We start from the raw sequence: 122,968 nt of genomic DNA on the forward strand, positions 1-122,968 counted from the left end.
AAACCCCCCGTCAGGCTCCCGAGCCTCGTTCCCAAGCACCTCTCCATCGCGGACGCTCCACATTCTTCCCTCGCCCCCGCCCCGCCCCCATTCTTTACGGCCCCCCCTTCTCGGGAGCAGGTGGTAGGCTTCGCCCTCACCGCGCAGGCGCGCGCCGCCGTGGGGCGGGGCGCTGGGGGCGGGGCGGGGCGGGCGCTGGGGGCGGGGCGGGCGCGGGCTTGCTTTTGGGCCGCGGCGGGAGCCGGAGTCGCCGCCTCTCCTGTGCGCAGGCGCCTGGCGGTTACCGGTCTCGCCATGGAGCGGAAAGGTGAGCGGCGAAGCGGCCTTCGCCACGAGGGGCAACGGCCGCCGGGGCGAGGCCCGGTCAGCGCCGGGAGCTTCGCCGAACCGCCGCAGTCGGGTCCCCGGCAGTGCGGCGCCCCTCCACTGAGGTGGCGCCGCCCCTCAACCCCCGCCTCAGGGCTGCGGGTCCGCGCCCCTCCGCCCGGGCGTCCTTCCACGCCGGCAGTCATCGCCCCTTGTTCCCCGCCGGGCCGACCCCCGCCTTGGGGCCACTGCAGAACCTCGCTCTCCGCGGGCGAGGCCGATCCTCGCCCGCCGGCCCCCCGCCCCGGCCCGGGCCCCCTCCGGCGCACCCCGCCTCGGCGCCGCTCTGCGCCCCGTGGGCCGCCCGCCTCCTGGCCAGCCGCTTCGCCGATGCCGCGGCGCTCGCCCCGGAGCCGCCCCTCCGGCGGGCCCGGCAGTCGGGCCTCGCGCCGCTGCTAGGTGCCCACCCTCACCTGGGTCACCTCCCTTCTTCCACCTCCGCCCTTCATCCATCCCTCTCTCCTGCAGTGCTTGCGCTCCAGGCCCGAAAGAAAAGGACCAAGGCCAAGAAGGACAAAGCCCAAAGGAAGTGAGTCTTGAACCCCCGCGCCCCACTCTCGGGGCTTCCTCCCGCGCCTCCTCTCGGTGGCACGTCCTGACCGGGCACCGGGTTCGGGCACCCCGCGGCCCGGCCGCATGGCCTCCGGGCGGCCTGGTCGAGGCGCTCTCCGCGAACCTGTGGAGGGAAGGGAGCCCGGCCCGGGTCTCAGCAGCCCCCCTGCCTGCTGGAGAGGGTGCAGGAGGGGGACCAGAGCCGCCGTCCCCAGCTGCCCTACTCCGGAGGAGGCACCACCGGCGCCCCTAGTCGGGGCCTCCCCGCGGGGCTGGTGGGTCGTGTGTCGCTCCTCCCGACCTGCCTCCGAGCGCCTTCCCTTGCCTCCCGCGTCTGCGCCGTAGGCCGCCGGGGAGTCCTGAATGCATGTGCGGCGTGCTGGGCCCTTTGCTCGAGGAGGGCCAGGAGCTCCCCCCGGTCCGCCGGCTTCCTGAGCCTTCGCTTGCGGTGCAGGCAGACCGCCGTGGACGCAGCCGGTTTCTCTTACTGCACCGCTTCCCCCTGGACCCCAGGTCCCCGCTCCAATGCGGGTGCCTTCTGGCGTGGGCGCCACCATGGCGACAGGAAAGGTCCTGAGCCAGCGCTGTTGGCGATTCAGAGCCACATGTCTGTCTGGCTTTATCAGCAGGATGCATCACCTTAGCGCTATTGTGGGAAGCACAAAAGTTGGGCACAGCTTTAGGAGAAACGCCCGGTAGAGGGCTTCTGCAGGCGAGGCTCGGTCTAAAGAAGTTTCCTCCTGAACTAACATTGAATAATTGCAAAGGGTCTTGGAAATGGTTAGGCAGTTTGTGTGCAGGAAAAAATTTTAAAAAGTGCACTCTTTTCTTGGCACTTTTCCATTTACTTGATGTTATGTGGAGTTGTGTACCATCTAATTCTCTCTGAGCTAGTAAAACGCATTTCAAGGCTTTTCCCAGGTTGCCCTGCTGAGTGACAGTACCAGACAGGGGTGTATGTTATTGGTGGCTGCCGAATGTTTAAGAGCAGCACATAATGACTTCTGTCAATAGAGCTAACGTGGTAGGTGACCTCACCTCTTGCTCCATTTCTATCAGCAGTCTTATGAAATTTTTTATTTTGTAAAGTGCTTGGTAACCAACACATTTAAATGTGAGTTATCCATGTATGGATTATTGGAAAACCAGTTTTTAATCCCAGATTGGTTTAATGGAAACAGCAAGGAGCTAACCTGGTTCTAATATGCAGTGGGATTTTAAAGGTTACTCATTTTCTTTTTGTATCTTAGTTTTTTTGTTCTCTGTGGAGCTGATATGAATATGTTATAAAACATTTTTTGCTGATGTAAGGAGGTGGTGATTTTGTTATTTTCCGTAGTAGAAGTCCTCTGTCCTGGTCTTCGAACACGGAAATTAATCTTTTTTTTTTTTTTTAAATATATTTTATTGATTTTTTACAGAGAAGAAGGGAGAGGGATAGAGAGCTAGAAACATTGATGAGAGAGATCGATCAGCTGCCTCCTGCACGCCCCCCACTGGGGATGTGCCCGCAACCAGGGTACATGCCCTTGACCGGAATCGAACCCGGGACCCTTGAGTCCGAAGGCCGACGCTCTATCCACTGAGCCAAACCGGTTCGGCGGAAATTAATCTTTATATTAGCCTGAATCAGTCTATAATTTGGAAGTTATATAGATATAGATGATTGTGTGCTTTATTTTAATACATTATTTATTACTTTGGATTATCTACTTAGCCTTATTCTAAAGCTGAATTATATGTACTTTGATTATCCGTTACTCCTCCATTTACTACTATAACCTACTTCTGTACAGATAATCTCCAGTTATTTTGCTGATATTTAATCCTGTGCAACTTTGACTCCTGAAACTGATACTGTTTACTTGTAGTGTCAAAGGTGCTTTATTTTTTTGTCTTCAATTAATACCCTTTCTTTTTTTAAAAATATATTTTATTGATTTTTCACAGAGAGGAAGGGAGAGAGATAGAGAGTTAGAAACATCGATGAGAGAGAAACATGGATCAGCTGTCTCCTGCACACCCCTACTGGGGATGTGCCCGCAACCCAGGTACATGCCCTTGACCGGAATCGAACCTGGGACCTTTCAGTCCGCAGGCTGACGCTCTATCCACTGAGCCAAACCGGTTCTGGCAAATACCCTTTCTTGATAATTTTACCTTTAATTTTCTAACCTCCTCTTAAGTAGCTGAAATGTCTAATTAATTAACTTGGTTAGAGTACAGGCCCCACCTGACTCAGGTAACTTGACTCTGTTCCATGACTCCTGATTCCAGTCATTTCGCCAAGGCAAGCTGTTAGTTACCAGGAGATAATCAGGGAGAAGGTCTGAGGAAGAAGCATGCCATAGAGTTTGGTCAGAGTCAGATCTGGTTTGAATTTTGATTTTGCCAGTTTTTAGCAATTTGACCTTTGTAACTAAGTTAAGAAATAGTCTTACATGCTTTTATGTCTGGTAGCTCAGTCATAATGAAAATTGATAAGGACCAAGCATTTAAATGAAAAAAAAAAAAATAGAAACTCTTGAAAGTACAACAGTAATAGCATCCTGGTAATTTAGTCATGGTGTGATACAGGTGGAAGTGCTTTTCGGTCCCCTGACTTTGTAGATCTTGAAACTAGAACTTACGTACCAGTACATGAAATAATACGCCCAGGGAGCTGGAGCTGGTTGTAGCAGGGTCAAAACTGGAATCCAGGGCTCCTGCTTGAGCTTCTTAGGGTGTTTCCTTTGGGTTCATATACTGTGTTGAAAGATTTTACTTTGAGGATTTTTAGTTGTCTTATTTGAAGAAATCCTCCTTCATTTCACTTTTTCAGACTCTACTCTTATTAACATTAACTCGTTGGTGATAATCTGTATTTTACTTTGCATATAAGGAAATTGAGATTTGTAAATTACTCCCCTATAAAATTGTAAAGTTAGGATTCCAACCGGAGTTGACATACCCCAAAGTACACTGCTGTCACCAAGAGACAGTTGTTTCAGTGTGCCGGAGGACAAATAAGGTGGAGGCTGAGTGAACAGAGGCTCTGAATAAGGGGCCTCTGGAGGCCTTAGGTACCTTTCCATGGCCCACTGGTGAAGGCTCTGAAAGGGCAGAGTGCTCTACCGCCCTTTGAGCATTCATTCTGTTTTCAGTGTGTACCAATAGCTGGGCATTTATCTGTTTGTCATGAGGTTTTATAATTAACAGTTACACTGCTTGTGAAATTATTTCATGAAACATAATTCCTGAATGGATTTTATATGTAATAGTTTTATTACTTAGGAATTTAATCTGGACAGTAATTTTTACTTTATTTGCCGTGAAGAACTTTGTGAGTTTAGTATAAATTTGGTAGCTAGAGAAGTGCTTTTGCTTATTCTAGTACTTAACTGCTCTATGGAGGCAGAGGGGAGATGGTTTTATTTAATTTTCTAAAAATGTAATTGTTACATTAAAACTTTAGAAGAGAAAAATACTTTAAAATTTCCAACATTTTTATCCAGTATTAAGTAGAGTACATAAACTTAAACCAATTTTTAAAAATGCAATGGTATTGCCCTGGCTGGTGTGGCTTAGTTGGGATAAACATTGTCCTGTGCATCAAAAGGTCGCCGCCGGTTGAATTCCCAGTCAGGGCACATACCCGGTTGCAGGTTCGGTTCCTGGATTGGGGTACATGCTGGAGGCAACCAATCAATGTTTCTCCCTCTCCTTCCTTTCTAAAATCAATTTTAAAAATTTGTTTTTAATTAAACAATATTGGGTACTTTTTACACTGAACAGTGTACCTTGGAAATTGGGAAATTGGTTCTGTATCAGTTCCATATAGTGCAGTCTTACTTTTTTTTTTAAGGTCTGTTTTTGTTGTTATTCTCAATAAGTCTTAGAATTGGCTCTATATTAAGACAGAGTAGCTTTATCTGGTATTCCATTAAATGGGTCATTTATTTAGTTCCTATTAATGAACGTGTACTATTGAAGACAAAAATTGAATCATTGGGTATACTTTTCCAAGTTAACATTATCATGAACATTTTTCATAGCATTTAGTATATTCTACATTTGAAATACTATACTATAGGCTGTTTCCAGTTTTACACAGCCAAGATGAATAATCTTTTAGATAAACATTAGTCACTCACATCAGTGATTATTTTCTTAGGATAAATTCTTAGTCATAATGACAATAGTTCATATTGTCAAGAGTTTTCCTCAGAAGAGTTAAGTAGTTTAACTCGTATTTATTAAACAGTTTTGAACACCTATAATGTGATACATTAATAAAAGAAAAACATCGCATTCTGGGGAGCTGTACTTAAATGAGGGAGACAGAATAAGCAATGGACGTAAGTTAATTACATAGTATGTTAGATGATAAGATGGAAAATGGGGGGATTGAGAAATGGGGATAGGGATGCAGTTTTAAATAGGGTGAGGCCACATTGAAAAGGAAGCACTTGAAGTAGTAATTAAGGACTGTGCTAAGCAGAGTATCAGGGGTGGGACTATTCTTGTATGTCCTGCTTAGCCACCAAAACTGGGCCCTATTCATTGAAAAAGCCTCTCAAATCTGGTAATCTATAAATGAATTTTGTTTATATTTGTTACCAGCAAAGTGACCATTTGGAGATATATTTATTGACCTGCTCCTATCTTTTGCCCATTTTTTATATTAGAGTGTTGGTTATTTTCTTGGTATTAAGATTTGTTTATTTAGAATATATCTTTTGTCATGTGGCAGATTTGTATTTCAGCTTGTTAGCTTTTCAGATTTCATTTATAGTGTGTTTTTGACATAAATTGATTTTTTTAAAGTGTAGCTAATCTGTCTTTTCCTTTACCTTTGAAGTTTTCAACAGCAGCTATCATATCCTTTAAAACTTGTATATTTAATTGTATGATTACATTAGAGTGGTACTTGGCAAAATTGTATTTCTAGATTTGCCCTTGTCAGAAATACTTGTTCCTCAGTAAGTTTATATGTTAGTAAATTTTGTTTACATTACTGTTTCTACTACAGTGAGGCCCGAAGGCTGCCGTATTATCATGTTCCTTTAGATTTCTTGAAATGAGCAAATTGTTTCATGCTTAGGAACTCCTTTATTAAAAATGAAGAAAAGCCCAGCCAGTGTGGCTCAATGGTTGAGCATCAGTCCATGAACCAGGAGATCAGGGTTCGACCCTGTCAGGGCACATGCCCAGGTTGCAGGCTCGATCCCCAGTAGAAGGCAGCTGATCAATGATTCTTTACTATCATTGATGTTTCTTTCTTTCTCCCTCCCTCCCTCTGTCTGAAATCAATAAAAATATATAATTTTTAAGATGAAAAAAAGACAGATTGGTCAAGTAAAATCAGTTTTTATTGTTTTTTTTAGACTGGGTGGAATAACTGCAGCAATTCTGCCCGCCCCCCAAGTACAATGCAAATAATTATTTAACTAAGGAGAAATCAGTATCTAAATACAGGATGGGGCAAAAGTAGATTTACAGTTGTCCATATGAAAAATATAATAATCTTATATATATACTAGAGGCCCAGTGCACAAAAATTTGTGCACTGGCGGGCGGGGGGGGGGGGGGGGGGGGGGGGTCCCTCAGCCCGGCCTGTGCCCTCTTGCAGTCTGGGACCCCTTAGGAGATAACGACCTGCTGGCTTAGGCCTGCTCCTGGGTGGCAGAGGGCAGGCCCAATCCCTAGGTGCAGCCCCTGGTCGGGCTCAGAGCAGGGTCGATGGGGAGGTTGCGGCGCCACCCCCTGTCACGCACAGAGCAGGGCCCATCAGGGGGTTGGGGAGCTCCCCCCTGTCACGCACAGAGTAGGGCCGATAGGAGAGTTAGGGCACCGCCCCCTGTCACACACAGAGCAGGGCAGATGAGGGGGTTGGGGCGCCGCCACTGTCACACTCAGGGCAGGGCCGATGGGGAGGTTATGGCTCTACCCTGTCACACACAGAGCAGGGCCCGTGGGGGGTGGGGGGGGGGGGTTGGGGCACCGCACCCTGTCACACACAGAGCAGGGCCGATCAGGGGGTTGGTGCGCCGCACCCTGTCAACCACAGAGCCGCAGGGCAATTGGGATTGGGGAGCTCCCCCCTATCAGGCACAGAGCAGGGCTGATCAGGGGGTGGGGCGCCTTCCCCTGTCACGAACAGTGCAGGGCGGATAGGGAGGTTGTGGCCCCGCCCCCTGTCACACACAGAGCCCCAGGGTGATCAGGGGGTTTGGGCGCTGCCCCCTGTCACGCTGATCCAGTGCCAGGAGGCCTCGCGGCTCTGCTGATCCCGGTGTTGGGAGGCATATTACCCTTTTACTATATAGGATAGAGGCCTGGGGGCCGGCTGGTTTGCCCTGAAGGGTGTCCTGGATCAGGGTGGGGGTCCCCACTGGGGTGCCTGGCCAGCCTGGATGAGGGGATGATGGCTGTTTGCAGCAGGTCACACACCCTTCAGGGTGGGGGTCCCCACTGGGGTGCCTGGCCAGTCTGGGTGAGGGGCTGAGGGCTACTTTCAGGCTGGCGGTTGTTGACTGAAGCTCCCAACCACTCCTTTTTTTTCTCTTTTTTTATTTTATTCTGGGCCAGCTTTAGCTCTGGCTCTAGCTCTGAGGCTTCGTATCTGGTTTGTTTGCCGTTCTATAATCGAAACAATGTATAACTTCAGCTCTGAGATCCCAGCAGGCTGAAAGCTGGTTTCTGGGGTTTTGTTTAGCTTCTTATTTGCAACATAGTACATAGTTGCTTAGAGTTGCAACTCAGAGGCCGGCAAGTCAGGCGGGGAACGTTGGAGTCTGCAGTCACTGGAGCAAGCAAGCCTCCCTGCTCGCTTCAGTGCATGGCTGCCGGCCGCCATCTTGGCTGACAGTTAATTTGCATAAGGATATGCTGATTAGCCAATGGAAAGAGTAGCGGTTGTATGCTAATTACCATGTTTCTCTTTTATTAGTGTAGATGTAGATATATAAAAGCCTAATATGCAAAGTGTCCCCTTGGGAGTTCTGTCGCTCGCTATGATGTGCGCTGACCACCAGGGGGCGGTGCGGAATGAAGAAAGGCCCTGGCCGGCAGCTGGAAGGCCCCGATCAGCACTGATCACCAGCCAGTCCTAGGGACTCTACCCATGCATGAATTTTGTGCACCGGGCCTCCAGTAAATAATAGAAGAAATTTTCATGTACTCACAACTGTAAACCTACTTTTGCCCCACCCTATATATTTATAGCCTTACAGTTTTTTACTGAATTAAGGTGCAGTTTTAAAATACACCATTTTATGTACCACTAAGAAAAAACACTATCAATTAAACTGATACACCATTTGCTATAAAATGTGTCTCTAGCCCAGCTGGCATGGTTCAGTGCTTGGGCGTCAACCTATGAACCAGGAGGTCACAGTTCGATTCCCAGTCAGGGCACATGCCCAGGTTGTTGTCTTGACCCCTAGTAGCAGGTGTGCAAGAGGCAGCCGATCAATGATTCTTCCTCATCATTGATGTTTCTATCTTCTCTCTCCCTTTCCCTTCCTCTCTGAAATCAATAAAAATATTTTTTAAATGTCTTGATTTCAGATATGCAATTGTGGGAGACATATCCATGTCTGATTTTGTGAAAGACAATAATTCCAAACATATGTAGAATTGATAGAATTATTGTCTTTATTTTATTTTTATTTTTAAATATATTTTTATTGATTTCAGAGAGGAAGGGAGAGGGAGAGAGAGAGAGAAACATCAATGATGAGAGAATCATTGATTGGCTGTCTCCTGCACGCCCTCTGCTGCCAGGGCATGTGCCATTGACCAGAATCAAACCTGGGACCTTTCAGTCTGCAGACGGACACTCTATCCACTGAACCAAACCATGAGCTAGGGCAAATTATTGTCTTTTAAAAATTTAATGTGGAAAATATATACAAAATGAGAGAAAATGGCAAAATAAACTTGTGTATTCATCTCAACTTCAGCAGTTATCAACTATGGCTAATGTAGTTTTACCTACAGTAAATCTCTGCTCCCCTCCATCTTATTTTAAAGCAAGCCTTAGTCATCATATTTTGTAAGATATAGACTCTTAATTTTTTAAAGTATAACTACAGTATTATTATCACACCTAAAATAATTTAAGCCCTGCTGGTCTGGTTCAGTGGTGGAGCAGAGGTCATTGCTTTGATTTCCGGTCAGGGCACGTGCCCCAGTTGCAGGATCAATCCCCAGAAGGAGACATGCAGGAGGCAGCCAATCGATGATGTTTCTATCTCTTTATCCCTCTCCTTCCTCTCTCTCTAAAAATCAGTAAAAACATATTTTTTAAGACAAGTCCTTAATAGCAAATATCCAAACTGTTCAGATTTTCCTGCTAATTTTAAGTTGGTTTGAATGAGGATTCCTAAGGTCTTTATATTGCTACTAGAGGCCCGGAGCACAAAAATTTGTGCACTCGAGGGGGAGAGGGGTCCCTCAGCCCGGCCTGTGCCCTCTTGCAGTCTGGGACCCCTCGGGAGATAACGACATGCTGGCTTAGGCCTGCTCCCGGGTGGCAGAGGGCAGGCCCAATCCCTAGGTGCAGCCCCTGGTCGGGCTCGGAGCAGGGCCGATTGGGGAGTTGGGGCGCCGCCCCCTGTCATGCACAGAGTAGGGCAGATTGGGAGGTTGCGATGCCACCCTCAGTCACGCTCAGGGTAGGGCCGATTTGGGGGTTGGGGCACCGCCCCCTGTCACACTCAAGGCAGGGTCGATGGGGAGGTTGCGGCGCCACCCCGTCACGCACAGAGCAGGGCCAATAAGGGGGTTGGGGCGCTGCCCCCTGTCACGCACAGAGCAGGGCCCATCAGGGGGGTTGGGGCTCCGTACCCTGTCACGCACAGAGCAGGGCCCATCAGGGGTTTGGGCGCTGCCACTCTCACACTCAGGACAGGGCCGATGGGGAGGTTATGGCTCTACCCCGTCACACACAGAGCAGGGCCTGGGGGGGGGGGCGGGCGCGGCGTTGGGGCGCCGCACCCTGTCACACATAGAGCTGCAGGGCGATCAGGGGGTTGGGGAGCTCCCCCCTATCAGGCACAGAGCAGAGCTGATCAGGGGGTTGGGGCGCCTTCCCCTGTCATGAACAGAGCAGGGTGGATAGGGAGGTTGTGGCCCCGCCCCCTGTCACACACAGTGCCACAGGGCTATCAGGGGCTTTGGTCGCTGCCCCCTGTCACGCTGATCCCGGTGCCGGGAGGCATATTACCCTTTTACTATATAGGATAGAGGCCTGGTGCAAGGGTAGGGGCCGGCTGGTTTGCCCTGAAGGGTGTCCTGGATCAGGGTGGGGGTCCCCACTGGGGTGCCTGGCCAGCCTGGATGAGGGGATGATGGCTGTTTGCAGCTGGTCACACGCCCTTCAGGGTGGGGGTCCCCACTGGGGTGCCTGGCCAGTCTGGGTGAGGGGCTGAGGGCTGTTTTCAGGCTGGTGGGTGACTGAAACTCCCAACCGCTCCTTTTTTTCTTTTTTTTTTTATTCTGGGCCAAGGCCTCTGCTGTTGAAAGCAGGTATCTGGTTTGTTTTGGTTCTATAATCGAAACACTGTATCATCTCCAGCTCTGAGATCCCGGCCTGCTGAAAGCTGGTTTCTGGGGTTTTGTTTAGCTTCTATATTTGTTACAATGTTTCAAACTGCCAGCTGAGAGGCCAGCAAGGCAGGCGGGGTACGTTGGAGTCCTCCTTCACTGAAGCAAGCAAGCCTCATGTTCGCTTCCAGCTGCCTGGCTGCCGGCCGCCATCTTGGCTGGCAGTTAATTTGCATATCGCCCTGATTAGCCAATGGGAAGGGTAGCGGTCGTACGCTAATTACCATGTTTCTCTTTTATTAGATAGGATTGTTGGAAAAGTCTCTCTAGTCTTTTAATATATAGACTCTCTATGGTTTTCATTTTTGCTAGACTGCTTCATAGGTGATGGTGTATGCATTTTTTTAAAAATATATTTTATTAATTTTTTTACAGAGAGGAAGGGAGAGGGATAGAGAGTTAGAAACATCAATGAGAGAGAAACATCAATCAGCTGCCTCCTGCATGCTCCCTACTGGGAATGTGCCCACAACCAAGGTACATGCCCTTGACCGGAATTGAACCTGGGACCCTTGAGTTTGCAGGCCGATGCTCTATCCACTGAGCCAAACCGGCTAGGGCTAGTGTATGCTTTTTTGCCAGGCAACACCTACTGTCTGATGGACTCTTTGTGATGTTAGTGGCCATTGATCATTTCCTCGATCCATTATTTTATTTAGGGTTGCAAAATGACCATCTATTATTCTTGACTTTATTAACTAACTAGAGGCCCAGTGCATGAAATTCATGCACGGTGTAGTCCCTAGGCTTGGCCAGAGATCGAAGCGCAAGCGTCTGGCATGGAAGGGCAGGTCCCAGCTGATCTCTGGGCCCTGGGCTCCCAGGCCCCTGCATGCCCCCCTCGGCTGAGTCATTGGGCCCCTGCTGGGCTCCCTCAGCTCCTGGGAGCCCACCGCTCGTCGCCATCTGCCGGGCGATCGGGCCCTGCTTGCACCCACCTTGGCCTGGCACCGCCCACTCACCTGCTTCACCATTCCACCACGGTCCGGCTTTTGTCAGGGCCCATTGGGACCAGCAGTGCCTCCACTGCCACCCGCTGCCAGTGCTGCGTCGCCGACGCCCGCCATGTTCCATGCCGCCCTTGGTGGTCAACGCATTTCATTGCGAGGGGTCAAAGGGACAATTTGCATGTTAGGCTTTTATTATATAGGATATTTCTCTAAAGAGAAACTTCACCTCATCTCTTTGGTTACCTAGAAAGATGCTTCATATGTTTGAGAGACAGGAGAAATACTTGGTACTTTCCAGTTTTCAAAATAAATTGGATTCCTAGTATCCTCCAAAATGACCAATAAAGCTTTATTTGAGTATAAACTCGTATTTGTGGTTCAATCAATTATAGTTGGTACCCCTAGCCAGTTTGGCTCAGTGGATAGAGTGTCGGCCTGGGACCAAAGGGTTCTCAGTTCGATTCCAGTCAAGGGGCATGTACCTCAGTTGTAGGCTCCTCTCACATCGATATTTCTCTCTGTCTTTCCCTCTCTCTTCCACTTTCTAAAAATCAATGGAAAAATATCCTCGGGTGAGGATTAAAAAAAAATTATACTTGGTATTTTGTGTATAGCTTTATGGAGCTATAACTTAACACACATAAAATTCACCTGTTTAAAATGTACAATTCAGTTTTTTTGTGTGTGTTCACAGAGTTGTGCAACCATCACCAAGATTTAATAAGTTCCAACCGTTTTCATCACCCCCAACAGAAACCCTGCATCCTTTAGCTAGTCACTCATCATTACCTCCAGTGCTATCCCACCTCTAACCCTAGCCAACCATTAGTCTATGATTTGTCTCAATGGATTTTCCTAGTCTGGGCATTTCATATAACTGGAATCATATAATGTGTACTCTTTTGTGACTGTCTTCTTTTACTTTGCATAATATTTTCAATATTCATGCATTTTGTAGCATGTGTAGTTATTTTTATTGATTGTTCCATCTTTGACCAATGGAATCCCTACATGATGCTCCCCTGAGTTCATTTGACTTAATTTAAGGCATCTCTGATAGCTTTTTGTATCTGGTATGACAGTTTATCCAGACTTATTTTGTACCAGGAAATAGCCTTTTCTCTTAGAAGCCTTTTAATGGGAAATAGCATTTGGAAATCACAATCTGGGCACTTAAGATGCTTATGCCTATTGAGTTAGTCAGTGTTTCTAGGCCTTTTCCTGTTATTAGAGGTAGAAAATAAGTTGTGTTTTTCCTTTTTTAAAAAAATATATTTTTTATTGATTTTTTTACAGAGAGGAAGGGAGAGAGATAGAGAGTTAGAAACATCAATGAGAGAGAAACATCGATCAGCTGCCTCCTGCACACCTCCTACTGGGGATGTGCCCGCAACCCAGGTACATGCCCTTGACCGGAATCGAACCTGGGACCTTTCAGTCCGCAGGCCGACGCTCTATCCCCTGAGCCAAACCGGTTTCGGCCTTTTTTTTTTTCAAATCATGAATTCATGTTATGCTTGAAAATCAAGTGACCTGGGGACTTTTCTTAACTTTGATTTTACTTCTCTATCCCCTTTTGCCTAGACTAGAAACCCTAGTTCTCAACAGCATCAGCATTATTACTCGTTTTCTTTTTCCCACAGTATAGATACCAAGTAGTCTCAGAATGATAATGCCAACACTACCACCAACAATAGATTACTGAAGAGAGTTAATGATTTTTGTTGTTGTTGTTGTTAGGGTATATTTCACTATGGCTATAGAGTAAAATTACGGAGTTTTAAAATTACGTAAGCTAGTTTCTTGCTGAGTGTTTATGTTACCCTCTAGTTACACAGATCGTTTATTTCATTTTATATTTTTGGCCTTCCAAAAGATTCCTAATCTTGCAGAATTTGGGTTATCTGTGTTTAAAATTAATAATGTATGTAATTTGTGATAGTGTTGGTTTATTTTTAGAATGTGGCTTATGAAGCATACTATGAGTAAGCCAAAAGGGAATGGTGATTATTAGAATGTGTTCAGTGGGACTCCTCTGTTATATCTAAAGAAAAGACTTCTTAGCTCTTACTGGTTGTCCAGTGGGAAGATGAGCCCGGAGTTACCAGGTTATCGTATTTTTTGAGAGATTCTCCAAATTGTTCAGTGTTCACAACTATTTTAACTTTTTTTTTTATATATGTACATTATAAACAAGAGTTTAGGAGCAAGATTTGGCTTACAGTCTGCGTCTGCACTCTGTAATTTCTGCCATAGCGTCTTCATAGGCATTAACGGGCTTAATACTGTCTCAAGCACCCTCTCTTAAAATGATAGTAAGCACAGATGTAGGAGAGCCCTGTGATTCTGTGTGCCTCTTATGAAACAGTTAGCTTTGGGAATTTGAAAAGGACCACAAGATCAGTCATGAAGACCAGAGTATCAAGTTTTTCAACTACTTTAACATGAAGAAATTTCAGAAAGTTATCAGAAACCACAAAATAAGTTAAATATACTTTGTTCGTTTTCAGAGAAGCATAGTAGTAGCACTGGACACCAAAGTCAGTTGGCAGGAGCTTATGATAAATCATGTTGATTGTACCAGTGCATGCCTTTAGTTGTATAGATGAAGACATAAGGCCAGGTGCTATTGGGTTATTTATTCATTTAGGGCAGACAGGCAGGCAGACATCGTTTTGTTGAATGCACTTATGTATGCATTCGTTTGTTGCTTCTTCTATGTGCCCTGACTGGAGAGTAAACCTGCAACCTTGGCATTTTGGGACCAATGCTCTAACCAAATTGAGCAACCTGACCAAAGCTGCTATTGAGTACTAACATTTTGGGTGGCATAGTGCCTTGGACAATATTGATAGGTATTCTAGGATAGCTTATTTAAGTAATTTGAGAACATTTAATATATATTTTAACTACTATAGAAGAACTGTCACCAATAGTGGTAAATAAACATCAATGACATAAAGTTTGGAGTTGTGCAATGAGTCATGTAGGTTATCTGTATATATTATTTACTTTACTCAAATTCTAAATTCTTTGTTTTGAGTGACACTAGGCATTTTTAAAAAGGCTCCCAGTCCTTGTGAACTTTTGTTTCCTGAAATACTAGGGTAGGCTTGTTTTGTAATTGATTTAAAAATATAATTTATGGGCACTCATATCCTCTCATTCACTTTGCTCTTAATCCCCTTGCTGCTCTTCAGCCTGTGCATGTTCTTGAATGTCCTTTCAACAAAGCAGTTTGATCAAAGATGTCAGGTTCTGTCTACACACGAGCTTGCCCCCTTGATATTCTAGTACTCGTTTTAATGTTTTTATTGATTTTTTATTTTTTTTTAAATATGTTTTTTATTGATTTCAAAGAGAAGGAAGGGAGAGTTAGAAACATCAATGATGAGAGAGAATCATTGATTGGCTGCCTCCTGCACACCCCCTACTGGGGATCAAGCCCACAACCCAGGCATGTGCCCTTAACTGGAATCAAACACGGGACCCTTCAAGAGTCTGTAGGCCAACGCTCTATCCACTGAGTTAAACCAGCTAGGGCTTTATTGATTTTTTTAGAGAGAGGAAGGAAGAGGGAGAGAAAAACATTGATGTAGAGAGAAACATCAATCCGCTAACTCCTGCATGCTCCTGTGCGTGTCTTAATCTGTGTCCAAATTTCCCCTTTTCATTGGGACACTAGTCATATGGATTAGGGCTCATCCTAATGAACTCAACTTAATTACTTCTATAAAGATCCTATCTTCAAATCACCTTCTGAGTTATTGGAGATTAGGACTTCAATATATCTGGGGGGGGGGGGGGGGTACAATTTAATGCATTACACAGTCCCTAGAAGATAGTTCTCTGTTGGGGTCCAACCCCAGCGGGTCCAGGGGTCCCCAAAGGTGTGGACGGAGTCGGCGAAGAAGGAATGGCACAGGGTCAGCGTTCAGTTGATCAGCATAGCGAGGTTCTCCCTCCAGGATCTCAAGCCAGGAACTCCAGCCGAGTTCTGGTCTCCAGCGAAGTTCTGGTTAGGATCCAGCCAAGTTCTGGTCAGGATCTCCAGGCAAGTTCTGGCTCTAGGTTCTCTTGCCAAGTTCTGTAGTCAGGTTCTTTTCAGGTTCTCCAGCCAGATTCTGTGTCCATGTTCTCTCACTAGGTTCTCCAGCCAGGTTCTATCCAGGTTCTCCAGCCAGGTTCAGTTACCAGGTTCTTTAGCCAGGTTCTATCCAGGTTCTTTTGCCATGTTCTGTCTAGGTTCTCCAGTGAAGTTCTGTAGCCAGGTTCTGTCCAGGATCCTTTGCCATGTTCTCTCTCTAGGTTCTCTCTCTAGGTTCTCTCTCTAGGTTCTGTGTAGGATCTGACGAGGATCTGATGAGGATCTGATGTTTATTGTCTTGTTACATCCGTATTTATACCAGCCGATTTTAATCCTGTCAGTTTCTATTACAAAGGTTAGGGCGTTTCTTATCTCCATTCCAGGGAGTAAAGATTATGTAGCTTAACTACCCACCTGGCACTTAATTAAGGGGTTGTATCCCCTCCCTAACCTCAGGGAAAGATCCCCACCTGGGGAAACAACCTTTCTCGGAGAGGTGACCTTGGTTAAAACACATGGTGCTAAAGGGAGCAAACATATTAAGAACAGTATGCTATATACGCCAGGTCCCTTGAAACAGCAAGGATGGACCAGCTCCCGGCAGTTCTCTGCATTGGGAGATCCTACAGTTCTTCATTCCTCAAGGCAGAAAGAAATGGAAGACTAAGTTTACATGTAAATAAACTGATTTCTAAAAATAAGTTAAATGAACAAATATTTGCTTGTTCCTTTTCCCTTTTTCCTACACACAATGCTAAAATTTATATATCAGGCACTGTACTAAGCATAGGATAAGCATAACCTGTATAGTCCCTATGAGGTAGATACTTTTCCTGTCCTCATTTTACACACTGGGCAACTGAGGCACAAAGAGCTTCTTGAATTAGCAGTTTACTTAAAATCTGCTAATTTTTGCTAATTGGAACCCTGGTAAGCTGTCAATCAAACCTAAGTCTCCTGACACCAGAGACCTTGGCTAAATTAGTGTCTCCTGGATCTGCTTTCTAGTCCTGCTACATTTTACCACCTCCTTGCTAAAGGAATTTTTCTAAAGCACTGCTTTTGTAGGGTCACTCTGCTGCTTAAATCTCTTGAAGACTTCCTTCCACATAAAATACTAAAATGCTTGACATTTAAAGCTCTTCAGTCTAGTTCCATAGGGTTACTGGTGGTGGGTGGGGACATAGTGGACTTCAATTGAAGAATGACATGTAATAGTGAAAGATGAAAGAGAAGATACATGCCTTGTATGTATCCTTCTTGAGCAAAATAAAGTCTGGGAATGTGGGGAGAAAGACAATAAAATGTCAAGTGCTGAAGACATATAAAGCAAGGTGAAGGGGGTTAAGTATGGCATGCAGCCAACGGCTCTTTTATATAGTAGGATCAGGGAAGTTCTCTGGAAAGTTAACACTAACACAGACCTAAAGAGAGAAGGTCAGAGATAGGTTTGGGTGGCATTGAAAAGTCAGATCATAAGGCCTTGTAGGCCATTGTGAAAACATTTATTTTGAATGTAGTGGTTGCCTAAATTGGGTGCTTTATTAAAGATCATCAGTTTTTGTTTGTTTCTTTTTAAGTATAATTGAGTCTGAAATGCTTCCTGTGGAAACCTAGGCTGCTGAGATTAGGGAATCACAAACTGCCATCTAGTGGCTGTTTATCATAAATGTGGGTTAGCCTTCCAGAAAATAAGCAGGCTCTATAGAAGTTTGTGTTGCCAGCTTAGTCATATAAATGGAAAATGTGGATGCCTAGAAAAAAACTTCATTTATGAACTATTTGAAACTAAGTTATAGACATCGTGCCTCTTTACCTCTAAATACTTTGCATATTCCCTTAGAACAAGCACATTCATTTATATGACTACTAGAGGCCCAGAGATCAGGTCGAAACCAGCAGTCTAACATCCCCTGAGGGGTCTCAGAGTGCGAGAGGGCACTCTGCAAAGTTGCTGTCACTCAGCAGCTCCTGCATTGAGTGTCTGCCCCCTGGTGGTCATTGCATGTCATAGCTACCGGCCGGTCGTCTGGTCCCTTAGGCTTTTATATATAGAGATCAAATATGATCCAAGTAGGAAATGGATTTTCTCTACATCTGCTCTGCTGTATGGCTCCATTCCAAGACCTTTCATTATGAAGAGCTGTTAGTTTGCTGTGGGCCAGATTTCAAGAACTCTCAGTAAGCAAGGAAAATCTTAATACCTTGCTTTTGGGTTAATCCAGGGAGTTTTAATTATTAAAAACAGAAGAAAGGGAATTTAGTAGTCCCTCCTTATTTGCAGTTTTGTTTTCTGCGGTTTCAGTCACCTGCAATAAACCAGGGTCTGAAAATATTAAATGAACTTCCAAAAATAAATGATTCATAAGTTTTAAATTGGGTGCTATTTTGAGAGAAATCTCACACCATCCCTCTCCATCCAACCCAGGACATGAATCATCCCTTTGTCCAGTGTATCCACACCATTTATGCTACCTGTCCACTTAGTAGCCATCTTGATTTTGAGATTGACTATTGTGGTATCACAGTGCTTGTGTTCAAGTTATCCTTGTTTTACTTATAACTTTTATTATAGTATATTGTTATACTTGTTCTATTTCATTATTAGTTATTATTGCTAATCTCACAATGCCTAATTGATAAATTAAACTTTATCATAGGTATTTATGTATAGAGGGAAAACATAGCATATAGGGTTCAGTACTATCCACGGTTTCAGGCATCCACTGGGGTTCTTAGAACATATCCCCATGGATAAAAGGGAGATTGCTATACCTTGTTTTTATTTATTATTACTATTACTTTTAAAATATTTTTTTATTGATTTCAGAGAGGAAGGGAAAGGGAGAGGGAGAGAGATAGAAACATCAGTGATAAGAGAGAATCATTGGTTGGCTGCGTCCTACATGCTCCCTACTGGGGATCGAGCCCACAACCCGGGCATATGCCCTTGACTGGAATTGAACCCAGGACCCTTCAGTCTGCAGGCTGACACTATCCACTGAGCCAAACTGGCTGGGGCTACCTTATTTTTAAATAGACTCTATTGAGTTGTCATTTACAAACAATATAATGAATTCATTTTTAAGAGTGCAGTTTAGTATATTTTGGCAAATGGATGCATCCATGTAACCAGCACTGCAGTCAAGGCTGGAACATTCTCATCACTGCAGGAACTTCCAGGGTCTCACCCTCCCCATCCTGGCCCTAGGCAACCACCAGTCTTTCTGTCTGTGATTAGTGGCTGGTCAATAATTTCATATAAATGGGATTGTACTCTATGTACTCTTCAGTGTCCAGCTTCTTCAGGTCAGCATAATGGTTTTAAGATTTGTTTGTGTTGGTCACATCTATTAGTTTTTTATTCCTTTTTAATGTTGAATATGAATCTATTGCAAAAATATACCTAAGTTTGTTAATGTCTTCTCCATTTGGTGGATGTCTGTGTTTCTTCTCTTTGGGGCCATTATGAGTAAAGTTCTATGAATTCTTATATAAATCTATGAGTGGACACATCTTTTATTTCTCTAGGATTAGAATTGCTAGAATGTGGTTGAGGTCTGTTTAATCCTATATAATAAAAGCCCAGCGGCCATAATGACCAGAATGACAGCTCGACCAATTGCTATGAGGTGCATTGACCACCTTTTGGTCCCTCTTCTCCTCCCGCAGCCCCCCCCACACACACACACACACAGGCTCCGATTGCCAGATGGCAAATGGGGAACCAGGGTGGGTGGCGGCGGGGCATGAGCGGGTGGAACGGCCGACCTCTTGGTCCCTTCCCCTGGCCCACAGGCTCTGATCACCGGATGACAAATGGGGAACCATGGGGAACCGGGGTGGGTGGCGATGGGGTGGGATAGGGATTGGCTAGGGAAACCGGGGTGGGTGGTGGTGGCGGGGTGGAATGGGGACTGCTGAGGGTAACCGGGTGGATGGTGGCGGTGGGACTGGGGACTGGCGAACAGGCGGAAGATGGCCCTGATCGCAGGCTAGGCCTAGGGACCTTACCCATGCACGATTTCGTGCACTGGGCCTCTAGTTTTATATAAAATGCCAAATTTCCCCAAAATGACTGTACCATTTAACATTATCACCAACAGTGTATGAAAATTTCAATTATTTCACATTTTTTAATTGAATTTGTTGGAGTGACACTGGTTAACAAAATTATATAGGTTTCAGGTGCACAATTCTACAACACATCATTTATACACTGATTGTGTTTTTACCATCCCAAGTCATGTCTCCGTCCATCACCATTTATCCCTCCTATACTCTCCTCCACTTTCCTCTATACCCTTACCCCTGGCAGTTACCACACTGTTGTCTGTGTCCATGAGTTTTTGCTCTTTTTTTTTTTTTTTTTTTTGCTCAATCCCTCTATTACCCTCCACCTAGCCCCCTTTCCTCTGACAGCTGTCAGCCTACTATCTATGAGTCTGTCACTATTTTGCTAATTAGTTCATTTTGTTTATTAATTTTCACATATGAGTAAAATCATATGGTACTTGTCTTTCTCTGACTGGCTTATTTCACTTAGCATAATGTTCTCCAGGTCCATCCATGCTATCCCAAAAGATAAGATTTTCTTCTTTTTTATAGCCGAGTAGTATTCCATTGTGTAAATGTACCACAGCTTTTTTATCCACTCAACTACTGATGGGCAGTTGGGCTCCTTCCAAATCTTGGCCATCTATCTATCTATCTATCTATCTATCTATCTATCTAAAGAGCTAAAGAGCTAATATGCAAATGGTTGTCACGCCGTAATGGCTCAGACACTCAACACTGGGGAGAGGGGAATGGGGACCAGCCAGGCACAAATGAGCTCATGAGAGAGGAATGGGGACCAGCCAGGCTGCAGCCTGGGATTGGCATAAGCCACCCGCCCTGCGGTCCTGGGTGTCTGCGGCCCAGGCAAAGCTGCCCCAGGTCCTGGGTGTCTGCGGCTGGCCAGAGGGAGGGAAGCCTGGGTCCCAGGTGCCTGCAACTGGCCGGAGGAGGGAATCCTGGTTCCTAGGTACGAGGCAGAGGAAGTTAGGGGTGATCAGGCCAGCAGGGGAGCAGTCAGAGGTGATCAGGCAGGCAGGCAAGCGAGCGATTAGGAGCCAGCAGTCCTGGATTGGGAGAGGCCCCCTGGGAGGTCCCGGATTGGAGAGGGTGCAGGCCAGACTGAGAGACCCCCCCCCCCCCACCTTCACACCCCCCCTCCCCGCACGAATTTTGTGCACCAGGCCTTTAGTTGTGAATAATGTTGCAATGAACATGGGGGTGCATATATTCTTTTGAATTAGTGTTTCGGGTTTCTTTGGATAAATTCCAAGAAGTAGGATCACTGAGTCATAAGGCAGTTTCATTTTTAATTTTTTTGAGGTAACCATACTGCTTTCCATAGTAGCTGCACCATTTTGCATTCCCACCAGCACTGCACAAAGGTTTCCTTTTCTCCACATCCTCACCAACACTTGTTGTTTGTTGATTTATTGATGATAGCCACTCTGACAGTTGTGGGGTGATATCTCATTGTGGTTTTAATTTGCATTTCTCTGATGGGTTAGTAACGTTGAGCATGTTTACATATGCCCATTGGCCATCTGTATGTCCTCTTTGGAGAAGTATCTGTTTAGGTCCTTTGTCCATTTTTAAATTGCATTGTTTGGGGGTTTTTTTGGTGTTGAGATTTGTAAGTTCTTTATAAATTTTGGATATTAATCCCTTATCAAATGTATTGACAAATATGTTTTCCCATTCAGTGAGTTTCTTTTCTCATTTTATTGATAGTTTCCTTTGCTTTGCAAAAACTTTTTAGCTTGAAATAGTCCCATTTGTTTACTTGTTTTCCTTGCCCGAGGAGATATATTAGAAAATATATTGCTTATGGTTTTGAGTCTAATATTTAAGTTTTTAATTCATTTTGAGTTTATTCTTGTGTGGTGTAAGAAGGTGTAAGAAGGTTCAGTTTTCTACCCACCCCCCTTTTTTTGCATGTACCTGTTCTTTTTTCCCAGTGTTTGGTGTACAATGTATTTGTTATTTTTTTGATTTGGAAAATTTGAACTGGAGCCACAGATCAAAGGGAGGTCTTGGGGAAAACACATAGACAAGAAGGTATAGAAGAACCTGGCAATATGATAAGTTATTTTTTTCCAAATTATAAAAGAAAGTTTATTTAGAAAATTACAAAGGTAGTTGAAGTCAGCCAGCTGGGCTGTGTAGGCTCAAGAAACAAGTTACAGAGGCAGAAGAAAGGCCCTTGGAGCTTAGGAGAGGGAAAGGCAAAGGTAACACACCTTGTGGGGAAGAACAGGGGGATGGGAAAAGTGTGGGCGTGCACCTGAGAGGGAGAGTACCAATAAATTAACTTTTTTTAAAAGATAATAATGGATACTTTAGCAATTAATTGCATAGAAACATTTTCAAATATAGTAAACATTCAAAGTGGAGTGTATTGATAAAGGTATAAGTAGGTGATCCTTTTAGCAATAATTACTATTTTCACCTTAAATGAATAGATTGGTAATCAATTTTTACATAAACAAGTGAAGATGATTTATACAGTCAATAAATTTACTCAGCCCTCTCCTGTTGGATGTTTAGGTTTCCAGTTTGTTCCAGTGGATTATTGTTAGGGTTTGGCTAGTGACAAGGGCTATGAAAGAATTCACAACTAAAAGAAGAGATGCAGAGAGGAAGTTTATTTTACTTTCCAGGAAGGGAAAGGGCCAAGTACTGCTAATCAATACAGGGCAGGGAACAAAAAGCAGTTTCTACTTTTAAAGAGTGATGGCTGCTGTTGTAGGTGGCAAGGACGGGAGGAGGATTGGGGGCTGACGTTGAGTAGATATCAGGGGCTGTCTTGAAAAGTTAAGTTTGTTTGCTTTCCAGGAGACAGTGTGGCAGATGTCCTAGGGAGGTGTCTTATCAGTATTTTTCCCAAGCCTGTAAAACAAGCATGTCAAACTCTGCCAGCCGCATAGGAGGCACATGCTTGCTGTAAAACATGCTTAGAACAAAAGGTATGAAGAGTTCAAAAGAAGCTGGCCTGAAAGGGAGGGAGGAAGAGAACTTTCTAATTAAAGACTCCTTCTTGGTGCGAATTACCGGAGTTCTGAAAACAGCAAGAAGGAGGCGGAATGCAAGAATGTAGCCTTGAGAGTAGCTTATCTTGTCTTGCAGTTTGAACAGGGGCTGTTTGAATCAGAGGAGATAATAATCTGGGAGTTTAATTATCAGCTGCTTCTCATAAAATGTGGAAGGCCACAGCAAAGAAAAAGAAAATGCCTTTTTCCTGTCCTTACAATATGTTATGTCCATGTGGTCCAGTGTGTTAAAGCTTATATTTTCTTGTTGTTTTTCTGTCTGGACAATCTATCCTTTGATCTAAGTAGTATATAAAAATCCCCTACTATTGTATTACTGTCTATTTTTCCCTTTAGTTCTGTTAATACTTACTTTATATATTTAGGTGTTCCTATGTTGAGTGCCTAAATATTTACAAATATTGTATCCTCTTATTGGATTGGCACCTTTATCATTATGTAACATCCATCTTTGTCTCTTATTACAGTCTTTCTTTTAAAGTCTATTTTTCTGATATAACTGTAGCTACTTTAGCTTTCTTTTGGTTTCCCTTTACATGGAATACTTTTTCTATCCCTTCACTCTGACTGTGTGTTCTAAGATGTAAGTCTCTTGTGAATGGCATATAGATAGGTCTTAGTTTTCTATCCATCTTTTGACTGGGGAATTTAGTCCATTTACATTTAAAGTAATTGTCTGTAAGTATGTACTTATTGTTTACTTACCCGTGTTTATAGTTTCTCTTTGTTCCTTTTTTCTTCTCTTGCTCTCTCTTGTTTTGATGACTTTCTATAGTGGTATACTTACATTCCTTTCTCTTAATCTTTTGCTGTTTACTATAGGTTTTTATTTGTGGTTACCATAAGGCTTACACATAAGCATATATCTATGGTCTGCTTTAAATTGATAACAACTTAAATTTGATCCCATTCTAAAGCTCAACATTTTTATTCCCCATCCCCATACACATTTTGGTTTTGATGTCACATTTTTCTTGTGTATCCCTTACCCATTTATTACAGTCATAGATAGTTTTACTATTTTTTGTCTTTTAATCCACACTAGCTTTATAAGTGATTAATCCACTACCTTTACTATATTTTTACCTCTCTAGTGGGATTTTTTTTTTTTTTAAATATATTTTATTGATTTTTTACAGAGAGGAAGGGAGAGAGATAGAGAGTTAGAAACATCGATGAGATAGAAACATCGACCAGCTGCCTCCTGCACATCCCCACTGGATTGGAGATGTGCCCGCAACCCAGGTACATGCCCTTGACCGGAATCGAACCTGGGACCTTTCAGTCCGCAGGCCGACGCTCTATCCACTGAGCCAAACCGGTTTTGGCCTCTCTAGTGGGATTTATTCTTTTATATGTTTTCTTGTAATCAGTCAGCACCCTTTTTTTCTTAAGCTTAAATAAGTCCAATTAGCATTTCTTGTAAGGCTAGTTAAGCAGTGATAAACTCCTTTAGTATTTGCTTATCTGGAAAACCTTATCTCCAATTCTGAATGATAACTTTTCTGGGTAGAGTATTTTTGGTTGGAATTTTTTTCTTCTGGCACTTTTTCAAATTGTGGTATAATATACATAAAATTTACCATCTTAAGCATATTTAAGTGTATATACTGTTGATTGGTATTAAATATATTCACATTGTTGTGTAATCATCACCACCATCCATCCCCATAACTCTTCATTTTGTAGGACTGAAACCGATTAAACATTTTGAGTCCTTGCTTTGAGTCCTTTCAATTCTTTTAGGTGCAAACCCAGAAGTAAAATTGCTGGATTATATGGTAAATCTATTTTTAATTTTTAAAAACACCATACTGTTTTCCATATTGGCCGTGCCATCCTTAGTAGTCTCACCAAAGTAGCATACAAAGGTTTCAGTTTCTCTCCCTCCTCACCAACATAGTTATTTCAATCATGTGAATGTGTTTTCAAATGCATTAGCAGCATTATGCTAATTACATTAAATGTCAGATGTTCACAGCATTATCCCCATATGAATATTTTAAACTTTAAACTGTCAAATTACCTCTAAAAAGGCTTCACCAGCCCGGCTGGCATGGCTCAGTGGTTGAGCATTGACCTATAAACCAGAAGGTCACGGGTCGATTCTGGTCAGGGCACATGCTCGGATTGCAGGCTCAATCCCCAGTGTGGGGCGTGCCGGAGGCAGCCGGCCAATGATTCTCTCTCATCATTGATGTTTCTGTCTCTCCCTCTCCCTTTCTCTCTGAAATCAATAAAAATGTATTTTAAAGATACATAAATAAATAAAAATAAAAAGGCTTCACCAATTTTAATTTCATCCATAGCCTAAAACAGTGGTTCTCAACCTGTGGGTCGCGACCCCTTTGGTGGTCGAATGACCCTTTCACAGGGGTCACCTAAGACAATCCTGCATATCAGATATTTACATTATGATTTACAACAGTAGCAACATTACAGTTATGAAGTAGCAACGAAAATAATTTTATGGTTGGGTCACAACATGAGAAACTGTATTTAAAGGGCCGGAAGGTTGAGAACCACTGGCATAAAAGCATGCCCACTCAACCCCTCCAAATCCTTGTCAACATGCAAAATTAATCCTTTTTTATTTCTGCCAAGTCACTGGACATTTTTTTTAAAAATCCTTGTTTTAATATCTTTTTCCCTGTTTCTATTGATTTAATATCTTTTCATGTGTTTACAGACTACTTAAATCTTTTCTTGAATTAATTGACAGGTTAGTTTGAGTAAGCTAAACTGCTTTATTAGTTTCCTATTGCTACTATAACAAATTGCTACAAATTTAGTAGCTTAAAAGGAGACAAAGTTATCTTCCTTCTAGAGCAGTGGTTCTCAACCTGTGGGTCGAGACCTCTTTGGGGGTCGAACGACCTTTTCACAGGGGTCGCCTAAGACTATCGCAAAACACATATATAATTACATATTGTTTTTGTGATTAATCACTATGCTTTATTATGTTCAGTTTGTAACAATGAAAATTCACCCTGCATATCAGATACGTACATTACGATTCATAACAGTAGCAAAATTACAGTTATGAAGTAGCAACAAAAATAATTTTATGGTTGGGGGTCACCACAACATGAGGAACTGTATTAAAGGCTCGCGGCATTAGGAAGGTTGAGAACCACTGTTCTAGAGGCTCTGGGGGAGAATTGGTTCCTGGTCTTTTCTAGCTTTCTGCATTTCTTGGCTCATGGTCCCTTCCTCACATTGTTTAGCATATCTCACTCTGATCTTCCCTTTTCACAAATAGCTGGTTTTCCCGGTGATTATGGTAAACTGTTCATGTTGTTTTTAGTTTTGTTGTGAAATGCCATGTTTATCCAATACTGAATTACCTTATTAAGTGTATGGCTAGATTTCATTTTAATCCAGTACCAGTACTATAGCATTTTAATTATTATAGCTGTTTATTCCATCTTGCTATCTGGAGCCCAAGTTCCCAATCATTTCTCTATTTTGAAAAGTTCTTGGCTATTTTTGCTAATTTTCTTTTCTAAGGAAAGTTCTACAAAAATACCTTGTTGATTTCAGTTGAGATTGCTTTGAATTTATATGAATTTATAGGTTACTTTCTGGAAAAATGACTTGTTTAGTTTTGATTCTTCCCATCTAGGAATATTCGGTAGCTTTCTTGTTTATTTGTTTGTTTGTTTGTTATACCCTTGAGACATGTGTGTTTCTTATAGTCTTAGATTTTTCCTGTGATTGCTTTTTTAAGTTTACTGCTTTTTATCCATTACATTTTTTATTGGTTATTGCTGGTATGTTAAAACTGTTGCTTTTTAAATTTGTATGGTAATTTGTTACCTCCTTACTACCTAAAACCTTGTATTGGTTGCTACTGATTTTTTTGGTTATTTTTCTCAGATTTTCTAGGTGAATAACCATTTTATAATGGTAGCAGTTCTGGTTCTTTTTCTTCCCTTAAATTACTAAGACTGCCAGTATAACTTTGAAAAGTAGCCATAAAACTGTGTTACATCTTCTGTCTTTTATGGGAATGCTTGTGTAATGTTTCAATGGGTTACTAATATATACCTTTAATTGAGTAGAGTAGTAAGTCTCTCAACTTAATTATTAAGTTTATTCCTATTTATCAAGGGTTTCAATCTCAAATACATCTTCAATTTTGTCAAATATCTTTATGATTTCTGTATGATCTTTGTATGTATATTAAATAATGAATAACTTTACTAGATAATTCTGAGCTTGAATTGTTCTTTTATTTTTTTAATATTTTTATTGATTTCAGAGAGAGAGAGAGAGAGAGAGAGAGAGAGAGAGAGAGAGAGAGAAACAGTGAGAAACGTCATTGATGACAGAGAATCACTGATTGGCTGCCTTCTGGGGACCAAGCCCACAACCCGGGCATGTGCCCTGACCTGGAATCAACTAATAACCTCTTGGTTCATGGGTTTATGCTCAATCACTGAGCCACACTGGCAGGGCAGGCTTGTTTGACTCTTCAGATGCACTGGAACAGTTCATAAAAAGAGAACTACCAAATTAACCCTTCTTTGAAAATGTAGCAGCATTTCACTTTAAAACTATTATTACTTTGTAACTGTCTGGATTTGTTTCCTTTGTCAGGAATAAGTCTTCACTTTTTTTATCTCCATGGCTTATATCCTTGTATCCTTGTGGGGGTTTTTTAAAAAAGAAAATTTGTTTTGGAAGAGGCTGGTCTATTTTATTAATCTTTCTCAAATAATTAACTTTTCATTTGACAAAGGCCTTTTTCAGTTATTTGATGTCCTTAATGTAGCATTAAACATGAGCAGGTTGAGAAAGCCAAAACAAAGCACAGATGAGAAAGAAACTTAAAACTAAATTGTATCCTTAAGATAAAAGAAAATAGTACATCACTGGAACACTGCAGGAATCTCACAAAAAGGAATATTCAAGAACAAAAATAATTGTGGGAAATTAAAAATAGGGTAGAAATTTAAAAGGCAACATGAGTTAGGAAGATCAGTGTAGAAAGTAAACCAAAAATAAAAATCCTAAAGAAATAGAAAATATAAGAGACAACTTAAGAAATCGATGAGGTAGGACAGAGGGTTCAGGTCCAGTAGATGAAATGAAGATTAAATTTTCAGTGAAATACAAGAAATTTTTGTCAGAATTGAATGCAAGTAAATAGACGTACTTAACAAGGTGGATTTTTAATAAAAAGCCATTCAGGAAATTTCAGAAAATAGGGATTACAGAGAAGATCCTTAAAAACACACACACACACACACACACCTGTTTTTTGATGCTGGGAAATCAGAAGGCATTTGATTGGATTTGTCAACAGCACCAGAGAAAGCTAGAAGACAACAGCAATTTATACCCAGACTGGCAGTAAGGGATGGGTAAAATGAGAGTTCTTAATAAATTTACCTCCCCTGCTCTCAGTCTTCAGAAGTTACTGGTAAATATGAGCTGTGCAAATGAAAGACTAAAAATTAATACTTAAATATAAATTAAGTATGTTTTTAATGACATTTTAAAAGTAAGATCCCCCCGCCCCCCCTTAGGTAATCTGTTTAGAATAAAAAAGTTTCTTTTGTACTAATGCATGGCAGGGTAGAGACTTAATAGTATTTCACACTGCAACTTGCAATTTATAATTCAGTTTTGAACCATTTAACTGAGTCTGATATTTAAGTGTTCACTTACATAACTAAAAACCAAGAGAACAGGTCAATAAAATAATCAAATTCTTTTTGCTTCAAAAAATCTTTAAAAACATAATTTTTTAATATTACCACTCTCATCATACTTGTGAAATTCTAATATTCCAATATTTTCATATCTGGTTTTCACTATTTATATTTTACTGCTTTTCACATTTTCACAATTGTAATTCTTCTTACAATCAAATTTTAATTCTGAAAGGCAACGAGTTTGAAATCAGAGGATCTGTTTATAAATCTATCTTAGTCTTAAATTTGGGCATGTTCATTCAGACTCATTATTTTTATTTAGGAAAGTGGTATAGTAGTTCCTTACTAAATAAGTTTCCCAAAGACATGTTTTCACTAAGAGTGAACAACACTTGAGTCAAGCAGAGGTTTTTGTTTGTTTACTTGGTTGTTTTTAAGCCTTACCCCAGGATATGTTTTGTTTTGTTTTTAAATATATTTTTATTAATTTCAAAGAGGAAGGGAGAGGGAGAGAGAGAAAAATATCAATGATGAGAGAGAATCATTGGTTGGCTGCCACCTGCATGCCCCACACTGGGGATCGAGCCCACAACCTGGGCATATGCCCTGATAGGGAATGGAACTGTGGTTCATAGGTCTATGCTCAGTCGCTTAGCCAAGCCGGCTGGGCCCAGTATATTTTTTCTTTTCTTTTTTTTTTTTTTTTTTTTGGTAAGAGACACATGGATTGGTTGCCTCCCATACATGCCCTTGACCAGGAAAATTGAACCCAAGATCCTCCAGTGTGTAGCCCATGTTCTAACCACTGAGCATGCCAGCTAGAGTTAATCATGCAGTTTTATAGCTACTTTTCTAATTCCTGGGAGACAAAAAAAAAGTAACAAAAATTGAGGTAGGTTGGAATGGTCACCAAATATCTAAATCTGAATCATTAGTCATGCTTGTTCTGAGGTATTTCTTAAATTTCAATAAACCATAGAAGTGGTTTTGCTTTGATTATTGCTCTTTGTTTTCTGTTTTATTAAATCTTTTGGAAAAACAGTCTGATCAAACAGGTTGATGAAAAAGTAAATAAAATACTGAGGAACGGGAACCAGAGCTACTAAAAGAAATATCCACTCTGCTTCTGTTGCGTAAAGCTTTTTATAAAGCAGGCAGCTAGTATGTATTAAAGCCTGAATGTAAATCCAGATCTTTCTGTCTCCTGAACTTCCTAGTCACAAAAATTTCAATATAACTAATTGATGGCATGTGGAGAAAGAAATCAATAAAAACTTTTAATGCATTATAATAAATGAGATATTATTTTTGTCTATCAAATAAGCTAAGTTTTCTGAACTTGGTAATACTTAAATACCAAAAACCCATATGTGGCTGTAGCTATAACTCAGTATATTGCAGCTCTTTTAGAAAAGTCATACTACATAATCCTATAAATTATTCAAGGCCACAGATTGAAAGGAAATCGTCCAAAATGTTCATTTGTTCAGAGCAGATTTGTTATAAAACAAAATAATTTCTTTTCAATTTTTCTACATTTAACATGTTATTTTTATAACTAGGGGGAATATTTCTGTCCTTATCTGGTAGTTTGACATTAGGGAAATAATTCTAAATACAGAATAGCCCTGACCGGTTTGGCTCAGTGGATAGAGCGTCGGCCTGTGGACTGAAGGGTTCCAGGTTCGATTCCAGTCAAGGGCATGTACCTTGGTTGCGGGCACATCCCCAGTGGGGGATGTGCAGGAGGCAGCTGATTGATGTTTCTCTCTCATCGATGTTTCTAACTCTCTATCCCTCTCCCTTCCTCTCTGTGAAAAATCAATAAAACATATTAAAAATAAATAAATAAATAAATAAATACAGAATAAAGGTTATCCAAAAATATTCCACAGCTTTATTTTTAGTAGTGAAAAACTCGAAATAAGTTAAATGTGTAGTAGAACAGAATGTGCAAAGTAAGTGGTGATAATTCTAAGGGAAATATGTAAGATTAAAGAGATAGCATAGAAATGAAGAAAAAAGTTTACAATGTAGTAGGAAAAGCAGAATACAAAATTTTTATATAGTATATAATACAAATATATGTATTTTTTAAATATGTTTTTATTGATTTTAGAAAGGAAGGGAAAAGAATAGAGAGATAGAAACATCGATGACAGAGAAACATTGATTGCCTCCTGCAAACAACCCGGGCATGTGTCCTGACCAGAATCAACCTGTAACTTCTTGGTTCACAGTTTGCTGCTCAATGTGCTGGGCACATTTTTTCCCCTAAAAATATAGCAAAATATCCCTGGCCAGGTGGCTCGGTTGATTGGAGTGTCATCTCATGCACAAAAAGGTGTCATGTTTGATTCCTGGTGCCTGTGGGTTAATCTCCAGTTGGGGCGGTGTGTGTGGGAGGCAACCAACCAGTCAGTATTTCTTTCACACACTCTCTCTCTCTCTCTCTCTCTCCCTCTCCCCCTTCCCCTTTCCCTGCCTTCCCTCCCTCCCAACCTCCCTCCCTTTCTTCCAAACATATCCTTGGGGAGGATTAAAAAAACACACAAAACAGTTATTAAAAATATAGCAAAGTAACTGGAAGAAAATCTAATCGTTTTTATCAGCAATTATGTTTGGATATTATGATTCAAGTACTTTTTTTCCTTTATATTTTTATGTATTAAGTGTGGCAAAAGTAGGTTTACAATTTGTATGGAAAATACAATAATCTACACTAATAATAGACAAATATGTAAATAGACCATACCTCCATGATGCCCACAGCCAATCAGGAGGGAATATGCAAATTAGCAGGACAAAGATGGCGGCCATGGAGCCAGCTGGAGCAAGCCAGAGGCTTGGGTCACCCCCGGCTCGGAGGAAGCCAAGCTTCCCACCCGCCTGGGCCAGCCACCGAAGGAGGGGTCTGTGGGCGGCGGTCACGGAGCAGGCATGAGCGCTCAGGAGGCTTGGGTTGCCTGGGCTGGCCACCGAGGGAGGGGCCTGCAAACGGCCCTCAGCCCCTCACCCAGGCTGACTAGGCCACCATTGGGGTGAGGGTCCCTGCTGGTGGGCGTGGCCAGCCTGAAAATGGCCCTCAGCCTGCAAACAGCCATCAGCCCCTCACCCAGGCTGGCCACGACCCCACAGCGGGGACCCTCACCCCATGGGGGTGTGGCTGGCCTGCAAACTGCCCCAGCCCCTCGCCCAGGCCAGCATCATCCCCAGTGGGGACCCCCACCCTAATGGGGCATGGCCAGCCTGCAAACCACCTCAGGCCCCTCGCCCAGGCTGTCCCACCCCCCAAGGGAACCCCCACCCTGATCCAGGACACCTTTCAGGGCAAACCAGCTGGCCCCTTATACTAATAAAAGGGTAATATAATATGCTAATTAGACTGGGAGACCTTCCAGGAGACCTTCCGGACCTTCTTCTGGACAAAGCCATGGTGGCGGGGCCGAGGTAGAGGCAGTTAGGGGCCAAGAGGGGAGGGCAGTTGTGGGTGATCAGGCCAGGATGGGACGGCAGTTATGGGTGATCAGGCCGGTGGGGGGGTGTCATTGGGGGTGATCAGGCCGGCAGGGGGGGAGCAGTTGGGGATAAGCAGGCCGGCAGAGGGGGCCAGATGGGGGCGAGCAGGCCAGCAGTGGGGGTCAGTTGGGGGCAAGTAGGCTGGCAGTGGGGCACTTGGCGGTGATCGGGCTGGGGGGGGGGCAGTTGGGGACAAGCAAGCCGGTGTGGGGAGGCAATTGGGGGCAAGCAGGCTGGCAGGCAGAGTGATTAGGGGCAAGCAGGCAGGCAAGTGAGTGGTTAGGAGCCAGCAGTCCCAGATTGAAGAGGGTGCAGACCGGGCTGAGGGACACCGCCCCCCCGCCCCCCGCACAAATTTCATGCACCAGGCCACTAGTTTATAAATAATAATACAAGAATAAACTCTTGTGTTTCATGTTCTCACCACTGTAAACTTACTCTTGCCCCACTCTATATATTTTCCAGGTTTATTTAATTGTGTACTGACTTTTTAAAAAGTGGTCCTTTCTTAACCTGAGGTAAAGTGACAGCTAATGTTTTCCTAGGCTGCCATTAGATAATATTCTGTTTATATTATCTGTTAAGTGGGAGGAGGACATTTTGATAATATTTTCTTAAAGTCCTATTCTGTCCATTTAGATTGAACATGTTTATATTATTTCTTAGATCTGAAACTCAGCACCGAGGCTCTGCTCCCCACTCTGAGAGTGATCCACCAGAACAGGAAGAGGAGATTCTGGGGTCTGATGATGATGAGCAGGAAGATCCCAATGATTATTGTAAAGGTAAGACTTTCTATAAGTAAGACATGATCCATGTGTATTCAGTTTCTCATTTGAATATTTGCTCAATCATTGTAAAGTTTTGATGCTTTTTTGCTTACCGTATCTTTTAAAATTTCTATTTATTGAAAGTATTACAGGTGTCTGCATTTTTCTTTCTTTAAATATAGGAAATAGTATTTCCTCTTAGTTTGAGTCAATTTATTAGTTTTATATTAAACCTGTTTTTACCTTTTATTCTCCTTAAAAATAATAGTGCATACTTACCTTAGAAAACTTGAGACATATATTAAACAAAAAGAAAATAAAAGCCATCTTTAATGCTATCACCATAATTAATGGTGATGAGAAATAACCAGTGATGAGATTTTATTTTTTATTTTTATTTTTTAAAAATATATTTTATTGATTTTTTTTACAGAGAGGAAGGGAGAGGGATAGAGAGTTAGAAACATCGATGAAAGAGAAACATCGATCAACTGCCTCCTTCACATCCCCTACTAGGGATGTGCCCCCAACCAAGGTACATGCCCTTGACCGGAATTGAACCTGGGACCCTTCAGTCCACAGGCCGACGCTCTATCCACTGAGCCAAACCGGTCAGGGCTAATGATGAGATTTTATATGTAGACTTTTGCAAAACACCTTTTTATTACTTTTTTCTCATGATGATTGCTAAGATAAGTTAAACTGGAATTATATGTACTTAAACTATGTCCTAAGATTGATTGCCTGATAGCTTTTCTATTTCTTTATGAGACTTTCCAGTATTCTTTGGTAGGAACTTATAACAATATATCTTACCATCTAGTAGAACCTGGGTCTTTTTATTTTCATCAGGCAAAGATAGATGTTAAAATAACTTGATTCCTTCCACTGTTGGAAGCCTTTTCAGGCCTTCCTGAGTTTTGTTGTCTTGTGTTTTAGAAAATCAAATCCTGTGTGTTTTTTAGTTAAATAAATGGAATCCATTGATCTCTCTCTTTAACAAAGAAAAGAAAAGAAAAATCCTGAGACTGCAACTATAAATAGATTTATATGTTTAGATAAATCTGTTGTGATACATAAGCTTATTTTTATTTGGGGATGACTTATTTTAAATAACAAATGGTCTACAAAGCATCACTTGCACCTTCTAAATCATTAATTTTATTCTCTAAGATCTTTTTTTGTAACATGAGCTCAATGATACTGTATGCCTGACTTGACTTAAATTTTTTTTACTTAAATAACTTTTCCTACTACAAATGTTGAATTCCTAGCATAGAAGAAACCATTTTTATTTAATAAAAGGTATAGAGACGTTGAAAATGGGATATAAGATACCTTTTCCTACTACTTAAGTGAATGTTTCCCTCCTGTTATTTCTTCCAGGAGGTTACCATCTTGTGAAAATCGGAGATCTATTCAATGGGAGATATCATGTGATCCGAAAGTTGGGCTGGGGACACTTTTCAACAGTGTGGTTATCATGGGATATTCAGTAAGTTTTTGTGGTCCTGCAAAAGAATTAGTTAGGTGATAGCTAAATGTTTCTGATTTTGTAGAGCTGATCCACCTTCAGTTTAACTCTGACTGATTTCTTGATCAGAATTTTGTTCTTGATAATCTTTGTGTTCTTGGGCAAATGATTTTCCTCTGGTGAAGAAAGTTTTAAAGACAAGAGATTAATTAAATTAGTGTCAAAAGGCACTTAGAATTCCCAAATTCAAAGCATTGCAACTATTACTAAAAGTAAGGTATGTAAATTTGTAGTTTTCTCACCAGAGTAAAGTTAAATTGATTTACAAAAAAATATAGTAGTAATTACCTACCCTTTCGCTCCAAAATAACTTTTTAAAAATCAGGTGCCTAGCCCTGGCCAGTTTGGCTCAGTGAATATTCCAATTAAGGCAGCGGTTCTCAACCTGTGGGTTGCGACCCCTTTGGGGGTTGAACGACCCTTTCACAGGGGTCGCCTAAGACCATCAGAAAACACATATATAATTACATGTTGTTTTTGTGATTAATCACTATGCTTTAATTATGTTCAATTTGTAACAATGAAAATACATCCTGTATATCAAATATTTACGTTACGATTCATAACAGTAGCAAAATTACAGTTATGAAGTAGCAATGAAAAGAATTTTATGGTTGGGGGTCACTACAACATGAGGAACTGTATTAAAGGGTCGCAGCATTAGGAAGGTTGAGAACCACTGAGTTAAGGGCACGTACCTTGGTTACAAGCTTGATCCCCAGCCCTGGTTGGGTCACTTGTGGGAGGCAACTGGTTGATGTATCTCTCTCACATGGATGTTTTCTCCCCTCTCCCACTCCTTTCCACTCTCTCTAAAAAATTAATGGAAAAATATCCTCAGATGAGTATTAACAAAATAAAATAAAATGTGTTAATAAAAATTAAAAAAATAAAAATCAGGTGCCTATACTTGTTTATAAGAATTTCTGGTACCAAGAAGTAACCAGTCAGATGCAACCTTATTATGCGACATGACCAATAAGATGCAACTCTGTTATATGACCTATATACTTATGGTTCAAGACCGGTCATTTACATCGGACAGCAATTGTCCATTTTTTAATGTTATAGTCTAAGAGGAAAGAGGTCAGTGCCCCCGACTAAATAGTCAAGTATTGCTTGTCTTAAAAATTCTTGTAGCATACCAGTTGAAAATCGATGCCCTTTTTTTCTGCCAAGGGCCATTGGATATTTATAACATCATTCTCGGGCCATACAAAATTATCAGCTTAAAAGTTAGCCTGCAATTTTTGTCAGACATTTCATTAACTCACCCCTAATGCTTTGGCTGGGCCACACCAAATGATGGCCCACAGGTTGGATGTTCTTTACCCCTGCTCTCGACGAACCTATGTGAGATTTTCTTATATTTTCTTTTGGTAACAGACTTGCTCAGTCTCATACAGTCTAAAACTATTCTCTACATAAAATCAATTACCATGGGGTGTTTACCTAAAAGTGTACCATTTATCTTTGATGAAAACAGTAATTGCTATCTATGTACTTCTTTTTTTTTTTTTTTTTTTTTTTAGTTTGTTTTCACCCTATTTTTTCTTCTGGCTTCTTAAAGGAAAGTATTATAGTTCTTAACCTTTTAGCTTTTGCCAGGTAGACAAGATACTTCAGATTTGGTGGGGTTTCTCTCCTTATCTATCCCTTTTTATGGTTTTCCTTGGTTTCAGGGAGACATTAAGAAGGTAGATTTTAACTTAGAAAAAATGTTTAGTTACTGGCATTACCCAAGAACATATTTTCTTTTTATAAATTAAATCTGGCCAGTTAATTGTTGGGTACAAGTGTTGTATTTGAGTACAAGGAAACATGAAATCAATATTTGTATTTTTGTCACTGCCTCCCACTATATCGAAATCTTAGCTTCCTAAAGTAAGGGAGGACATTTAGTCCTAACTGTCTATGTTTGTTTCTTAGGGGAAAGAAGTTTGTAGCCATGAAAGTAGTTAAAAGTGCTGAACATTATACTGAAACAGCACTAGATGAAATCCGGTTGCTGAAATCAGTGAGTATTATTATATGTGAACTGCAAAGCATTAAATAAAGTTTTATTGAATTAAGACATACAAAGTGTAAATTCTTTAGCATGGCTAATATTTACTATAAAGTTTCAATATCTTTAAAGAAGTAGAGGAGACAACAATATACATTCTGTGCATGTGGTAGGGAACTGATGGAATATGCATGCTCTCATACACATAGAAAAAAACTTACAAATAAAAATGTTTATTGAACATGTTTTATGTGCCAGATAGCACAAAGAATGTTTATCTTTCCTACTATGGTTAAAAGGAAAGTTGTGCTAATAAATAAATACCTATTTTTTGTTTTTAGATGTTATAAAAATAAACATTATATTAATTCCTTTATACTTGAAAACTTAAGTATATTTAGCAAAAACTTACTTTCAGTTTTATTAGAAAATTCCAATGTAGTAGAAGGAACTTAAAGTCAGAGTTAGAAAACCTAGGTTTTAGGATCAGCTCTATCCCAATATGTCCTCCAACTCATCATTTTCTTTCTTCTGAACTTTAAATGTTTCATTTGTAAGATGACGATGTTAGACCAGGAAGTATTTTTCAAAGTATCAGTCTGTGACAGAATAAGGAGTTTGTGTCCAAAAGTAAATTACTGTATTGTTTCCTTCATTGAGAAAGTTTATCTTTGAACAAAAATATCAGCTTGAATAAACCATGTGGTTAGTGCTGTGGTTGATTTGCATCCTGCCAAAGCGTAATTCCTCGTAGCCTGGTTACCAGCAGTTAATTTGGGAATTGTGCTTTGAGTAGAAAAATGGTTGATTTAGTATAACAGTCTTTTTTTGATGCATTTCCTTTTGTGAATTAAGTTCTTTATCTATTTTAGCTAATAAAATTTTAATGTTTTTCTCATAAATTGGCTGTTTCTTGGAGTAATTAATCTTTTATTATATTTGCTGCAGGTAGCCATTTGGCTTATTTCAGTGCTTTCCTTTTTACTGAATACTGTCTTCCCCGTTATAGGTGCGAAATTCAGACCCTAATGATCCAAATAAAGAAATGGTTGTTCAACTGCTAGATGACTTTAAAATATCAGGAGTTAACGGAACACGTATCCTTTTTAAAACCTATTGAAAAATAAATCATGAATTAACTTTATCCCCAAAAAGGAACCAGATTTGTAAAACAGCATTGGTCTCTTTTCTGAAGGCAAACTAAAATCAAATTACTTTATTTTCTTATAAATTTCTGACCACAGATGTGAATCATATCTGTCTTTATATATTGTGATATTTCAGGGTATTATTTTAGGCTTTTCCCCCTTTTCAGCCCAATTAAGCCAAAGTGAAAATAACATTTTTAGAAAATAGCCTTGTATTATTAAGAGGAGGTTCTATGATTTTTATCAGCACAGAAATTTTAATGAAAGTAATTTTTCATGATAAATTCTGGGTAAACATTGAAGAGGTTGTATGTGTAGTTTAATGTTTATAATCTAAACAGGTGTGATTGTTCACATACTATCAATGAAAAACTGACTTGTTTTATGATTTTATCCGGATTCTTAGAATTTTATAGTTGGAGGGAAGCTCAGCTAATTTTCTTTATGAGTTAATTTCAGTGACATGCAGTGAACTAATTGAAAGGTTGTTGTAACAGCTATGTTTAAAAGGCCTATCAGACTTTTCAGAATAAATGATAGCGTCTCACTCGGATTGGAGAGTCTAAAACTGCTTATTCATAACTTATTTAAAAATCTAAAGAAAAGACTTTTCATATATCATTCTATCTCCCTATATGTTTAGCTTCTCTTAACATTCTTAATTGCAAGCGATGATCTTTTTTTAAGGAGACAGACTGCATATGGCTCTGTAGTATCATGTGGACTATGGTAAGAGATATGAACAGAGAAGCAAAAAGAAAAGATGGGAAAGCAAAGAGAACAGGTGATGTGAAAATATTTTATCTGTCATTCTGTAGTTAGTTGTGAGTTACTTCCTTGAAGTGAAACTTACATCCCCGCTCCCTAAGGAAAACTTGTAAGAATCATCCCATTTTAAAACAGTATCTTGGGTCCATTGTGGTCACTTTTTGTTGGCTTACTGTGTATGTGTGTGTTCAAATTAGTAGGAAGGCTAACCAAGAAATAAAAACATATACAGGATCTCATGATGGCCATTAATTCTGTTTCCCTATTTTTTTATCTTGTCTTGTACCAGATTTCTCTACTAATTTGGGAATGTTACAAACAAAACTATTCTAATAAGACATATTCTAATAATATCCTCTCCTCAGTAATGCTGATTGCCTTTATTTGACCCAAAGCTAGAAGACTTTTTGAAAATTATTGAAATATCATAGTAGATTTGAATTTCAAGCTCCAAGATATTTTCGAAACTTACCAGGTGGTTTCTCTGTGGTTTCTATTCATTTAATCCCTATTTTATTAATTTCTTTCTTTGTCCTTAGCCATTTCCCTCTGCCCTTCCTCCTCCTTGGCTCACTTGGCTACTGATATCTGCTGCTAGAGATTGAAAAGGATAAAACTCAGAGCACTGAGTTAAGGGTTAATGAGTTAGTTCCCTGCCCCGCATCTCTTTTCACTGTGCAGACATACATCATGAAACTGTACATCTGACTTTTTTTCCCTATATACTGCTTTTTCCCTGGAGCAGTAGCCTTTCTCATATCTATATATTCTATATATATAAAAGCCTAAGCGACCGAACGACCTGTCGACCAGTTGCATGATGCACTCTGACCACCAAGTGGAAGATGCTTAATGCAGGAGCTGCCCCCCAGTGATTAGTGCGCTCCCATAGCCAACCTCCCACGGCTGGCCAACCTCCCTCAATCCCTCCCCCGAGCTGGCCAACCTTCCGCGATCCCTCCCCCCAGCCTGCAGTTCTCCACCCCCCGCCCCCTTCCATTGACCCCAATTGGGGGGGTGGCAGCCAGCCAACCTCCTGCAGTCCCTACCCCCGGCCAGCCGCCCCTCCCCTCCCCCCCCCCCCATCAGCCCTGATCACCAGCCAGGCCGAGGGACCCCACCCATGCACAAATTTGTGCACCAGGCCTCTAGAAATATAAAGAACCCTGAGCTAGAAAGTTAGTTATGTAGACTTCTATAACAATTTGTTCATTCTACTTCTATGGATAGTGAGAGGAATGACTAAGAAGGAAGAGCTGGTCTGTACATAATATGGACACTAGCCAGTGAGTGTCATTTTTGGCCATCTATGTGATCTATGTCTTTAGGATACTTTTTTTCCTAGTATGTGTTTTGACTCTTTTGCTAGCTCCTCTTGTTCAGAATGCACACTAAATATGGCTCTTACTTCATTTAAAAGACTTTTGTTTATTTTTCTTTACACCATCTCCCCCAAAAAATGTTTTTTCATATATCTTTTTGATATTTTATCCAATTATTTTTGTTTTCTAAGCTACCAAATATTTGGTCAATTTTATATCACTCCTTACAAATTAAAACAACATTGTTGCCATATTGCAATGCTTCTCTCAATAAATAAAATTTAAGATTGAAAACTAAGAATATAAGCAAATAAATTAAAAATTCTGTTCCCTGGGTTTTTCTGTATCTGTGTGTGTATCTTTATTATTGAAAGTATTACCAGTGTTCCCCTCTTTCCCTCATTAACCTCTTACCTTTCTTCTTGAGTACCCTCACCAGGCCTTTACCATACTATTGTCTCTGTCCATGGGTTATGTACATATGCATTTAATTCAGTCTGTTGCATGCTTCCATGTTTCTGGGTCTATTTTGTTGGTTACTTTATGTTGTTTGTTAGATTCTACATGTAAGCGAGATCATGTGATATTTGTCTTTCTCTGACTGGCTTATTTTACTTAGCATAATGCTCTCCAGGTCCCTCCATGTTGTCTCAAAGGGTAAGAGGTTCTTTTTTTACAATTGCATAGTATTCCATTGTGTAAATGTATCCCAACTTCTTTATCCACTCAACTACTAACGAGCTGTTTACAGATCTTAGCTATCCTATATAATAAAAGCCTGATATGCTAAGTGTCCGGTCATCCGGTTGTCCGTTCAATCAAAGCATAATATGCTAATGATATGCTAAGGCTGCTCAGCCGCTTGCTATGACATGCACTGACCACAAGGGGGAAGACACTTCGACTGGTAGGTTACCTTGCTGCTGGGGTCCGGCCAATTGGGGACTAAGCGAGGTGGGCTGGAAACACCCTGGAGCCCTCCTATGTCCCTCCCTGGCCCCTTTTGTGCACCGGTGGGGTCCCTCATCCTGGCCTGCGCCCTCTCACAATCTGGGACACCTTGGGAGAGCCGATTTGTGCCAGATCCCACATGCCAGGCCAAGGGACCCCGCTGGTGCATGAATTCGTCTTGGGTATAGTAACTTGCTTTTCATTATTTTGTATACTTACTGCCACGATTCCCTTCTAGCCTAGTGTTTCTATTGAGAAATCAGCTGACAGTCTAATGGTAATTTCCTTATAGGTAATTTTCTGTCTCTCATCTTGCAGCTTTTAAGATTCTTTGTTTTTAACATTTGCCATTTATGATGTGTCTTGGTGTGGGTCTTTTGGGATTCATCTTTATTGATACTTTCTGTGTTCCTTGGCCCTGTGTGACTTTTTCTTCACCAGGTCAGGGAAGTCTTCTGTCATTACTTCTTCAAACAGATTCTCTATTCCTTACTCAGATTCTTCTCCTTTTCTTCTCCTTGTGGTACTCCTTTGATGTGAATGTTGTTAGATTTCATTGTCCCAAAGCTCCCTTAAACTCTCCTGCTTTTTTTTTTTTTTTTTTTTTTTCAGTTGCTCTGAATGGGTGTTTTTTCCTATCTTGTCTTTTAATTCACTGATTCAGTCCTCCACTTCTTCTAGCCTACTGTTGATTCCTTACAAGCTATTCTTTCTTTTAGCTATGTCATTATTTCTGATAGATTTTTATTTATGGTTTCTACCTTTTTTTTTTTTTTTTTTTTTTTTTAATGCTGGTGTAGTTGTTCTCAATAAGTTCCATATCGTTCTCCTTAAGTTCTTACTAAGCTCTTTGAGCACCCTTATAACCATTACTTTGAATTCTTATCTGACAAATTGCTTGCCTCCATTTCATTTAGTTCATTTTCTGGTGATTCCGTCTTCAGTTTCATTTGTTGGTTGTTTGTTTGTCTCCCCATTTTTCTGTCCCTTTGTATTTGTTACTAGGTATTAGGTCAAACTGCTATGCCTCCAGTCTTCATGGGATGGTCTTATGTAGTAAGTGTTTTGTAGGACCCAGTGTTGCAGTATCTTGGATCTCCTAAAAATACCATCCCATAGTGGAGGGCTCCCTCTTCACTTTTGACCTACTGCCTGTGGGGGCTGGTTCAGTCCCTCTTGCAGCTTTGCCCTTCCTATCAGTTTCCAGGGGTTTTGTGTCCTTCTTGATATGTCTCCTCCTCAGCTGGACCTCAATTGGTAATTCCAGGTGAATGTTCTTCAATGTATTTCCAGTCTGGCACTGGTAGGCGATCTAAGAAAGGTCTGCATATTTCATTGCTATGTTTGCATATGTGTTTGTTTTTAAGCAATCTGCACTTCTAAAAATTTTTTTTATTGATTTCAGAAAGGAAGGGAGAGGGAGAGGGAGAGAGAAACATCAATAATGAGAGAAAATCATCAGTTGGCTGCCGTCTTCATGCTCGCCCCCCCTCCTTACTGGGATCAAGCCCACAACCCAGGCATATTCCCTAACCAGGAATCAAATGTCTTGAGATCGACGCTCAACCACTGAACCCCACATGGCTGGGCAAGCCATCTACACTTTTAAAAATTCTGTTTTGATGTATTTTACATATGCAAAAATAGAATAGTTTAATGAATCCCCACAGATCCATTACCCATTTCAGTCATTATCAACGGAGAGCCAATATTGTTTTATCTCTACCTCCTGATAATGTTGTGACCAATATTAGATAAATTCTTTCATCCATAATTGTTTTTAGAATGTTTGTCCAAAAGACAAGGACTCTTAAAATACAACTTTAACATAATTATTATACCTAAAAATAATTGGGCGTTGACCTATGAACCAGGTCACAGTTCTGTTCCCAGTCAGGGCATGTGCACAGGTTGTGGGCTCAATCCCCAGTAGGGGGCATACAGGAGACAGCCGATCAATCATTTTCTCATTGATGTTTCTATCTCTCCCTCTCCCTTGATCTCTGAAATCGATAAAAAATATTATTTTAAAAATTGGGACCAATTTCTTTGTAATTCGGTATCTAATCAATGTTTCAGGCTCTCTAAATGTCTCATGTTTTTTCTTTTAGTTTTGTTTTGTGGTTTTTTTTTCTTATTTGAGTCAGGATCCACATAATGTCTTGACAGTTTTTTATAATTTGTCACATGAAAATGTTTCAGATTCATCTTATACATTTCTGGTCCAAATCTGGAATCATCCATTTCTCTGAGAAGCCTTAACTCCTTTTATAGTGGGAAATGGCAAATAGAATCTAAGCACTAGGAGTGTACTTTGATACTGGGTTGATCACTGCTGTTACTTTTATAATGTTTTGATCTATTGTAAAGAGTAAAACCTTCGCCAAACCGGTTTGGCTCAGTGGATAGAGCGTCGGCCTGCGGACTGAAAGGTCCCAGGTTCGATTCCGGTCAAGGGCATGTACCTTGGTTGCGGGCACATCCCCAGTGGGAGGTGTGCAGGAGGCAGCTGGTCGATGTTTCTCTCTCATCGATGTTTCTAACTCTCTATCCCTCTCCCTTCCTCTCTGTAAAAAAATCAATAAAATATATATTTAAAAAAAAAAAAAAAGAATAAAACCTTCATTTGTTGTCCTTCCTTTTGGGGGGGGTCACTTTAAGTTGCCCCTACAGCTTACTCTTGTGGGTGTCAGTTGGTTTGTTTGTACTTTTTCTGTTTTTCATTTTGCATAGTTTCTTTTGCTATGCGTTCAAGTTCACTAATCTTATTCTGCAGTGCTTTATCTGCTATTTATCCCATCCAGCATGTTTTCATCTCAGAAGTTCTATTTGCGTCTCTTTTTTTATATCTTCTATGTCTACGCTTTTCAATATATAGAATACAGTTATAATTTTTAAAGTTCTTGTCTGTTAATCCTGATTTCTGTTACAGTTCTGGGTCAGTTTGCTGCCTGGTAATCTTTGAGACATTGTGATTTTTTTTTTTTACCATCTTGGCTGCTGATTTTTTTTTTTTAAGAGCCTCTTTCTTTTTCTTCCTTTTTTTAAAATATATTTTTATTTCAGAGAGTAATAATCGTGCATCCATAGGTGCACGATTTTTGTCCAGTCTCTTCCCGCATCTCCCACACCCCTTTCCCCCCACAAGAATAGTCAGTCCATTCCCTTTCTATGGCCCTGATTCTATTATAATCACCAGTTCATTCTGTACATCAGGTTATTCATTCACTTGATTCTTAGATTCACTTGTTGATAGATGCATATTTGTTGTTCATAATTTGTATCTTTACCTTTTTCCTCTTCTTCCTCTTCTTAAAGGATACCTTTCAGCACTTCAAATAATACTGGTTTGGTGGTGATGAACTCCTTTAGCTTTTTCTTATCTGTGAAGCTCTTTATCTGACCTTCAATTCTGAATGATAGCTTTGCTGGATAAAGTAATCTTGGTTGTAGGTTCTTGCTATTCATCACTTTGAATATTTCTTGCCACTCCCTTCTGGCCTGCAAAGTTTCTGTTGAGAAATCAGCTGACAGTCGTATGGGTACTCCCCTGTAGGTAACTGAGTTTCTTTCTCTTGCTGCTTTTAAGATTCTCTCTTTGTCTTTTGCTCTTGGCATTTTAATTATGATGTGTCTTGGTGTGGTCCTCTTTGGATTCCTTTTGTTTGGGGTTCTCTGCACTTCCTGGACCTGTAAGTCCATTTCTTTCACCAGGTGGGGGAAGTTTTCTGTCATTATTTCTTCCAATAGGTTTTCAATATCTTGCTTTCTCTCATCTTCTGGTACCCCTATAATTCTGATGTTGGTACGTTTGAAGCTGTCCCAGAGGCTCCTTACACTATCTTCGTATTTTGGGGTTCTTTTTTCATTTTGCTTTTCCGGTTGGGTGTTTCTCGCTTCTTCGCATTTCAAATCTTTGACTTGATTCTTGCGCTCCTCTGGTCTGCTGTTGGGAGTCTGTATAATATTCTTTATTTCAGTCAGTGTATGCTTACTTTCTAGATGGTCCTTTATCACACCATCGAGGGTCTCATTAGATTTCCTGTACATCTCATCAAGTTTATCGACAGACTCTAGAAGCCTCTTGAGAGACCTCAAAAGTGTGGTTCTGAACTCAATATCCTCCCTTGATAGTTTTGTCCTGTTTCTTTGTCTCCGCATTTTTTTACGCTTTCTTGGTACACCCCCTAGTGGTCTTTGTGCGCAGTCTTGTTGTAGTTAAGCCTTGATTTTTGTAGTTAATACGAGAGGGATTTGACTGGCTGTGATAATCAGCTGTGTCTGCAGTGGAAGAACTTGTGTCCTCTAGGGAGGTGCTAATCTAGCCTTTGCCTGAGGCTATCCGGCAAATGCCTCTATGCAGGGCTTGGGTGGGGCGGGTCCCACAGGATCAACAGGGCTGAGGAGGGAGCAGTTATGGCTGCTCTCAGTCCGTCCCCAGGGGCTCTGCCTCTCTGTCCCAGCAACAGCTGCAAACCTCGGAGGGACCGTAGCCAGACAGTCCTGCTTCTCTGGTTTGAGTCTGAGTCCCTAGAGACTCACCCGGATCTGGAGCTCTGAGTCTGAGGCTCCCTCCGGATTGAAACAGACAACCGCGCCCTCAGCCACCAGCCCACGCCTCGTGCACTCCACACCTTAGTATTTTACTTCAGCACTGCACCTCCTCTGATTCTCGGTTCCTCCTAGTTGTAGAACTTCCACTCAGCCAGCCTTCCTGTGGTTCTGGATGATGTCCGTTCCATCTTTTAGTTGTATTTTTGAATTGGTTGTTCGAGGCAGCAAACTCCGGCGTTAACCTATGCCGCCATCTTGGTTTCCTGAATATTTTTTATTCCTATAAATCTTGAGCTTTGTTCTGGGAAGCAGTTGTTTTACTTGGAAATAGTTGGATCCTTTTCAGATTTTACTTTTATGACTTGTTAGATAGATCCAGAGCAGTGTTCAGTCTTGGGCTATGACATATAATACTGTATTAGTTTTGGATATACAACATAATGTTAATATGCAGAACAGTATCATCTTATAACTAGAAGTTTGTACCTTTTGGCCACCTTCACTTATTTCCTCTATCCTCACCTGTGGCAACAATCAATCTGTTCTTATCTATAAATTTGGAGAGTTTTTGTTTTTTAGATACCACATATGATTGATATCTAGTATTTGTCTTTCTCTGACACTTTTCACTTAGCATAATGCCCTCAAGGCCTATTCATGTTGTCACAAATGGCAGGATTTCCTTCTGTTTTATGGCTGAATATTCCATTGTGTGTATGTACTACCTCTTCTTTATCCACTCATCCAGTTCACCCCTCAATGAACACTTAGGTTGTTTCTGTGTCTTGACTGTTGTAAATAATGCTGCAATGACATGGGCTTCCAGATATCTCTTTGTCACGGTGTTTTTGTTTCCTTCAGATAAATACTCAGAAATGGAATTTCTAGATCATATGGTAATTGTATTTTTAATTTTTTGAAGAAATTCCATGTTGTTTTCCATAGTGGCTGCATCAACAGTGCACAAGAGTTCTCTTTGCCTCACCAACACTTATCTCTTGTCTATTTCATAGTAGCCATTCTAAGGGGTGTGTGGTAATGTCTCTTTGTGTTTTGGATTTACATTTCCCTTATTGTACCTGTTGGCCATCATTTTGTCATCTTTGAAAAATTTTCTATTCAAACCCTCTGCTCATTTTTTAATTGGATTGGTTTTTTTTTCTATTGAGTTATGTAACTTGTTTATATATTTTGTTGAGAGAGAGAGAGAGAAACATCCATTTGTGTTTCCACTTATTAATTCATTCATTGGTTGATTTTTATATGTGCACAGGGATTGAACCTGCAACCTTGGCATACCGGGACGATGTTTAAACCAACTGAGCTACCCTGCCAGGACAACTTATTTATATATTTTAGATATTGTCCTCTTAATCTGATATTGGTTTGCAAATATTTTCTCCCATGCCATAGATTGCTTTTGCATTTAGTTGATGGTTTTCTTTGCTCTGCAGATTTTTGTTAGTTCTAGTCCCACGTGTTTATTTTTGTTTTTGTTGCCTTTGCTTTTGATGTCAAATCCAAAAAAAATCTTCACTGAGACCAATGTCACAGAGCTATCCCCTATATTTTCTTCTAGGTGTTTTATGGTTTCAGGTTTTATGATTAAGGCTTCAATTCATTTTGAGTTGATTTTGGGTTCAGTGGTCTTTTGCATGTGGCTGTCCAGTTTTCCCAACACCATGTATTGAAGAGATTGTTTTTTCCCCATTGTATAATCTTGACTATTCTGTCATAAATTAATTGACCTAATACATGAGATTTCATTTCTGGACCACACGTATGACTGAATTTTTCTAGTCTTTTTAATGAGAGCACAGACTGTTGGTACCCCAGGGAATGCTGGGCACTGTTTCCTCTAATCCTTGCAGGTGATTTCTTTTCTGTCTGCCTCTGGTAGTTTCCTCATATACCTATTCTGATTAATACATTGCTAAATACTTGAGGGGCTCCCTCTACAATCTCCAGGCTTCTCTTTTTCTGCAGCTCTCTCCTTTCTGGTATCTTGTTCTGTGGACTATAGCTGCCTTAGTCTCTCAAGACTCAGCTCCATATGTTTACCTTAAGGCAGTGATTCTCAACCTTCCTAATGCCGCGAGCCTTTAATACAGTTCCTCATGTTGTGGTGACCCCCAACCATAAAATTCTTTTCATTGCTACTTCATAACTGTAATTTTGCTACTGTTATGAATCGTAATGTAAATGTCTGATATGCAGGATGTATTTTCATTGTTACAAATGGAACATAATTAAAGCATAGTGATTAATCACAAAAACAATATGTAATTATATATGTGTTTTCTGATGGTCTTAGGCGACCCCTGTGAAAGGGTCGTTCGACCCCCAAAGGGGTTGCGACCCACAGGTTGAGAACCGCTGCCTTAAGGGGTCTGCCTGGAAAATCTCAAGGCAGTAAGATGGAAGAACCGTAGGCTTCAGCTCATTTACTTACCTTCTCTCAGAGATCACTGACTTCATTGCCTGATGTCCAGGGTCTTAAAATCTGTTATTTTATGTATTTTGTCTGCTTTTGTTGTTGTCATTTCAAGCAAGAGGATAAATCCAGTTCTGTTACTTCACCTTGCCTGAAACAGAAGTTCCTAGTTGTATGTTTAACTCCAACCAGTTTTCCAAAGTGGTAGTACTATTTTACATTTCTACTAACTTAATATAAGAGTTTTAATTGCTCCACATTCTCACTTACATTTGGTTATGTTAGTCTTTTTATTTTAGTCATTCTAGTGAGTTTGAATGTTATCTTACTGTAATTTTTATTTCTGTTTCTCTGAGGTAGTTAGGTCCCTTTAATCTTTAATTTAGAATACTTCTCACAGCATTAACTTTTTTATTAATTTTTACAAAGAATGTTTTGTCCCTTAATTTGGATTGGTCTAATTGTTTCCTCATACTAGTTAAATTGAGGTTAAATCATTTTTGTCAGGCACACTAGATGGATGATGTTTTGTTCTTCTCAGAGGGCACATGATGTGAATTTGTGCTTCATCATTGGCAGTGATAAGTTTGCTCAGTAGGTTATGGCAGTGTTTTCCAGATTTCTCTGGTTAAAAGTACCTTTTTCCTTTTATAATTAATAAGCAATCTTTGGGGTGATATTGTTTCAGTTTTCCCAACAGTTTTTCATTCAGTAGTTTAGTTTTAGTATTCATTGATTTTTTTACCTAACCAGTTATTATCGTCATTGTAAAATTGTGGCTTTCTATTTCTGTCATACTTTGTATATTTATTACTTGACTTTTTCTCTAAAAATAGATATTTTCCGTCTCCCGATACATACTTGTTGTAGTATCCATTTGGACTCCTTCTATTTTTAATTTATAAGTTAATTCATAACTTCACTTTTTAAAATGTTCTCAACTTTGATTAATGACATCTTCTTCAAACTGATTTGTTTATTCTTGACATTTTTCCTGCTGGCACAGCAAGATGGTCCAGGTTCACCCTGGATTTGGCCATTTCTTCAAGGAACCAGGGTTTTCTTTAGAGGAGAATTTAAAACAAAGTTTGGGCACTAGGTCATTACTACATATGTGTGTTTTTGATTTTCCAATTTATGTAGAAATTTCTAGAGATAGAAGATAACATCTTGCTACTAAAATCCCTGCAGCTCTGCCTACAACCAGGCTGACAGTATTTCTGCTGTGTGTCAATGATGGGGATGCTCACACACAGAGAAAACATGGTGGCACTGGAACTGAGACTAGTTTTGTAAACTACAGAGCATAAAGCACGCCAGTTTCCTATATTATTTAAAATGTTGACATTGGCATTTTGGGGGTTAAGTCTTGGTACTTTATCTTCTAGTTAAAGCAATATTTCTTTCTTTTCTTTTTTCTTTTTTTTTCTTTCTTTCTTTTTTTTTTTGTATAGTCTTATTGATAAATGAACCTACCAGAATTTTCCATTTCTTGGGTGTTTTCAGTAACTAAAGCATTAATTAACCTTTGGAATTTCAGAATATTGACAGTTAGATGTTTTTTTTAGTCAAGCTCTATTACCTTTTATACTGAAAGAATAATACAGTAACTTTTTCATTGGGTTGGAATGCATTTTGCCTCCCTTTTTCCTCCTTAATAAACTTCTAGATATCTGCATGGTGTTTGAAGTTTTGGGGCATCATCTGCTGAAGTGGATCATCAAGTCCAATTATCAAGGGCTTCCACTGCCTTGTGTCAAAAAAATCATTCAGCAAGTATGTATCTTAGTATTTTCTATGTGGTGATTTTTATTTTTTTATATTCTTGAAGTGTCAGGAGTTTCCTGTTTCCAGTAGAAGTTTTATTTTAAAAAGTAGGCTTTTTTAATTGCTAAAATTGTTTTATTCAGTCCATAGGATTCACTGTATTTATTCTGTTGTTAAACATTTTATCAAAACCATTTCCCCCCAGTTCATTTTCTATAGCCCTAGCCAGTTTGGCTCAGTGCATAGAGCATCAGCCCACAGACTGAAGGGTCCTGGGTTCCAGTCCAATCAAGGGCATGTACCTTGGTTTCAGGCTCAATCCCCAGTCCTGGTTGGGGTGCCTGCGGGAGACAACCAATCGATGTTTTTCTCTCCTTATCTCTCCCATCAAATTCTATTCTCTAAAATCAACAGAAAAATATCTTTGGGTGAGGATTAACAACAACAACAAAAAACATTTTGTATAATAATTACTAGAGGGGAAGCTGTGTGCAGTTCCTGATTTTTGAAAATTTGGAGCCCTTATTTAGAAGTTCTGGTTACAAATACTAATTCTATGGTACTAAAGAATTGCTATGTCACCCTAGCCAGTTTGGCTCAGTGGACAGTGTCGGCCCACAGACTGAAGGGTCTCGGGTTTGATTCCAGTCAAGGGCACATACCTCGGTTTGATATCCGGCCCTGGTCCAGACATGTGCAGGAGGCAACCGATTGATGTGTCTCTCCACATCGATGTTTCTCTCTCTCTGTCTCTCCCTCCCTCCCACTCTTTCTAAAAATCAATGGAAAAATATCCTTAGGTGAGTATTAACAGCAAAGGAATTGCTAGGTCAAATCATTACAGTCTCTTTTTATAACATTGTTCATGGGCACTTTCTTTTTCTTTTTTTAAAAATGTTTTTATTGATTTTTTGTGGGTTTGTTTTGGGTGTTTTTTTAGAGAGAGAGAGAAACATCCATGTAAGAAACGTGTATCAGCTGCCTCCTGCACGCCCCCTACTGGGAATTGACCCGGCAACCTGGGCATGTGCTCTGACAGGGAATCAAACTGGCAACCTTTTGGTGCGTGGGATGACACTCACCCAACTGAGCCACACTGACCAGGTGTGTGGGCATTTTCTAGTATTAATACCTTTCATTGTTCAGTAAAGAATTTTACTGTCAGGAAAGTATTAATACATCAAAGGGCAAATAATTTGTTTCAACATTGTGTTTTGGTGGAAAGGGCTCCACACTGGGAAGCAAAAGTTCTTCATCAAAAGGAAATTTGAATTACAAGATACCTAAATCCCTTTCACCACCTACTAGTACATTTCAGTATTTAAAGGGCACGTGTACCATTTTTTTCTCAGTCTTTATAATGTACTTAAAAATATCTCCAGGTAGCCGAAACCGGTTTGGCTCAGTGGGTAGAGCGTCGGCCTGCGGACTGAAAGGTCCCAGGTTCGATTCTGGTCAAGGGCATGTACCTGGGTTGCGGGCACATCCCCAGTAGGAGAAGTGCAGGAGGCAGCTGATTGATGTTTCTCTCTCATCGATGTTTCTAACTCTCTCCCTTCCTCTCTGTAAAAAAATCAATAAAATATATTTTTTAAAAAATATCTCCAAGTAGAATTCACTTTGTAAAACTTGGAAGAACTTTTTATTATAAATAAGTTAAGCTATTGCCTTCATTCATAATTCACAGTTAATCTTTGTGCTTTAAAAAAATCCCTTATTCTCTGTGGAAAGCTACCACATCATTTGTATAGTTTTATTTTTCTTAAGTTATTGTGATTTCTTCCTTTTCCAGAAAGACTTGTCTTTTGTGTTTGCAAGTCTCCTGATCTGTTCCCACACAGGTGTTACAGGGTCTGGATTACTTACACAGCAAGTGCAGGATCATCCACACTGACATTAAACCGGAAAACATCTTGTTGTCGGTGAATGAACAATACATCCGGAGGCTGGCTGCAGAAGCCACAGAATGGCAGCGGTCTGGAGCTCCTCCACCTTCTGGATCTGCAGGTATATTTGTTTTGGGGACTTTGCTCTCATTAGCAGTTAAGTGAAGTTTCTATTTTTATTCTATTACTAAGCAGTTAAGAAAATCACATTCATCTATAACAGTGGTTCTCAATCTAATGCCGCGACCCTATAATACAGTTCCTATGTGGTGACCCCCAATTTCATTGTTACAAATTGAACATAATTAAAGCATAGTGATTAATCACAAATACAATATGTAATTATATATGCGTTTTCTGATGGTCTTAGGCAACCCATAAAAGGGTCGTTCGACCCCCGAAGGGGTCTCGACCCACAGGTTGAGAACCGCTGATCTATAATAATAAAAGTGTAATATGCAAATCATCCAATTGGCTGAACAGCAGAACGTCTGGACGACCACACTATGACAGGCACTGATGCCAGGCCAACCAAGATGGGTGCGATTGGCCTGCAGGGTGGCCGGGGGGGGGGCCCATCGCCCTGCAGAGGGAGGCTCAGGCCACTGACCAGCAGGGTGATCCATGGCAGGGGAGAGTCCATGATCGCCCCAAAGAGGGAGGCCCAGGTCACCTGCCAGGGTCCTGTGGCAGGTGGGTGGGGCCTCCCTCTGCGGGAGTGATGGATCGCGGAGCCCTGGCCATGGGGAGGCCCAGACTACCCCACCGGTGGTGCTGAGGCGGGTGGGCGGGGCCTCCCTTTGTGGGGCAATCTATCTCGGGGCTCCGGGTGCAAGCTGGGCTGAGGAAGACACACATACACACATCCAGTGCACGAATTTCATGTACCAAGCCTCTAGTTTAACAATAAGGTACAATAAGTGCTTATGTGTACAAAATAGTCCCAGTTTTCCAAAGATTTTTTTCACTCTCTGTATTGCTTCCATAATTGGAAGGAAAATACTAGAGATTGTGTCTTTTAGGTATAAATATGTTGTATAGTTGACCCTTGAACAACCAGGGACTTAAGCACATGGACCCCCATACATTAAAAAATTTGCTTTGTTAAATCATAGCCAAATCTTTTCTAAAAGAAAAGGTTTATTGAGCCACATGCTAGCCAGAAATAGGCCTTGGTCCTGGAGCATGCTATCTAAACCATCAGCAGCAGGACTACATGGAGAAGACAACAGTGTCTACCCTTCTGGGATTGGTGGACCTTTTAGGCAAACAGTTTAGGGGGAAGAAAGACGTAAGTTGTTTCGAAAGAATTTAGTTATAGGTAAAGGGCTAGTTATGAGATAGGTGCAAAGGAAGAAATGTTTATTCTTTAAGTTAGGTTGTGTGCAACACTCTGGAAATATCGTGCATAAGCCGGATGCAGTGCCACTTGGTGGTCAGCTATTAGGCTATTCTCTCTGAGATAGTCACCTGGAGGTTAATTGAAAGTTTCAGCATACATTCAGGAATATTTGTTGGTTTTGGCCTGCAGTTGTTAAGAGATTAACCTCTCATCTCTTCCTTTCACCCTCCAGCCTGCTATAATTTAATTTAGGACACCTCAAAAAATTTTTTTCTTGCTCAGCTGGCGTGGTTCAATGGTTGAGCATCGACTTATGAACCAGGAGGTCACTGGTTCGATTCCCGGTCAGGGCTCAAGCCTGGGTTGCAGGCTCGATCCCCAGTAGGAGGCATGCAGGAGGCAGCCAATCCATGATTCTCTCTCATCATAGATGTTTCTACCTCTCTCTCCCTCCTCCTTCCTCTCTGAAATCAATAAAAATATATTTAAAACAATATTTTTTTTTCTTGTCAGCTTAACACTTTTGACTCCCCCAAAACTTAACTACTAATAGCCTACTGTTGACCAGAAGCCTTACCAATAACATATAGTTGATGAACACGTATTTTGTATGTTATATTTTATATACTATATTCTTACGGAAAAGTAAGCTAGAGAAAAGAAAATGTTATTAAGAAAATCATTAGGAAGAGAAAAAAATCCTCAAGTAAGTGGGGTCACACAGTTAAAACCTGTGGCAACTGTATATGTAAAAGCTGGTTCATGTAAAATATTTTCTCTTGTGATTTGATGGCTATTTTTGATGTGTTTACCTCTTACCATGCTCATTTATGGATCAGTGATCTGTGCAGGATCACGATAATACCTATTAAAACCTTAAGTTTAAGCACTGGTACGAACAGACTTTAAATCCTGGCTTCATCATCAGCTGGGTTTCCTTGAGTGAGTCATTTGACTTCGTTATTTTCGCATACAGGAGTTATTGGGATTAAACTTCATGTTAAAGCAGTTGGTATTGTGCCATATAACATCGTACTAAATAAATATTGGCTACTGTGATTACAATAATTATTTCCATTTGAAGTTCAGATTTTAATTTTAATAGTTTAATTATATTTGAGGACCTTTTTTTAAAAAAGATTTCTCATTGAGTTTTTAGAGAAAGAAGAAGGGATAGAGAGAGAGAGAAACATCAATGCAAGAGTGAAACATTGATCAGCTTCCTTCTGCGCGTCCCCTACTGTGGATCAAGCCTTCAACCTGGGCATGTGAACTGAACCAGCAACCTTTCCTTGCACAGGATGATGCCCAGCCAACTGAGTCACACTGGCCAGGGCTGAGGAACTTCCTTGATCTTCAAATTGAAAGTATCAGTTATTAGGCTTCCTTTGATAGGAAGTATCATAGGCTTCCTTTAAAAAGGAAAACTCAAGAAGAGGGAAATGGATAGTTTTTGATGAGCATAGCATTTCTTTTTTTTTTCCCAAAATGAAATGGTTATAGAAATTTTACCCAACAGTATGAATACAGTTAATACTACTGATTAAGAGGGAAATTTTCTGTTTTGCCACAATTTTTAAAAATTTTAAAGGGATGTCCTAACCAGTTTGGCTCAGTGGATAGAGTGTCGGCCTGCGGACTGAAGGGTCCCAGGTTCGATTCCGGTCAAGGGAATGTACCTTGGTTGTGGGCACATCCCCAGTAGGGGGCGTGCAGGAGGCAGCTGATCTATGTTTCTCTCTCATCAATATTTCTAACTCTCTATCCCTCTCCCTTCTTCTCTGTAAAAAATCAATAAAATATATTTTTAAAAAGTTTTAAAGGGAGACCGAAGATTCTTCCTCTCACCTAAGCTAACTAATATCCATGAAATGCTATGTAGCAAATTATTATGGATAAGGGGAAGAATTAGATGCGAATCCTGGGTAGGGATGAGGGGGTTGTTTTCTATCATATTCTATTTTAAGCAGAATGTGTGAATAGGATTTTAGCAGCATTAATTGTGGAAACCAGAAATGGCGTCTTGGCTCTGCATTTATGCTGTCTGAATAATTTAATTTATTTAAACTTATTTTAAGTTAGTCAACTTTTATATGCATTATTTCTTTTAAAAAAATATGTTTCTGTCAAAGTTGCTTAAGTAATTGTCTCTACAGTATTAACTGTACAAGAGAGATTTTTCATCCTGGTATGGTGTCTTATATGAGCATTCGTTTATTTTTGCTGAATGCCAGGATTCTTACTTGGTTTTCTTTTCTTTTCAGTCAGTACTGCACCCCAGCCTAAACCAGTAAGTATAAGGTGTTTCTATATTTAATTCTGATCTATGGGGCAGGGATTCTTCTGTTATGGACAATGACAGTTTGTTTAGAATTTGAAAACAAAGGAAAAAATATTCCTGCGCTTCTATAATTCTCTCCAATAAATTCCATGCATCTTTGGCAAGTTGGTACTGGTGAGGTATCTATAAATTGGAGTGTGTCTGAGAATACTCCAGCCCCATAGGCTGCTCAGAGGACCAAGATTTGTTGTTAATTTTGTTTTTATTTGGTTTGATAAGAATATACACTTTTTTGAAGTTAATGAAAAATGTCAGTTAGGGAAAGAGTGACATTTGATTAGGAAGTAATTAAAGTTAACAGTTATCTCCAACTAGGGGTAATGGATTAGCCACCTGAAGGCTTTATCTGTTTGTAATCTCCGCCCAGGCTGACAAAATGTCAAAGAATAAGAAGAAGAAATTGAAGAAGAAGCAGAAGCGCCAGGCAGAATTACTAGAGAAGCGAATGCAGGAAATTGAGGAAATGGAGAAAGAGTCGGGCCCTGGGCAAAAAAGACCAAACAAGCAAGAAGAATCAGAGAGTCCTGTTGAAAGACCCTTGAAAGAGAACCCACCTAATAAAATGACCCAAGAAAAACTTGGTATAAATAGAGCATCACAAAAATTACTTTATAGCAAAGTTTAACATTATCATTGTTATATGTAATGGTTTCATGCATACAGCACATCTTTGGGGGTGTCCTTATATAGTAAGAATACAGAATTTATCATAAATGTTAGGCAGGTGATGTTCAAATGTAATTTCTAACTTTTCTCAGGAAATGCAACGTAGACTTCATTTAGCAGTTGAGTAAGGATAAGAAGATCTTTGTCCTTCTATACATAGGTTTTAGTTGTTCAATTGTGTTTTTACATAACTGTGTAAGTTCTAGAAAATATTTTGATCTTGAGAAATTTTTCTGTTCTTTCACTCCTACGCATACACATGCATCCTTTTTGTCTCTTTGTTCCTCAGAAGAGTCAAGTACCGTTGACCAGGATCAAACACTTGTGGAACGTGGTGTAGAGGGTGGTACAGCAGAAATTAATTGCAATGGAGTAATTGAAATCGTTAATTATACTGAGGACAGTGAGGACAGTAATAAAGAAACACTGAGGCTTACAGACGACCTACATAATGCTAATGACTCTGATGTTCAAAATTTGAAGCAGGAAACTAGTTTCCTAAGCTCCCCAAATGGAGACAGCAGCACATCTCAAGAAACAGACTCTAGTACACCTGTAACCTCTGAGGTGTCAGATACTGTGGTGCGTCAGTCTTTATCAAATGTAGACCAGTCACTCAGTGAACAGGACATCAGTCAGCTTCAAGAAAGTATTCGGGCAGAGATACCTTGTGAAGATGAACAAGACCAAGAACATAATGGACCACTGGACAGCAAAGGTACCTATGCAGACATATTTCCCCAATACTTGCCCGTATACATGGTCATCAATTTCATGGCTTTAATAAAGCTTTACAGCAGGTGTCCAAGTGACCTTAAATGTGTAAGTCTGTAGGTAACTGAATTTTATTGTCCTGTAATGGGTGCACAGCCAAGAAGGTAAAGGTTTTAAGTCTGGAAACTCAAGGTGTTGCTATCCTCCTTTTGTCTTAGAAAGGTTATTGTAAGTTGCCAATTGGGGGCCTGGTGTATTACCTCAGAATTTTATTAACTTTGGGTAGTTCTGTTCATTGAACAGTCTTATTGATAATGCCTGTTGTCTATAGGAAAATCTACTGCTGGAAATTTTCTTGTTAATCCCCTCGAGCCAAAGAATGCGGAGAAGCTCCAAGTGAAGATTGCTGATCTTGGAAATGCCTGTTGGGTGGTAAGTTACACTAGTCTCAGTGCTTTGTTTTGAAGCAACTAGTGGTGAATGAGATTGAATGTAGATTTGCTAACAGAATAAAACATCTTCAGTTCTATATCCAGATTGCCAGTTAACATTTTAGTGACTATTTTTTCACTTCTTATAGGAAAGTTCAAATATATTTATTAAAGTAGAGAGAATGATATAATGAAACAATCCTGCCCAGTTAGGCATTTATTAACAGATCACCTTGAGTTTATTTTCAGTTACTGGACTTGTCAGATTTAGTATGGAGTCCCTTTTTATCCACATTATAGGGTTTTCAAATAGCTTGATTTTTAAGGGAGGAGTCTCTCTACTCCCTTTGCCAATTTTTCAATCTCCACATATCAGTACTTATCTTCATTTCACTCATAAATAACTTGACTATATTGCTCCCAATTCTTTTTTTCAGTTTTAGGTATTATTTCTTCCTCCTGAAAAGTAGGACTAATTTACCACCACTGCACCCATCCCCAGTCTTCCCAATTTAATATGATTTTTGGCTAAGTATTTATTCTGTGTTTCCTTATTAAGACTCTACTGTTATCTTTAGCTGAACTGAACATGTATTGTGTTAGGATTCTTTTTCCTTTTCTGCCTGATACTGTTTCATGCTTAGATGACTTTGTACACTTATCACTTAATTCAACCCCACATTTTCTCCCAGTGGTGTGAATACTTAGACTTTAACACAAAAAGATACCTTGGTATTCTTTCAACTTCTTTTTCCCTAAAAATCTCTATCCTGGAACCTGGAGTCTTCTGTCTGTGTTCATCCCTTGGATGGCCCTATAGGCCTGCTGCATTTCTGCCATTTGGGATCCTTTACTGTCGTCTTGGGGATTATTGTTTACTCTCTTTTTATATCCCCTGTTTCTGTCTCTGATCTTTCTTGGTTTTGTTTTTGTTCCATTTTTTGGAGTACATATAACTTCAGTAGCTTCCTAAGAAAGGATGTGTGAGATTGAGCAGGCAGAGGGGAGCCTTTCGTGTCTGATAATGTTTTGTGTTTTTTCTTTAATTAAATCTTTATTGTTCAGATTATTACAGTTGTTCCTCCTTTACCGCCCCATAGCTCCCCTCCACCCGGTTCCCACCCACCCTCTACTCTTACCCCCCTCCCCCCAAACTGTCCTCATCCATAGGTGTACGATTTTTGTCCAGTCTCTTCCCGCACTCCCACACCCCTTTCCCCCCGAGAATTGTCAGTCCACTCCCTTTCTATGCCCCTGGTTCTATTATATTCACCAGTTTATTCTGTTCATCAGATTATTTATTCACTTGATTTTTAGATTCACTTGTTGATAGATATGTATTTGTTGTTCATAGTTTTTATCTTTACTTTTTTCTTCTTCTTCCTCTTCTTAAAGAATACCTTTCAGCCCTGACCCGTTTGGCTCAGTGGATAGAGCGTCGGCCTGCGGACTGAAGGGTCCCAGGTTCGATTCCATTCAAGGGCATGTACCTTGGTTGCGGGCACATCCCCAGTTGGGGGTGTGCAGGAGGCAGCTGATCGATGTTTCTCTCTCATCAATATTTCTAACTCTCTATCCCTCTCCCTTCCTCTCTGTAAAATATCAATAAAATATATTTAAAAAAAGAATACTTTTCAGCATTTCATATAATACTGGTTTGGTGGTGATGAACTCCTTTAGCTTTTTCTTATCTGTGAAGCTCTTTATCTGACCTTCACTTCTGAATGATAGCTTTGCTGGATAAAGTAATCTTGGTTGTAGGTTCTTGCTATTCATCACTTTGAATATTTCTTGCCACTCCCTTCTGGCCTGCATAGTTTCTGTTGAGAAATCAGCTCTGGGTACTCCCTTGTAGGTAACTCACTGTTTTTCTCTTGATGCTTTTAAGATTCTCTCTTTGTCTTTTGCTCTTGGCATTTTAATTATGATGTGTCTTTGTGTGGTCCTCTTTGGATTCCTTTTGTTTGGGGTTCTCTGCGCTTCCTGGACTTGTAAGTCTATTTCTTTCACCAGGTAGGGGAAGTTTTCTGTCATTATTCCTCCAAATAGGTTTTCAATATCTTGCTCTCTCTCTTCTTCTGGCACCACCATAATTCAGGTGTTGGTGCTCTTGAAGTTGTCCCAGAGGCTTCTTACACTATCTTCATATTTTTGGATTCTTTTTGCTTTTTGCTTTTCTGGTTGGGTGTTTTTTGCTTCTTCATATTTCAAATCTTTGACTTGATTCTTGCGATCCTCTTGTCTGCTGTTGGATCTCTGTATATTATTCTTTATTTCAGTCAGTGTATGCTTAATTTCTAGTTGGTCCTTTTTCATATCCTTGAGGGTCTCACTAAATTTATCAGCGGTTTCTAGAAAATTCTTGAAAAACCTTATAACCGTGGTTTTGAACTCTATATCCAGTAGTTTGCTTTCCTCCATTTCTTTCATTTGTGACCTGTTTCTTTGTCTCCGCATTTTGGCTGCTTCCCTGTGTTGATAGAGTGGCTGTGTGTGCTAGATGTCCTATAGGGCCCAGTGACTCAGCCTCCCCAATTACCTGAGGTGGACACTCTTGGTGCACCCCATTGTGGGCTTTGTGCACAGTCTTGTTGTAGTTAAGCCTTGATTGTTGTTGGTATCACTGGGAGGAATTGACCTCCAGGCCAATTGGCTGTGAGAATCAGCTGTGTCTACGGTGGGAGAACTTCTGTGCTGGAGACACCCTTCTGGGGCAAGACTTGCTTCAGTGGGGCTTTGGTGCTCACTGAGTCTGCCCCCTGAGTGTGTCCCTTGTGGATCTGAGGAGTTGTAATCTGGAAGGTCTCACTCTGACCACTGGGTACACTGGCTCTTGGATCTCTAAGGAGGTGCTAATTTAGCCTCTGCCTGATGCTACCCAGCAGAGGCTATGGAGAGATCTGCAGATTCCTCTTCCTTGTTTGGGGTTTGGAGGTGCCCAGATGAGGCCCAGCTGTGAAGCAGTGCAAGCTGCTGTGGGGCCTTGGGCTTTCTTTTGGAAGTTCTGGGTCTCTCTGACCCAGCTGCAGTTTGTTAGGTAATTTTAGACTGCAAAGGGCCAGGCCTTTCATATGCAAAAGCCTCTGCGCACAGCTTGGATGGGACGGGGTCTAAGGGAATCAACATGGTGGAGCAAGCAGCTATGGCTGCTCCTCAGTCCTACCCTAAGAGGCCCCAAGTCTCAGTGTCCCGGTAATCGCTGCAAGCACCTCTGAGAGAAAGCCGCCCTCGAGTTCCGCCCAATGCCAGACAGTCCAGTTTCTCCCGTATGAGTCTGGGTCCCCAGAGACTGGCCCAGAACTGGAGTTCAGAGGAGTAGGGAGCTTGTGTCTCCCTCCTGATTGTAAAAGACAGCCGCGTCCTCAGTTGCCAGCCCTTTCCGCGCACGCCTTCATACCTCTGCACTTTACTTCCGCACCTCCTCTGAGTCTCAGTGTGCTTTTCTCTTTCCTTCTTGTTGTAAAATTTCCACTCAGCCAGCCTTCCTGTGGTTCTGGATGATGTCCGTTTTGTCTTTTAGTTGTATTTTTGAAGTGGTTGTATGAGGCAGCAATTTCTGGTATTTGCCTATGCCGCCATCTTGGTTTCTCATCTCTGATAATGTTTTTATTCTGCTTTGACAATCAGTTGGCTGGGCATCAAGTTCTAGGTTGAAAATCATTTCCCCTCATGTGGTTGTAATGGCTCCATTCTTGTCTTTTAGTTTCCTGTCTTGTTGCTGCTAAAGCTCAATGCCATTCTGATTCCTGACCCTTTGTGTGAAGCCTTTCCCCAGGGAAGTCTGAGGGCTATCACTTCGCAGCAGTGTGTGCCTCACTAGCTCTGTTTTCATCCATTAAGCTATGGACTCAATAGTGAAATTCGAATTCCTTGGTTTTTCTTAATTTTTTTTTTTATTCTCTTCTTTTCCTTGGTCTCTGTTCTCTAGCTCTGAAGTCGCATTATTCAAATGTTAGACCTCCTATGCAGGTGCTATCATTTCTGACGTTTCTCTCCTATTTTCTATTGTTTTATTTTCTGGAAGATTTTTTTTCCCAGTGGGAGGGGGATGGCAGTTTATTGTCCAACACTCTCAGAAGGGGGGTGGCCAGGGGGCTCCGTCTGCATCTCCTCCCTGCATTTGGTTAAATCAACAACTTTTCTTCTCAAATCCCTATGCTGTATAAGATAGACAAGGCCCCCCACTCCCACTCCCAGGAGGGGTTTAGGCAGATGGATGGGCTTGGGGGTAAAGTTCAAGTATTCCCAGATTACACTGCGCCCAGGCCATGAGAGTAGATCCCAACCTTGGGGTTTCTGGTGATGTTAACAGCCCTTCTCTCAGAAACCTCAAGATGAGCTCCCTACCCCTTTCCCTGACCATCACAAACCATAGTCCTAAACCCTAGAGTCTATGCAAGGAGGGGTCCTCAGAACTCCACTCTTCTGAGGCCCCTGCCCTCCTGGTATGGAGTGATGGGGGCAGGCAACCTTCTCAAGTAGTGACGCCTCGGAGCAAGTGGCGAGGGGAAGGGAGAGGGCTGAGGACCTCAGGAGGTAGGCTGGGAGGGACCTGGTGGATAAAGTCAGACAGCTTGGTCTGCCTCCTCACCCCACACCCCGGGACCCTAATCCCTGAGAGTCTGCCGGCCAAGGCCATATAGGTGGGGTGGGGGGAGTTAAGTAGGTCCTTATCCCCCAACCCCATCCAGCCCTGTTGGGGACATGAAGCTTTGGAAGGGCTAGGACTGAGCTCCAGGTCAGCTCTCAAGCTCTGACATTCCAGAACCGCTGAATCGGGGATACAGGATAGGCCTACTAACCCCCATATCCCATGTCCTGGCCTGTGGCAGAGTGGTGGGGACAAGGGGTGGGTGGGGGTGTCCTAAGGGTGTTATAAAAAGCTAAAACCATTAAAAACTTCTTGGGGAAATGTGCCTCCTAGCTTCTTGCTTCCCCAAGTTATCAACCTCCCTAAAGCCCATCAGAGAGAGCTGAGCCCAGAGAGGGGGCCCATTAGCACCATGCAATGTTGGGGTGCCCCCGCAGCCTGACCGACCCCAAGCAGGGGCCCTTTAAAGCTGGAGTGCCACTTGCTAAAGCTTCTGTACCCTTGAGGGGGGACCCCTGCAGGGGAAGGGTGAGGGAAGAAGGCTTGGCCAAATTCCAGGCGGGTGTCTCAGCTGGGACCCCAAAGGACCCTTCCTGGGGTCATGACTTAAAAAATCTTCGTACCACGAACTGGCCCAACAGAACCACAGCCAGAACTATCAGTACTTTCTGGATGGGGCCATTGCCCAGGTCCAGGACCACTCCTCTGCGCCATCCACCGGGCACCGTAGTGATGCAGAATGAAGTCGACCACAAAACGGGTCACCTGGCCCAGGAAATGGGTCAGGCCTCGCTGGTAGGTGTAGAGGGCCAGGCAGTAGCCGAAGCCCGGGAGAGTCACCACCCGGCCCCAGTTGATGCTGCTCTCAAACAGGCTGGAGGCAATCTTGGTGAAGTACTCGTAGGCGTTCTCTGGTGTCAGCTGCAGGTGCTGCAGCATGGTGTAGCACTGGTTGATGTTGTCCCTGGTGATGGCAAGCTGCCGACCCACCTGCACCAAGGTGCTGGCAGGCTCTGGGGACAAGGTGACCATCTCTGGGTCAGTGGGGGCAGCTGACCCCTCAGCTTCCTGCTCCTGCTGATGGCGATAAAAAATGTAGTTGCGGAAAACCTCCTCTGTGTCCGGGGCTACCTGCTCCTCCAAAGTGGAGGACAGGGCAGGCCCTTCACACCCCTGCCTGGGAGGGCCAGGTCCTTGCCCAGATGCCATTTTCAGGTCCCAGGGGAGAGCATTGTTAGCCCAAACCCCGGCCTAGGCCAGGGATGGCTCAGTGGGACCGAGGCTGGAGATCCCAAGGGGGTGCTTCAGGGTTAGCTGCCCAGGCCCGGCTTCCAGGAGTGACTGTCAGTGAATTCCTGGTGTCCAGATGCAGTCTCTGCGGGTCCCAGTGAGGCCCTCGGCACCCAAGAGGCTTCGGAGAGCATGGAGGAGCCGGCAGCTCTTCTGGAAGATTTTTTAACTTGTTCTCAAGAAGCCTTATTTTTACTCTCCAGGTTTTTTGGTTCTCTGATTAACTTTCAGAGGATACTGATCGTTTTCCCAATTGTGATATTTTCTTCCTATAAGGTGTTACCTCCTTTCTGTTTAGGATCACTAAACAAAGGACCGTATGACCATATGAATGGAGTTACTAGAAAGCATTTGGAAGCTCCGCCTGGGTGGATCTTGTTGACTGTTATTCACTATAGAATGATCTGTCTGGGCTGTCTTTTTTTTTTTTTTTTTTTCAATTACAGTTGATATACAAGATTATATTAGTTTCAGGTGTACAACATAGCGATTGGGCATTTATATAACTTACGAAGTGATCACTCTGGTAAGTCTAGTACCCACCTGGCACCATACATAGTTATTACAATATTATTGACTGTATTCCCTATGCTGAACTTTACATCCTATAAGTGTTTTTATAACTGGCAGTTTGTACATCTGTCAGGCCATTTCATTTCATCCTCAGATGTCAGGATCTCTGGATCTTTCCTCTTAAATTGGTCATATTTCCCACAGAAACTTATAGTCTTCCTTAGATTTCCTACCCAGAGAGTAAAAGCCTGGCTACTAGCACTCTAGGAGCTGAGTTAAGCAAGAAAACTGGGGCTCACCATGCAATTAGAGTCACTTAATTTCCCTGTCTTCAGAACGGTACTCTCTCCTCAACTGTACAGAGCATCTCCGGAGACCCTGTTGTACCCAGTCCAGAGAAAACCTCCAAATGGTCTGTGGGCCATAAGGGCTGTTAGACTATATCAAGCCCTGTGTTCTGGAGCTCTGTGTTCTAGGTTATTTTCTTCTTTTTCCCTGGCTGCCTTTATGTTTCTTTAGCATTGACTTTTTTTTTTCTTTTTTACCATAGAGTTTTCCTTACAAGCATCTTTAAATTGTTTTTATTATTTTCTTTTTTTTTTCATTTTTTTTATTAGTTAAGGTATTACAAATGTGTCCTCAGGCCCCCGCCCCCCCCGCACACTCATGCTCCCATCCCCCTGTTGTCCATGTCCATTGGTTTGGCTTATACGCGTGCATACAAGTCCTTCGGTTGATCTCTTCCCCTTACCCCCTCCCTCCCCTACTTTCCTTATGGGGATTGATAGCCTGCATTGACTTTTGACAGTTTAATATAATGTGTCTTAGAGAATGTCTCTTTATATTGAGATAATTAGGTGTTCTTTGACCTTCCTGTATGTCCAGCTCATCCAGGTTTGGAAACTCCTCATCTATTATTTCTTTAAATAGGCTCTCTATCCCCTTCTCCATCACTTCTCCTTTTTGGGATACCCATTATTCTTATTTTTCCCTTCTGATGGAGTGGGATAGTTCTCATAGAGTTGCATGTCTTTTTAAAATCTTAGTTCTCTCTGCTCTTCCCCCTGAATCATCTGTAGATTCCTATAATTGAGCCTGCTAATTCTCATTTCCAGCCAGTCTACTCTAATTCCAGTGCTTTCTAATGTATTCTTTATCTTACTTGTTGAGTTTTTCAGCCCCAGATTTTTTGTTTGGTTCTTTTTTAGAGTTTCAGTATCTTTTGTACAGCACTTCTTTTGTTCAGTAATTTTATTCTTGAACTCATTGGACTGCCTTTCTGAGTTTTCTTGTATCTCGTTGAATTTTGTTTTATGACAGCTGTTTTGAATTCTGTGTCATTTAGATCAGTCTTCCATGACAGAGTTTGGTTGCTGGGCAGATGTCATTTTATTTTTGTACTACTGTGTTACTGTGATTATCCATGGTGTTTGATTCCTCTGCTGGCGCATCTGAAGTAGTGAACACTTTTCTTGCTTAGGTACAGCTTTGTTTATATTTAACAATTCAACAAGTTGGTACTTAGAGGCCTCTTTTGTTTTCCATTAGGTGGCACTATAGCACAAGTTTTTGGTTTCTCTTACCTGAGTGGACTCTGGGTATATTTGACAGCTAGCATTTTCTTTCTTTCTTTTTAAATCTTTATTGTTGAAAGTATTATATATGCCCCCTTTTCTCTCCTATTGACCCCTTCTAGTCAGCCCAAGAGTGAGTATTTTCTACCCTCCACAGCTGCTGTCAGAGATATCACAGGCTCTCTTTGTAGCAGCTTGTGCCTCCAGGGTCACTGGTGCCTTCCAGTGTTGCTGCAGCCACAGTTTTTGCTGGAGTCACCAGGATGATGTGTGCCCCACTGTGTCCAGAGTTGTCTGAGTCTCGGGTGCCACCACCATGGCAGGGGAGCCAGGGTCACAGGCACTGCTGCAGCCAGGGGAGGGAGCCAGAGTTGCTGCTGCTCTTTTCCTTTTCTGGGGTTTGTGAGTGTAGTCATGAGCCCCTTCTCCACTGATGCTGCCATGCTCACTGGAGTGTGGACTCAGCTGCCACCACGGGACAGGGTATCAGGCATCCTCACTGCTGGTCCTCTAATTCTACCTTTCCTTGCATTCCAATTCACCTACCTCAGATGTACAGATGTGTGGATCTCTCACGCATCCTATCAGTGTGCTGATCAGTATTCCAGTCATTGTAGATTGAAGGGGGAAGACCAAGGTTATGTCTCGCTCTGCCATGATGCTGATGTCACTCTCAGGAATTCTTCATAGGTGCTGTTTTTTAAGGTTCTTGAAACTTGAAACCTACATCTTAAAAATAAATTGTTATTCTCTAACCTGTGTATATAAAGTTTAGATTCATATGTTTGCAAAATAATTCAGAGTAGACTATAAAGCAAAGTGCTGTTTGGAGGTAATAGCATCAAAATGATACTTAACAGATTAGCTAAATAAAAACTGGTTTAGGAAAAATTTAGAGAATTTATTTTAATCTCCATTATTAAGCAATCATGACTTGTTACTTTTTAGAATAAATTAATTTTAAAATACTGTTTCCTTCTGTATTTACTCAGCATAAACATTTCACTGAAGATATTCAAACAAGGCAGTATCGCTCCTTGGAAGTTCTGATAGGATCTGGCTATAGTACCCCTGCCGACATTTGGAGCACGGCATGCATGGTAATGTTTTTTCCCTTTTTCCTTCACTTGTTATTTGGTAATAACATGCCTTGCCCTGTTTGCTCATTTCAGTAGACCAGCAAATTAAGAAAGTGAAAAAGTATTTTTTGTGTGACATCACTAGTACTCTAAATCCTGTGTCTGGAGAGGTCTGAATTCAAAAGCTGGATGTAAACATCTAGCTTTCCATTTGGTTCCTGCCAAATTACTGTTAGGTGAAGGAACCAAATGTTTCTTACTAAAGTTGGGGGTGGGTCCAGGTGGATTGTAAACAACTACTCTGAGGTAGTGTCGCTTTTGTTTAGGATGTTACAAGTACCCTTCCCCTTTTGGCTCTGATCTTATTTTCAGAATAAGGAAACCCCTGGAAACTGTTTCAGTCTGTAAAGTCCAAGTTACTCAGGCATCTTTGCACTTCATAAAATGTGAAGCTCAATCATTCATAAGTTGCTGCTTTGTCCCAGGCAAGCAACTATTCAAATGGTTAGATTTAGTTGCTACTAAATGATTTCCCACAAACAGCCTCATGTTGGAATGTGTTATATTGTTTCCTGAAATGGAGTATACTCTTTACTTGTAATTGTGTTTATGTGCTTGTTTCTCTTCCACTAGATTATAAGAGCCAGCAGGAGTCATGTGTGTTATGTATAGCAAGTGTCTGGTTAAGGCCCTGGCACATTTTGCGTGTGTGTTTACAATGGAGTTCTGATGCTAAATACCTAGAATTGTCACAGATTTCACAAGTTAAGGGCATAGTTCTCCTCAAGGCTGCCTCTGAGGCCCACAGGCCACCTGGCTACACATTGGGAGATACTACTATCATTTCAGATTCGATAGTTCACTAGAATGACTCACAGAACTCAGGCTCATCATGAGTCACCTCATTAGTATAAATTTAAGTGTGGCCCAGTGTTCCATTGTGAATAACAAAAAAAACCCTGATCACTTGGAAATTTAGATGCTATCTCCCAGGAAACAGGAACAAAGACCAAACAAATTATTTATTATGCAACAGTACTTAAGAAATATTTGTGGACCATCAAATGTGTTGAACTAAGCAAGAAATACATTAAATTCATTTTAATTGACATTTAGTATTCATAATCAACTCTGGAAAACTTGAAAGAGAAAGGACAAGGCATAAATCTCCACCTGTTTTAGTCATAGATTTTTGACACCTACATTCCTGAAAAGCTGTCTTTCAAAGGTAACAGAGTTAAAACCATGTTGTTAATATGGCATAACTTTATAAATCATTTGTTAGGACATATCATTGACTTTTGAAGTGGAGGACTCTGAGATAAAGTAAGGTTTGGTATTTTACACACAAGATTATACACACAAAATCTGACTTCTTTCTTGCCATACCTTAAAGCAGGGGTGGGAAATGTCTGGCCTGCAGGCCGTATAAAGCCCGTGAAATCATTTGGTCTGGCCCTGCCAAGCAAGGCATTAGGGGTGAGTTAACTAAATGTTTGGCCAAATATAGCAGGCTAACTTTTTTTAAACATGTATTGATTTTTAGAGAGAAAAGAAAAGAGAAGGATAGAGAGAGAGGAACATCGATGAGAGAGAAACATCATTGAGCAGCTGCCTCCTGCACGCCCCCACTGGGGATCGAGCCCACAACCCATGCATGTGCCCTGACTGGGAATCGAACCGGTGACCTCTTGGTTCATGGGTCAATGCTCAATGAGCAGCAGGCTAATTTTTAAGCTGATAATTTAGTATGGCCCACAAATGATGTCATAAATATCCAGATGACCCTTGACATAAAAAAGGTTCCCCACCCCTGCCTTGAAGCTTTAAATTTATTGTTAGAGAAAATAAGTGAGCAATATCACCAACTACAAAATATAGCTAGATGGTATCTGTTTATTATGATAATAAATAATATTATATTATTTATGAAGTGGTTCTTAGTAGTGGGCTGATTACTTGAGGGTAGTGGATCCTGCTTGCCATTTAACATAGTATTTACTATGTCAGGCTTAAGAAGTGAGGGAATTAGCCTTGCCTCCTGTTTGGACCAGCTCGTGTGCAGGAATTTTCTTGATTAGGGAGGGAAGCACTTATTTGACATGAGACAGTATCATGAGAACTTATGCCCCAAGCTTCTCTCATTTTGCTGCTAGGGTTAGAAGTGTTGCCTAAAGTTTGGCCATAATCAGAGAATAAAAATAAATCCTAGATTATCAGAGATGCCCCGAGAGATGGATCTTGCATCCAGTGTAATTAATTGATAGAAAGATTGGGTTAATGTTCTGTGACGAACATTAAGAATCAATAAAGAATAGATGTTTTTAATTCTCCAGTCTGTGGATCTTGACAACCTTATAATGACATGTATCAACCATTATAGTATCAGAATAGTTTCACTGCCCTACAAATCCTCTGTGCTCTGCCTGTTCATCCTTCTTCCCCTACCTCCCTCCCTCCCCTCAACCCCTGGCCATTAATCTTTCTATTGTCTCTATAGTTTTGCCTTTTTCAGAGTGTCAGCTTGAAATCCCTACAGTATGCGTAGCCTTTTAGGTTGGTTTCTTTCACTTTGTAATATTCCTTTTATAACTGATTTTGCCTGTGTCTGACCCTGAGTGATGCTGAACAGGCTCTGGTTAGTGTGGGACAGGCATGAGTGGGAATTGGGAGCCCCGGATTGGGGGATGAGCTTTGCCTTTCCGTTGGGGCACAGTTTTTTCATCTGCAAAGGAAATGTGTTTAACTAGGTGTTTTAATATCTAGAGCTCCTGCTAGCTTTCAGTTCTAATGTAATCGTTTGGTTAGGTTTTTGCTGTTTTATAAAATTATAACTACTAACAGCTACCTTATGTTTAGAAAATAAAACTCTTAGAGAACTTTAACTAGATGTAAGTATCTAGGTGAAAAAAATTAGAAAATTTAAGTTTTAGAATTTTTTATATATTTTTGTAAGCTTTAATTTCAGTATTTTTACTGACCTCCCACTATGAGACTTTGAAAAATTAAAGTACTGGTTTCAGAAGAGATTGACAAATTTTGGTGAATAAGAATCACAGTTGGTTTCTGTTCTGCTTTGGGACTATAAACCTCAGGGCAATTAGAGGGTAGCACCAGTAGCTGCTCTAGCAGTGTGGTTCAGTTTCACAGTGAGCTGCTGGAATGTAAAACAAGCTGTACCTGGCGAGAAGCCATAGCATCCCTGACATTTTCGAGGTAATCCTAAACCAGTGATGGCGAACCTATGACACACGTGTCACAGGTGACACGCGAACTCATTTTTTTGGTTGACTTTTCTTTGTTAAATGGCATTTAAATATATAAAATAAATATCAAAAATATACATCTTTGTTTTACTATGGTTGCAAATATCAAAAAATTTCTATATGTGACACGGCACAGAGTTAAGTTAGAGTTTTTCAAAATGCTGACACGCCGAGCTCAAAAGGTTAATATATATTTTTAGTGATTTCAGAGAGGAAGGGAAAGAGAGAAAAAAACATCAATGATAAGAGTGTATCATTCATTGGCTGCCTCCTGCACACTCCGCACTGGGGATCAAGCCCACAACCTGGGAATGTGCCCTGACCGGAATCGCATGACCTCCTGCTTCATAGGCCAACACTCAACCACTGAGCCAGGCCAGCTGGGCTGACTTCACTTTTATATCAATAAGGTTCTTTTAAAACTGTTCTATTGTTTTTTAATCCATTTTAATCAATGAAAATTTCACATAACCCCATCACTTAGATGCTGTCTTTTCATACTCCTTGGCATTTATTCCATAGGAAATCACTTTCTTTCAGATACTCTTTAAAACCATTTATAAGAAGCTGTCTGTGGTAGGAGACTGCCTTTCTTTTCCTGGTTAGTGACACAGATTCTGAGTTGCTCCTGATTCCATTTACACATAATCTTTTTCTGATTTTCCATAGGACTGAGAATTGGGAACTCTGTCTGGGATAGGTTAGGGATTGCTTTCCAATGCAAAACTTTAAAATGTACTTTTTGCCAAACACTAGAGAGTCATAGGTAGAAAAATGTCCGAATTTTTTGGTTTCAGTTTTGGATACAGAATCTCAATTTCTAGCCATGTAAAATTATAATGTAAGACTTGCTCTTCTCACGAAAATTTAATAATAAAAAATCACCTTACTGTCCAGATGTGCCCCCTCTGAGCAAAAAGAGAAATTTGAGAGCTTAATTACTGATTTGGCGGGAGGCAGGGAGGGCGTGGAGTAATCTACATGTTGATATTAACTGAGTTTTTGCTATTTTCCTGATCCATTTTATTAAGATATGGGTGTAGGAGGAAAGCTCTTGCGGAATAATCTCTTAGATATTTTTTAAATGATTATCTGCAGGTTACTTAATATTGAGCCAAATAAAAATAAGCTTCCCAAAGGTCTTTTTTTTTCTTAGTGTTTTCATACGCTGTCCTCTTTTTCTTAGGCCTTTGAACTGGCCACTGGTGACTATTTGTTTGAACCTCATTCAGGGGAAGAGTACACTCGAGATGAAGGTGAGTCCTCTTAACTGTGATTGTTGTGGGTGGTAGTTACACTTTCCACGTGTGGCTCACATCATTTATTAGTACTGAAGAGCCTTAGTCTTTTTAGTGTTCTAAAAATATATAAATTTCAGAAAATATAGAAATATGTTTTATATTAGGTATTAGATATACTAGATATTTTATAATAAATATTAAATAACTCTAGATGAGGATTAAAGGAGGCCACAATTGGTTAAACTAAAATTTGTGTTCTTCTAAAACATCTAGTTATCTTTCTTTCTATATAAACCAGTGGTGATTCATTCTTTACTCAGTTTGAATCTACCTGTTGATCAACTTGTTGCTCAGTTGTACCTTCAACTTTATCTGGAAGTTAATAATTTTAATATAAAAACATGCTGTGAATGAATGTAGAGAAGAAAGGGGAGAGCGAGAAAGAGAAGCATCTATGTGAAAGAAAAACACTGATCGGTTGCCTCCCATATGCACCCCCCACGACCTAGGTGTGTGTCCTGACCGGGAATCGAACCTGCAACCTTCTGGTGCATGGGACAACAGTCCAACCAACTGAGCCACCCGACCAGGGCCAGAGACTTTATTTTATTTGTCTATATAAATTCTGCACCACTTAGCATTTTTTCCCCCTTGATGAAAATTAAAAGCCATTGTTTTCTAATGATACTAATATTTATAATTCCATTTTTCAAAAGAAAAACAAAACTGATTAACATTTTGTGATAGCCAGCGGGAAGAGCCCAAGCTGTCAGTTGCTTCATCTGGGAGACTGTTAAAGCAAACAACTGAGTGTATGATTTTTTTTTCCTATTATGTTTGCATCCCAATAACTAGAAGAGATTATAATGTGAATGAAAAAGTCTTAAATATTTTATCTTCTTTATTATACAGTTTGTGCAGCTTTGGTTTTAAGGATTAATGGGATTGCTTTGAGAGAGCAGTAACAATATGCCCTCTCGATGTGGAAAATAAGTCCTTTACTTTCTTTGCTTCCCTCGAGTCTTTAGGAAGTCGGGTTTCACGCTCTATAGAAACAAGAATGCTCTCTCTTTCTCAAACTGGTTCTCTGGGATATTATGGGCAATGTTAGTAGGGCTTGCTGATAATCCTAACAAGTGCTATTTGGAAAATGTTATAGCCAAATGCTTATTTTAGTGGGTACAGTTTGGATATGTTTTCTATACATAAGCTCTGTGAGAAAATGCTGTAATTACCACTGTTATATACACTTGATTTTTCCCTGTTCTCTGCTTGCTTTTTTTCTGAGTTATGCAGATAAATCTATATGCTATAGATTTACATTATTTTTCAAATGCCCTACTATATCTATTTGGAAGGGAAATTAATTTTTTCTCTTTACTTCTGTAGACTCCCTATAAATAGTGTGTGGTACAGTGCACATATAGTGGCTAGAATTATATAGAATAGGACCTTGAAAATTGAAATGTATAAGAAAAGTCTCAAGTAAGGGTCAAGGGAGAACAGTCTACCCTAGATATTTAGATCCTGACTTTTCCTTCCTATGCCAGTTAGTATTAACAGTTCTTAGATGAAACCTCAAACTACTACAATTTGGCCCATAAGAGCAAGAAAAAGCAAACCATTACCCCTGACTATACATGTAATTTGTTACAAGTCACAGTGGGACTGGGGCCTAAATAGCATGTCCTGTTGTTGTTAATGTTCCACAGCCCTGGCTCTTGGAATAATACTTGATAATCATTTTGCCTATCAAATATATCAATTAAATGATTAGTTGGTAAGCCAATTAATCCAATGATTAATTGATAGGTTGTTGGAATTAAATGTAAAATAACAATTTCAAGAGAAAAATAATTCCTTGTCATAGGAAAAATAGTAAAAGAACAAATATTTCACGTAGAAGTTTATAATAAGATAAACTATATATAGTCTCACAAACTAGCCTCACAATTAACTTATACAAAGACATTTATTCACAGGTCCTGCCTAAGATTGGTAGAAATTTCTTGGCAGCCAAGTACTTGTTACCAAGCCATAAATTCAGTTAAAATTGCCCAAAGGTTATAGTGAATTCATGAATGTAAAGCCCCTTTAAAAAGGCACCACTGAGTCCTTTACATGAGAAACAGAGATGACCTGAAATCTTCACAGGTTCCCAGCTATGTGGCTACCTAGCATATTGTTCCCCTAGAAGATACATTATTGGAAGTTTTTTAAGTGATTCTTGTTGACATCGATGATTCTGTAACTGCAGGATTAAGTTCATTTATAAAGCTGTTGTGTCCAGGAGCCTCCTTCACTTTAAAGCCTCTTGATAGTTTCTGTCCCCTGCCTGTAAGGGTGGATGGGGGCTGATCCCAAGCCCACTTCCTGATGACAGACTGCACGCGTCCCTGTCAGTGTCCATAGTCCACATTCATGCTGTGACACTGACCGGGCACCACATGACTTGGACATTTGATGGCCTACAAATAAATAGTCAGGGAGCTGTGCTTTAAAATGTTTGTGCTCAGTTTTACTTAACACACACACACACACACACACACCCCTGTACTAGACTACAATGTGGGTTTTCATTCACATACTAGCTCTTATTAGCCCTACAGCTTCAAGTGGTCCATTTATTCTCTATGAGGTTTCATTTCTTGTCTTTAAAATGGTATGTAAGTCTTTGGCCTATTGTGCAGGGTGATTGTGAAAACTTAATCATGTTAGTGCTTTAATCATCACGAACATTCTTATAAATAAAAGTTCTATGATGTCTAAAAGCATATTGGTACATTGTTTTACCTTTCCTAAAAACCCTGTCTGAACTTAAATATATAGACAAAATAGAAATAAAGGTGTAGATAAGCCGCTAAACTCCAGAAAGGGCATGCCAACTACTATCAGGTAACCAACCACCTGAAATAATTCTTGACTTTCCCAGTCTCCTCTTGAGTAGCCTTGGTTTTATTTGTAGTGACTTTTAAACAGCTAGTCCTTGAAAAGCTATTCTTGGAAAAACCTCTTTTACAGCCTGTCCTTGATCCTGTTCTTCTTACCCTTCTATTTTAGACCACATTGCGCACATTATAGAGCTGATAGGCAGAATTCCAAGACGCTTTGCCCTCAGTGGGAAATATTCACAGGACTTCTTCAATCGCAGAGGTAGTATTGTTAACATGAGTTTTCATCTAGGCCCCAGGATACACCTTCAGGAAGCAGAGCATTCACACCAAGATTATTTTAACTTACCGCTCAAGTCCCCCTGGAGTGGGGCACCTGATTTTTTATGGTTTTCTGGATTCTCCATTAGATGGATGGAGTCCTCCTCTTCCCATTTAGGACAGGAAGCAAGCCTGAGATGCTTTACGAAGAGGTGTGCATGCTACTCTTTCTGCCAATGTCTAGAACTGTATTTGTTACTCCTGTTATGTATGTCTTTTTTTTCCCCCTTTTGAAATGTTTGAAACATACAGATCACATTGCATTGATCATAGAACTTCTGGGGAAGGTGCCTCGCAAGCTCATTGTGGCAGGAAAATATTCCAAGGAGTTTTTCACCAAAAAAGGTAAAATAAGTGTGTTTATTCCCAGACATTCAGGGGGCAAAAGTGCTTTAAAATTAAGAGGTAAGTACAGCTGGGTACATGTTCCCAGCACCTACAAAAGGATGGTCCTACTTTGAGTGTGAGCTGTTACTTGGCAGAAATGAAATTAGTCGCTCACAAGCAGAAACTGGAGCCAGACCATGTGGGTTCAAATCCCAGCTGTTCCACTAGTTATGTGGCCATTGACACAGCCTCAGTTTTCTGATATCTAAGTGTTTACATTAGTTTGAGTTATTCTGTGTATAATACCTGGCACATGGTTAGTTACTCCTATATAGCACTTCTAGAAATGAGCAAATTTTTGCTAGCCTTTGGCCTAACAACTGCCTCTATCAAAGGGCAAGCAAGTATTTTAGCTTAAGCTTAAGGGCAGGACTACATCTCACCCATCTTGTAGCCTTTTGACACCTATCACAGTCACTTCAACCCATCAGTCATGTGAATTAACTTTATACTTTGTAGTTTCATAAGTTCGTTATCACTTCTTAGTGAAGGAACAGATAAAACTCTCACTTTAAATTTTTGACTTGGTAATGTATATTGGCATATTTAAATATGTATTTCTTCTGCATTTCAAATAAAGTTTAAAAGCTAAAATGTAAAAACCTGACTTAGAAGGGACTAGAAAACCATCTTGCCTTTTTCTCCCTTTTTGCCATGGTTCCTTTTTCCTCACAGCCTCTACACTAGTGCTGAGAACAATCACTTTCCCAACACTGACAGCAAGCACACTCAAACGCTCCTTAATGCTCCTCTTTGGGGCAGGAAAATGGTGAAGTGCTTCCTAAGAGTTCCTCCTTGTGTGCAAAGTCAGGGTAATACATGCCTCTGCCAAGCAAGTGATTAAATCGGCGCTCGCTGCCCACATGAGAGGCTTCTGATGAGTGTCGCACGAGAAAACACGTTAAAGCAGCATTTACCTTAAGCCCTGGAAAATTGACTTATCTTAAATTGAGGTTCCAGAATAGTACCGAGGGTGGCACAGCGTCTCTGAAAGCTGTATGGGGTTCATTCAGCTCCTTATTTGTTATTTATTTTGTTGTTTTCTTAACTCCTTATTTTTAAAGACTGCCCATTTTTTAAGTAACGTTTACTCGACTATCAAGCCAAGAAAAGAGAGTACATGCAAAGTGTTTTTGGTATATGGTTGTAAACTGCCTTTGAACACCATATTGAGTACATCTGGATTATACAGGCATTTAATCTTCATTTCAGTAAATAGGTCCTGATATCCCTACCCAATTTGACCAGGGCTAAAATTCTGGAACGATGGAACAAACAAGTTTCCTTACATTTTTAGGCCCTCATGAAAAAATGGAGATACTTCTTTCCAGGGACTGGAGTAGAGAAGGGGAGGTGCTTTGTAGATGGAGAGTTAGATTCTGATGGTAAAATTTGATTCTCTATAGATTACCTGGATTTGCTACTGGGTTTCCACAATGGAATCTTGTCATTTGTCAGTGTTGGTCAGTTTCTTTTGTACTGCTTTTACCATAGGTGACCTGAAACACATCACGAAGCTGAAACCCTGGGGCCTTTTTGAGGTTCTAGTGGAGAAATATGAGTGGTCTCAGGAAGAGGCAGCTGGCTTCACGGATTTCTTACTGCCCATGTTGGAGCTGATCCCCGAGAAGAGAGCCACTGCCGCTGACTGTCTCCGGCACCCTTGGCTCAACTCCTAAACCCCAGCCCAGCTCCGCAGCAGAGACCACACGCCGCCCTTCCGCTTCCCTCCAAGCATTTCCCTCTCCCTTTTCAGGTGAAGCTCTTCCTTCAAGGGTTTCTAGGTTTTGGGTGGCTTTTTATATTATTCCAACTTGTTCATTTGGGTCTGCTTACTTGACCCTCTGGAGATTCCCCCACAGCCATTGGGCATCCTAGGTGAATTTGGCCTTGATTGGGCTTTGCCAAAGACTAACGGACTAAAATGTGGAACAGCCTCTCGCCCTGTGCCCTTGTCTTTCCTTTAGGACATCCTTTAAATAATAAGCAGCCTTTTTAAAAAGAGCTATGAATATGTAGGAGCTCATCCTTTTATTCACTGACTCTAAGAGTCAAATTTTCTAATGCATATCCTCTTGCCAGCATAAGGATGAGAAGGGGGGAAGGGTGACTCTCTGTACAGCAGAGACATTAAACTTGCTGTATCCAGGCTGCACCATCTTCCTGGATTGTTTCTGTTGTTCTCTATGTTCACATTTTTTCCTGCGACTTTTAAGCTACTATCTTTTTAAATGCGCTGTATAAACACCAAATTTGGGTACCATTATATCACTGTTCAAAATAATGTCATGTTCTCTTAATAATTTTAAGAGTCTTGCAACTTCAGTCTGATTTTTGATGGAAACAAAAACAGAACCATTGACTAGTTATTTCTTCAGAACCACAGGTGTCCTGCAAACTGTCCTTTCCTATGTATCTTCTGTTGTCCTAAAAGCAGTTATTTTGATAGGCTGTTTGAGGGGTCTTGGGGGCTTTTTTGAATCCCTGGCTGGCACTTGACTCACTTTACTTGAGTTTATTTCCCATGGCTAAAGAATTCAGGCTGACTCTAGAAAGGAGATCTGGGCTTCAGAGATTTCCCATCTAACAAGAAAATGTCCTAGAGTCCTTAATCCTTTTCCAAATGGTCCCCAAATGTTATTTACAGCATTTTCTTTGCCTTGTCCAAAATTCAGCTTTGGAGCAGTTTCCCTTTCTCTTTTTCTCAGAGGCTGCAGGTCTTAAATGAAATCCCAGGAAAAAAGAACCGGGGCAGGGGGAGGGGGGGAGAGTTGGCACTTGTTTCATTATTTTGAGGATTTGGGTCTTTTGTGTGTGTGTGTGTGGTTGGTTTAGGATTAACTATTCTCTGCTGCTATTTCCTTGTATAATGTAAGTTTTTAACTGCAATTTTGAGATGATTGGATGTATTTGAGGTGTTTTCTTTTTCAAATGAGAAAAGGCTTTATGAATTTTATTTTAGGGTGGGTCTCTCTCAGACTTGCCCTAGACTGCATATTTCTCAGTTCATATTGAAAAGTAAAAGGGGCATGATAGAGGCCACAGCCGCTTGTTGAACATGGACCAAGAGGGCCTTGGGATCGCAGCACTCTCCGGAAGCGCTACAGGACTGATTCACAGAAGCCAAGGAGGTGCAGCGTGAGGCTCTGCTAGCAAAGCTCCCAAGGAGACGGGTAGCCAGCTTTCTGTATGGGAATTGGAATATTCTGTCATTTATTCACCAACAGTGGCAAAAGGAAAAAGTGGTGCAATTATGCAATCCAGTTAACACATTACCCTGAATAACTACGGCCAGCCATTCATTGGATCCTTGATTGGGTAGTCCTGAAATCAGACAGGTTCCTGTAGAAACCATCTTTCTTTAATTTTTTAAAATATATTTTTATTGATTTCGGAGAGGAAGGGAGAGGGAGAGATAAAAATATCAATGATGAGAGAGAATCACTATTTGGCCGCCTTTTGCATGCCTCCTACTAGGGACTGAGCCTGCAACCTGGGCATGTGCCCTGGCCGGGAATCAAGTCTCCATCTCCTAGTTCATAGGTCAACACTCAGCCACTGAGCCACACTGGCCGGGCCCTATAGAAAGAATTTTAAGTGAGGCTGCCTATGCATCTATCAAGAATAAAGAGAATAGATTGTATCAAACAACGGCAGGGAAAATCCTTCAGCAATTCTAATCCACTTTGGATTTTCTGCGATATATGTACATCTAAAGCAATAGCAGACTAGAACTGAATTCTACACTGTCAAATCACAACTGTGGGATTACAGGAATTCTGGTTATGATATTAAGATGAAATAACAAAAACACAAATAGCCCCATTTTAACAGTTGACATGAAAAGAACTTTTAGTAGGAGAACCTGTAACTTCATTTTGGAACTCTTTCTCGTGACATAAGGGCTTCCCCCATCATTCAAGAAGCCAGATGAATTAGAAGCCGTAGAAAGAGGCAGCTGTAGAATTTGATCTTCCAAGTACCCTGTGTACCTTATTGAATTTAATCATAATACGTCAAATTGCCACGGTCTCACAAAAGGGTTTCTATTTGCTGTCAGTTAAAAATAAAACCCTGAGTCCATTTTTACTCTTTCTACTGGATGCATTCTGTTTTCTTTGTAAATGCAATACAATAAACGGTTTAATAACCCACATGTTTCCAGAAAACGTGTTCGTTTACTGCCCAGGTTGGTCTGACCCACGCTTCAGAGTGGAGGAAGGGATCAGCTCTGTGCTTTTTGAACTTAAATATACAACGAAACTACAGCCTGAACACATGCTATTCAGTGAGGTTTGTAGCTTTGCTTCTGTCTTTAAGTTGGGATCGGGGTGGACTAGCAGTACATTTTGGAAAGTCTAAGGAAATTGTTATTCCTGCATCTGACAGCATTTGTCCCAGAATATTCGTGGTGTGTTTTTTCCTCTGGTTGCAATCACCGTGTGCGGAATGCTAAAGGTTTGTGGACTGGCTAAAGCACTGGCATAGTGAACACGCGTACACAGGTTTTGTGTACTTGTCTGATTCACTCCTGTGATAAATTCTTAGAAATGGAATGGCTGAGCCAGAGAGTAAGCACATTCTTAAGGTTTTAATAAATATCACCTAACTCCTATGGAGAACAGTTGGGCTGTTCTGCTCTGACCAAGTGTATTTGAATGAGCCCGTTAGAATCGCACTTGTTTTGTTCCTAGTAGCCAGTTTGCCCAAAAAAGGGCATGTCTGAAGTCAGAAACTTCTTTCATGGGTCTTATTGCCCATTTGTAATTGTAGGTTATTTGCCCATGTTACCCCGCTTTCTTTTGGCATGCTTCCTTCCTGGTGACTTGGTAAGGACTTAGAAGTGCATTGTTTCACTTTTTCCATCACATTCTTTTCTAGGTTCTAATTTGCTTTTCATTTTTATTTGGGATATTTTTAGTGTTATTCATAGTAAGTCCTTTCCTATCCCTGAATTACATAAACTGCTCTAGTTAATTTGTTTTGTGCCATATTTAAGACATACATAGTGTATTCATATTATAGTGTTAACGATAATGGAACTTGTTTTAAAAACAACCTAAAAATATTAAATCAGGATTCATCAAACCATTATGTTCAGCAGACCACTCTGGGCATTCACTCTAAGCCTTGTGTTAAATATATAGACCTAGAACTCAGGAGTGTGGAAAACATAAGTACTGCCCTAGGAGAGCTTATAGCCAACTCTCTCAAAGGAACCAGCAAACGGGTGGAGTACAACCCCACTTTAACCTTCCATCTGCCCCAAGTGTCTAGAGGGAAGTCGTTTATAGTTACTGCGGAAAGGGCCAGGTTATAAATCGACTTCCTTACTGCCTATTCTTTTATTTTTGAAGCCTGTGGAGTCTTCCAGTTTGGCCTTCTAAGGAGTGGGAGTTGCTCTTAGTCTTCTGTGTCACAGAAAATTGTGATTTATTGACAATAGAATCTGAACTTTGCCCACCAGTTTCGTGCCTTTGGAGTTAACAAGGCATTGGTAACAGCTCTTTCTGTCTTCAGAACTATATGAAGATAAAAATATAAACATTTATATAAAGGTAATATATGGACCTTGAGGAATTTATGTGTTAATCCTCACCTGAGGATATTTTTTCCATTGATTTTTAGAGAAAGTGGGAAGGAAAGGAGGGGGAGAGAGAAACATTGATTGGTTGCCTCCTGCACGCATTCCCGGACTGGAGATCGAACCTGCAACCCTTCAGTGGGTGGGCTGATGCTCTAACCGTTAAGAAAACTGCCAAAGGCAGAATTTGTTCTACGTCACTAAAGTCTTGTTTTTAAAAGTTGGGGTTAAAAACTAAGTGTATGATATGCATTTGTCTTTAAGCCTTTGCACAGATATTAATCCACACCAAGTCCTTGTGAAATCAAATATCCCAGTTGAAAAGCCAGAAAATTTGAGATCATGTTGTTTTAACTAAGTAATTAAGCAAGTTTACATTAGCACCTAGTTTTGTTACCCACTGCACCATTCCTTATAAAGGGAGGAGGGTTTTTAATATGTAATAAATTTGATTTTATATTCTCCCAAGTTCACTTTTTATCATAATCTCTCTTGTCAATGCAGACCTGGCTTTTGTTCATTTTAACACAGCAATCCTTGTCCTCCAATTGGCAGAACTGGGCTGTATTACAGAAGGTGCATCGGCTCCCAACAGTTGGAGCTATGTTCTTAGAAGTTGTGCACCTAAAATACTGCATTGGTAGCTATGGTTTTACCAAATATAGAGGATTGCTGGGGATTAGTGGACTCTATTGTAAGTCCTCTTGAGGTTAGATAACAAAAGTGGGGGAGGGGGGCTTTCAGGATCAGGGCCCTTGCATCTTGAGCAACTTCATTACAAAACAAACGTGTATCCGTCAGCAGCATATGAGGTTACTAGAATCTAATCTTTGTTCCAGTGAAGCATTCTGGTAAATGCCTATCCCAGCAGGAAATTAAAGTACTTAATTATGACACCAAAAAATAAATTGGGTAACTGAAAACCAATTTTAAAGGACCCCATGACTCCCCCTTCCTGTTATTCACACACTTATAATCCCCTTGCCTTGAATGTGGGCTGGACTTTGTGACTAACAGATTAAGGCAAACATGACAATATCATTTCTGAGATTGGGTTACAAAAGGGCTGTGACTTCTCTCTGCAACTTGCTTGTCTCCGAACCCTTGCTCTGAGGTGCCATGTGAATACGGCTGTGAACCCCTCAGTGAGAAACAGCTCTGAGAAACAGCCCTGCAGACAACCAGAGCTCGGAATCCCTTCCAGCACCTTCATTGCCGCACTGAGACTTGGCTGAGACTTTCCGATCCCAACCCACAGGAACTGAAATGGTTGGTTGGTTTGTTGGTTTTTTAGAGAAACGTCTATCAGCTGCCTCCTGCACACACCCCACCTGGGACCAAGCCTAAAACCTGGGCATGCGCCCTGACCAAGAATCGAACTGGCAACCTCTTGGTGCACAGGACAGTACCCAGCCAACTGAGCCACACCAGCCAGGGTGAAACATATTTTAAAGCCACTGAGTTCTGGGTAGTTTTTTTACCAGCAAAGGTAATATACAGGGATGTAAGATAATGAAAACATTTGGGGTATCTTTCCAGTCCATACTAAAGGTATAAATGACCAGTGTTTCCTCTCTTGGCCACATCTGTTAGTCATTGTTGGTGAGGCTTGGGCATCACAACCGTCCCTAGCCCCAGCCAAAGACAGGCAAGGCAGGAGTGAGTGAGCAAGGAATAAGGCAACTTGGTTAGAGGAGTCTAGTTTTATTGACTTTCTATATACTTTCAAAGATGAGATTGGAGGTGCCTTTTAAAAATGTATTAAAGGTAAAACCAATTTAGAGAGCTGATAAGCAGTTACTGAGTATCAACAAAAATTATTACTAACATTGGAGAGGCTGAGTTCCGAGTTTCCCTGAAGATAGAGCTGAAGGGGAATGCTGGGTGGTGACTCTTGCAATTTCTTCCCAGCACTGAAGCTCGCTGTGCCTGGCAATGCAGGTGCCAGCTGTTGAAGGTGCACCTTCAGCCCCCAGAAGCTTCTGTCAATAGTTGCCATTTCAGTGAGAAATATTTTGAAGGTGGAGAGGCTTTTAGAAATGTTTGTGTTTGTTTTGTTTTGTATAAAATAAATGAACAGCCCTGGCCAGTGTGGCTCGGTTGGAGCATTGTCCTGTGCACCAAAAGGTCGTGGGTTCGATTCCCGGTAGGGCTGTGGGAGGCAGTCAATCGATGTTTCCCTCTCTAAAATCAAAAACTTTTAAACTTTTAAAGAAATAAATGAACAAATATAGATAGGAAAACTCACTAAGCTACAGAACTTAAGGAAATTCTGTCATTCATCAGGCTGCATAAAGTAGGTGCCTGGCTCTGAAATAATTTTTTCAGCACTAGAAAATATGAATATGATCTTCCTTAAATCCCATTCTAAACGTTCCCATCAGCCCAGTCGGCGTGGCTCAGTAGTTGAGCGTCAACCTATGAACCACAGGTTCAATTCCCAGTCAGGGCACATGCCCAAGTTGCAGGCTCGATCCCCAGTGTGGGACTTGTCAGGAGACAACCGATCAGTGATTCTCATCATTGATGTTTCTCTCTCTCCCTCTCCCTCTCCCTTCCTCTCTGAAATCAATAAAAATATTTTTTTAATAAAATTTTCATCAGCAACAATAGGGACAGTACTGGGAGGCCCTCACCCCTCACCAGTCCGCACTGGAGAAAGGTTGCTGCCCTGACTGGGCAGGTGGTCGGAGTGCATTGGTACAAATGTCATGCGCTACAGCCCAGGAGAACGCCGCCTGACTGCTGCTGGACCGAGCTAGGACAAGGTCCCCGACAGCCTGTTCAGCATTTACCGCGCCTGTGGGGGAACAGCGCCCACGCAGGAAACACCTCTTCCTCGTTCACAGTGGATAATCAACAAGACCCTGTTTCTCCGCATCATCCCCCAGGAGGAAGCAGCCTGAAGAGCCTATCGTTGTATTAGCACTGCTCCAGTGAGTGCCATCCAGACTGAGTGCCCCTCTGGGGCCTGCAAAGCTTTCACCATTTAGTGTGCCAAACCCAAAGTGTTTTATAAGATGTATCATTGGTTATAACCAATTACTTGAACACAAGTAGGTTTATGAATCTGGAATTCAGTTCTGATTGGGTCAGTGTGGGCCTTGAAAAGTGTGATTTGGGGGTCCCACAGGAAAAAAATCAATTCAGTCTCAAGTTTTTAGGTCCTATGTTCACCCAGTCTTTATTAGGCTTCCTAACAGCCTCAGGTTCCGGAGGCCTCTTCCTCACCCACCTCTTGAGCATCAATAAGGAACAAAATGTGAGAAAGAAGATGCAAAGGCCCCTCAAAACTTCAGCCTGAGGTGATCCAGCTCACTTAGCCGCCTCGTGTTCAGACGCCCTTGAGGCCTTCAGGTAATTGTCTGTGGGAGTCAGACCTGGAGGCGCCTGGGCACGGACTCATTCGCCCTCTCCTTTCACAGAGAGGTCTCAAGAGGGAAAATAATTTACAGGTATGAAGGGATCAGAAGAGAACTTGGGGGCCCCCATCAGGAGAGAGGGATTGAGTCTGAATATCGTTGGTGTGCTCACTGCAGTTCTGCTTCTCTGGAAAGTTCTGTAGACAGTGGGCAGCCTGTCTCAGGAGCCCGCCAGGTTCTAATCCTGCAGCAAAGGGCTTCGGACAGGATGCGGGCAGGAACAAGTTCATCTCTGAAGAATTCTACTCCGGAAGTTTCCAGTGTCATGGAAATAGATGACCTGTGATCTTTAAAACAATAACAGAGTTTGAGATTGTGAAATTTGATACTTTTAAAGCCAACAAAAAGCTCCATGAATGCTCACATTTTGATTCATTTCTACCCAGGCATGCATCTTCCTCATTAGTGTATGAGAGTATTCAATGCCCCTCAAGAAAAAAGTTCATGTCCGTTAAAATGTAAATAAAAGGTAGTGCAAAAAAGGGGGAGCAGACAGAGAGAGGCAGCTGCCTTTGACTCTCATCCCACTCCAGAATCTATCGGAAAGCTATGACGGCAACCCAAAATGGCCAGTTTAGCAACTGGCAACTTTTAAAGTCTTTAATAATGAACATTGGGGAAAGGAGAAATTATCTCTAACAGTTTGCTACTCGAAGTGTGATCCCAATTCCCGCAGCCATCACTGGAGAGCTGGTTAGAAGGCAGTGTCTGTGGCCTGATCCCACGGAGTCAGAACTTGCACTTGAACAAGATCCCCAGGCCATTGGGTGCAGATTAAAGTCTGAGAAACATCTAAAGAGGTGCAATGCTGACTTTAAATTATTCAAAAAAGTATATGTACGTGGTCACAGATTGGAAGGTGATTTGGAAAAATTAACATAGTTTGAAGGGAGATATTCCTTCCCACCCACACAAAGTGCCTGCCCCACTGTAGGGAGGTCAAGGGCAGCTGTGAGGGAGCTGACACTGTCCTGGGCTTTGCTTTATCGTTCTTTAGAACGTGTTCCTTAATGTTCTTGCTCAATCACAGTTCGGAAACCTAAAGCACATCAATGAGGATATTGATGTGCCGTGCTGTTTTTCAGGCATACATTAAAACTAGTTTTCTTTTTTGCCTCAGCTATCAGGAAGCATGGGAGTAAATGTAATATCAGTACAGCAATTCTATTTGCCTAGCCTCTTGGGATATTTGTTTTCCTCTTATGTTTTCTATTTTATTAGGTTTTTCTAGTAAATGTCTTAAAAATCGCTTCCAATTTCTTAACGTCAGAGTCCACATTACAGTCATGACTTCTGAAAAGGCATTCTTGTCCACCACGCTCCACAAAAAGATGAGTTATGAAACTGCCTATTTTGAATTCTCTCCCTGCTCTTTTTCCACTTCTCAAGACAAAAGCAAAACTAAAAGGCCGCCGTTTAACCCTCAGTGAAGGGCTCAGGTACCAGCCAAGTCCTACCTGGGTGGTCCCCAGGCCACCTCGCAGCCCCACAGCCCAGCCCCGTGAGTCATTCCGGCTGAGGATTCAATGAAGAGGCAGAAGCCACAGCCCACCCGAGGCACGCAGACCACCTTCCTGTGGAGTACTCACCACCCTTCGGCTGCTTCAGACTTCCTCTGCAAGGAGAGAGAAAAGAGTGCTTGCTTACAACCAAGCCTTGTTTTCGGGATAATTCCCCATCAAATTCCTCATTCATTCTCAAGAAAGCTTTGCATTTCTGTTCATGACATTTATCAGTTTGTAATTCCATATTGCTAGATGGTCTCCAGCATCAGGCCTTAGGTCCAAGTTAGACTTCTCCCTCACCACTGCACCCCCAGGTGTCTGTGCAACTGAGCACAGGAGCCCTTAATTGGTTGGGCAAATGGATGATGTGAAATGTGGGGTTACCAGAAAGAAGGGGAAAGAGAACTAATGTTGATTAATCAGCTATAATATGCAGGTAGTGTTAGTGTTTTATATGCACTATCTAAACCTCAGCACAATCCTTTAAACATAAATTTTACTCATTTAAAGTGTACAACTTGGGGTTTTAAGGATATTCACTAGGTTGTGCAACCATCACTGCTATCTAATTCTAGAATGTTCTCATCCAAGAAACTCTGTGCCCATTAGCTATCACTCCCAACTTCTCCCTCTTCCTAACCCTAGGCAACTACTAAAATCTACTTTCTGCCTCTATGGGTTTACCTATTCTGAACATATTTTTATAAACGGGGTCATGCAATATATGGTCTTTTGTGTCTGACTTCTTTCTCTTAATATAGATAGATAGATAGATAGATAGATAGATAGATAGATAGATAGATAGATAGATTTCAGAGAGAAAGGGAGAGATAGAAACATCAGTGATGAGAGAGAATCATTGATCAGCTGCCTCCTGCACACCCACACTGGGGATCAAGCCCACAACCCTGGCATGGGCCCTGACCAAGAATTGAACCGTGACCTCTTGGTTCCTAGGTTGACGCTCAACCACTAAACCACACCAGTCGTTAATGTTACTTTTTCAAGATTCACATGGTAGCAATTTTCAGTATTTTGTTTCTTTTTGTGACTGAATAATATTTCATTGTATGGATATATACATATTGTTCACCCATTCATCAGTTAATGCACATGTGGATTGTTTCTACTTTTTCACTATTATGGACATTCATGCACAAGTTTTTATGTGAACATATGTTTTCAGTTTTCTTGCATATACACCTAGGAGTGGAATTGCTGTGTCACATGGTAACTATGTTTAACTGTTTGAGGAACTCCCGTTCTGTTTTCCACAGCAACTGCAAAATTTTACATTTTCACCAGCAGTGAGGGTTCCAAGGTGTCACATGCTCACCAATACTTGTTCATCTTTTCGATTATAGCCATCCTGGTAGGTGTGAAATGCTATCTCATTGTGGTTTTGAGTTGCATTTTCCTACTGACTAATGATGTTGAGTATCTCCTTGTGCTTATGGCCACTTGTATATCTTCTTTGGAGAAATGTCTATTCAAATCCTTTGCCATTTTAAAAATTGGGGTTTTTTTTTTACCGTAGCTGGTTTGGCTCAGTGGATAGAGCATCAGCCTGCGGGCTGAAGATCCTGGGTTTGATTCCAGTCAAGTTGCGGCCTTGATCCCCAGTAGGTGGCATGCAGGAGGCAGTCAATCAATGATTCTTTCTCATCATTGATGTTTCTAACTCTCCCTCTTCCTTTTTCTCTGAAATCAATAAAAATCTATTTTAAAAAAATAAAAACTGGGTTATTTGTATTCTTATGGTTGAGTTGTAAGAATTCTTAACATATTCTGGATACTAGAATTATAATTATGATTTGCAAATATTTTCTCCCAATATGTGAGTTGTCTTCATTATCTTGATGGTGTCCTTTAAAGCACAAAAGTTTTCAATTTTGATAAAATCCAATTTGTCTATTGGGGGTGAGGGGTGGTTTGGTGGCTTGTGTATTAGGTGTCATATCTAAAAAACCATTGCCTAATCCAAGGTCATGAAGATTGACACCTATATTTTCTTTTAAGAGTTTTATATCTTGCAATTAGATCTTTGATCCATTTTGAATTAATTTTTATATATGATGTAAGGTGGATGGTCCAACTTAAATTTTTTTTGTTTGTTTTGCATGTAGATATCTGGTTGTTCCAGCACCATTTATTGAAAGACTGTTATTTCCCCCATTTAATGGTGTTGGCATCCTTGTTGAAAATCAGTCAGCCCTAGATGTTTGGGCTTACTTCTGGTCTCTCAATTTTATTATTCCATTGATCTGTATGTCTATTCTTAGGCAGGTACCACACCATCTTGATTACTGTAGCTTCTTTAGTAAGTGGTGAAATCAAGATATATCATCCTCTGACTTTGTTCTTGAAGGTGGTTTTAGCTATTCTTGGTCTCGCATTTCCATATGAATTTAAGATCAGCTTGTCAATTTCTGCAAAAAGCCAGCTGGGATTTGTAAAGTGATCACATCTAATCTGTAGATTAGTTTGGGTAATATTGCCAGCTTAACAATATTACGTCTTCTGATCCATGAACATGGATGTTTTCATTTATTTAGGCCTTTTTTTCAACAATGTTTAAAATTTTTCATGTATATACTTTGCACTTCTTTTGTTAAATTTTCCTATTTTATTCTTTTTTATGCTATTGTAAGTGAAATTATTTTCTTAATTTCATTTTCATATTGTTCATTTCGAGTGTATACAAATCCAATAGATTTTTGTACATTGCTCATATCCTGCAACCTTGCTGAAGTTGCATATTAGCTTTGATAGTTTTTTAGTGGATTATTTAGGATTTTCTATATACAAAATCATGTCATCTGTTAAAAAGCTATTTTTACTTCTTCCTCTCCAAATTCAAGTTCTCTTATTTCTTTTTCTTGACTAATTGCACTGGTTGTAAACTCCAGTACAATCTTCAATGAAGTCACAAGAGCAGATATTTTTATCTTGTTCCTGAGCACAGTCTTTTGAAGTAGGTTACTTAACCCCATGGAAATGAGGCTCAGATGAGGAAACTGAGACTCGGAGAAGTTAAGTAACCTCTACAAAGTCACACAGCTAGTTAACAATGGGGCCAAAACTTTAAACCCAGGTCTGACTCTAAAGCCCATACTCATTTACTTTGCTTCCTTAACCTCTAAAGAGTAGATTAGCAACTATATATGGTGCAAGTCTTCATTTCTGCTTTCGTTGTTGCATTTATGCTGCACAATAATGGAGGTAGCAGAGCAGGGGTTCATGACCCCCTTTTACTGGAAAGGACACTGCGGTAATGTGGCTCAGAAGAACTGGGATTCAAACTGCTCTCCTGACCCAATGCTGTGCTTTGTCAGCAGCAATAACAACTTCATTGAGTAGTTAGATGAATTCAAGAAGTGCATGTGGGTGTTTTCTAACAGGTAATAAGCAAAAAGAATAAATCCTATATGATAGTGAGGAGACTGAAGTATGCAGAGAAGAAAATCTGAGAAAATGGAAGACAAGATTCATGGAAGGAGGGAACAGTGAATTGGTATTTTGGTTAATAAAGTGTCAGAGGGCCCTAGCCAGTTTGGTTCAATGGACAGAGCATCAACCCGTGGACTGAAGGGTCCTGGGTTCGATTGCGATCAAGGGCACTGCCTGGACTGTGGGCTCTATTCCCAGTGAGGGGCGTGCAGGAGACAACCAATCAATGATTCTCTATCATCACTGATGTTCCTATCTCTCCCTCTCCCTTCCTCTCTAAAATCAATCAAAATATTTTTTTTAAAAGTGTCAAAGGATCAAAACCATCTCTTTATTAGAAAGCACTTTAAAGAGGAATTATGTGCATAAAATTTCTTTCTAGTTTAAAGAATTTCTTCTGAGAAAAGAATACAAATGAGCCCTGGCTGATGTGGCTCCGTTTCTTGAGCATCGTCCCATGCACCAAAGGGTCACCAGTTTGATTCCTGGTCAGGGCACATGCCCAGGTTTCGGTTTCGTCCCCAGTAGGGTGGGTATGGATGGAAACGTATCAATGTTTCTCTCCCTCTCCCTTCCTTTCTCTCTAAAAACCAATAAAAAAACATTTTCAAGAAAGAACACAAATGAGTGATATAAAAATGCTCTGTGCCTGTGTCCAGACAGATGGCCCTTGAAGCTGAGAGCTAGGCAGCCTGCCTCCAGCAGCTCCTGCTGAGGCCTCCCTGGAAGAACCCTCGATGCAGAAAGCTGTGTAGATTGCTGGGATCCCCACCTCCAACCTTTCTTCATGGGGTTGCTGTGAAGATTAAATAAGATGGCCCCTAAGAACCTTGCATCACTCCTGCACACAGAGGCTCAGTAAATACTGCTTCCATTTCCCTCCCCTTTACAGGGTCTGCAAGGGACCCAGGCCCTCAGCATCCCCAGGACCCATTCTCTCCCCCTTGGTCCAGCTCTTTATAGTAATTTGGTTTCCATCTTTAACCGCATGATTTAGGTTTGTGAGTCTCTCAAAGGTTGAGATGTTTCCAATCATTTCCCTCTAGAGAAGTGGGCCCTGGGCTGAGCCAGAGAAGACCCGAGTTCTGTGCCCCTCTTTGCTTCCTCCGCTCTGAACTTCCAGGTGGTCTCCCTGGAGGGCTTCAGTCCTTCACCTGGGAAGGGTCTTTGGTCACAGGGGAAGGGAGTTTGCGTCTTCTAGTTCAGGTCAATGGGTGATATGAGGACGGCTATGGGGAACGAGACTAGAGCGGTCTCTGAGGTAGGACAGGCCCCGGATAGTGGCCACCTGCTGGGAGTAGGCGCTTCAGGACTGCGGGGTGTGAGACAGCCTTGCCCCGTGACAAGGAGGTGAAGTACATGTGCTGGAAGAGTTAGCCCCTCAAGACAGTGGAAGGGCTTAATGAGAGACAGGCGCCCGGGAGGGGGGAGGCCACTGGGAAGCAGTCAGGAGGCTTCCGGGATGTCTGCCTGGCCTCCAGGGTCGCTTCAACTGTCTTCTGTAACCGAGGGGTAGGATGTGGTTGAGAGGACACAAACAGGATGGGTATATGGAGAACCCCCAGGCTACCTGGAGAGCTCGGGCTCCCCCATCTGCAGTCCAGGGCTGCTTTCTAGAGGAGGTAGGCCTGGCTCCCAACTGGATCAGGATTCCCAGGGAATGCAGGGGGCAGGGGGCACCCTTTTACATCAGACAGCCTCTACCCCACAGCACTGCCCGGATTGCAGCCCTCCGCATTTTATTTGCCTGAGACAAGGGCTATGTCCCCATCTCTGGGCCAGGGCCCAGCCCAGGTGACTGGCTGGGAGGAAGCCCCGCCTCCCTGGGGAGCATTACCTTGTCCATCGGCCTGGTAGTCGTCGGGGAGCAGCTTGTCCTGCCGGTAGCCCAGCACGAAGGCCAGGAAGGACAGGATGAGGGCATCTCCGATGCTGAGGATGGCCAGCATGAAGGCCCAGCGGATGGTGCAGTGGCCCAGCGTGTACTTGCCCGTCTGCTCCCCGCACATTCGCCGCACCTCACTGGAGTCCCAGCCGTCTGGGTAGACCAGGCAGCCAATCATCAGGCCTGTGGCTGAAGGGGCAGAGGGCGGGTGTGTGGGCTGAGTGTGCTCAGCCCGCACCAGCCTTGCACTGCTGTCATCTTGCCGCCTCCCTTCTCCTTGTGCTAACAGCCTTGAGAGGCACACGGGCAGCTCCTGCCATCCTTGCAGGACACCAGGCAGCTACCGGGAGCCACGGGAGCAGCAGGGAGCGGCTCCGAGGCCAGGGCGGGTTCTGCACAGGACAAGGGGTCCCACCAGGCCTTCAGCTGGCTCACCTGGCCTCCAAAATCCGGTCCCGGCCCAGAGAACTCATCACTCCTAAGACGTACCTTTGTTCACATTTCAACATCTCTGAAACCAGTGGTGAGAAAGGTCAGGCCATCACTTATGACAGCTGTTCTCAACCTGTGGGTCGTGACCCCTTTGGGGGTCAAACGACCTTTTCACAGGGGTCGCCTAAGACCATCAGAAAACACATATATAATTACATATTGTTTTTGTGATTAATCACTATGCTTTAATTATGTTCAATTTGTAACAATGAAAATACATCCTGCATATCAGATATTTACATTACGATTCATAACAGTAGCAAAATTAGTTATGAAGCAGCAACGAAAATAATTTTATGGTTCGGGGTCACCACAGCATGAGGAACTGTATTAAAGGGTCGCGGCATCAGGAAGGTTGAGAACCACTGACTTATGAGAAGTGTTTTCCTTTTACAGCAGGAAGGGCAGCGGTGTGTCCTTCAGCCCAGGGATCTTAGATTCACTGAGTACAGAAGTCCAGCCCGCTCTGCCTGCTTCCTCATGAACCTTCGTTCAAGCATCAGGTCTCCTCACCCTCCAGGGCAGCACCGTGCAGCTGCCCACACTTCCTGAATTTGAGAATCCCCTGGCATATTCGTTTAAAGCGCTGGTTCCAGGTCAGGGTGGGCTCGGGACCCCCGCTTTGAAAGCTCTCCTCCGGGTGGGTGGCTGTCTCAGTAGGAACAGCTCACTGCCAGCCCAGCTCTGGGCTAACCAGCTGTGTGACTCCAGCGAGCTACTTACGCTTTTTGCCTCAGTTTCCTTGTTTGTACAGTGGGGGTGATAACAATACCAACTGTTTGCCTTGCAGTGAGAGTCCAGTGAGTCAGGACTGGGAAGGCGCTCAGCACAGGGCCGCACATACTTGGCACCGAGCCCCTCTGTTGCCCACCTGTGACAGTGTCCAGCCCCAGAGCCCACTCCCGCCTGCCCCGCTCCTGCCGGCCTCCCCACGCTGCACAGACAGGTGACACAACCCTGGGATGTGGCTGGGGTGACCCCGAGCACAGCCGCCATGCCGGCCAGGGGGCCCTTTCGGACCCGGGCCCCCTCCACAGGCCTGAGGCTCTCTGGTCACAAGGCTGTGCCTACCCGGGCGCCCCTCACAAAGCGCCTCACAGGACCCAGCGTCACCTAACGTGGCTCGGCTGGCTCCGCGAGGAAGGCCAGCGGGTCAAACGAGTGCACAGGGACGTGCGCGATCAGGTCCACCTCCCCACCAAGTCCATCCGCCTTCCTTTGATTTGTTTACAGGAGGAAGTCATATACGTACTTCTTTTCTAGATCACAAAATACTTCATCCTGCATGTTTCTCTTGACCTGAAAATAGTTCTGTGAAGGCCATGTAGTAATGTCCCATTTGTAAGGTTAGAAAGCTGAGGTCTCAGAGAAGCCAGTGCCTTCTCATGGCTCCTGACTCTCTCGACTTCAACGTTCATTCCCTCTACTCCCAGGTTGTGACATCTCCGAAGAGCTGAATGTGTTTGGTGGTGACATTTCAGACTTACCGACCAACTGAGAAGTGTTTCAGGAAGATATTTAGGGTTGGGGGACCCTCCCAGAGCTCTTTGGTAAAACCTATGCGCTCCCCCTGTTGGTATGAGATCAGCCTGGTATGTGTGCATTTCTAGGCCAGAGCATTTAACAGCTTGGGGAAGACCTTCCAGAGCCCCCTCTCCTTCTCCAGTGACAGGTGATGCTCGATCAGCCTGGGTTCCAGAGAGCACAGTGAGGGCAGAGCCCCCACCCGACCCTCAGTGAGCGAGAACCATGTTTTGCATGCATTGCATCATCCCGTCCTTGCAAGAGCCGGGCAGAGGGTTCTGCTGCTACATCATACAGATGAGGTTACCAAGATTCCCAGACAAGCAATTGGCCCTGCCGCGTTGCTAGGAGCTGGGATCACACAGCCTACACCTGGCACCCAGAGCTCTAACGTTGTGAAGGTTTCCCTTCTCCTGCTCCCTTCCTTGGTCCCAGGCTTCTTGGCAAGGTCAAGCTAACCAGTCAAGGCCTCATCAAATAGATGCATCTCCCAGCTGCTGGCTGTGGGACACCACCACCCGCGCCCCACCCCCCCATCTCTCCCTTGGCTCATCTTCCCTTCCCCAGCACTGAGGAAGGGAACATGACACCACCTTTGCTCTCCCCCAGCATAAATGTTTCAGGGGATGGCACCTGGCCACTCTGCCAACAGCGTCTCCAGTTCCATGACCCAGAGTCTGGCTCAGATGGCCCGATAGCCCCTCCCCCACCCAGGCCCTCCCAGCAGGGCCTGTTCAGCGAGTGATACCTGTTGCCGGAGGCTAGGGGAGGGGCAGTGCAGAGAATAAGAGGGGTGCTTGTGTCTCTAGCATCCCATAACTCTAACATGCAAGGCCAGATGGCAAGCATGTCAAAGTCCATTCTACTCCTCTTTGTCACAAAACTGCTAAACCTTCATTCTCCCTTCTTCCTTCCCACTGCCCACCGAGGCTGGCTTCACCGCTGCCCCAGCCTTTCCCTCATCTTATAGAGAGACTACAGAGGAAAGGGAGATGGGGGGTGGGGGGGGGGGGAGGCGCAGGGTGGGAGGCAGCTCTGAAGCCTGCTGAAAGGCCTGGGTACAAGATCTGAAGCCAAAGGCTCTGTCCCTCACCACCTGTGTGTGCTCGAAGGCAAGTTACCCGCAGGAGCCTTGTCTGTAAAATGGAAGGAATACCCTCCTCATTTGCGTCGTGATGAGGGTCCTCGCATGATACACGCGAGGGCACTCTGCAAATCATCGTACTGCGTAAACGTGTGACTCTGCCTTAGTTCCCCTAAGCTCTCGGTGGCCAGCCGACCTGCTACAGCTTGGCCAAGTCTTATCATCTCTCTCAGCCCCGACTCCTCATCTATCGTTGGGGGGCAGAGGGCTGCAGCTCTCTGAGGCCCACTCCAACCCTGACAGGCTTGAGTCTGTGTGTTTAGTTGTCTGGGATTCTGACCCCTGTTTCATTCCCTCTGTTAAGGGTAACACTACTGCTCATTCTAACCAAGCATGTCAAAGCAGTTTCACTCTGTCCACAGTCCCCAGCTGTCCCGGGCATCTCCCCAGTACGGACAGGCTGTGTGAAGTCCTGGGGGTGGGGAGGGACCAAGGGCTGCGGACAATGTCTTAGGCCATCTTTTCTTGAGCTCTGGGTGAGAGTAGGACCCGCTGGCCCACTGAGTCCTGCCGGGGCTAGGAGCAGGGAAAGGGGGCTTGGAAGGTCTTGCCTCTGAGCACCAATAGTAACCACCTGCCCTACATAGTCTTAAAGCCCCTACACAGCCCCCCTCCACATCACACAATGTCACTTCCACTTACTACCTCGAGGATGGAATCCTATAATTAGGGAACGGAGACTTCCACTCCACAACGAAAGAGAGAACTTAAATGCAAGTCTCTACGGGAAAGGTCACCTGCACGTAACGTTTTAAACCCATGGCTGGCCTTAGCGTCTCCCCTGAGAGCAGTTTGGGGTGGGAGGGAAGGAGTGAGGGCAGGGATCTGGGGACCCTTCGCGGAGACGGAACAAATACTCAGAAGTGGGTGATGTGGGCCTCTAGAATGGGCTTGACTGGCGTCACTATCTGCCTTGCATTGGGTTGCATTCCCACATGGCTGACAATGGAAGCTTCCTTTTTCCTCCCTCCCAGAGCAGCAGCAGTCCCTGGTGTAATGGCCTGGGAGTCAGGACACCTGATTTCTCCTACCAACTAGCTCTGTGCTCCTGGGCAAGTCACTTGCCTTCCTTGGGCCTCAGTTCCTCGTCTGCAAGATAAGGCGGCTGAACAATCTGGTCTCCGAGGTCCTCTCCATCTCAGCCAAGCCGCTACTTCTCAGAAGCTTCTATCGAGCATCGAGTAGGGCTGAGCTGAAGGAGGCGAGCCGAGGAGGGGACCCAGAGCCTCCACAGAGGATGGGATGGTGCAGCTGCACCTGTGGCCTGGGGTGGGCCCCTGCCCGCCCGCCCACGAGCCCTGCTCACCCGCAGCCAGCTGCATCCATGCGCAGATCTTGTAGACTGTGGCCGTGTTGCAGACGAAGAACAGGCTGAAGCAGATGATGGAGCCAATGATGAGGAACATGGCCAAGGCCACGAAGAACATGGCAGTCTTGAAGGCTCTGGAGGGGATGGAGGAGAAGTCCAGAGGGCCGCCCTTGCAGATGAGCTCGGAGGACAGCACGTTGCCCACGCAGTAGGAGAAGAGGCCGAAGTAGCCCGCCAGCGGGGTGTTGACGCTGTCCCCGATCCAATAGGGCTGGATGAAGAGGGCCATGACCAGCACGGAGAAGCAGATCGTCAGCGTGCCCCACATCACGCCAATCGCCCTGGCGTTGCGCACGTAGTTGGTGTGGTAGATCTTGGCCGCCTCCTGGGCGGGGAGCAGCTTCACCATGGCGAGGGCGCGGGGCCCGGGCGGGGGCCGGGGCTGGGAGTCGGGGTCCGCGGAGGGAGGCCCAGAGCGGGCCGCTCCTCAGCCGGGTTTGGGGAGAAGGCTGAGGTCAGGGCTCGAGGTCAGGGCTCCTCCAGGGTGGAGGAGGGGGTTAATCGGACCAGGAGGACAACCGCGCGCCTTCCGGAGCTCGTCCAGGTGCCGGGGTCGCTTCAGCCGGCCGGCCTCGGCCTCCTGCCTCCTCCCACGCCCGCGGGGGCCTCGGGCCGCCGGCGCCGCCCTGCCCCTCCCGGTTTTCTGCTCGGGGCTCCGGAGACTCCGCCCTTGGCCCGGCCTTCCTCCCCCTCGGACAGCTCCGCTTCAGCACCGCGGACAGCGCCCGGGATCCGGGAGGCGGGGCCCCGGAGTGCGGGTGGGGCCGCGCCGCCCAGGGAAGCGCGGGGGCCGCCGACCCGCTCGCCTGGTAGGGAACCGCGGCCTTTCGTGACTCTTCAGAGCGAGGACGAGCACCGGGAGGGGGGCCTGCGGCTGCCTCATTCCTCCCGCTCAGTTCCTGCCGCAAAAGCGCGGCCCGCAGTCCATCCCACCCTCCTGGGCGCCCTGGGCGCCTCCCCGACCCTCCAGTCCCCGAGGCCAGCAGAGTCTGTTTCTAGTTCCCGTGGTTCAACCAGCACTTACTAAGCCCTGTGTTGGAGGGTATCTTCCCTGAGCAAGAACCACAGAAATAAAAAGGGCAGGGCCCCTGCCCTCAAAAACAGTGAGATATTTGCATATATGCATGGTATTTACATATGTTATTTATAAATAATATATTTTGTAATTATTTATGAGTACATTATGTGTAATGTATAAAAAACATCGATGAGAGAGAAACATCATCTATCGGCTGTCTCCTGCACGAGCCCACAACGGGGAATCGAACCAGTGACCTCTTGGTTCATGGATGGGTGCTCAACCACTGAGCACACCGGCTGGGCTCTCATCGATGTTCTCTCTCTCTCCCCCTCTTCCTTCCCCTCTCTGAAATCAATAAAAACATTTTTTTTTTTTTTTAGCCCTAGCTGGTTTGGCTCAGTGGATAGAGCATTGCTGTGGACTGAAGGGTCCGGGGTTCAATTCCGGTCAAGGGCACATGCCTGGGTTGTGGGCTTGATCCCCAGTAAGGGGTGTGCAGGAGGCAGCCGATCAATGATTCTCTGTCATCACTGATGTTTCTATCTCTCTCCCTTCTTCTCTGAAATCAATAAAAATATATTTTTTTAAAAAAAAGATGAGCTTTGGCCCATGCTGGTGTAGATCAGTGGTTGGAGCCTTGTCCAGTACCCCAAAGGGTGGTAGGTTTGATTCTCCATCAGGGCACATACATACCTGAGTTGTGTATTCTTTCTCTCTCAAATCAATAAAAAATATTTTTAAAAATCAATGAAAACATATTCTCACAGGATTTTTTTAAAATTGGATTTTGGCTTTTAGTCTGGATTTGAATCAGCACTTAGCTAAGGGACCATCCGTGAGCCTCAGTTTCGTCATATATAAAATGGGGTGATAATTGTTCCTATCATATAAATGTCAGGTAAAATAATATGTGTAAACTGCTTAGCCCAGGGCCTCACATACACAGTGCTCAAAAATGTTTTTATTACTATTTGTATATTATTATCATTACCTCTGCTAACATTTCGGTGTATTTCCCTCCTTCTGCACATATTGCATTACATTGGATGATAATGTATGTACAATTTAGTATCCAATTTTTTCACTTTGCATTACACCACTAATATTTTCTCATATTACTATTTTTCAAAAGCATTATTTTAATGCTTGTGTAATCATTGTGTAATCATTTCCCCTTTGGGGGTGTTTTGGCAGTTTCTGGTTAAAGTTCACCCCACCACCCTGGCTCAGGCTCCTAACAAGGTGCCCATCGGGGCAGATGGAGACAGTGAACAGATCTGCCCCCAGGCAGACGCAGCAGCCGCTATGGCTCCCAACGATCTCAGCAAACTTTGAGCCCCTGGTGCGGCATCTATTTCTCTCAAAACTCAATCATAAGAAAACAAACAAGCCAATTAAAGATTGGCTGGTAAAAGCCACTGACAAACACTTCCGCCGGGAAGATATATGGGTGGCAGTTAACACATGAGGAGATGCAGGCCATCATTACTTGGCAGGGAAATGCACATCGAACCACAGGGACCTGGCACTGCACGCCCAGCAGAAAGGCAGTTGAACAAACCGCCTGGCGACGCCGAGTCCTGCTGATGGGGACCCACGCTGGGCCAGCCACTTTGGAAAGCGGGTTGACATCTCTTAGAAACTGAAGCCAACGTTTGCCACGAGACTGGGCCATCTCCTTCGTGGGTATTCGTCCCAGAGAAGTGAAAACGTGTGTTCACACCAAGACCTGTGCATGAATGTGTAGCATCTGTGCTCATAACTGTCCCAAACTTTTCAGAAATAGCCCAAATGTCCCTCAGCGGGGGAGGGATAGGCATGCTGCGGTGCCACTGTGACCACGGGTCCGGCAACGTAACGTAAGGATCTACGGACCCTGGGACAGCGGGCGCAGATCTCAGACGCCTGTGCTCAGTAGAAGGAGCCAGACCCCCAACAGTATGTGTGCATTCAGCATATCACTTTATGCGAAGGGCAGACCTGGAGGGAAATAACACAGGTTGGTGGGTGCCAGGACCTGGTGGTAGGGTTGGCTACCAAGGGGCAGTACCAGGGAGTGTTTTGGGGTATGGAAGTGCTCTGTCTATTGGATGTGGTGGTAGTTACATGGTGTCTGCATTTGTTAAAACCCATAGAACTGTAACTACAAAGGGTGACTTTTACTGTGCCAATTATACTTTAATTTTTGAAGGGGGGCAGGGACTAACATTGGTAGGGTGCCCAGAGGAGAAGGGTGCTGCACACCGAGGGAGAGGAGTGTGTGTTGAACTCATAACTCCTGGCCTCCTCCTGTTACTGCCAAGTCCAGTGTAAACGTTAGTGGAAGAAACATTAACGAAGACTTTGTCACCCAACACAGGGCAGGCCCATCCAGAGCCCAGCTGCCTCAGGAACAGAAGGTCTGGGTCACAAGGACCCTGGTCAGCAGAGAGCAGGCTGAGCGCAGGCACGTGGGGGAGGGGTGGGGGTGGAGGATGAAAGTCTAAGACTACCCGCAGGCAGTAGCATCTGCAGAAAGGACTCCAGCATCACCCGGCTTTTCTTCTTGCTGTTTCAGGCATATGTAGGGTGTCCCCCAAAATGTCTACACACTTTGAATGAGTATAAAGTCAGTGTTCATTAGCATACAGTTCACTTTCAAAATTTAAAAGAATCTACAGAAATGAATAATTTTCTTTGTCAAATCCTGTTTTCAAACTGATGACCTTCCCGGTCGAGGCCCTGCTGATACCACGAAGCAATGGAATCGCAAACATCAAGAATCGTTTCGTTCCGTGTTTGTGAGCCCTCAGCTGTTGCCAGTTTGTAGTGTGAACTTTATCTTTTCTGTATCCCCATAAAAAGGGCTAGTGGATAAGTGTTCTTGGTTCAAAGCTTAGTCTGGCTTCACCCATTATTTCAAATCAGTTAAACCTGAAAAGGAGTGAAAATGGAGTGAGTTTTCGGCTGTTAAAGTGTGTACACAATTTTAGGGACACCCTGTACTTATATATCTTATCACTCTCTTCTTTCTTGGTGGCGGCTAACTTTACAATTCAGCCTCTAAGTTACAGAATACTGAGATGTGGTCGTGACCAAGCTAAAAGGGGGTGACCTCACAAAGACATCCTGGACAGCCCTGGGCAGCGACTGGGGAGAGCTGGGCAGGCACGCACGTTGGTCTTCAGAGGACAGTGCGGTGTGTGTGAGGGCAGCACCGACAGGGAGGGGGCCTTTGAACGTGGAAAGCAGGTCCATGAGGCTTTGCACCAGCTGAAGGGAGGGACCCACTGAGAACAGAGCCACAACTTCAGGGACCAGAGGGTGAGGTAGAACAAGGGACATGGTCACAGCAGCCACAGAAGACCGTCCAGGCCCCTCCCAGCTCCCTCCACTGCGTCCAGGCTTGGTCAGGAGAGCGGGCGAAGAACCCTACAGGCTGAGCCTCACTGCCGTCCTCACTAAACAAGACGGGGCTAGATCGTCAGAGGAAACGAGAAGTTACAATTCTGGTGCAGCCCAGCTGTCATTTGAGCTACTTCGTGGGGAAGAAAGGTTGTCTGTGGGCTGGGCAGCCTGCAGTGGAATGGAGGAGGCATTTACTGTTTGCCCGGAATCCCTCCCTTTTCTTGGTAACAGAACCCCACTCTGCCCCTCCCCATGTGGCCCCGGGGCTGCCCACCTCAGGGCTCTGCCCAGGACCCACCACAGGGAGGGGTTTGGAGGACACCAGCTGGGCCAACCTGAGTCTCTTGGTGGGGAACCTGAATCTTGAGGGGATCCCTGTCTCCCCGCTCTGACTCCTCGGTTGTCACACGTCTGGCCTTGACCCAGAGCCAGAGCTCTTTCCCAGAACTGAGACGTCTGTGCTGGTGGCCCCAGCAAGGGGTGTGTTATAGGAACACAGGCGAGTTTCAGGCCCCACGGGAAGGGAGGGTGTGTGTGTGGCTGGGGGGGGGGGGGGGGGAGTAGGGGTGGGAGGAGAGGGGGGAATCCGCGCACGCAAGTGTGTAACCAGGACCGGACCTCCATCAGGAAGTCAGGGCATGGCTGCCACCGCCTCTTCCTGAATGGCTAAGCCAAGCATGTCAAACTCAAACGCTAACACGGGCCAAATAAACAAGGTTGAAGTTTCTGCAGCCACAAAAAACCCAAAAGCTTCAATGTTCATAGAAATGTAGGTTTATTTCGATAGAGACGTGCTGAATACAAAGGGCTGAAATAAATGAGTCATCATTAACATAAAATAATAGAGCAGCCCTAACCGGTTTGGCTCAGTGGATAGAGTGTCGGCCTGCGGACTGAGGGGTCCGAGTTTGATTCCGGTCAAGGGCATGTATCTTGGTTGCGGGCACATCCCCAGTGGGGAGTGTGCAGGAGGCAGCTGATCGATGTTTCTCTCTCATCGATGTTTCAAACTCTCTATCCCTCTCCCTTCCTCGCTGTAAAAAATCAATAAAATATATTTTTAAAATAATAGAACATTTTAATAAAAATTAATATTTTTTCTTGAACATTAGCTTAGCAGACACTGAATAACTGCACAAATTAATACGTGTAATGCAAATAAAACCTATTTTCCTTGTTCTCAAAAGTGAAATATTTCCTGTTGCGCACACCAAAAAGTCAGTTCAAGACTAATGACGTGGCAATCGGCTGCTAAAGTATTTGCTGCTGGTATTAGTGGAGAGAAATGGTGCGCCTGCGGGTAAGGCGCGTAAGGGAAATGAATGCAACACGATTATAGTGATCGGTCATTAGCGAACGTTGTAGTTCATTATTAATAATTATGTATAACAGGATATTGTAAAAATTAAGTTATGAATTTTTTATTAAAACATTTCTTACATGCCGTTACATTGGCTGGGCAGCAAAAATATTCGTTGTGGGCCGCATGCAGCCCGAGGGCCGTGAGTTTGACATGCTTGGGCTACTCCATGCTTCCTTCCCTCTGCTGACCAGCTTTCTCCTTTTCCTCATCAGCAAACTGCCTTCCTGGGCTCCCTAGTTCCATGTCTCAGACCCGCTGGGAAGGAGCTACAGCCTGTTGGGCACAGGCTGCATCCCAGGAGGGGGCTTGGGCGTTTCCTGGCGTGGCGCGGGCTTGGGCGTTTCCTGGCGTGGCGCCCGAGGCCCACCTCGGTGTCTGGGGCCCATCGTGGACAGTGGAGACGGGGGGACACCCAGGAGGAGTTGGCCCCATTTCTAGGTTTAAAACCACTCCGTCCCCACCCCACTCAGCAGGAGGCCTGGCACCACCCCAACCCCCAGCATCCCAGTGGCAAGACTTGACCAGGGAGAACTTTGCTCCATATTTTGTCTGTTTTTCAACTGAGATGCAGTGTCTACATCACATGCAGCCATGTGCTACTGACACCCCAGATCAAGACTTAGAACAATCCCAACCCCAGGAGGCCCCCACCGCCCCTCCCAGTCAGGATCCCTCCCTGAGGCAACCGAAGACTCTCATCACCAGGGCTTAGTTCTGCCTCTTCTTGAACCTCAGGTAAACGGCATCGCACAGTCTGTATTCCTTCGGTCTTCGGCTTTTCTCGCTCATGCCTGTGAACAAAACCCTTAGGACTGCACGTGGGAACCAGAATCAGTTCTGTTTTGAAGGGGAAACCCGAAAGCAAACGACTCCTTGGATTGGGAAGGGCTGGTTTAACCTGGTGAGGTTTTGCTGCTGTTGGTGTTTAATCCTCCCCCGGAGACATTTTTCCCACTGCTTTTTAGAAAGAGTGGATGGAAGAGAGACAGAGAAACATGGATGTGAGAGAGACAATCGATTGCTTGCCTCCCCCGACACACCCCGCCTGAGAAATGAGCCTGCAACCCAGGTACATGCCCCTGACCCGGAACTGAACCTGCAGCCCATCCATACGCGGCTGACTCTGTAACCACTGAGCCACATCGGCCGGGACAAACATTGTCAGGTTTTGATACAGGAAACACTTCGTTCTTGCTTAGCCGTCTGGGAGCACAGGCATTGCCCACGCTCTCTTTGCTATGCTCTCCACTTGTCATGGGAAAAGCTCTGTTCTCTCTTCTTTGGGAAGCTGGCCGTTAGCAGATGGAGACGGGGCTGATGCGTTTTCACAGCTTCACTCACAGACAGAAACAGCTCCTCATTCCTTCCCTGCCTCACCGTGGGAAGGGAACCTTAATTAGCTTCCCTGTGGCTCAGCCCCCAGGAGTGTTGGGGTGAACGGGGGAGGAGAGAGCAGAAGGAGCCAAGAGGAGCTCGGGAAGTGTTGTTAGCACTGAGTTCCATAAAAATAAGAAAGGGCAGTGCTCCTTTAATCAATATTATTTCCGCGTCTCCGGAATTGGGTGGGTTTCTCTCATTTTGAGGGCCTCCTGGCTGGCCCCCACAGTTGCTCCCTTATATTTCACCCTCATGTGGTGTAAGGGGAGGGGAAAAGGAAGGTAGTACTCAGGTTGAGCACCTACTATGCGCCAGGCACTTCCATGGGGGTTCTACATACATTGTCTTTTTTTAATATATGTGCTGCCAAAGTGAGCACCATTATCTTTTATTTAAATGTTAATTTTATTTTATTTTTTCAATTACAATTTACATTCAATATTATATTAGTTTAAGCCCTAGCTGGTTTGCTCAGTGGATAGAGCATCAACCTGTGGACTGAAGGGTCCTGGGTTTGATGTCCAGGTTGCAGGCTCAATCCCCAGTCATTGATGTTTCTAGCTCTCTCTCCCTCTCCCTTCCTCTCTGAAATCAATAAAAAATATATTATACTAGAGGCCCAGTGCATGAAATTCGTGCAAGGGGCTCGGCCCTCGCAGCCCCGGCGGCTTGCCTTGGCCCTCGAAGCCCCGGCTTCATCCAGAAGGTCGTTTAGCTGTCCGGTCTAATTAGCATATTACATTTTATTAGTATAGATTAGTTTCAGGTGTACAACATAGTGGTTAGACCAGCCGTGGGCAAACTACGGCCCGCGGGCCGGATCCGGCCCGTTTGAAATGAATAAAACTAAAAAAAACAAAAAAGACCGTACCCTTTTATGTAATGATGTTTACTTTGAATTTATATTAGTTCACACAAACACTCCATCCATGCTTTTGTTCCGGCCCTCCGGTCCAGTTTAAGAACCCATTGTGGCCCTCGAGTCAAAAAGTTTGCCCACCGCTGGTTTAGACATTTGCATAACTTATGAAGTGACCCCCAATAAGTCTAGTGCCCAGCTGGCATCACACATAGTTATTACAATATTATTGACTATATTCCCTAGACTGAACTTTACATCCAGGGACTATTTTTAACTGCCAATTTGTAGTTCTTAATCCCTTCACCTTTTTCACCAACCCCTTCCCCTCTGGCAATCATCAGGTTGTTCTCTGTATCTATGAGTTAGTTTTGTTTGTTCATTTATTTTGTTCATTAGATTCCACATGTGAGTGAAATCATATGGTATTTGTGTTTCTCTGACTTATCTCAGCAGAATACCCTGTAGGTCCATTCATGGTGTCACACCACAGACCTGGTCTTAGTCAGTCCTGACCGAATGAAGGGGCCCTCGCCCTCCTTAGACAGAGGAGGAAACGGGCTCAGGGAGCTTACACATGTCAATCCCGTGTCCAAGGTCATGTAGCTGGTTAGTGCTGAGTTTGGAAGCCATGTCTGTGTGGATCAAAGCTGTGCTTGCGGCAACCCCACCTGGGGCCTCCCAGGGGGGCTGATTTCCACCTCCTGGGCTGGGGAAGGGGCCTGGCTGCTGGCCAGGCCTCTAGGGAAAGCTGCGCTGTCCCACAGCTGAGCACACTCAGGCAGCTGCACCCTTCCCAGGCTCTACCCTGGGCCCTGAGGCTCAGACCTCCTCCCACTCCCACGTGGCCTTGGCTAGGGGCCAGGGTGAGTGAAGCCTGAACTGAAGGGGTGAGTCTTAAATGCTGGAATTGCAGGTATTAAGTGAAATGAAAAGGAAACTGGGGCCTCTCTTCCCTCACCTTCGTCCAAGCCCCGCTGAGGAGCTCAGGGCACTAGACGTGAATGAATGACAGCAACAATCGCAGCAGCCAGCACACACCGCTCACATGCGCCAAGCCCTGTCCTGAGCTCTATCTATCTGTTAATATATAATATAAATAACATATTAATTCAATTCACCCTTACAGATATATTTTTTAAGATTTTTTAAAAAAAATATATTTTATTGATTTTTTACAGAGAGGAAGGGAGAGAGATAGAGAGTTAGAAACATCAATCAGCTGCCTCCTGCACATCTCCCACTGGGGATGTGCCCGCAACCCAGGTACATGCCCTTGACCGGAATCGAACCTGGGACCCTTCAGCCCGCAGGCCGACGCTCTATCCACTGAGCCAAACCGGTTTCGGCTATTTTTTAAGATTTTTAATTGATTTTTAGAGAGGAAGGGAGAGAGAAACATCATCCATCGGCTGCCTCCTGCACACCCACTACGGGGGACGGAGCTCACAACCCAGGCATGAGCCCTCCCCGGAATTGAACTGGCAACCCCTCAGTGTGCAGGACGATGCCCAACCAACTGAGCCACACCGGCCAGGGCAACCCTTACAGCTCTTGAAATTATCCTCCAGTTGACAGATAAGGAAGTTGAGACGCAGAATAGATAACTTGCTCAGCGAGTAACTTGTGCAGGTAAAAGTGTTCCAGAACCCACACTCTGCACATGACACAATATCGCCACCCAGCACCCCAGGTGCCCACGCCCACACACAGCCAGGTGTCCAGGTGCTGCCCACTTACCTTATCAGGACCCCCCCCCCCCGCCCCCCTAAGCGGGGTGCCACAGCTGGGCCTCTGCTCACGGCAGCCCTGTGAGACGGGGAAGGTGGGTCACATGTGGACAGGGCCTTTTATAGCCCCAGCACCCCAACTGGCTCTGTCTTCTGCCACCTGACCTGCTGGCTGCTCCCTTCACCGGCTGTGCCCATTCATCATGGAGAAGATCCTTGTCCTTCTGCTTGTCACCCTGGCGGTGGCCTACGCGGTTCCCGACCCCCGGGGAATCATTGTCAACCTGGTAAGGCTGGCTCTTGACCTCCGGGTCCCACCAGGGGCTGCCCAGGGCTGGGAGGCGAGGCGCCTTCGTCCACTGCCTGTGCCCTGTCCTCGCCTCCTCCCAGGGGCCCCAGAGAAGCTGACCAGCTGGGCACATGCTCAGAGCAGTGGGTCAGCCTGGCTAAGGGAGTTTGCAAACTAGAGCCCTCGGCACCGCCCTGAAAGCCTGGCTCAGAGCCCAGGGGTTTAAGCTCCCCCGTGACTGGCTCCGACCCAGCGCCCACTCCCAGGGACCAGACAGTTCTCAGAGCCTCACGGACATTCAGTCATCACACGATCGACCGAGAGGGACCCTTCCTATCAACCTGGACAGCCACGCTCTCCCCCGGCCACACCGCCTCTCCCCGAGGGCAGAACCGGGCATCTCTGCCCCCCCTCCCCCCCAGAGATCCCGAACGGGTGCCACGCTGGGCTTGGGGGCAGGGTCCGCTGAGGTTCTGTGCAAAGGTCTGTCGGGGAGGGAGGAGTTTTCCAGGGAGAAGCTCCTTCATTTTCACAGGCTCCTTCCTCAAAGGCCTGTGGGACCCAGAGACTTGGAGGCCGTTTGGGGGCCACACGGGCACCCTCCATGGGAGCGCTGAGGCCAGGGGCACGGCTCCAGGGGCACCCAGGGGGCTGGCGGCGCAGCCCCGCTCAGGCTGCCTCACTGCACCCACCGCCCTTCCCCACGGGGCTGGGGGTGGCGGGGAGGCTCGGCCGGGGTAGCGGGAGGAGCCTGGCCCCGGGGAGGGTCCGCTGACGGCTGCCCCCCCCCCCCCCCCCCGCAGGAGGAGGGCGAGCTCTGCCTGAACAGTGCCCAGTGCAAGAGCAAGTGCTGCCACCGGACGAGCGGGCTGAGCCTGGCCCGCTGCGCCCCCAAGGCCAGCGAGAACAGCGAGTGCTCTGCCAAGGTGGGTCCGAGGACTGGGAGGCGGGAGGGGGCACCCAGAGAGGGGGGCCTCCGGGCTTGGGGATGGGTGGGCGGAGGGTAGCCGGAACCTCCAATGTTGGGGAGACAGGAAGGTCAACGGGCCTCCAAGCCCTTTCCCAGCCCAGGGTCTCAGCTGACCAGGGGGTGCGCGGGGGCAGGGATCTGGTACCCATTTCATGGATGGGTAGAGAGAGGCTCCCCAGGCAGACCTGGTTAGGAAGAGCGGAGGAGCCAGAGAGGGAGCCAGGGCGCCCGGGGGCAGTCAGGGAGCACCTGGTTCTGGCGTCAGATCCAAGGCAAGTGATGCCCGAGGAGCCCCCACAGCGTGACTCCCCTGGCGCCCTGTCTCCGCAGACGCTCTACGGGGTTTACTACAAGTGTCCCTGCGAGCGGGGCCTGACCTGCGAGGCGGACAAGTCCATCGTGGGCTCCATCACCAACACCAACTTTGGCACCTGCCGAGACCAGGGCCGCTCCAAGGAGTGAAGCCCCGCGGCCATGCCCCTGGCCCAGCGGAAGGGTGCCCCTCCTGTGCCCCTTCTCCCCGGCTGGCTGCCGGGACCAGCACCTCCATGTCCTGATTGGGTTCTTGGCCATTAAAGCCCGTCCTGCAAACCTCCCCCAGGCCTGGATGTCACTGCTGAGTTGGCGTCTTCCTTGAAGTTCCTTTCACAGAGCCTGTGCCCCTCGAAGCCCGCAGCAAACAGGCCAGAGGAAGGAGGGAGGAGGCTGCACAGGCAGACAAGGCAGAAGATCTCCCCACTTCTGGGGAGCAATCCCTCCTCCCTGGGAGCCCCCCTTGCCCCTCAAGTTCTCAGACAGAAAGACAGGCGAGCATGTGTGCGCTTGCGTACACACACACACACACACACACACACACACCCCTCTGGGGGGGCGCTATAATGACCCTATTCTTTGCCCTGCATCAAAGCTTACCTGTCCCCTGTGCTGGGCTCACACCTCTGTTCTGGGCCCCAACTCTCAGATGCGACAACCAGAGGACACATGCGTGTGTGAAGGGTCAGACTGTTAGGGTCACCGAAGGAGGAACGCAAGAGGCCAAAAGGGGTAAAGAATTATGAATTTATTAGGTCATCTGGGTACCAGATGGGCTGAGCCCCACAATGGGGCCAGCTCCCGCAAAGACCGGGAATCAGAGGTTTTTAAAGGCCTCTAGGCGGGCTTTTTCTGGGCGGAGGATTCTCTGTGCAGATCTGGGTTCTGGGAAACTCCGGAGGGGAGAGAGAATGGTCTCAGCAAATGGAATGTCCGTTGTGAAGGGGCCTAAAGGTCAGTTCCCAGGGGAGGGGGTATGGAGCAATTATTTGATCAGACGTAACACAGACACCAACATCGCTGTGGGCTCCCTGTGCTCAAAAATCAAACCCTCACAGTGATCCTGGGAGAATGGTTGTCTCCACTTTAGAGATAAAAGACTGAGGTGTAGAAGGTTCGGTGCCTTGCTTGATGTCACAGAACTAGAAAAAGTTGGCACTAAACCCATCTCACTCCACCCACCCACCCCCTTTTCTACAATTCCCTGTTCTTTCCCAATTATCCATGTCAAGACAAGTGGGTGGAGTTGCAGGGAATTTAGTTTTGGCTCCATATAAAAATTTCCTACTCAAACCTGGGGTCCCCGTCTGAGATGTGCAAGTGGAGGGTCACTGAGTGGGGGTGCTGGGGAGGAGATTCACACAGACTGTGGGAGAGTAGACTCAGTGGAACGGAGGTGCCTCCCAGCCCCAGGATCCTGTAGTTCCGGGATCAACGAATCCTTCGAGTAACCATTAGGTTTATGAGTGAGGGACTCAATTCAGCTGTAACAACAATGACCAAAACAAACAAACAAAAAACAAACAAATAAAAAGAAAACAAAGTAATATGGCTTTACACATGGGGCATATGTTTCTCATGAATCAAGAAGTCTAGAGATAGGAGGTGCTGGCATTTGTTTGGGGGCTGGCAGGTCTGCCATTCCCTTGACCTTCTCACAAAGCAAACGCCTGCATAGCAGCTCCCAACGTCATATCCTCTCACCATGTGCTAAGTGAGAAAGAGCAGAGCAGAGGATGGGTGGGATAGGGAGTGAGGGCAGGTAGGTCTCCTTCGATACTTTCTTGTCTTGTGCTAAAGCCTCCAGGCAGACTTCTCCATATCTCCATGTCTACAATAGGTCACCTGACCGTCTCTAGCTGCAAGGGAGGCTGGGAAAGCAAGTATTGAGCAAAGGGGATGTGGTTGCCATCACTGGATTAATCATGGTCCCTCTCCAGGGTTGGACACATTATTACTCAAACAATATTGGGGTTCAGTGAGCAAAGAAGGGGGGCAATGGCTGATTGCAGTGTCTGCCACATCTGAGTTAGTGCTCAACCAGAGGTGCTTTCAACATCTTAACCCAGTAGGAGTCTCAGGCCCTGAGGCAAGGCTAGGGCATACTTCTTGGTGTCCAGATTCAGCCCTGCGGGGGTCTGCGCTCATTCACTTCTTCACACAATTGCTGAGTGACTCAGTGCCCAGCACAGTTACAGACTGTGGGGACACGAGGAAAACGTCCTTCGTTTCCGGGAGTGAATAGGGGCTGGGCTCTGCAGAAGCAAGTGGCCCAGACCCCTGTTCTTTGTATTAAATATATTCCACCTGAAATACCTGCGATACTGAGCCTGGCTAATACAAGACTACTGGACAAAGAGGAACCTGGGGCTCTTGTTGCTCTTGTTCAAAAGAGCCTTTCTCTCTCTAAGCCTGAGCCCATAGCCCTCACCATTTTCTAATTCACATACAGATGTCCTAGAGCAGTGGTTCTCAACCTTCTGGCCCTTTAAACACAGTTCCTCATGTTGTGACCCAACCATAAAATTATTTTCGTTGCTACTTCATAACTGTAATGTTGCTACTGTTATGAATCATAATGTAAATATCTGATATGCAGGATGGTCTTAGGCGACCCCTGTGAAAGGGTCATTCGACCACCAAAGGGGTCACAACCCACAGGTTGAGAACCGCTGTCCTAGAGGCTGTAGCCTTGACATTGACACTTTCCATCTAACAGCCTACTCACAGGAACTCCCCATATGGCTGTAACTTTTTCTAGACCTGCTAGATATTCAGGTGTAGAAGCAGGGGTATTTGCAGCCTAGAATCCATAAAAAATTCCTAACGCTGGGCCCTGGCGACCTACGTTGTCTAATACGCTAGCTCTCAGCCAGCCACATGCTCAGCACTTGGCGTGTGGCTCATCTGAACGGAGAGAAGGGCAAATTACAAACTGGATTTTGGACCAAGTTCCCAAAAAAAGCTACAATATCTCAAATAATTTTTACATGTTGAAATGATAAAAGCTTTGGTTCAGTATCGATTCCACCTGTTTCTTTTTACCTTTCAGTATGGCTATTCGAAAATTTGAAATGCCATGTATAGCTCCATTTATTTCCACTGGACAGTGCTGCCCTAGAGAACTGACTCTTCACAGAAGAAGCACCGTCTTACACCTCGAAGCACAGGTCTCTAGATTCTGGCAGCCGTGTCCTCACCAACGACCCCTTTTTCCTCAGGGGCAGCTGAAGATCCATGGCTTGTGAAGGGATCCAGAATACGCCGCTGTAGCATTACAATTATTTTGAACAGAAGGCATTTGAGTGCAGGCATTTTTTCTGAACCCCCTGATCTACCTAAAAGCAGAGTCTCCCAAAAAACTCAATTGTCATAAATCCCCTCCTGGGAGGTTTCTTATAACCAGCAAAGATGGACTGTTTTGCTGTATTGACTTCATTGTTGGAGAGGAGATGTTTGCACCACACTAAGTGGACATCGTCACACAGTTGTCATATCTCTCCCACTTACTCTCCTACGAGCCCATTTATCTTTCCTAAAGCTCATTTGCCTTCCCATAAATGCCCTCCCCCATCCCTTCCCCTATTAAGAAGTCATTTTCCAAAGTGTCCTTCTCTGCCCTGGCTGGTTTGCTCAGCGGTTAGAGCAGTGATGGCGAACCTATGACACGTGTGTTAGAGGTGACATGCGAACTCATTTTTTTGGTTGATTTTTCTTTGTTAAATGGCATTTAAATATATAAAATAAATATCAAAAATATAAGTCTTTGTTTTACTATGGTTGCAAATACCAAAAAATTTCTATATGTGACACGGCACCAGAGTTAAGTTAGTGTTTTTCAAAATGCTGACACGCCGAGCTCAAAAGATTCACCATCACTGGGTTAGAGTGTCAGCCTGTGGACTGAAGGGTTGCAGGTTCAATTCCGGTCAAGGGCACCTGCCTGGGTTGCGGGCCCCATCTCCAGTAGGCAGGAGGCAGACCATCAATGATTCTTTCTTATCATTGATGTTTCTATCTCTCTCTCCCTCTCTCTTCCTCTCTGCAATCAATAAAAATATCTTTTTTTAAAAAAGTGTCCTTCTCCCCCTCCCTTCCCCAATTTGGATGGTATATAAGCCCCAAATTCTAACTGCCTCATGAAGTCACACTTTTTTTTTTTTTTTTTTTTTTATGTTTTTATTTTGATTTTTTTCAATTTTTTATATATATTTTATTGACTTTTCTACAGAGAGGAAGGGAGAGGGATAGAGAGTTAGAAACATCGATGAGCGAGAAACATCGACCAGCTGCCTCCTGCACATCTCCCACTGGGGATGTGCCCGCAACCAAGGTACATGCCCTTGACCGGAATCGAACCCGGGACCCTTCAGTCCGCAGGCCGACGCTCTATCCACTGAGCCAAACCGGTTTGGCATGAAGTCACACTTTTCTGTGAACTCCCCAATCTATCTATACTAATAAAAGGGTAATATGCTAATTAGACCAGATGTCTTCCAGACGTCCTTCCAGACGAAGCCACAGCGGCTGCAAGGGCCGAGGGCCAGTGGCGAAGGGAGAGGCAGTGGCACGGGAGGAGAAGGCAATTACGGCAGCTGTGGGAGGAGGAAGGCAGGCCCAGGAGGAGAACTGCTCTCCCAGCAGCTGGGGGAGGAGAGACCCCCCCCCCCCCGTGCCCGAATTTTATATAGCTCCCTTGCAGCTATATAAAAGCCTAAGCGACTGGATGACTGGATGACCAGATGATTGGCAGGTAGCTGTGACACACACTGACCACCACAGCGCAGATGCTCAACTCAGGAGCTGCCCCCTGGTGGTCGGTGCGCTCCCACAGCCAGAGCACCACTCAGCTGACAGACAGGCGCCAGACACCAGGCTCACAAGCCTCTCCCGCAGACACTTCCCCTGCGCGCCCGAGCAGTGGTGGCAGCAGGGCCAGGATGAGTGGGAGAAGTGCTCCTTCCCAGCCACCTACTGCTTCCCGCACTACTCCGTGCTGTGCCGATCGACGCAGACAGGGGGCTGGAGCCCAGTGAGCTGGTGGGTGAGGCTGAGCTGCGGTGGCACAGAGGTCCCCCCACAGACCAGGCCGAGGGACCCAACTGGTGCACGAATCCATGCACTGGGCCTCTAGTCCATATATATATATATGCCTAATAAGCAAATTGTCCCCTCAGGAGTTCAACGGGGAGACAGGGAGTTCAGCCGCTCACTATGACGTGTGCTGACCTCCGGGGAATGGCACAAAATGAAGGATGGCCCCGGCCAGCAGCTGGAAGGCCCCGATCGGCCCTGATCACTGGCCAGGCCTAGGGACCCTACCCGTGCACGGATTTCATGCACCGGGCCTCTAGTGTATAAATAAAGAAAAATCTGTCTTTACCCTTATTAATCTCTTCTGTCACTTTAATTCTCAGACCTCCAAACACTGAACCTAAGAGGGTAGAAGAAAATTTTTTTCTCACAACACTTAGGACCAGTTTAATCATATCAGCAACATTTCTTTCTTTCCCTCCCTTCAACTTCTAAGACATTGATTATCCCTGGAGGCTGGGCTTCCAGCTTGCAACCTCTTCTTCCACGGCTGTTTCATTGACTTTCTCCAAACGGGGGGAGCTCATGTAACACTATGAACTCCAACAATGTGTATCTGTCTGATGTGTGTGTAACACTATGTGTATGTCTGATATGTTTAGTACATATTCTACCAAGTTATGATTTACACTCTTGCTGATTTATAGGGGAGCACTCTTGCACCATAAGCCTGGCATCCTGGACAGCATTCTTGCTCAGGTGTGGAGGCTTAACTTCAATCAGAGGCGTGCCTGAGCACGGAACCTGAGGTACGAAGTGTAACCTGAATATGACGGCCACCCTGAGCCAGCCTCTGCGGAGAACGCACTGCACCGTACACAAGCCAGCGAGCTGGCCTCTGGCTCTGACAGCCTCTCAACATGCAGTGCCACTTCCTAAAGCTCCTCTTGGCTCCTTCTCTTCCCATCGGCCCGGTAGGTGCTCCAGTCTTTCTCCCACTCTCTTCCTTTCTCATCCCTTTCTTCTAACCCGATGTCCCTGAAGAGTCATATTCATCGGTTCCAAGCTGTGTGACCTTGAGCAAGTTGCTGTGGACAAAGAGGTGCTATGGAAGGTAACCTCACAGGATGATCTGATCACAAATTGCTAACGGGGCAGGTCATGGTGGGCAGTCATGTCCCAGGCCTATAGAAGGTTGGTCTTTGCCTTAAGCATTGTTCTTGTGCATCTACGTTAGCAAACCTTTGAAACGCCAGAAGCAATCCTCCTTCCCAGGCCCCTTTGGAGGCATAACCACCCTCAGAGGAACACATACTCTTGTTAACTATCCTGTAATCCAGCCATTTTCAACTCTCACATGTCATGGCACACATAAACTACTAAGATTCTGTGGAACTCGAAAAAAGATACTGTATTTTTGGCGGATCTGATGAAAAAATAAGTATTATTTTTATTGACTTGCAAAAGAATGATAATAATAGTAATTTAATTACCTACCCTTTTTGCTCCAGTGACTTTTTTTTTTTTTTTTTTTACAAAACCATTTCAAGTAAGTTTTATTTTTTTTTATTTTTATTTTTTTTCACTTAAAGTATTACAAAGGGTATTACATAAGTGTCCTTTTTTCCCCCCCGCCCTTGACAAACCCCTACCCTCCCTTACCCCCCAGTGTCTTTTTTTTTTTTTTTTAATTTTTTTTTTAAATTAAATCTTTATTGTTCAGATTATTACATTTGTTCCTCTTTTTTCCCCCCATAACTCCCCTCCTTCCAGCTCCCACCCCACCCTCCACCCTCACTCCCCACCCACTGTGTTCATCCATAGGTGCATGATTTTTGTCCAGTCACTTCCCGCATCTCCCACACCCCTTTTTCCCCCAAGAATAGTCAGTCTATTCCCTTTCTATGTCCCTGATTCTATTATAATCACCAGTTCATTCTGTACATCAGGTTATTTATTCACTTGATTCTTAGATTCATTTGTTGATAGATGCATGTTTGTTGTTCATAATTTGTATCTTTACCTTTTTCTTCTTCTTCCTCTTCTTAAAGGATACCTTTCAGCATTTCATATAATACTGGTTTGGCGGTGATGAACTCCTTTAGCTTTTCCTTATCTGTGAAGCTCTTTATCTGACCTTCAATTCTGAATGATAGCTTTGCTGGATAAAGTAATCTTGGTTGTAGGTTCTTGGTATTCAGCACTTTGAATATTTCTTGCCATTCCCTTCTGGCCTGCAAAGTTTCTGTTGAGAAATCAGCTGACAGTCGTATGGGTATTCCCTTGTAGGTAATTGAGCCTCTTTCTCTTGCTGCTTTTAAGATTTTCTCTTTGTCTTTTGCTCTTGGCATTTTAATGATGATGTGTCTTGGTGTGGTCCTCTTTGGATTCCTTTTGTTTGGGGTTCTCTGCGCTTCTTGGACCTGTAAGTCCATTTCTTTCACCAGGTGGGGGAAGTTTTCTGCCATTATTTCTTGAAATAGGTTTTCAATATCTTGCTGTCTCTCATCTTCTGGCACTCCAATGACTCTGATATTAGACCGCTTAAAGCTGTCCCAGAGGCTCCTTACACTATCTTCACACTTTCGGATTCTTTTTTCATTTTGCTTTTCCAATTGGGTGTTTTTTGTCAAATCTTTGGTTTGATTATTGTACTCCTCTGGTCTGCTATTGGGTATAATATTCTTTATTTCAGTCCGTGTATGCTTACTTTCTAATTTCTTTATCGTAGCATCGAGGGTCTCATTAGTTTTCGTGAGGCTCTGCACAAATTTATGGCAAGCCCTCAAAATTGCGATTCTTAGCTCCACATCCTCCATTTCTGTCATGTTTTTTTGTCTCCGCATCTTTTATGCTTTCTTGGTGCACCCCCTTGTGGTCTCTGTGCGCAGTCTTGTTCTAGCCAAGCCTTAATTGTTGTAGTTAACACTAGAGGGGTTTGACCACCAGGCCGGCTGGCTGTGGAAATCAGCTGTGTGGAAAACGTCTGCCTTCTGGGGAGGTGCTAATCCAGCCTTTGCCTGAGGCGATCGGCAAATGGCTGTGCGCAGGCTTTGGGCGGGGCGGGATCAACAGGGCGGGCGGAGGGAGCAGTTATGGCCACGCTCAGTCCCGTTCCCAGAGGCTCTGCTTCTCAGAACCCCGGCAGCCGCTGCAAACCTCGGAGAGAAAGCTGCCCTCAGGTCCCAACTGATGCCGGATAATCCCGCTTCTCCCGTTTGAGTCTGGGTCCCTAGAGACTCGCCCGGATCTGGAGCCCAGAGTCTGAGACTCACTCCCGACAGAAAACGACAACCGCGCCCTCAGCCACCAGCCCGCTCTGCGCGCGCACCTCGGTACCTTTGTATTTTCCACACTGCGCCGCCTCTGAGCCTCGATTTGCTGTTCTCTTTCCTTCTAGTTGTAGAGTCTCTCTTCAGCCAGCCTTCCTGTGGTTCTGGGTGATGTCCGTTCAGTCTTTTAGTTGTATTTTTGAAATGGTTGTTTGCGGCAGCGGTCTCCGGTGTTTACCTACGCCGCCATCTTGGTCTCTCCCCACCCCCCAGTGTCTTATGTCCATTAGTTATGCTTATATGCATGCATACAAGTCCTTCGGTTGATCTCTTACTCCCCTCCCTCCTGCCCCCCAACTCTCTCTGGCCTTCCCACTGCAGTTTGACAATCAGTTTGAGGCAGCTCTGCCTCTGTATCTATTATTGTTCAAAAGTTTGTAATGGTCTTTATTATCCATGAATGAGTGAGATCATGTGGTATTTTTCCTTCATTGACTGGCTTGTTTCACTTAGCATAATGCTCTCCAGTTCCATCCATGCTGTTGCAAATGGTAGGAGTTCCTTCTTTTTAACAGCAGCATAGTATTCCATCGTGTAGATGTACCACAGTTTTCTAATCCATTCATCTACTGATGGGCACTTAGGCTGTTTCCAGATCTTAGCTATGGTGAATTGTGCTGCTATGAACATCTGGTTACATATATCCTTTCTGATAGGTGTTTCTGGTTTCTTGGGATATATTCCTAGTAGTGGGATCACAGGGTCAAATGGGAGTTCCATTTCCAATTTTTTGAGGAACCTCCATACTGCCTTCCATAGTGGCTGCACCAGTCTGCATTCCCACCAGCAGTGCACAAGTGTTCCTTTTTCTCCACATCCTCTCCAGCACTTGTCGTTTGTTGATTTGTTGATGATGGCCATTCTGACAGGTGTGAGATGGTACCTCATTGTTGTTTTGATTTGCATCTCTCGGATGATTAGTGACTTTGAGCATGTTTTCATATGTCTCTTGGCTTTCTGAATGTCCTCTTTTGAAAGGTGTCTATTTAGATCCTTTGCCCATTTTTTGATTGGATTGTTTATCTTCTTTTTGTTAAGTTGTATGAGTTCCCTATAAATTTTGGAGATTAAGCCCTTATCAGATATGACGTTGGCAAATATGTTTTCCCAAGAGGTGGGTTTTCTTGTTGTTTTGTTGATGGTTTCTTTTGCTGTGCAGAAGCTTTTTATTTTGATGTAGTCCCATTTGTTCAGTTTCTCTTTAGTTTCAACTGCCCTAGGAGCTGTGTCAGTGAAGAAATTGTTTTGGCATAAGTCTGAGATTCCAGTGACTTTTTAAAAAAAAATCAGATGCCTATATTTGTATATAAGGATTTCTGGTACCAAGAGTTAACCAATCAGATGCAACCTTATTATGCCACAGAACAGTAAGATGCAACTCTATTATGTAACCTATATATTTATGGTTAAAGACAGGGAATTCACACCAGACAGCGATTGCTGTGTTGGCTGTTGTCATTTTTTGATTTGAGAATCTGAGGGAAGAGGTCAACGCCCCTGGCTAGGGTATTGCATGTTTTAAAAATTCTTGCCCAGCCGGGTGGCTCAGTTAGTTGGAACCTTGTTCCTTACAAGTTCGATTCCTGGTCAGAGCACATACCCAGGCATGTGCAACTGATTGATGTTTCTCACGTTGCTGTTTCTCTCTCTCTCTCTCTCTCTTCCTCTCTCTCTCAAAATAATTAACATACCCACAGGTGAGTATTATAAAAAAATATTCTTGCAACACATCAGTTGAAAATTGCTGCTATAATCCAATCCCCACCTTGCTTTCTCCCAACTTCATTTAATCTTTCTTAGTTTCCTCAATTCTGTAAACTATCATTTTAGGGCGCATTTAAGATCTTATCCTCAGTTTGGCTCAAATAAATTCTTTAAAAAATTCTCTACAGGTTTGGATGTTTCTTATGCTGGCGTTGCCCAATCCCTCTGCTTCCTCACCTATCAAATAGGGTAATAACAGTACCTACTCCTCATGGGCATCTGTAGGATTAAGTGAGATCATGTGTGTGAGACTCCTGGCATCTAGTGTGTACTCAATAAACATTCCATTCTATTTTTTTTAAATATATTTTTATTGACTTCAGAGAGGAAGGGAGAAGGACAGAGAGATAGAAACATCGATGAGAGAGAACCATCGATCCGCCTCCTGCATGCCCCACACTGGGGATCAAGTCCGCAACCCAGGCACGTGCCCCGACAGGGAATCAAACCTGGTTCACAGGTTGATGCTTAACCACTGAGCCACCACAGCCGGGCAACATTCAATTCTTTATACACATGTTTGTTCTGTACACTTTCTTTCACATTTCTGAAATTTAAGGCCAGGGAACCAAGAACTCAGGTGTAAACTGAGCTTATGACGGAGTGGGCTAAAGTCACAAAGGGAGTGGGGCTGGAAGGGGAACTCACGCCGCCTCTGAAGGACTTTTATTCAACAGGAGACAGACTCTGTTGACCCCAAGAAGGAATATACCTGTGAAGAAGGACTCCTTGTAGTCAATTAGGCACGAATTCATAACCAGAGTCTAGCAGCCGCTGCTGACAGGGCTTCTCCTCACTCTGCACCCCAGGAGAAGCCACAGACGGAACTGCCAGCTTTCTGCACTGTGTTCCTGCGGCTGCGCCAACCCTTACAAAGGAGTTCCTGGAATTGCCTTTCAACCAATGGGTGAGACCTGTCACATCCAACATCCTCATTTGCATTTTCATTGACCAATCAGAGCATCTCCGTAATGACCAATCAGAATGCATGAGTCTGACCAATGAAGACAGTGCTGTTAATGTACAGGGACTGGGGTGGGAGCTTAATAAATGCAGGCCTCCCCTTTGTTTCAGCAAAGGGCACTTTGGGTTTCCTTTGAAGGTTGCCGCTCCTGGTTTTGCAAACTACTAGTGTATCTGACTGAAGTTTCTCCTTTTCCCACAGCCCAGATGTTGGCGCTGGCTTGGTCGCTGCAAACTTTTGTCAACAACCCCAAGCCCAAGAGAACCCCTTGCTATACCCTCCCCCGTTTCCTCCCACCTCCCCACTGCCCCAGGAACTTGTTCCCCAGCCCCCACCTCCAAGGCAACACATTTTTTAAAAAATAGTTTTTAATTGATATCAGAGAGAAAGGGAGAGAGAGATAGAAACATCAATGATGAGAGAAAATCATTGATTGGCTCCTGCACGCCCCCTACTGGGGATTGAGCCCACAACCCAGGCATGTGCCCTTGACTGGAATAGAACCTGGAACCCTGTAGTCCACAGGTCGGCGCTCTATCCACTGAGCCAAACTAGCCAGGGTCAAGGCAACACATATTGAAAATTCTTTATTTCAATGATGGTGCATTATCCCCCTCCCTCCCTGCCCCTCCCTGTTGGTGGAGGCTGTGGGGGCAGGGGCAGGAACACACAGTTCTGGCTAGACCTGGAGTGGGTGGAGGAGGAGGGGCAGGAGACACGGAAGAGGGCACATTAGAAAAAACTTCTCTTAGTTGACTTCTTTTTTACAACAATTTTCTTACAATGGCCGTAGGTAATTTTAAAGGTTTTCACATTCTTCGGAAATACACAAGTCAGGCCCGGCTGGCAGGGACACTCGTTATACAGGCCGAGGAACGTCTGGGAAAGGCAAGATTTGACCTTGACCCTGGCTGCTGCTCTGCCCTCGGGTCTGAGCGGCAGCCCCCATTTCCACCCCAGCCCAGCTCTGGGTCCCATTTGTTTGCACACAGCAGAGGGGCCTCGGCATAAAGTACCCTCTCACCCAGCTGCCTGGGTCTGTGCCTCCGGTTGCCTCCTCCATGCTGACCCCTAGGATTGCTCAGTGCCCTCCTATTCTTGGGCAAAATCCAGCCAGGAATACCTGGGGCTACAGCGTAACTCCTGGGGCTGTGTGTGTGGTTTTGGGGGGCGGGGGAACAGGGGGGAGCAGAGTCTGAGGCAGAGCAGCACCGTGGTTAGGGTTAGACCTTCTAGCTGTGCCCAATTACAGTGCTACTTTCAGGGTTTGCTGAGATGAGCCTCGGAGAACAGGAACCCAGGTTAGAGGGAAGCGCTGCCATGCCTCTGGGGTAGGGTCCCACCTTGGGTCTGTCCTCGGCTCTCCCAGGCCACAGGCGGCTTGGAGAAGCAGGCACAGCGGAGAATTCCCAGCTCGGGTCTTTGCCGCCCACCTACCCCTTCCTCCTTCCCCTGGGCTCCGGGTCCGCCAGGCTCTCTGCTTCGGTGCGCCCCCGCCCCCCTCCGCAGTCCCCTCCCCCCCAACGCTGCGCCTCACCCACCTGCGTGTGGCACAAGTCGTCCTCAGACCCCATGTCGGTGCAGTGCGACTCGCAGTTGTAGGGGTCCCGCAGGCAGCACCTGCTCTTGCACCTGATGCTCTGGAGGCAAGCCTCCCCATTGTTCTGTTGGAAGAGGACCCCCTGGCTCTTCTGCAGCCCCTGCCCGCCCGCGGGGGGGCTTTCTCCCAGCTGCCCCCCTTCCCCCCCCCCCCCCCCCCCCCCCCGCCACGCACACACACGTTATGCCCTCAGCACCACCCCACTGCGCCCAGGCTGGGATGGGCAGAGGGTTAGGAGGGAAAGGAGCCGCTGGCAGGACCTGGCTGGTGCCTAGAGGAGCTACAACAGCGCTTAAAGATTCGCTCTAGGGTCCCCAGAGTAGGTTCTCCTCCTCCCGCACTTCAGGGGCATCCAGACCTTCTGTCTTTGCTCCTGCAGTTCCTTCTGCAAACTCTTACCTACCTTCTCACCCGAGATGGGATGCCACCTACCTCTCCCCCCACAGACACACCGATCAATGGCCCCCAGTGCTGGGACTTAAGCATTGTATTATCTATCGCCATCACCCCTCGCCTCTCTGTCCCACGATTTCAATAGTCATTCAACCAGCAAATGCTGAGCACCTACTGTGTGCAGGCCCTGCTCCAGGCACTGGAGATGCGGCTGGGAACGAAACAAAGGCCCGCCTCCTGGGGCTCACGCTGAGCAGCGAGCGGCCTGACAGAACTTCCCACGGTGAGGGAACTGCTTTCCGCTCTGTCCACCTGGGTGGTCACAGCCGCGTGTGGCTATCGACATGTAAGAGGCGGCTAGTGTGACTGAGGAACTGAATTTTATTTTATTAAATATACAGTGGGGCCTTGACTTATGAGTGTCCCGACTAATGAGTTTTTCGAGATATGAGCCGTCTCTCAGCCTATTTTTTGCTTTGAGTTGGGAGCTAAAATTCGGGTTACGAGCCAGCTTCAGACACCCCACCGCTAGTTGGCACAGCGAACGTCACAGTGAACGCCACAACATCAGCCCAGCATCACGTGTCTCACTCGTTCACTGTTGATTTGACATACGAGTAATTTGAGTTATGAGCTCCATCACGGAATGAATTAAACTCGTAAGTCAAGGCCCCACTGTATACATTTTTTTTATTGATTTCAAAGAGGAAGGGAGAGAAAGAGATAGAAACATCAATGATGAGAGAATCATTGATCGGCTGCCTCCTGCACGCCCCTTACTGGGGATCGAGCCCATAACCCAGGCACGTGCCCTTGACTGGAATCAAACCCGGGACCCTTCAGTCCACAGGCCAATGCTCTATCCACTGAACCAAACCAGCTAGGGCAGAAACTGAATTTTAAATATTACTTACTTTTCATTTAAGAAATTGCAAGTGACTAGTTACACTATTGGACGAACCCAGTTCTAGACAAGGAATATCACAACTACATACGTGAAATAGGTGGGGAGCACAAACGTTCGGCAAAAATAACTAGATTTAAACAAACAAACAAACAGCAAAAACCCATACTGTGTGATTCCATCATGTGAAGCTTGAAAGCAGCAGCACTAACCCACAGCGAAGGAGGTCGGAGGGTGTGCCCTTGGCGACTGCTGGCCCTGAGCCGAGGGAGCCCGCTGGGGGCTGGAAACGCCCTGCAAACATGCGGGTGTTTACACGGGTTTACAATTCATTGATTTTAATGTAAATCAAGATTTGGGCATTATGCTGCATGTAATTTTTACCTAAGGTATTAAAATGAACAATTACGACATATTATATATGTATAATCACATCTACTGTGTATGACTAAGTGCTGTAACGAAAAGAAGTCAGAGCCCTGGCCAGTGTGGCTCAGCTGGTTGGGTGTCAGCCGGTGCACGGAGGGGCTGCGCTTTGATTCCCAGCCAGGGCACATGTCCGGGTTTGGGGCTCGGTCCCGTGAAGGGCATGCAAGAGGCAGCCGATCTTCACAGAGATGTTTCTGTCTCTCCCTCTCCCTTCCTCTCTCTCTAAAAATCAATGAAAGATCTTTTAAGAGAGAGAGAGAGAGAGAGAGAGAGAGAGAATAAAGCCGGAAAGGAGGACTGGTCTTCCTGATTCCGCTCCTGCCAGTAACCCACCGCAGTCCCCCACCTCTACCCGACACTCATCTCCCCCTTCCCCTCCCGCCACCCTCTCTGGCCACCAGTCCTTCTCAGAACAGCTAGCGGAATCTTTTTTCAAAAGATAATCCCATCACACCATTTCCTTACTTCAAAACCTCCAAGGACTTCCCAGAGCATTTACACATGGCAACTCCATGGGACCTGCGGGCCTACTCATTCCGGGCGGGCTGCCAGCCCGCCCCCCCCCCCCCCCCCACTCGCCCTGTAGCCACCACTGGGCCTCTGAATGCACCCACCCCGCCTGGCCCCAGGCCATTTGCACTGCTGGCTCCTCTGCCCAGAACACCCTGCCCTGTGAGCTCTGCCTGGCTGCCTCCCTCTCCTGCCTCGGGCTGACAGGCCTTCCTGCACGCCCAGCTAGAGCAGTTCCCATCACCTGGTTCACATCTGTGAGTCTGAAATGACCTTCTTTATTTCTTTTAGTTTTTAAAATGTTGTCTCCCCCTGCTAGAACCCAGGGGATCTTTGGCTACCTTATTCAGGTATTTCTTAGCCCCTCGTAGATGCAGATTGTAAAACAGGTGAATAAATGCGAATATTGTACTTCTCGGTGCTTCTATCTCTCTGACCTCATCTATTATTTCCAGTCTCTCACTCCTCTTTGAATCTGCGGCCGAGGTCCCATCTCCAGACCTTTGTCCTCGCTCTTCCTCCACCTGGGAGGCTCCCTTTAGGAAAGGCCTCCCTTCCTTTGGGTCTTTGTTGGGAAGGTCTCCCCTGAGCACCCGTTTAGAACTGCAGCCCCTCTTCACACCACCGCTCCTGAAGTCCCTTCCTTATTTTCTTTGTCCGCGGGTGTTTATCAACTGTGATGTATCAATATTTTACTTATTTGCCTCCTACAGAAGAAGGTTAGCTCTACAAGGGCAATGATTTTTGCTTCTTGCTCACAGCCCTAACCTAGCACCTAGAAAAATAATTGACCTATCATAGGTGCTCGATAATGAATGAATGGCTGGGTGGGTGGACGTCTCTTACCAGATGTGAGCCTCGGGGTGGGGAGAGTGCAGTGCCGTATTCACCTCTGGTGGCAGCACCTGGGTCTGCCTTTCCTTCCCAGGCATCCTCCACCCAACACCCGCTACTGCCCCCCACTTCTGGCTTTCACTCTCACCCGCCTCTGTGCCCACCCACCCTCCCCAAATAGTATAGATCTTATGATGGTGCAGAGGAGGTGACTGTATCCTCTGGGTTCCTTACCAACTGTCTAGTGTCCCGTCTCTTCACCATTGCGCTGCTGGTGAGGAGGAAGAAATCAGAGAGGAGGAGGAGAAGGGCCGGGAGCAGCAGCGTCCGAATCATGGCCCAGAGGTGTTGGTGGCATTTCCAAGGTCCAGCTAAATACCCGGCATCTGCCATGTGGCTGCCATGTGACTCAGGCCTGGAGGGTAGGGAGCAGATGTGACTGCCCAGGCCTAGCCTTGACAGGAGAGGCTGTGTGGGTTGCAGATGGCAGAGATGGAGGAACAAGCCAGGGGCTGGGGGTGGAAGTTCTTTGACCACAGAGGCATCCAGAAACACTGCTGTGCTCCTCTTGCTACCCTCAGAATAGTCTAGTCCAGGGGTGGGCAACCTTTTTGTGAGTGCATGCCAAAACCAGCAAAATCTCTGACTCAAAATTCTTCTGCGTGCGAACCCTAATTTTTTGAGAACATGTTACGTCTACTTAATATCTCTTAAGGTATACGTATGTGAAGAACCTTGAAGAAATAATAAAATTCATTCGAGTGACAAAAACACAGTATATGATGATGAAAAATACATTTATTTTTTAATGTATACATGTACACTGATAGTCCTACAGAAAACTTTATGACTCCATTTGATATTATCAGTGGGACTTTTGCTGCTGCATCACTGATGAGAGATTTTACATCAGGTTTACATTTCGTGACCTTCAGAGATATGCACGAGCTACTACTTTCATCCATCAGGCTACTCCTATTACGAGATTTAACAAAATTCATCTCTGAGAACAAAGATTCACAAGCGTATGTGGATGCAAACATGGAGAGTAACACTGTTGCAAAGTTTTTTAAACAGAAAAAATTTTCTAGAATGGCATTCCAAGTCCTCAATAATTCGTTTTTGACACTTCTCTCTGGTACTCCTGTCTCTAATCGCTCTTTTTCAATGTTTTCCAAGTCAACTCTAAGGTCAATAAATTTCTGCTTCCAAATTGAGCTACTCTGAAATTCAATAAACTACATTTCAAAGTCAGCCATGTCTATCCATGAAAACATTTGTAAGTTTAGTTCCTCCAGTTTCATGCTGTCTGGAAACCTCATGAATTTTGCTGTCTCTTCCAGTTCTCTGAATTTCGCAAATCGTGAGAAGAACTGCTCGATAGTTGACTCGATGATGTTTCAAAACAGCTTTTGAAGGCTTTGACAGTCTGTTCTGTCATCTTGGGGGAGGTCTTTGATGTGCCTCTTGAGGTTTGGGAAATATCTAAATCTCTCACCATCCACATCCCTCTTAAAGACTTCCAGTTTCTTTTCAAAAGCCTTTATGTAACCAAACATAACATCAAGTGTCTTGCCAGTTCCTTGTAATTTAACATTTAAGTCATTCAAATGTTCACAAAAATTGTAAATGGAAGATTATAAGAGAGGGTTTCGCGTGCCAGCAAAAGTTACTGGCGTGCCATGTTTGCCACGCGTGCCAGGGGTTGCCCACCCCTGGTCTAGTGTCTGTGCTTGGAATCTGGCAAGATCTGGGTTCAAGCCCAGATATAGTGCTTATCGGCTGTCTGATCTTGGGCAGACTTCATAACTTCTTTGAGCCTCAGTTTCCCCATCTGCAAAATGTGAAATAATAGCAGTACATCACAGGGATGATGCCAGGCTTAAATAGCAGGTGTTGCA

The 122,968-nt window shown here is 43.9% G+C and overlaps 3 protein-coding genes and 1 pseudogene across 5 annotated transcripts; 2 read left to right on the forward strand and 2 right to left on the reverse strand.

Moving 5' to 3' along the window:
• The first annotated feature begins 241 nt into the window (after positions 1 to 241).
• SRPK1 (SRSF protein kinase 1) lies at positions 242 to 77,776 on the forward strand. Of its 3 annotated transcripts, XM_070418702.1 has the most exons (16): positions 242 to 307; positions 835 to 895; positions 32,501 to 32,619; positions 33,991 to 34,099; positions 36,068 to 36,155; positions 37,153 to 37,240; positions 48,990 to 49,096; positions 50,929 to 51,094; positions 54,580 to 54,605; positions 55,024 to 55,237; positions 55,612 to 56,040; positions 56,368 to 56,468; positions 65,428 to 65,535; positions 69,967 to 70,036; positions 73,486 to 73,578; positions 75,115 to 77,776. In XM_070418702.1, the coding sequence occupies exons 1-16, from the start codon at positions 295 to 297 to the stop codon at positions 75,297 to 75,299; spliced, it is 1,977 nt and encodes a 658-aa protein (XP_070274803.1). In that variant the 5' UTR covers positions 242 to 294; the 3' UTR covers positions 75,300 to 77,776. The 3 variants fall into 3 exon arrangements, with proteins under 3 accessions (XP_070274803.1, XP_070274804.1, XP_070274805.1); XM_070418703.1 differs by lacking the exon at positions 73,486 to 73,578; XM_070418704.1 differs by lacking the exons at positions 73,486 to 73,578; positions 75,115 to 77,776 and adding an exon at positions 70,531 to 73,137.
• Positions 61,665 to 62,267, reverse strand: LOC139013250 (bcl-2 homologous antagonist/killer pseudogene; annotated as a pseudogene).
• A 4,134-nt stretch (positions 77,777 to 81,910) lies between the features above and the next one.
• Positions 81,911 to 94,768, reverse strand: LHFPL5 (LHFPL tetraspan subfamily member 5). Its single transcript, XM_070418705.1, has 4 exons — positions 93,933 to 94,768; positions 89,419 to 89,655; positions 84,216 to 84,241; positions 81,911 to 82,913 (listed from the first exon to the last, which is right to left on the reverse strand). Exons 1-3 carry the CDS (start codon positions 94,342 to 94,344, stop codon positions 84,231 to 84,233), a joined length of 660 nt encoding a protein of 219 aa, XP_070274806.1. The 5' UTR covers positions 94,345 to 94,768; the 3' UTR covers positions 81,911 to 82,913; positions 84,216 to 84,230.
• Positions 94,769 to 103,886: 9,118 nt separating this feature from the next.
• Positions 103,887 to 105,586, forward strand: CLPS (colipase). Its single transcript, XM_070419421.1, has 3 exons — positions 103,887 to 104,019; positions 104,825 to 104,947; positions 105,322 to 105,586. Exons 1-3 carry the CDS (start codon positions 103,936 to 103,938, stop codon positions 105,451 to 105,453), a joined length of 339 nt encoding a protein of 112 aa, XP_070275522.1. The 5' UTR covers positions 103,887 to 103,935; the 3' UTR covers positions 105,454 to 105,586.
• The last annotated feature ends 17,382 nt before the right edge of the window (positions 105,587 to 122,968 follow it).

The sequence above is a fragment of the Myotis yumanensis genome, unplaced genomic scaffold (assembly GCF_028538775.1).
Source record: "Myotis yumanensis isolate MYYU_CA2020_CCGP unplaced genomic scaffold, mMyoYum1.0.hap1 SCAF_6, whole genome shotgun sequence".
In the NCBI taxonomy this organism is placed as follows: Eukaryota; Metazoa; Chordata; class Mammalia; order Chiroptera; family Vespertilionidae; genus Myotis; species Myotis yumanensis.

What these genes read in the sequence shown, in the direction of transcription:
- CLPS (XM_070419421.1), top strand. Translation starts at nt 103,936, where the DNA reads ATGGAGAAGATCCTTGTCCTTCTGCTTGTCACCCTGGCGGTGGCCTAC. An exon ending in GGGGAATCATTGTCAACCTG is followed by an intron (nt 104,020 to 104,824) that starts GTAAGGCTGGCT and finishes CCCCCCCCGCAG; the next exon opens with GAGGAGGGCGAGCTCTGCCT. An exon ending in ACAGCGAGTGCTCTGCCAAG is followed by an intron (nt 104,948 to 105,321) that starts GTGGGTCCGAGG and finishes CTGTCTCCGCAG; the next exon opens with ACGCTCTACGGGGTTTACTA.
- SRPK1 (XM_070418702.1), top strand. An exon ending in TCAAAAAAATCATTCAGCAA is followed by an intron (nt 49,097 to 50,928) that starts GTATGTATCTTA and finishes GTTCCCACACAG; the next exon opens with GTGTTACAGGGTCTGGATTA. An exon ending in TTGGAAATGCCTGTTGGGTG is followed by an intron (nt 56,469 to 65,427) that starts GTAAGTTACACT and finishes GTATTTACTCAG; the next exon opens with CATAAACATTTCACTGAAGA.
- LHFPL5 (XM_070418705.1), bottom strand. Translation starts at nt 94,344, where the DNA reads ATGGTGAAGCTGCTCCCCGCCCAGGAGGCGGCCAAGATCTACCACACC. An exon ending in ATGGATGCAGCTGGCTGCGG is followed by an intron (nt 89,656 to 93,932) that starts GTGAGCAGGGCT and finishes CTGCCCCTTCAG; the next exon opens with CCACAGGCCTGATGATTGGC.